Genomic DNA, 142,502 nt, shown 5'->3' with positions numbered 1-142,502 from the left:
AGCCAGTGGGCAGAGGACCTCACTGTAAGATAAGAACCTTGAAAAGCAGCCCTCTGGCTGGCGAGTGGAGACAGGGTAGACTCGAGCATGGACACCTGTTCAGAAGCCTAGGTAAGAAGTTATGGGGCTCCACTCCCCACCTGCAGGGGAGTTGCTTCACAAGAGGTGAAGCAGGGCTGTAGGTGTCTGTCTTTCCCTTCACCTCGCTATCTCCCCTCCCCTCTCAGTTTCTCTCCATCCTGTCATAAAAATGAAAGAAAGAAAGAAAGAAAGAAAGAAAGAAAGGAGGCCAGGCGGCAGCACACCTGGCTAAACATATGTATTACCAAGCACAAGGACCTGGGTCTGAACCCCTGATTCTCACCTGCTGGCAGGGAAGCTTCATGAGCAGTGAATCAGGTCTGTAGGTGTCTGTCTTTCTCTTCCTCTACCTCCCCGTCTTCTCTCAGTTTCTCTCTGTCCTATCTAATAAAAATATAAAGAAAAAAGAAAGAAAGAAAGAAAGAAAGAAAGAAAGAAAGAAAGAAAGAAAGAGAAAAATGGCTGTCGGGAGCAGTGGAGAAAGAAAGAGAGAGAGAGAGGAAATAGTGGAGCTTGGAGGGGGTAGTGGGGGTGGATAGAAGTATTTAGACTAGGTTAGATCTTCAAGGAAGTATGGATAAGACAGAAGGATTGACTGAATGTAGCAGAGTTGGGGGTGGGAGAGGCATCAAGAGAGGCCCCCAGGTTTCCAGATGAAGCAAGTACAAGCAGAGGTCAGTGAAGGGATGGGGGCCTGGAGGGGCTGTTCATGGCTTCTGTCCACTGACTGACTGTGAAGTGCTCGTGAGGTGTTGAGTGAATACGTGAATGGCTGCCTGTCAGGTCAGGAGCCTGTTTGCTTGGCCTTGTCCATGACCTTTTGACAGAGGTGACAAGCAGGCCACTCAGGACCCACCAGAGAGGCTTGCCCGTGAGGGACCAGGCATCCCAGGAACCCAATCGACCACAGCGAGTGTAAGGAGAGGACGCTGGGCCAGGCCCTGGGAACTCCACCCTTTCGTGGATTTCTGTGGGAGTGTGAGCCAGGAAGGGAGACTGAGAAACAGAACCTGGAGGTGTGAGTGGAAGAGGCTGTTTGAAGACAGGACGTGGTCGGTGGGGCTGGCTGGCACTAGATAGTGAAGAGAAGAAGTGTGTGTCGGGAGACAGCACTGTGGAGCCTGCTGCCGGGAATGAGCTTGGCTGGCACTGTGGGAGCAGGTGAGATATCTGCTGTAATTCAAATGCAGGTAGAGACCTTCCTGGGCCCGAGTGGCCATGGGACAGGGGCCGGTGACAGCGACACACACACCTAGGGTGGCTAGAGGGGCAGGGTACCTGTAGACAAGCAAATGGACAATAAGAGGCTAGCAAGATAGCTCAGCTGAACGGTGCGCCTGGCTACTCAGTCGACTCAGGTTCAAACCAGGCCCCTGCCACATTGCAGGAAGCTTCAGTGCTCTGCTGGCTTTCTCTCTCTCCCTGACTTTCCCTCTCCCTGTCTCACAGATACACAGAGATATTCTGGAATAAAGGCAGCTCATATCTGTTAAGCCCCAGAAATACCAAAAAAACAATAACAAGAAAAACTAGACCTAACAGTCTGAACTCAGCATTTTGTTCTCACTCCACAGTTGGCAATTTTCAACAGAATCTGTAATAGTGGTCCAAGAGGTGGCATAGTGGATACAGCATTGGATTCTCAACCATGGTGTCCCAAGTTCAATCTCCGGCAGTACATATACCAGAGTGATGTCTGCTTCTTTCTCTCTCCTATCTTTCTCATGAATAAGTAAATAAAATCTTTTTTAAAACTGTAATAATGTTCTCCCCTTAGAAATATCAGTGGATCAGGAGTCGGGCGGTAGCACAGCAGGTTAAGCACAGGTGGCACAAAGCGCAAGGACCGGCAAGGACCCTGGTTCGAGCCCCTGGCTCCCCACCTGCAGGGGGGTTGCTTCACAGGAGGTGAAGCGGGTCTGCAGGTGTCTGTCTTTCTCTCCCCCTCTCTGTCTTCCCCATCTCTCTCCATTTCTCTCTGTCCTATCCAACAACAACAACATCAGTAACAATAATAACTACAACAACAAGGACAACAAAAGAGAAAATAAATAAAAGAAAAGAAAAAGAAATATCAGTGGATCATGCTTTCTATCTTCCTGCCTTCCAGACACCAGGTTCCAGATGCTACTAGGATTCCATTCTGCCTTCCCTGGGCAGATAACCTCACCCATGTGTCCTGGAGCCCCAGATCCCTGTCCCACTAGAGAAAGACAGAAACAGCCTGGGGGTGTGGATCCACCTGCCAACACCCATGTCCCTCGGAGAAGCAATGACAGAAGCCAGAACTCCCACCTTCTGCTCCCCAAAAGGAACCTTGGTCCTTCATCAGATGATTGGCTAAAGAAGTTACGGAATATAGACTCCATGGACTACTACTCTGCAATCAAAAAAGATGATATTGTGTCCTTTGGGACAATCGATGGAACTGGAGGTGATGATGCTTACTGAACAAAGCAAAGAGAAGAAAGACAATGACCAGATGGTTTCACTCACATGTGGAGTCTAGAGATCTGATTTACATGAACTTGCCAAAAAAAAAAAAAAAAAGAAAAAATCCAAACAAAACAGATGCAAGAAAACTGTAAGACTTCCAAGAACTCTGGTGGTCATCTTTCAGAGCTGGGAGGGTATGGTGTGGAACTATACACTGTCATCTTACAATCTTGTGACAAACTATTAATAACAAATAAAAACTTAAAAGTACATAAATCTTTTTTTAAAAAATAAAGCTATCAATACAATATTTTTTTAAAAAAATTGGTCCGTACTCTCAGAGAGATAAAGAATAGGGCAGCTTCCAATGGAGGGGATGGGACAGGGAAGTCTGGTGGTGGGAACTGTGTGGGATTATATCCCTGTGATCTTACAGTCTTGTTAGTTGCTATTAAATCATTAATAAAAAAGAAGGAACTATCAGAGGTAGATGCCAGGTGTGTCACATTCAGCTGAATGCACACATTACCTTCCATAAGGACCTGGGTTCCAGCCCTGGCTCCCCACCTACAGGGGGAAAACTTCACAAGTGGTGAAGCAGGTCTGCAGGTGTCTTCTCTGGCTCTCTCCCTATCCCCCCCACACCCTCTCAATTTCTCTCTGTCCTGTAAAATAAAAATATAAAGGAAAAAAAGGGGGGGAATATGGGTGCCGGGAGCAGTAACTTGTTGGGCATGCTTTGAGCCCCAGTGATAACCCTAGTGGCAAGAGAGAAAGAAAGAAAGGTCAGGTGGTGGTGCACCTGGTTGAGTGCAATAGTTACAATGCATAAGGACCCAGGTCCAAGGCCCTGGTCTCCAACTGCAGGGGGAAAGCTTCCCGAGTGGTGAAGCAGGGCTGCAGGTGTCTCGCTGTTTCTCTCCCTCTCTATCTCCCCACCCTCTCAACTTCTGGCTGTCTCTATCCAATAAATAAAGGTAAAAAAAGAAAAAAATAATAATAAACAAAGATATTTAGTGGGGCTTAAGTTCTGCTGAGTTTGAATAGCTTGGATGTAAGCTTCAAATGAGCATATTCATATTTTGCTTATTCTTTCTTTTTAATCCTTTTTTACTGGGGGCCAGGCAGTGCACCTGATTAAGCACAAACACTACAGTGCACAAGGACCCAGGTTCAAGCCCCCGGTCCTCATCTGCAGGGGGGAAGCTTCATGAGTGGTGAAACAAGGCTACAGATGTCTCTCTGTCTCTTTCCCTCTCTATCTCCCTCTCCCCTCTCAGTTTCTCTCTGTCCAATAATAAACAAATAAATAATTTTAAAACGATTCTCTTGTAATGTCAGGATTATCACTGGAGTCTACAAGCAGTGCACTACCCAAGTGAGCTGTTTTCTAGCACCTTTATTTCCATCATTGTTTGGAACTACTCACAACGTTTATTTGTGTTTCCATGTGTGAAAATGCTCAGACTGCGAAATGTCATGGTTTTGTTGGGCAATTTGAATTTTCTTAAGCAAGGCATTACATCAGTGGTGTGATTTATTAGTTGCCAGCAGTATAGAGCAGGCCCTCATATAACATCATCTCTCGCAACATCGTTTTGTTATAATGGTGCTGTGCTGAGAACAAGAAAGCCACCCATTCTGGATCAGGGCTGGTATCAGTCTGGAGCTGGCCCCTTCCCCTCCAGCCTTCTGGGGTTCTCTCCAGGGACACTGGGCCTCCCACAGCCCAGAGATACGATGGGAAGATCATGGCTGTGTCTGTTATCCCAGTGTGAGTGTGTGTGAGAGTGTGTGTGTGCTTGTGAATGTGAGTGTGTGTGTGTATGTGTGTGTGAGTGTGAGTATGTATGTGAGTGTGTGTGAGTGTGGAAGTCTGAATGAGTGTGTGAGTCTGAGTGTGTAAGTGTGTGTGTGAATGAGTGTGAGTGAGTGTGTGAGTGTGAGTCTGAGTGTGTAAGTGTGTGTGTGTGAGTGAGTGTGAGTGTGGAAGTCTGAGTGTGTGTGTGTGAGTGAGTGGAGTGTGTAAGTGTGAGTGAGTGGAGTGTGTAAGTGTGAGTGAGTGGAGTGTGTAAGTGTGAGTGAGTGTAAGTGTGAGTGAGTGTAAGTCTGAGTGTATGAGTGTGTGTGAGTGTGAGTGTAAGTCTGAGTGAGTGTGTGAGTCTGTGTGTGAGTGTGTGTGAGTGTGTGTGTGTGTTTGAGTGAGTGATTGTGTGAGGAGTGTGTGTGTGTATGAGTGAGTGTGTGTGTGTGTGTGTGTGTGAGTGTGTGTGTATCAGTGTGAGTGTGTGAATGTGTGTTGTGAGAGTGTGTATGTGAGTGTGTGTGTGTGTCCTGTCCAGACTGGGTCCCACCTTGTGCCCCAAGCTGCTGGGATTAGCTCTGGCCACCTGCAACCCAGCACTAGAATAAATGTATTAGAAAATGAATGAATGGGGCAGGGGAGACAGCATAATGGTTCTGCAAAAGAACTCCCATGCCTGAGGTACTGAGATTCCAGGTTCAATTCCCAGCACCACCATAAGTCTCTCTCCTCTTTCTCTTTCTCTCTCTCTCTCTCTCTATATATATATAATATATTATAATATATTTTATATATTATATAATATATAAAATATTAATATATATAAATATATTTATATATTTTATATATATTTCACAAAATACTTAAAAAGTTGGGGCCGGGTGGTGGACCTGGTTGAGTGTACATGTTACAATGCACAAGGACCCGGGTTCGAGTTTCCAGTCCCCACCTGCAGGGGGAAAGCTTTACAAGTGGTAAAGCAGGGCTGCAGGTGTCTCTCTGTCCCTCATCCTCCTTATCCCTCCCTTCCCTCTTGATTTCTGATGGTCTCTATCCAATAAATAATTAAAGATAATAAATTTTTTAATGTTTAAAAAATACTTAAAAAGTTAAAAAAAAGAAAATTAGTGAATGAATGAATGCAAGCAATTGTTGAATATTAGAAGTGTTTGGAGTCTTTTTTTTTTTTTTAATACCATATCTTTTTTTTTTTTTTTTGATAGAGACAGTCAGAAATTGAGAGGGAAGGGGAGATACAGAGGGAGAGAGACAGAGAGACACCTGCAGCCCTGCTTCACCACTCACAAAGTTGGGTCTTTGTTCATTGTAACATATGCGCTCAACCATGTGCGCCACCACCTGGCCCTGTTAGTAGTTCATCTGTGAGGCTGTCTGCTTTACCATGGCACAACCCAGGGTCAAGGTCCCAGTACTCCACATGGGAGTGTCATGATGCTGGGCTAAGTTTTGGAGCTGTGAGGTCTGTCTCTCTATCTGAAAAACTTGGACTGAAGCAGTGAACCCTAGCAAAGACGGGCAGCAGGTGGGTGGTGGTGATGGGAGGTGGTGCAGTGGATAAAGCATTGGACTCTCAAGCATGAAGTCCCGAGTTCAATCCCTGAAAGCACATGTGCCAGAGTGATGCCTCGTTCTTTCTCTCTCTCTTTTATTATCTTTTTCATTAATAAATAAAATCTTCTGAAAGAGAGACAGAGGAAGGGAAGGGTTAGGTAAGGAGAAGGAGGGGAGAGGGAAGAAAGAGAAAAGGAAAAAACATTTTTAAAAAATATTTATTTATTTTCTGGTTTTTGCCCTTGTTTTTTATTGTTGTAGTTATTATTGTTGTTATTGATGTCGTCATTGTTGGATAGGACAGAAGAGAAATAGTGAGAGGAGGGGAAGGCAGAGAGGGGGAGAGAAAGATAGACACCTGCAGACCTGCTTCACCGCTTGTGAAGCGACTCCCCTGCAGGTGGGGAGCTGAGGGCTCGAACTGGGATCCTGACGCCGGTCCTTGTGCTTCGCCCCATATGCGTTTAACCCGCTGCACTACTGCCTGACCCCTGGAAAAAATTGTTTTTATTTAGAATTTTGCTCATTTTTGCGACCAGCAATCAATCTACCATAGGAACTTAACTTATATTACTTAATTTATGGTCAGATCATTTAAAAAAAAATATTTGCATTATCTTTTATTTATTTATTGGATCGAGACAGCCAGAAGTTGAGAGGAAGGGGGAGATAGAGAGGAAGAGAGACAGAGAGACACCTGCAGCCCTGCCTTACCACTTGTGAAGCTCTCCCCCTGCAGGTGGGGACTGGCGGGGGGCCTCGAACCTGGGTCCTTGCGCACTGTAATGCGTGCACTCAACCAGGTGCGAACAAGCCCGGGCCCTCTCAACTTACATTGAAAATGGATTCCAGAAGAATTTAAAGACCGGTGCTATCTTTGTTGATCTCACAGCAGCCTATGACACGGTCTGGCACCATGGTCTCCTGGTCAAGATCTCAAGATGCCTGCCTCCATGGGTGGCCAACACTATATCGTTTCTTCTCCAAAACAGAAGATCCCGGGTGCATCTGGGTGACAAGTCTAGCAGATGGAGACTTGTCTCAAGTGGCCTCCCCCAGGGCTCTGTTCTGGCTCCTACGCTATTTAATATTTACATCAATGACCTCCTAGAAACTTCTTCAAGGAAGTTCATCTACGCCGATGACATCTGCTGTGCAACTCAGGCATCCAAGTTCGACATCCTCGAGGAAACACTCACGAAAGACATGTCTCTGATATCTGATTACTGTAAAAAATGGCGACTAATCCCTAGCACTGCAAAAACGGTATCATCTGTCTTCCATCTACACCATGCCTCGGCCTCGCGTGAGCTTAATGGGCAGCTTGGCGATACGAGAATCCGGCATGAAGCCCAGCCAGTCTATCTTGGCATTACTCTCGATCGCACCCTGTCATTTCACAAACATCTCATAGAAACTGCAGCAAAGGTGGGCGCGAGGAATCACATCATTGCAAGACTGGCCAGCTCCTCATGGGGCGCGAGCGCTTCCACACTATGATCATCATCTCTGGCATTATGCTATTCCACTGCAGAATACTGTGCCCCAGGATGGTTCCCTAGCCCCCATGTCTACTTGGTCGACTCCAAATTATATTCCTCCATGAGGATAATTTCTGGAACCATCCGTTCCACCCTGGTTCCATGGCTGCCAGTTCTTAGCAACATCGCCCCGCCAGATATTCGTCGGGATGCGGCATCATCTAAGTTCATTTCCCACGTCTATGCTCGACCGGACCTGCCAATATATGCGGATATCTTCGCCCACCCTGTCCAACGCTTGACGTCTCGTCACCCAATCTGGTCCCCTACGCCTACACTGAACTTCTCTGTTCCAGACTCTTGGAAACAGAGTTGGCAGTCAGCTGAGGTCAAGAACAAACACCTCATCACAGACCCCTGCAAGCGTCAACCCGGCTTTGACCTAGCACGTTATGATTGGGCCCTCCTCAATCGCTATCGAACAGGCCATGGCCGGTGCGCCGCTATGTTCCATCGCTGGGGAGCCAGAGACGACCCAAACTGCCCCTGCGGCTCCAGACAGACTATGACCCACATAGTCAACGACTGCCACCTCTCCAGATTCAAAGGAGGTCTCGAAACTTTATATCAGGCTCAACCTGACGCTGTTGACTGGCTACGGAAGAAGGGCAAACGCTAGAAGAAGAAGAAGAAGAGCTCGCCACCTCCCAGACCACCTCAGTTTGTTTTTAACAAGTCATTTTTCACCTTTCCTCTTTCTCACATCTTGAGACCCTCATGGGTCCCCCAGATAGTCCCTTCTGGAACAAGCTTCTCTTCAGCCAGCCCTGTGGCTTGCTTCATCATTACAGGCTCTGTGCTGAAGACAGGACAACAGACTTCTGTGTCCTCTCTGGAAAAGTGAATTTTACTAGATGTTTGCTTAGAGTAGCCGCGTCCAAGAACCTGCCTTCTCAACAGCACTAAGCAAGTACTGCTTATATCTTGGCAGTGTGCTGACTTTACGGAAACTCATTCACTGGCTACTGGGCGACTATATAAATGAACTTACTGTATACATACACTATGTCAATAATTTGTCATAGAAATCTATAGCCAAAAACCAAAATTCAAAACAGTAAGCAAATATAAAAGTAATAAATAACTAGAAAGATTCTGATGTGGTGTCCCTCTGTTATTTTACTTAGTTGGGTTTTTATCACCCACGTATTTTTCTTCTTCTTTTTAAAAAATATTTATCTATTCCTTTTTGTTGCCCTTGTTGTTTTATTGTAGTTATTATTGTTGTTGTTGATGTTGTCATTGTTGGATAGGACAGAGAGAAATGGAGAGAGGAGGGGAAGACAGAGAGGGGGAGAGAAAGACAGATACCTGCAGACCTGCTTCACCAATTGTGAAACGACTCCCTGGCAGGTGGGGAACCGGGGGCTCAAACCGGGATCCTTACGCCGGTCCTTGCGCTTTGTGCCACCTGCACTTAGCACACTGTGCTACCGCCCGACTCCTGATCATGTATTTTTCAAGTTCAGTGCATAGCTTCACTGCCTACCTGTCTTTTCTTGCTACTATTAGCTCTCACATTCATGATTATAATTGAAAACAACTGTGTCACATCAAGGAAGGAAGTTTTAAAATAGTTTTTAAAACAAAATCACCAAGCCCTCTGGGTTTCAAGTGCAGGACAGACACCCCTGGCCTACAGAGATATCTTTGGGATGGTGGAAATCTTCTATCCTTAGTATGGGATGGGAGCAGCAGGAGAGCTGATGGGCTTCTCTTATTTTTTCTTTCTTTTCTTTTTTCTTTTTAGACAGAGGGTAAGAAGTAGAAAGAGAGCCATCAAAGCAGAGGAAAAACCAGAGCCACTCAGCTCCACTCCACAGCTCATGAAGGCCTCCACATGCAAGTTCCTGTGTGTGGCCGGACCGCCCAGGTCCTCTCAGGCAGTAGAGTGTGTGCAGCCCACTGTGCCAGGCATCTCCCGGTTCTGCCCCCAGTATATGTACTTCTGGAAATGCAGATGGACCTGGAGATGCCGGAAACCAGTGTCCCTAGGGGGAGCCAGAAAGAGAGGCTGCCCTGAGAGCAGAAGGGACAGAGGCAGGTCCTAAAGACGTCGCCTGAGGCCAGGGCCCTGTTTAAATCCACTCAAAGGCTGATTCATTTGTTGCGGGTCACTTGTAATCTGGAGTTTGGTCTTGACTCTACTACTTGAGGGTGATGTGTCTGAGAGAGGAAAGGATAGTGCTGAGAAAGGGAGGAAGAAAGAAAGAAAGAAAGAGAGAGAAAGAAAGAAAGAAAGAGAAAGAAAGAAAGAAAGAAAGAAAGGAAGGAAGGAAGGAAGGAAGAGGGAGGGAGGAAGGAAGGAAGAAGGAAGGAAAAAAAGTTTTTTGTTGTTGTTTTTGTTTTGTGAGGAGATAGCACTATGGTTAAGCAAAGAGATTCTTGTATCTGAGGATCCAAAATCTCAGGTTCAATCTCCCCTGTACCACTATAAACCAAAGCTGAGCAGGGCTGGTAAGAAATGAGACACACACACACACACACACACACACACAGAGGGAGAGAGAGAGAGGGAGAGAGAGAGGGAGAGGGAGAGGGAGAGGGAGAGGGAGAGGGAGAGGGAGAGGGAGAGGGAGAGGGAGAGGGAGAGGGAGAGGGAGAGGGAGAGGTTTGGGGATGGGGAGATAGCGTAATGGTTATGTAAAATGACTTTCATACCTGAGGTGTCAAAGGTCCCAGATTCAATTCCCAGCACCACCATAAGCCAAAGCTGAGCTTAGTAAAGAAGATGAAAAATAGTAGAGAAAAAAAAAGGAAGAAAAGAGAAGGGGTGGGCATAAAATAGCATAAGATATGCAAAGAGATTGTCATGCCTGAGGCTCCAGAGTCCCAGGTTCAATCCCCTGCACCACCATAAGCCAGAGCTGAGCAGTACTCTGATAATAAATAAATAAATAAATAAATAAATAAATAAATAAGTAAAAAGAGAAGAGAAGGAAAAGAAAGGTAGCTCTGAGTTTCCCTTTGGAAGTATTGACAAGGGGCCCACACTTCACACTTCATGTAGGGAACCTAGAGGCGTGGAAGTTGTTCCTTAGTTGAAGCCAGTGGTGGGGGAAGGGCTGTGTGCTTGGGGCCCTGGGAGGACCGCAGGCGGCCAGATCAGCAGGCGGGGAGGCGGACAGGCAGGGAGGCCCCTGGCAGAAGGGCTGAGGGGGGAGGTGCCCAGTGGCCCTGCTGTGCCCTCACGTCAGGTTGAGCAAGGCTGAAGCAGTGGGTCTGAAAACTGGGTCATCCTGACCCTCACCCAGCAGCTCTGGGGGTGGTGGGTGTTGAAACAGGACCCAAGGGTGAAGGCCGAGGTGTGGGCGACTGTGACGCCTGACTGGGACGGAGTGTGAGGGCGGCTCTCTCTCTACAGCTGGAGGCTTGCAGAGTCCCGCTTCTCTGCTCTTTGTGTCTTTCTTGTTTGTTTGTCTTTGTTTTCTGACCCCTAACCACACTTGGCTATGAAACCTCAGTGTCCTGAGATGCAGGGGCCTTACTCAGGAGACAGGAATGTGTGTGTGTTGGCTGGCGAGATAGCTCACTGGATAGTGTACTACTTCGCCATGTACGTGACCCAGCTCTGAGCCCGGCACCCACCACACTGCACCCACCACACTGCACCCACCACTGCAGTGCTGTGATCTCTCTCATTCTGTCTCCACCTAAGAATACATAAATAAATTTTGTTGTTAAGTAAATCAATTAACACCAGAGAGAGAACTGGAGCATCACTCTGGCACATGCGAGGCTGGGGACTGACCTGCTTCCTGTCCAAAGAAACACCAGCTGTGACCCAAAGTTGTGACCACCCAGGCTGCCTCCAAGCCCTCTGGAGGGAGAGAGGAGGAACTCCAGTGTGGAGAGGTGTCTAGAGCCGTGTCCATGGGGCCTGGTGGCTTCTCTGTGCTGGACAGAGCTGGGCCAGCCGGGACAGTGATGACACCAAGATTTGGGGAGAATCCCTGAACTCTGCCCCCTGGCTGGCCCAGACCCACCCTGTGGCCACTGGTCACTTCCTTGGTGGCTGTGGCTAGGTCACTACTAGACAAGTCTCAATTTGGGGATGGGTCATTCCTGAGTTTGTTTCCTTTAGAGGCTCTGTGAGCACCCACATATGGGCGTGCAAAGGCATAAAGAGAAGGTGTGCTCCCTTCTGGGGGTCCCATGCAGAGTCTGCCTGAAAGAATCCCAAGAGAACATGTGTGAGAGGTGTGAGCTTTCCAGATTGTCCCTTTACTGAGTTCTGAGGTAGGACTCATGCAGAGGTGAAATTAGAAGGAAAACGAAGCTCGGAGACAGATTCCCCCAGGGCCTCGGAACACACCCGAACGGTCTTTCTGTGCAAAGTTGCTCTGCTCTTCTGCCTGTGTGCACCACCCCTGGGCCAGCTTTCCATCGGCCCACTGAAGCCACCAGGTGAGGTGACCATACTTAAACTCCTCCCACTCTGTACCTGTGGGTCAAAGCACCTTTCTTGTCTTCCCTGCCCTGTCCTTGTACCCCAATTCCATGTGTGTAAACTCAGTGAAAACCGTGTGCAAACTCAGTGAAAAATCTCCCTGTGACCCTGAGCTGTCCCCCAAGAGATGGAGGGAGAGTAACGAACAATTGAGAAGAGAATGGAGGTGAATAATATGGGTTCCACACCCCCGGGGAGCAGTGGGCATTGGGAGAAGGAAGGGGTTGGGTGGCCACCCATAGTCACCCATGACCATCTTAGCACAAGTGGTTGGTGTTCTCATAGCTGAATACCCAGTGTGAGTTGGCCTGGTGCTGTCATTTTTTTTTTTTTTTTGTAACAACACCAGAAGGGATTCAGAAATGATTGCAAGGGAAGGAATTCTCATTTACATCTTGTTATGACACTCATTAACGTTTCCTGACAACAACCAGGTAGACAGAGGCCGGCAGGCTCACCTAAGTAGGAGAAGAAAAGTCTCCCTTTCTGCACAGCCTCCACAGTCCTTGCTGAAAAGGAGCAGCAGTCAAAGCCTGGTTTTACAACAAGGGCTTTTAGAATACAACTTTGACAATGTGGAGTCCTTCCTTCACACAGTGAGGCAGAGACTGTATAAGAGAGGCTTACCTATGTACCCCCACTGACCAGGGGGTCATTTTAATAAAATCTCAGGATCACCCCCTCCCCAGCACAGCACTGCTCAGCTCTACTTTATGGCGGTGCGGGGGATCAAACTTGGGACTTTGGAGCCTAAGACATGAGAGTCTTTTTGCATAACCATTATGCTATCTCCCCTACCCAAGTCTGAGATGTTTTTGTTTCTCTTACAAGTAGTGCATTTATTGATTTGGGGAAATACATCTTTTAGACTCTTTCTCAAGTTTCCCTTGGAGGAACTTGAGGTCCCTGTCAGCCCAGGGGAGGTAAACTCAAGTCTATTTGAATATAAAATTGAAAAACATCACCAAGGGTCAGAAGAGTTTATCTGTTCCTACCTTCAGCTGTGCTCGGCCAACCTGGCTTTGTTTCTGAACACCAACGTGAGGTTGGGCAACTCCACAAATGAGGCCAAGGTCGCCGCCTAGCAGCCCAAGGTGCTGAGAGTCCTGGGCAAAGAAGCAGGTGACCTGCACGTGGACACCCACATGTAGCCACAGGCCTGGGGGCAGAGCAAACCGGCCAAGGTCTTGGCAACCCTGTCTGGCCCAGTATGCACCCGTGCTGGAGTCAATGCTGACAGACTTGAGCTAACTGGTCTCAGACCATGACACCAACTATGCTGATAATGCTCAAGTGTTAGGAGCAAGGAGACAGTTTCCAATCTTGGCCGATGAGATGTGACCTTCTGCTTTACCCAGAGAACCCTCACCAATGATAAAAAAAAAATGTCTGTGTATATTAGTGTTTTAAACTAATCATTCATTATTACTAAAGTGTGTCAACAGACTGAAAACAGGAATGGTGAAGTCCCTCCCTAGAGAAGAGGAGTGTTAGATTTTTCTCTTTTTAAAACTTTTTTTTTATATTTATTAATTTTTCCCTTTTGTTGCCCTTGTTGTTTTTCATTATTGTTGTAGTTATTATTGTTGTTACTGATGTCGTTTTTAGATAAGACAGAGAGGCATAGAGAGAGGAGAGGAAGACAGAGAGGGGGAGAGAAAGACAGACACCTGCAGACCTGCTTCACTGCCTGTGAAACGACTCCCCTGCAGGTGGGGAACTGGGGGCTCAAACCGGGATCCTTACACTGGTCCTTGCGCTTTGCACCATGTGCACTTAACCCACTGTGCTACCGCCCGACTCCCTAGATTTTCTCTTTTAAACTCAAAGAAGGTTCCTCATAGACTGGCTTGCAGTGGTTTGATTCATTAGCCTGGTTTATAGTCAAATTGTTAGGCTTAGATGTTCTTCTGATGCGTTGCACCAAAATAAAAGACTGTGGGTGAGGGGAGGGCTCTGGTCCTGGAACAGAATGGCAGAGCAGGACCTAGTGAGGGTTAAATTGTTCTGTGGGAAACTGGGAAATGTTATGCATGTTCAAAACTATTGTATTTACTGTTGACTGTAAACCATGAATCCTCCAATAAAGAAATAAAATAAACAAATAAATGTTCTGGGTAGGATCCCTGAAAACCTATCTCTCTAGAAGATAAGATACAATATTTTAAAATGAAGTAGGAAGTTGAATAGACTGAACCAAGTGTTGTCTGTTAAGAGCTGTCTCTTGACGTATGCGTCTGTTTTTTATTTATGGTTTCTTTATCTTTTTCCTCCCTCCCACTCCTACTGTCCAGTATCCAGTTCCTCTCTTTGATTTCCTGTGTACTTTACACACCACACACACCCCACCTCTGTTTGCCTTCCTATCCAACTATCATCTGTGTTCTGCCCAAGTAATCATCTACATATTCTGTTCCTTTTAGTTTCTACTACACAGTTCTTACTGTGTGACTACCTTGCTTTTCTTCATTTAATAATGTATCTTAGAAATCATTCCGTATCAGCACAGCACACTTTCGTGCCTAAGGGATAGTTCTCACAAAGTCTTAGAGACAATTTGGCTACTTTCCTTTTTTTCTTTTCTTTTCTTTTCTTCAAGTTCATGTGTTCCAATTATCTATAAGCAAAACTATGTAGCAGCCACCCTTCACCTCCTTACTTCACTAGACAGTCACCTCCAGTTCCATCATTTTGTCCCCAAAAGATACAATATCATCTTTTAGAGTTGCAAAGCAATATTCCATTGTGTATATCCCACAGTTTCTTGGATGAAGAATTCTTTTTTTTAACTTTCTTTTTAAAATATTTATTTATTTATTTATTCCCTTTTGTTGCCCTTGTTGTAGTTATTATTGTTGTTGATGATGTCGTCGTTGTTGGATAGGACAGAGAGAAATGGAGAGAGGAGGGGAGGAAAAAGGGGATAGAGAAAGATAGACACCTGCAGACCTGCTTCACCGCCTGTGAAGCGACTCCCCTGCAAGTGGAGAGCCAGGGGATCGAACCTGGGTCATTATGCCGGTCCTTGCACTTTGCGCCATGTACGCTTAACCCTCTGCACTACCGCCCGACTCCCAGGATGAAGAATTCTTAATGGACAATTTTTCAATGTTTTAAAGACATTCCATTATCTTTTGACTTCTAATGATTTTGATAAGAAGGTTGTCATTATTCTTGTTATTTTCATCTTTGAAAATAATGACTCTTTTTATTATCTTTGTTTTATTTATTTAATTTTTCCAGTGTACTAATCAGCTCTGGCTTATGGTGGTGGTCACGTGTGTGTGTGGGGGGGGGGAGGGTTGAACCTAGGAGAGCTGGGCCCCAGGTATGAATGAGAGTGTTTTTGCAGAACCACTATTCTCTTTAACTTTGTTGAGTCTTTTTTATATATACTCTAGTTGATTTTAAGCATGTTATTTTAGGATTTCAGTAATTTGAATATGATGTTTAGGTGTGATGTTTTTGTACTTATCCTACTAAAATGTGCTTGGATTCTTGAATTTGTGTTGATATCTGCTATTCATTTTGGAAACTGGTCATTTTCTGTTAAAATATTTCCTTTTTTAAATTTATCTTTATTTATTAGATAGAAACAGACAGAAATTGAGAGGGAAGGGAGTGATAGACAGGGAGAGAGAGAGAGAGAGGGAGAGAGAGAGACGTGCAGCCCTGCTTCACCACTGGCAAAGCTTTCCTCCTGCAGGTGGGGACTGGGGGCTTGAACCTGAGTGAGCATTGTAACATGTGTGCTCAACCAGGTGCACCACCACCCAGCCACTCAAACGTTTTATTTATCACATTTTCTTCTTTAATTTCAAAACTCCAAATATAAGTGGATTAGTCAATTTAATACTGTTTCACAGTTTTCAGATGCCTGTTCTGATTCATAGTATTTATTTATTTATTTTAAAGATTATTTTTGTTTATTTATAGAAAGGAAACATTGACAAAGCCATAGGATAAGAGGGGTACAGTTCCACACAATTCCCACCACCAGAACTCCGTATCCCATCCTCTTCCCTGATAGCTTTCCTATTCTTTAACCCTCTGGGAGTATGGACCCAAGGTTAATGTGGGATGCAGAAGGTGGAAGGTCTGGCTTCTGTAATTGCTTCCCTGCTGAACAGGGGCGTTGACAGGTCGATCCATACTCACAGTCTGTCTCTCTCTTTCCCTAGTAGGGTGGGTCTCTGGGGAAGCGAAGCTCCAGCACGCATTGGTGGGGTCATCTGTCCAGGAAAGTCTGGTCAGCATCATGCTGGCATCTGGAACCTGGTGGTTGAAAAGAGAGTTAACATACAAAGCCAAACAAGTTGTTGACCAATCATGGACCTAAAGGCTGGAATAGTGCAGATGAAAAGTTGGGGGGGGGGGGCTCTTCCATTTTGTAGATAGCTAGTAGGCATATTTTAGTTATATTCCAAAGGGCCTGTGGCTATAGTAGTTTTTTTTTTTTCCTGATCCTGAAATCTGATATGCAGGTGGATCCAAGTTATTGTCTGGGGAGACGATGTCATGGCTGGAAAAAAGACCAGAAAGGCTGAAGGGTTGACATTCCACGCCTGACGTCTGTGGACAGTCTGAAGTGAAGCATGCTGAGGTGGTACTTGTTGCGCTGATTAGGTTGGGGTCAGCGGATGCAATATCATTTGGTATGAATTGAGAGAAGCATGCAGGAAAGTGAGCCCCACCCTAGAGGTTCCTGGACTGAGAAAAATATAGGCTCTATAGAGGAAATGTGAGGTTCCTGCTGTCTTAGGGTTCAAGAAGATAAAAGATAGTTATTGTTATAATCACATTATTTGGTAATTGGAAAATCCCTTTGTTAGGATTTGCTGTATCATACCCAACATCACCATAATTTATGTCCTTTGACATTATTTGTATATAGCTGTGCCACCGGTTGCTTCTGTTCTCCCTGGTCTAGGCTTTTGAGAGAGTCAATATATCAAAGACTCAGCCTATATATTAAAAAGACTCAGTCTATGCTTTAAAAAGTCTGAGATATACAATCAATTTTTTCCCTCTCAGTTAAATAGTGATTTATATGACTACAAATTAATAAGCGTGTACATAAACTATTTTAAAGATTTTATTTATTACTGAGAAAGGAGAAGAGAGAGAACGAGCCAGACATCACTCTGGTACATGTGCTGCTGGGGATTGGACTCAGGACCTCATGCTTGAAAATCCAATGTTTTATTCACTGTGCAGCCTTCCGGACCATGTTTTCATTTGTTTTATTATTCTATTTTTCTTTTTTATGTTTTATTTATTATTGGATGGAGACAGAGAGAAATTGATAGGGAAGGGGAAGATAGAGAGGGAGAGAGACAGAGAGACACCTGCAGCCCTGCTTCACCACTCGTGAAGCTTTCCCCCTGCAGGTGGGGACCAGGGGGCTTGAACATGGGTCCTTGAGCACCGTGACGTGTGCACTTAACCAGGTGCGCCACTGCCTGCCCCCCTTCTATTTTTCTCTGTGTGCTTCAGTTTGAATAATTCCTGTTGACTTGTCTTTGAGTTCACAGATTTCCATCAAAAGCATTTCATTTGTACAGATGTTTTCTCTCCCCTTCCCATTAGGTGCTCTAATACATTTCTATACGTTAGTCTCTGCCAATTTCAGCATCTGGACTATATTGCGTTTGCTGATTGATAGTTTCTCTCTTAAGTATGGATTACATTTCCTGCTTACTTATACTCACCCTAACTGTTAGTGTATGCTCCACGGTTTGCTATTACATCATGGAGCTCTGGATTCTGACATCATCCTCTAAAGAGCGCTGCTTGCTGCTTTGTAATTCCAATAGACAGTTAAATAACTGAAGAAATTTCTTGAACTTGTTGAAAACTGATTTTAAACTTGGTTAAGGTCCATCTATTTCAGTTTTACCCATAGCCCTAGGGTGAAGCGCTTACTTCTTGAGTGTAGTTTTTACTCAAGTGGTGGTGGCCTCTCTGAATTTTCCAGTTGAATTCTTCCTTCTGTTGTTGTTGTCCTTCTTTCTTTTTTCTTTCTTTCTTTCTTTCTTTCTTTCTTTCTTTCTTTCTTTCTTTCTTTCTTTCTTTCTTTCTTTCTTTCTTCTTCTCCTTCTTCTTCTTCTTCTCCGTCTCCTCCTCCTTCTCCTCTTTTTACTTCTTCTTTTTTATTGTCAAGAAGGTTGTTGCTGAGGCACTGTGCCTGCACCACTCCTAGTGGCCATTATTTTTTTCCTTTAAAATAAACATTTTTGTTTTGTTTTTTGATAGAGACAGAGAGAAACTGAGAGGGGCATAGAGGTAGAGAAGGAGAGAGAAAGAGAGACACTGCCTCATCACTCATGGAACTTAGCCCCTAAGGTGGAGACTGGGGACTTGAACCCTAAAATCTAAAGTTTCTTATGTCTACCCAAGAAGATAGCTCTCTCCTTGGAATCTGCTTTCTGATGCTACTGTTTGAAAACTGCCCTCAGGCAGAGAGTCAAGATGAATGTGATACTCTTATGAACGTCCCTTCTTCTAATGAATATAGTCTTGTATTGACTGCAATGCCCGACAATGAATGTTTTCTTATGCTTTATTCAATTTTCTAGTAATGACAGACAGATAAATCCAATATGACCAGCTACTTGTCCATAGACATAATGAGAAATGTTTCTTATCCTTCTCTGGGCCCTATCCATGTAAGCTGTTGTGACACTTTTATCTCCCACACTCCACTGTTTTTAAGGTCATGAATGACATTTGCTTTGCCAACTCTAATCTCTATTAGAAGGTCTCATTTAACTTGAACAATTCTCCACTGTTGATGATGACTCCTTGCTTCTAAAAAAAATAAAATAAAATAACCTTTTTTTTAAAATCTACTTTCTCTCCACATCCTCTCCAACCCAACACTTCTTTTGTTTTATTGATGGAGCCCTTTCTCACAGGTGTGAGGAGGAATCTCAGTGTTTTCTGTTCACATTCTCCTTTTCTATCTTGTTGAGTCCCAAGGCTTTAAATGCCATCCACAAAGTCACAATTCTCAAAATTTTTTAAAATTTATTTTTATTTATTAATGAGAAAGGAGGAGAGAGAGAAAGAACGAGACATCACTCTGGTACATGTGCTGCCAGGATTGAACTCAAGACCTCATGCTTGAGAGTCCAAAGCTTTACCATTGCACCACCTCCCAGACCACACAATTCTCAAATTTCTATCTCCAATCTGGATCTCTATCTTGAAAGCCAGACTTAGAAACTGTCTTTTCTTTACTTTCTTTCTTTCCTTCCCCCTCCCCCCTTAATCAGAGGACTGCTCAGCTCTGGCTTATGGTGGTGTAGGGAACTGAACCTGGGACCTTGGAGCCTCAGGCATGAGAGTCTATTTGCATAACCACTATGCTTTCTACCCCAGTCCAACTGTCTTTTCAACATCTTCACTTAAAAGTCCAAAAAGGGGGCCAGGTGATAGTACGTTGGGTTGAATGCACATGTTACCATGTGTAAGAACCCAGGCTCGAGCCCCTGCTCCTATCTTCAGGAGGGAGCTTCACAAGCGCTAAAGCAGAGCTTCAGGCCTCTCTCTCTCTCTCTCCCTTTCTCTCCCCATCCCTCTGTCCTATCAAATAAAATAAAGTGGAAAAATAGCAACCAGTAGTTGTCCTGCAGGAACTGAGCCCCAGAAGTAACTTCTGGCATCAATGAAAGTGAGAAAGAAAGAAAAGAAGGAAGGGAGGAAAAAAGGAAGGAAAATCCAAAAAGAATCCAACCCTAACATGTCCAAAATGGAACTCAAAATCTCTCCTTTTCCAGGCATGCCGTCTCCTTTACACTGAGCCTCTGAACAAACAACCCCATTATCCCAGTGCTCTGGGCCTGCCATCAGTCATCCATGACACTTCTAATTTACTCCAACCCCACATCCTCCCCACCAGAGCATCTTGTTGACCCTATCAGGCTCAGGCAAAAATTACTAAAGTCATGGGCCCCTTAGAACATGCTAGACTTCCTAGCTTCTTCCCACACAAAGGACCCTAATTTTATCTGCTCTATTCCTACAATTTGCTTTATATCTCACCACCTTTCAGACACCAAGTTGCAGATGCTACCATGACACCATCCTGACTTCCCTGGGCAGACGACCTCACCAGTGTGTCCTGGAGCCCCACCTCCCTAGAGCCCTGCCCCACTAGGGAATGACAGTCAGGCTGGGGGTGTGGATCCACCTGTTAACAGCCATGTCCAGCAGAGAAGCAATTACAGAGGCAATTACAGAACTTCCACCTTCTGCACCCCATAATGATCCTGGGTCCATTCTCCCAGAGGATGAGAAAGAACAGGGAAGCTTCCAATGGAGGGGATGAAACACGGAACTCTGGTGGTGGGAACTATGTGGAATTGTGCCCCGGTGATCTTGCAATATTGTTCATCATTATTAAAGCCCAAGTTTTATTTTATTTTTTGCCTCCAGGGTTATCACTGGGGCTCAGTGTTGGCACTATGAAGCCACCACTCCAGGCAGTCTTCTTCCTTTCTTTCTTTCTTTCTTTCTTTCTTTCTTTCTTTCTTTCTTTCTTTCTTTCTCTCTCTCTCTCTCCTTCCTTCCTTTCTTTCTTTCTTTCTTTCTTTCTTCCTTCTTTCCTTTCTTTCTCTCTTTTTTCTTCTTTCTTGCTTCCTAGCTCTTTCTCTTTCTTTTTTCTTTCTTCCTTCTTTCCTTTATTTATTCTTTCTCTCTTTCTTTCTTCTTTCTTGCTTTCTTTCTCTTTCTCTCTTTCTCCCTTTCTTTCTTGCTTTCGTTCTCTCTTTCTTTCTCCTTTTTTTCTCACTTTCTTTCTCTCTTTCTCTTTCTTTCTTTCTTTCTTTCTTTCTTTCCTTCTTTCTTATTTGACAGGACAGAAAGGGCATCTGTTGAGCACACACATCACTGTGTGGAAGGACCCAGGCTTGAGCTTCTGCTCCCCTGCCTGCATGAGGGAAGCTTCAGAAGCAATGTAGAAGGTCTGCAGGTGTTTCTCTCTCACTCTCTCTCTCTAACTCTACCTCCCCTCTCAATTTCTGTCTTATCTAATATAACAGAAAGGGGGAAGTGGAAAATGGGTACCTGGATTGTGGGTTTGTCATGCAGGCACCAAAACCCAGCAATAACCCTGGTGACGACTGACGTTCTTTTGTCTGTATGGCTCCTACCAAGCAGACTGCTGGTGGCAAGGCGTCACGCAAGCGCTGGACACCAAGGCAGCTCGGAAAAGCGCTCCGGCCACGGGCGGTGTGAAGAAGCCTCATAGCTACCGGCCCAGGACCGTGGCCCTGCGTGAGATCTGCGCTGCCAGAAGCCCCCCGAGCTGCTGGTCCGCAAGTCGCCATTCCAGCAGCTGGTGCGAGAGATCGCCCAGGACTTCGAGACCAACCTGTGTTTCCAGAGCTGTGCCGTGATGGCTCTGCAGGAGGCCTATCTGGTGGGGCTGTTTGAGGACACTCACCTGTGTGCCATCCATGCTAAGCATGTGACCATCATGCCCAAGGACATCCAGCTTTCCCGTCATATTCGTGGCAAGGGAGCATAAAAAAAAAAAGCTATCTGATTCGCAAAAGGCTCTTTTAACAGCCACCCACATTTTCACTCAGAGGCACTGTAACATGGGATATTTGGATAAATAAATATTCATTTTTTAAAAAAATAAATATTTTCTAAAAAGAAAAAAAAATAAGGTGTACCATATTCCACTCTGATACACCATGAAAAGTGGTCTGGCTACTCTATAGGAAGGAGACCATGTGGAGATGCAGGGACAAAGAAAGACCCCAAGGCTCCAGAGAGATGGAGAATGAGATCCAACCACTCCAGCAAAGGACTTACAACAGACACACACACACACACACACACACACACACACACAAAGAGAGAGAGAGAGAGAGAGAGAGAGAGAGACATGCCAGGGGCAGACATGAGCCATCTGGAAGCTGGCTCTCCTGATCATCTGGAGCAGAAGTCACCTAGCTGAATTCAGTTGGTCTCAGATTCAAGAGATAATAAATGAGTGATTGTTCAAAGCCAAAAGTTTTGGGGTGGTTTGTTCCAAGGCAACAGGTAACCAAACAGTGGCCCAAGCCAGCCCACAGAAGCTGTGTCTACAGCCTTGAATTTCCAGCCCCACAGCCTCTCTGGGAAAACCCAGGCCAGTGTTGCAAGCTGATCCACACAGGGCCCAGGGCGGTACCAGCCTGACACTCAGGTAGGGGAGCCGGGATCCTGCCCCCTGCGCCCACTCCGCCAATCCTGCCTGCTTGTTTGCCTGCCTGCCGGGAGGCTGAGCTCACTCAGCTTGTCTCTATTCCTCTTCTTGATTGGCACTTTAATGAGGGCAGAAGGGGCTGACCCCCTGCCAGGGGGCCAGTTCATGCCCCGTTTATCTCCCGGCTCCAGACTGGAACAACACTGCAGGCGAGAGGCCGGCCGGGAGCACCCGCCCCGTGATGGATTGAGTGACCGCAGCGAGTTGGCAGCTGAAGTGTGTGGTGGCTGCACCGTCCTGTAGTGTGCAACAAAGGGGCCCAGCCCGCCGGCCGCCCGCGAGCCAAGCTGCTCTTCCTGCCGGGAAGAATGACGCAGCTCCAGGGCTCTCTGAGCTGCCCTCCCGAGTGAGCTCCAGGACCAAGGTTCCGAAGACAGGCTGGGCTGAAGCCCATGGCAGAGGCTGTCCTGGCTGGGGGCCGTGGATCCCAGAGACAGGAAGCTCCTTCCTCTGGTGGGCATTTGGATGAGGGGTCCAAGACAGACTGGGACATTCTTGGAAAGAGCCCCCCACCTCCTGCCTCTGATAGTGCCTGGGAAGGCTCCCAGGCCTGTGACTGACAGGAGGGGGGAAGCCAGACGGGCCTTTGAGTTGCTGTGCAGTCATGAACGAGTCTGATGTCCTCTGAGGGTCAGACAGCCCACCTCTGTGAGAAACTCCTGCTAGTCAAAACTCCCATCTGCCTTACGTGAATCTCGTGAGGCTGAAACCTGCAAGCAGAGCCTCGCAGGCTAGACCGTAAGCTCGTCCTCCAAGGGAAGCCTCAGTTTACTGGGTTTCCTTCCAGCAGTTCTCTGGTACCCAGGCCTGCGCTGATGACTTCTGAGATCATCTACTGTCGGTACAAACAAACAAGCAAACAAAACCCTTCCCCATCACCCTCTCAGCAGCCATCACCAGGTGCTAAACCCTTGGCATCATCACCTGTAGGGTAAGGGTGAGCATACGTTACAGTGCACAAGGACCTGGGTTCAAGCCCCTGGCTCCCACCTGCAGGGGGAAGGCTTTGTAAGTGGTGAAGCAGGGCTGCAGGTGTCTCTGTCCCGCTCTATCACTCCTTTCCTCTTAATTTCCGGCAGTCTCTATTCAATAAATAAATAAAGATCTAAAAAATTGAAAGAGAGAGAAAGGAACACTGGAGCCCGCAGAGAAATCTGTTCCATGTGCGAAAGAGAGAAGAAACAGATCTGGGCTCTTGACCTAGAGTTTTCTGGCCCCAGGGTCTATACAGACATTCCCAAGGTCCTCAGTGGTGGGCTGGAATTTCCCCACCAGAGTTGGTGGGAATTAGTGACAGCCCCCCTTGGCCCTGAAGCTATGTCTGAGAAGAGCCCACTTGCTCTGCGAAGCTCAGGGAGGGACTCAGGGTAAGCGGCAGACCCCAGTCACCCAGCTTCTGCTTGAGACATGCAGAGAGATGTGCAGCTCCCCAAACTTGGGGTGGGGAGGGCGTCTGCAATAGACTAGCCTCAGCCCTGGGCTCCCTGGGGTCTCCAGGTGCAAGCCCTCCCTCCCAAGTCCATGACCAAACAGAAGAGTCATGGGAACCCTTTCCACTGGGTCCCGAGCACTGGCAGGAGCCAAGACAGAGCAGAATCAAGGGCTATGCCCCTCCCAGAAAGGCTGGACAGGCAGGACAGCCTTTCCTTTCCCTTCCTGGCTTCCTTGGAGGAGAAGGAGCCCACCCCCACATGGAGAAGTCTTCACCTCTCTGTGAACTCCAGCAGGCAGGAGGCCAGGCTCCAGCGGGGTCAGTGAAAGTAGCAGGGCTCTCCCTTGCTCAATGCCATGTGTCCGCCCAAATCTGCCTCTTGCTTCCCCAGACCCCTCTCCCTGCCCTCAGACCAGAGACGAGCTGTCCAGAGGGAGGGGCAGATGGAGCCCTGAGTGTGGGTCCCCCCTGCAAAGTGGGAGAACCTCACCCCTGAGCCCACAGCTCAAGCCCTGAGCCAGTGCTGAGTGGAGACTCAAGATGGTCTCTTCATCCTCACAGGGGTTCACTTGCAATGCTCCTTCTGGCTCCAAAAGCCTTTCCCCTCTTTTGCTGGTTGACTCCAAGTCAGTCCTCAGCTCTCACCTGAGATGTTACTTCCCCAGAGACATTTTCTCTGACTGACACCCTTCCCTCCCCTGTGGGCTGTGTCATAGCCCTGGGCCTCCAGTAGCTCTGCCTGGGAATTCTTTCATGTTCAGTGTCAGCCTTCACTCCTGTGTGTGTGCTTATTTTGTGGTGGAAGACGCTCTCCTGAGGGTAGGGGCCAAAGCCACTGCCGCTCCCTTGGGTGTTCCTAGTCCCTAGCAGACAGCTGGTACCTGCTGACCACATATCACTGGCTAGTGCTTTTCTCCCAATAGACTGTCTTAGGGCAGGGACATTATTTTTATTACTATTATTATTTTTATTATTATTATTGTCTATTTATTTGTCGGATAGAGACAGAAATCAAGAGGGAAGGGAAGATAGAGAGGGAGAGAGAAAGAGAGACACCTGCAGCTCTGCTTCATCACTTGTGAAGCTTTCCCCCTGCAGATTGGGGGACCGGGGGCTTGAACCCGGGTCCTTGTGCACTGCAATGTGTGCTCAACCAGGTGTGCCACTGCCCGGCCCCGGGCAGGGACATTCTTTTAATTTTCACTATTCACTGTATCTCTATGCCCAGCCTTTCAAATAGAAGGCTCTCCTTGGACAGTAGATGAATGAATTAGCTGAACGAGAGAGAAACGAAAGCAAGAATCACCACCATCACCAACAAAAGGAACTTAGTTTGGGCTAAGAGTTGCAGGGAATAAAGAGATTCTGAGTCGTTTCACTTCCCAAAGACTTACTGCACATTTCGGTGGGCCAAATCCTGAGGGAGGGAGGTCATGAGATAAGCTAAAGGATTCCAACTGGTCACCTTCCAGAATTTCATTCCTGCCCCTTGCTCTTGAATAGTGGAGGGGACAAAGTGACTCTTGGGCAAGCCAAGACATGTCTGGGAGAGGAACACACACTTTCCACTCCTTTCAATTCTGTTAAAGCAGTGACAACAAAGCTCAGGCAGGCAGTGAGTGGTAAAAGAAGGGTTGCTACAGGTTATACAAGAGAAACAGCAAAAGCTCAACGCAAGTGAGCAAAGGGCCTGAAGAGATAATTCAGGGACCTGGTTGAGTGCACATGTTGCAATGCTCAAGGATCCAGGTTCAAGCCCCCAGTCCCCACCTGCAAGAGGAATGCTTTATAAGTGGTGAAGCAGGACTGCAGGCATCTCTCTGTCTCTCTTCCTCTCTGTCTCCCCACCACTCTCGATTTCTGGCTGTCTCTATACAATAAATAAAGATGACAACATAAAAATAAATAAACTTGATATTTAAGAAAGAAGGCAAGAAAGAAAGAAAAGAAGGAAAGAAGGGAGAAAGAAAGAGAGAAAGAAAGGAAGGAAGACTGGACATGTGAAAATTCTAAGCTCTTGGGGACAAGTCCACACAGTAATGTTGGCATTCTCAGAGTTATGCCTGTACCCAAGGCCCCTGTATAAATTCAAATAAAAGGGAACCATCATAGGAGCCAGTGTGGTTCTACAGCTGACACCAGGGACTCAGAGGGCCATGATCTGTCACATCAGGAAGGCTCTATCCTTGCCAATAATCAAAAAAAGAGTAGATTATGGCAGAACCAAGAAATTCTTTTGTATTTACTAAATCATCAAAAAAAATTGGCGATACAGCATCAGGCAGATGTTATCTGCCTACAAGAAACACATATAGCAGTCAATGAAGCTGCTCGATTCACCATCAGTGGATTCTATTTAATATGCTATAATCTCCATCCTAAACACGGCCAAGCCATCTATGCCAAATTGTGTCTTGCGGATGTTTACCACACGGCCTCTTCGACCTTCTGCAACTCCATTACTATTGGATCTATTCAGCTCGTCAACATATATAAGCCTCCCAGTGCCTCATGGGATAATGAGGTCCTGCCTAGCCCGAATCACCCAGCCGTTTACGTTGGAGACTTTAATAGTCATCACCAAGACTGGGGATATTCCTCCACTCGTGCTGACGGCTCTATCTTAGCCAACTGGGCTTCAGCGAATGACCTCTCCCTATTATACGATTCCAAACAGCCAGGCTCTTTTCACAGTGCTAGATGGAATAAAGACTCGTCACCCGACCTGTGCTGGATTAGTACAGTCAACGGCCAAGCCTTTCCCGCTACAAGACAAGTTCTCAAACCTCTTACAGAGAAATTCCTATCACCCACCCAAGCTGGTTTCCGCCCAGGAAGATCTACCTGCGAACAAGTCCTGGCCCTCTCAACTTACATTGAAAATGGATTCCAGAAGAATTTAAAGATGGGTGCTGTCTTTGTTGATCTCACAGCAACCTATGACACGGTCTGGCACCGTGGTCTCCTAGTCAAGATCTCAAGATGCCTGCCTCCATGGGTGGCCAACACTATATCGTTTCTTCTCCAAAAAAGAAGATTCCAGGTGCATCTGGGTGACAAGTCTAGCAGATGGAGACTTGTCTCAAGTGGCCTCCCCCAGGGCTCTGTTCTGGCTCCTACTACGCTATTTAATATTTACATCAATGACCTCCCAGAAACTTTTTCAAGGAAGTTCATCTACGCTGATGACATCTGCTGTGCAACTCAGGCATCCAAGTTTGACATCCTCGAGGAAACACTCACGAAAGACATGTCTCTGATATCTGATTACTGTAAAAAATGGCAACTAATCCCTAGCACTGCAAAAACGGTATCATCTGTCTTCCATCTACACCATGCCTTGGCCTCGCGTGAGCTTAACGTGCAGCTTGGCGATACGAGAATCCGGCATGAAGCCCAGCCAGTCTATCTTGGCGTTACTCTCAATCGCACCCTGTCATTTCACGAACATCTCATAAAAACTGCAGCAAAGGTGGGCGCGAGGAATCACATCATTGCAAGACTGGCCAGCTCCTCATGGGGCGCGAGCGCTTCCACACTACGATCATCATCTCTGGCATTATGCTATTCCACTGCAGAATACTGTGCCCCAGGATGGTTCCGTAGCCCCCATGTCCACTTGGTCAACTCCAAATTATATTCCTCCATGAGGATAATTTCTGGAACCATCCGTTCCACCCCGGTTCCATGGCTGCCAGTTCTTAGCAACATCGCCCCGCCAGATATTCGTTGGGATGCGGCATCATCTAAGATCTTTTCCCACGTCTTCGCTCGACCGGACCTGCCAATATACGCGGATATCTTCGCCCACCCTGTCCAACGCTTGACGTCTCGTCATCCAATCTGGTCCCCTACGCCTACACTGAACTTCTCTGTTCCAGACTCTTGGAAACAGAGTTGGCAGTCAGCTGAGGTAAAGAACAAACACCTCATCACAGACCCCTGCAAGCGTCAATCCGGCTTTGGCCTAGCACGTTATGATTGGGCCCTCCTCCATCGCTATCGAACAGGCCATGGCCGGTGCGCCGCTATGTTCCATCGCTGGGGAGCCAGAGACGACCCGAACTGCCCCTGCGGCTCCAGACAGACTATGACCCACATAGTCAACGACTGCCACCTCTCCAGATTCAAAGGAGGTCTCGAAACTTTACATCAGGCTCAACCTGACGCTGTTGACTGGCTACGGAAGAAGGGCAAACGCTAGAAGAAGAAATAAAAAAAAAATGCTTTTTTTTTATATATATATATATGTATACCAGAGCACTACTCAGCTCTGGCTTATGGCGGTGTGGAGGACTGAGCCTGGGATTTGAGAGCCTCAGGTATGAAAGTCTCTTTGCATAACCATTATGCTATCTACCCCCACCCGTAAAACCACTTTTTTTTTTTTGCCTCCAGGGTTATTGCCAGGGCTTGGTGCCTGCACTATGATTCCACTGCTCCTGGAGGCCATTTTTTCCCTTTTGTTACTCTGATTGTTTTACCATTGTTGCGGTTATTATTATCGTTATTATTGATGTTGTTGTTGGGTAGACAGAGAGAAATGGAGAGAGGAGGGGAAGGCAGAGGGGGGAGAGAAAGACAGACACCTGCACACCTGCTTCACTGCTTGTGAAGCGACTCCCCTGCAGGTGGGGAGATGGGGACTCAAAGCGGGATCCTCATGCTACTGCCCGACTCCCGGCTGCCTGTATTCTTTCTCACCCCAATAGGTGAACTGTTTGTCCAGATTACTCTTATTATTAGTGACAACAATGCAGTCATGCATATCTTAGCAGCTATAGCTTTTTGTCTTTTGTTTTATTTAATTAATTTATTCAATGGAGACAGGCAGACATTGAGAAGGAAGGGGGAGAAAGAAAGAACAACCTCTGTAGCCCTGCTTTATCCCTTTTGAAGCCTTCCCCACCAGCAGCAGGTGGATGGTGCTGGAGCACCATCTTTTCATTTTTTAAAAACCTTTCCTTGGGGGTGAATTCCAACAGAGGCTTACAGGGACCAAGAACACAGTTTCGTGTCTGTTTTTTTTTTTTTTTTTTTTTTTGACTTTCGCCTCATTGCTTTTTCAGAAAGGTGGTTTCTGACTTGTGATGCTGTTGGCAGCACAGCCAACATCTGACTCTGCGCATCACTGTCAGTGTTGGAATCATCCTTAAAAAATGTAGTTTTGGGGGTCAGGCGGTAGTGCAGCGGGTTAAACACACATGGCATGAAGTGCAAGGACCAGCGTGAGGATCCCTATTCGAGCCCCCGTGACTCCCCTGCAGGGGAGTCGCTTCACAGATGATGAAGCAGGTCTGCAGGTGTCTGTCTTTCTCTCCCCCTCTATGTCTTCCCCTCCTCTCTCCTAACAGTGACGACATTAATAACAACAATAATAATAACTACAAAAAAAACCCAAGGGTAACAAAAGAGAAAATAAATTAAAAAAAAATTAAGACTACAGACAGCCTTCCTGAAGGAATAATATAAAGCCATGAAATAATCTTGGAGCGAGGCTTTTGAAGGCAATGAAGGAATGAAAGCGTCTCTGAAAGTGTCAAGCAGAGATCATCCCCCGGGACATGACTTTGAAGCAGCTGCAGCCGTCTGCAGGAAGCAGAGTAAGCTTTGCTGGGGCAGCTGGTGCACACCCAATGTCTTCCTCATTTTTTTCCCTTTCTTGTCACGATACTGTCTTTTCAACAACACTAAATAAATCATTTTAAAACAATGAACTCATGAACGGACAATCTCATGTGCTCTGGGAAGCCCCTGGCCCAGGAACTGTGGGAAAGACAGGAAGTAGAAAGGTCACCCTGCCCCAGGGAAAACCCAGTGCTTGACGGGCAGGCGGCCGGCACCACGGAGAAACCTCTTTGGGACAGGATGCGATGACCATAGGGACCCCTCTGAAAGGAATCAGCTTTCTTGGAATGATCACAAGGACTTACCTTCTCATTGGCTTATCTGTCCATCCATCCCTTCATCCGTCCATCAGTCCATCTGCCCATTCCATCTGCATGGGGCACTCTCCCAGTTTCAGATATAGCTGTCTTAAGGCATTGGGGAGGGACACCCAGTCACAGCCGGACAGCTGCTGAGAACTGAATGACTTCTAACATTACCTTCACTCTTTAACATGGTGATCAAGAATACTGAAGCCTCCGATGGAGGGGATGGGACAGGGAATTCCGGGGGTGGGAACTGTGTGGAATTGTATCCCTGTGATCTTACAGTCTTGTTCATCATTATTAAGTCACTAGTGGAAGTTTAAGAAATAATAATGAGTACAGCCAACCCAGGAAGTGATACAGTGACTCATGCACTGCGTTTAACAAGCATGAGGTCCTGAGTTCGGTCCTTGGCATTGCATGTGCCATGGGTATGCTTGAGTTCTCTCCTCTCTTTCTGAGTAACAAAGAAATGTTATGAGTATAAGGGGTCGGGTGGTGAAGCACCTGGTTGAGAGCACATGTTACAATGCACAAGGACCCGGGTTCAAGCCCTTGGTCCCCACCTGCAGGGGAAAAGCTTTGAGAGAGGTGAAGCAGGGCTGCAGGTGTCTCTCTGTCTCTCTCCCTCTCTGTCACCCCACTTTCTCTCAATTTCTGGCTGTCTCTATCCAATAAATGAGTAAAGATAATAATAATAATGAGTATATGTTATTTTTATAATTCAGAAATAGCGCATTTCATGTTAGGAGACAACAAGATGCTTCTTTAAAGCAGAAGAGTCCAATTCTCATTTTTTTCCCCACTTTAAGCTCAAGCTTTGTCTCTGTGTCCTGTGTCCAGGATGCTGTACCACATCCAGGAGCCCTTCCAGTGCCAGTGAGCTCCTGTCCATAGAAGAACCAGGCAGGAGCGGTACCTACCTGCTTCTGAGTTCCTCTCTTTGGGGAAAAAGTCAAGGGTGCAGGTTCTTTGACACTATTTGATCTAAAACTGGACACCTTAGCTTATGGGAAAGATAACTGGGGTTAGGTGGTGGCGCACATGGTTAAGTGCTCACATTACAGTGCACAAGGACCCAGGTTTAAGTCCCTGGTCTCCATCTGTAGGGGGAAAAGCTTCAGCAGTGGTGAAGCAGGGCTGCAGATGTCTCTCTGTCGTGTTCCCTCTGTCTCCCCCTCCCATCTCCATATCTGGCTGTCTCTATCAAATAAATAAGTATAATAAAAAATTAAACAAAAAGGAAAGATGACTCTGGGTTGAGTGAAGAATCAGGCAGTCTCCCAGAGTCCCTCATTCCAGAGTCTCCCATCTGGGAGAGATATTATCCACCACCACAGCAGAGGACCTGTCTCCTGTGGACAAGAAGACACTTTACCAGGCGGGCCCAGGGCAAGTCTCAAGTCTTGTCCACTTTTCTTCACCCTGAGCTCTGAGTTCCCACCTCTCCACATCCCCCCACACCTTTCTTTTTTTTTTTTTTAATTTTTTAAAAATTTATTCCCTTTTGTTGCCCTTGTTGTTTTATTGTTGTAGTTATTATTGTTGTTGTCGTCGTTGTTGGATAGGACAGAGAAAAATGGAGAGAGGAGGGGAAGACAGAGAGGAGGATAGAAAGATAGACACCTGCAGACCTGCTTCACCGCCTGTGAAGCGACTCCCCTGCAGGTGGGGAGCTGGGGTTCGAACCGGGATCCTTACGCCGGTCCTTGTGCTTTGCGCCACCTATGCTTAACCCACTGAGCTACAGCCCCACTCCCCCCCACACAACTTTCATACTCTCATCCCTCCTTGTCTTCATCCCTCAGCGCAGATCTTGCCTCCTCCTGCTCCACATGTCCAAGCTCTTGTCTGATATGTGTTTTGTGGTGGGTCTGTGTAGCTGTCTGTCTACCCTGATCCCGCCAGCTCCCTGTCACCCGTCTGGGTCCTAGCACCAGGCTCGGTGGTCTGCATGCAGTCAACATTCAGGTTGAGATGCCATGGCTTTGAGCAGACACCAGGACCACCAGCTGTCCCTCTGCCTCTGCAGGGCCCATGTCTGTGCTCTGGGGACAAGGGCATTTTCTGAGAATGATTTGGAGCTCTAGACCAGGTTCCTCTACAGAGGGGAGGCAGAGCCAGGTGACTAGACCTGGGGGCCTCCTCCAGTTCTTCAGTGATCCCCTTGCCGGTGACCCTTCTGGTCACCTGCCTGACCCCCTGCCCTCTTCTGCACACACTCTGTGGCCTGATGGCCTGGGAGGGTACTTCTACCCTTGGGGCCTGACACAGAGGAGATTCCAGTGTTGAAGGACAGGTCTGTTTGTGTCAGGAAAAGTGGGGATCAGTGGCTGTTGCTTAGGGGTGACCCTTTGAGCCTCTTACCTTAGGGAGAGCCTCTTCTTTTGCTCACCAAAGATGGAGCAGGGTCCCCAAGGGGTGGTTTAGGCCAGAAACAAGTCAAGGGAAAGCAGGTTGGGTTTGGGACCCAGGAGGAGATGTCACCATAAGCCTCTAGGGACACTTTCAGCTGCCACAAGCCCTGCATAGGCTCCCTGTCCCCACTGCAGGGCAGGTACAAGCCTTCTGGGATGGTGTGAACGAGTGTGGAAGTGCTAGAGGGGTTTGACCATCCCACCCAGGACTGAACTTCAGGGGAGATGTCACAGCTCCTTGCTGGACCTTGGGGACTTGTCCTTGACTCTGAACACCCTGTCACCTGGGGTGACTGTAGCAGTCTATGTCAGGGAGGAAGAAGCAGGTGACAGCCCCCTGGGGTGGGGGTGACGGCCCAAGAGGGAGCCCTGCCACCTGAGGGTGGGTGAATAGCAGGTTAGCTGGGTGAAAAGTTCACCGGGAGGGGAGCTGTCTGCTTCCCTCGCTTAATTTATCCACTATTTGGCTAACCTTGCTCTGAACCCCGGCCCTGAGACCCCGCTCCTCTCTCCCCCGCCTCCCCACTGGGCTTCCGAGCCGCTGACCAGACCCCCGCCCCTCACGAAGAGGCAGGGGACACACTGGCCTTGAGAGGCCAGGACTGCAGGCGCCTGCCCGGGGGAGAGAACGGCCGCCCGGCCAGGAGGTTATTTATGACCTGAACCTTCCCAGCCTTAGTAACCAAAATAAAGTCCACTTGCTGGCGAGGTCCGGGCCCCCAAATGCCAGACAGACATGGGCGCCCCACCCCGCCTGCCTCTTCTAAACACACAACTGCCCCGCGACTGTGACCTTCCCTGCGGGGCCATCTGTCATTCTGGCCTGAGGCAGGAGCTGGACCCAGGGCCCAGCCAGTGGTGGAAAACAGACCAGCCTCTTTCCTTGGCCTGCGTTGGTTTCTGGTCCTGGCCTTCAGACCTTCCTGTGGCCACTGCAGCCCTGACCTTCACCCCAGCGTCCTTCTCAGTGCCTTGTGAGGTAAGGGCCCGGTGTTGGTGGGAAGGGGGACATGAGCCCTTACTTACACTGCACATGCATGGTCCCCCGAGTGCCTGCAGAGGCTACGTCACATGGCTGAGAAGTGAGGCTCAGTGTGGCCAAGTCTCCTTCCCCCCCCCCCCACACACACATGTAGGTCTCCAAGTTGTTGATGACACCAGAATTCCGACCAAGGTCTCTCCGACCTCAGAGTCACAGCCATGCCGCCTCAGCCCTGTTTCCTATCCTCAGTTCTATTTCTTTCCTTCAAGTCCCCCTTTCAGCGGCTCTAAAAGTAGCAAGTGTTCCAGCGGCCAGTGGAAACAGATGTGTAAGGCCTGAATCATACCAGGCTCCGTGGACCCTGGATTCAGGGTTCAGTCACTCTCTTTCTCTCTCTCCACTTTCTCTGTGCTCACAGAGATGCACATAACACGTGTGGTTGGATGCATCCATGTAGGCTCCTGTGAAGCAATGAGTCCCTTTTGTGTGCCCTAAGAGGACACTGCAGTCTGCAGGACTTGACCCAGGGGCTGGGTCCTGACCTAGAGGCTGGCCACATCCCACCGTCTGGACATTCACTCCTTCTTTACATCTGCCCTCTGATCTGGGCCACCTCCCTCCTTCATCTGGGTCACTGAGCCCCTCCCCTTTCTTCCCTGTGTTTCCCATCAGTTGTCTCTGCATGTGGAATGCTTCCTGAAAAGCTGGTCTGGTCATGTCACTACCCTGCCTTCAGACACCGGGGGACAATTTCCAGTCCTTACCAGGCATGTCCTCAGTCACTCTCCAGGGACCCCAGTGGTCCCTTGTCCACACACCTTCACCCTAACTGCTCTCTTCTCCTTCTTTTTCTTACTTTTCTCCTTATCCTCCTCCTTCTTTTAATTATCCTGATTTATTGGACAGAGACAGCAAGAAATCTAGAGAGAAGGGTAGACAGAGAGGGAGAGAGGCAGGAGACACCTGCAGCACTGCTTCACCACTTGCAAAGCTTTCCGGCTGCAGATAAGGACCAGGGGCTTTAACCTGGGTCTTTGTGCACTCTAATATGTGTGCTCAATTAGGTGTTTCCCCACCTGGTCCCCCCTTCTTTCAATGCCCAATTAATTCTCTTAGGTGTTCCACTCCTACGGTGGACTCAACAGGCCCCCATCACCACCCAGAAGCCCACCCCAAACCTGTGTGACATTCATCACACCTAACACATCTTTAGAAATGGCAGGTCCCTTCCCCTGGGAGGCTGAGAGCTCAGTGAGCACACGCCCTGATGTTTAGCTTACTGCCACCCCCTACCACCACCCCTGAGTCTGTCCTATAAGGGCTACTAGGAGCAAAATGAGGCTGACTGTGCAGTGACAATCCAAACACTGGTTCTACTTCCTGACTACTGACCATGGACTCCCAGAGAGCAACACTAGTCCCAGATGGCTTGCCCTTCCTTCCTTCCTTCCTTCCTTCCTTCCTTCCTTCCTTCCTCCCTCTCTTTCCTTCCTTTCTATATTATGGATAGAGAGAGAAATTGAGAGGGGAGGTGGAGATAGCGAGAGAGAAGGAGAGACACCTGCAGCCCTGCTTCACCACTTGTGAAGATTTCCCCCTGCAGGTGGGGAGCAGGGGCTTGAACCTGGGTCCTTGTGCACTGTAATGTGAGTGCTTTACCAGATATGCCACCACCTAGCCCTTTCTCAGATGGCTTCTTACTACAAGTGGGCAGGGAAAAGATAAAAGGGCCTTGTCTCTCAACTAGTGCTTTTGCCCATGGTTGGGGCATGGTTGGTGCAGGGATTAAAGGCAGAGAAATGGTGTCACTCCCTAGCCCCCAGGGATGGCACCTCCTCATCTTAAGCCAGCCTCATGAGGGACTGTTAAGCAGAACTGGACAACTGTCAAGCATTGCCCTGGCCACCTGCCCCCCAGGGTGTCCACTGACTGCCACTGGCAGCCAGAAAGGGTCTGCCAACTCTCTGTCACCCATGGGCCAACTGTCACTCAGGAGAGGTCAATGTGGCATGCTGGGACCTCAAGACTGGCAGTCAGGACACTGGCCAGCTGTCACTCCAAGAGACCTGGTGGCACTTCAAGGAGTGAGCCAGTGGTAACTTTGGTGACAGCTCCTTTCTCCCCGGCAAGGAGACCAAGTTGAACAGTCAAGGAACTGCAGGGCTCCAGTCACCTCAGACTGCAAGGATAGACCACGTGACTCAGAGCATTGCTTTCCCCTTGCTGCTGTAATTGGTTCACACATGGACATGGAACTCAGATCAAGCCAATCAGAAATGACTGGAGGACTAGGAAGCAGTCGTCTTGTTTTGTTTCCTGCTGCCCTTGACTCTCTAGTAGAGCAGGAACTGGGCAACCAGTCCCTGGGACACAGTGTCTGAAAGGGAAGCCAGTCCAGAGGATGTGGTATAGAAGGCCAGAGAAAGAGCAGCAGGGCCTTCAGCCAGGTCCTAGGGGAGATGCAGACTGCTAGATCCGGCTGTACCTGAAGGCAGTAGTCACCGGGTGTGTGAGTTCTGAGAATCAGTAAACAGCCCCCTTGCTTAAGCGGAAGGATCAGGAATGACTTGGGACATAGGGCAGTATCCCACAGGGGCCATCTGCTATTTGCCGGTCAGGATGTCAGCTGATGTCCAAGGCTCAGGTGTTTCTTGGGGTTGAAGGGTGAGCTCCCAGCTGGAAAAGTCCCAGACTTGCACTACATGCTGGCTTTCCCGGCCTCTGGCTGCTGAGCTTACAGACCAGTCCTGGGGCTGGAAGGGAGCGCGTGGTCCAGCCCTCATCACTTAGGCTCCTTCCAATTTTCAAGCCTGGATGGCCCTGCTGGCCCTCACGGAGCCCACAACACCCACTCCAGAAACTCAGCAGGTACAGCCAAGGTCTGTCACTGGGTACCAGGTCAAAGGAGCAGCTGCTGGCTTTAGGTTGGCATCTGCCCCTGATTCACCAGCGTTTACACGCTGAGCATCAACCATCCCTCTGATGCTCCTTCCTCTCTGTTGTTAAATTTCCCTCAAAGTCTCTGGCAGGGTGCTGGATGTGTTTTGGAGATGTGGAGTCAGTCAGGGGGAGCAGTTCTTCCATAAGCAGCTGTTTTGAACCCAGCCCCAGAGGCTGGAGAGTATGTGCAAGTGTGTGTGTGTGTGTGTGTGTGTGTGTGTGTGTGTGTGGACTCAGACACCCAAGAAGCAAATGCTGCAATCTCTCTCAGGCCCACAGCAGAGAGAGCAGGGCTTACCCACCAAGTTCTGGAAGGAGACCCGCCTTGAACATGTCTGAGCACGGAAGGACCTCGGAAGTCTCTCTGGGCCTGTCCTGTCCTGACTTATCTTTCAGGGAGCCAGCAGTAGAACCAGGAGGTGTTGGAATCTGGCAGTGCTAAAAGTCAGGACACATTTTCGCATAGAAAAACACAGACAAATATGTCATGACTTTTCTGATAGCCCAAGAGATTGGCCAGGAAGAAGCCTGACCACACATCCGGGCAGGAAGTGACATTGGTGGTTAATGACAAACATGGTCTATATTCTAGACTTCTGGCTCAAGTAGTCACAAAACCCGCAAGGGCTTTGCAGCTAGACTCAGGGGTTCAAATCCTGCTTCTGCCAATCATGAGCTGTGTAGTGAGCCCCAAGCAGATCAATCCATCTCTTCTTGTCTCAGCCTCCTGGAAGCTGTGGGAGATTTTAATTATTAAATGTGTTTAAAGTGTTGAGGGTCTGCCATGTACCAAGCACACAATTTATTACTTGTGTAATGAAATAATACATATTATGAAATAATACAATATAGATGTCTCAATTTAGTCTTAGCATTTATTAATACCCAGCACACAAGCACTGGTTCATTTATTTATTAATTATCTTTATTTATTGGATAGAGACAGCCAGAAACTGAGGAGTAAGGAGAGACAGACACACCTGCAGCACCGCTTCACCTCTTGCAAAGCTTCCTCCCTTCAAGTGGGGACTGGGGACTCAAACTCGAACTGGGTTCCTTGCCCACTGTGACACGTGCTTTCAACCAGGTATGCCACCACCTGGCCCCCATATTGGTTTATTAAGTGATTTGCTCATGGATTGCTACAACCCTGTGGGGCAGGGCTGCCAGTCCCATCGTACTGACGGAGAAATTTGGGCTAGGAAGGTTAAGTGACCTCAGGGTCCCCCCAGATCTAGCACTACTGTGCTCAGCTACACGTGGTTGTCTCCAGACTTCAGCTTCTCCCTCTCCCCAATTGCTCGGCCCCCATCATTACCACCAGGGCTCTTGATGCTGGTGCTATGAATCCGCCATTCCCATCACCACTCCTCCTCTCTCCTGTTTGTTATTAGATAGAACAGACAGGAATGTCCATGTTCAGCGGGGAAGCAATTACAGAAGCTAGACCTTCCACCTTCTGCAACCCACAACGACCCTGGGTCCATACTCCCAGAGAGATAGAGAATGGGAAAGCTATCAGGGGAGGGGATGGGATATGGAGATTGGAGATTGGGTGGTGGGAATTGTGTGGAGTTGTACCCCTCCTACCCTATGGATTTGTTCATTTATCCTTTCTTAAATAAAAAATAAATTTAAAAAAAAAGGACAGGAATTGAAAGGGAGAAAGAGTGACATCTGCAGATCTGCTTCACTGCTTGTGAAGCTTCCTTCTCCCACGTCACAAGTGGGGAGAAGGGACTCCAAGGTCCTTGGGCATGGCAATATGTACGTCCAGTCCAGTGTGTCCCCACCCAGCCCCCCCTTCCCTTCTCTCTCTTAGTTGTTTATTTATTTTTAAAGCATTTTAAAAATCATCTTTATTGATTGAATAGAAACAGCCAGAAATAGAGATGGAAGGAGGAAATAGAGAGACACCTGCAGCCCTGCTTCACCACTCACAAAGTTTTCCCCCCTGCAGGTGGGGGCCAGGGACCTGGGTCCTTTCTCACTGTAACATGTGGCTCAACCAGGTGCGCCACCACCTGGCCCCTATTTACTTATTTATTTATTTATTCATTCATTCATTCATTCATTCATTTTTGTCTCCAGAGTTATCACTGGGGTTTGGTGCTGGCACTATGAATCCACAGCTCCTGGCATTTTATTGGATAGGACAGAGAGAAATTGAGAGAGGAAGGGGAGAAAGAAAGGGAGAGGGAGAAAGAGAGACACCTGCAGCCCTGAGTCACCGCTCATGAAGCTACCCCATACCCCTGCAGGGGTCCTTGTGCTTTGTACTATGTGCGGCACCACCCATCCCCATCTTCTCTTCTCTACACATGCTGTAACATTCAGCTGGAAGGGTCCAGCTGGCTTCCCCAGGCTGGTGGCTGGCCCCCTGCCCGTGGAGACCTGGCATTACTGAGCAGGTGTGGGCCAGGTCACAGTCCCCTAACTGGAAGCCCATTGCACAGGGAAGCAATCCATGGTGGCTTGGGGGAGTGTCTCACTCTCAGCGTGATGCGGCAGGTGGGGGGAGTCAGTGTACACCAGGCCTCCTCAGTGTGACCTCCCCAAGGCTGGATCCAGTTACATCCCAGCAGCAAAGGAACAAACACAGCTTGTGTCTTCCTCCCCAAGCCTTGTCTTGTGAACGCTGAAAAATGAATGGAATGGTAAGGATTTGGGGTGGGTGGGTGGGTAGGGGGAACAGGCTGGAAAATTTTTGCATCCTTGGCTTGACTCCCCAAGAGGCAGGCACAGGCACGAAGGAGTTTGCCGAGAGAGAAACTCAAGGGGTGTGTGAGAGGCCCCAGGGGCTGAGGTCTCAGCGGCTCTTGGCTTCCACTCGGGGACTCAGGGCTCAGCCCTGGGGGTCTCCACAGCCAGGCCTCTAACCCAGTCTGGACCTCAGTCTCCTCCTTGGCTCTGGGTGATGATGAAAGATAAATATATATAGACTGGATGCTCCCTGCTGGGGCTCAATCAGCCTCTGGGGCACAGGCATCTAGGGAATATTTGGTGGTCAAGACGGGGTGGGGAGGGCGAGACCAGCATTGAGTGGTACCAGAGAGGACAGTGACCAGCAGCTCACAGGATAGCACAACAAGAGTCCAGCTGAAATGTCAACAGTGTGTGTGGACAATTTAATAATAAATGTGGGGTGAGGGTGGATGGAAATTTTATTTTAGGGGCCGGGTGAGCACACACATCACAGTGCACGAGGACCTGGGTTCAAGCCCCTGGTCTGTCTTCACCTGCAGGGGGGGAGCTTCAGGAGCAGTGAAGCAATGTTTCAGGTCTCTCTCTCTCTCTCTCTCTCTTTCTCTCCTCCTCTCCTTCTTTCTCAGCTTCTGATTGTCTCTATCAAATAAATAAATAATATAACAGATAATTAAAAAAATAAAGTAGGGCAGGGCGGTGGCACACCTGGTGAAGTGCATATGTCACAATGCACAAGGACCTGGGTTCGAGCCCCTAGTCCCCACCTGCAGGGGGAAAGCTTTGCTTTTCAGTGGTGAAGCAGTGTTGCAGGTATCTCTCTGTCTTTCCCTTCTCTACCGCCCCCTTTCCTCTCAATTTCTGGCTGTCTGTATCCAATAAATAAGTAAAGATAATAAAAAAAAAATTAAAAAGATAGAAAATAAACTTTATTTTATTTTGCCACCAGGGTTATTGCTGGAATTCAGTACCTGCACAAGGTTTCCGCTCCAGGCAGTCTTTTTAATCTCAATTTTAATTTTAATAGAGGATGAGGCAGTCAGAGAGAGAGAGAGAGAGAAGTACAGCCACTTCTCATGAAGCACTGCTCCACTTCTCATGAAGTTAGCCCCTGCAGGTGGGGATCAGGGACTTGAACCTGGGTCCTCAGGCATGGTAACCTGCGTGCTCTACCAGGTGTACCACTGTTGTTTTAACCGGGCTGGCTTCACAGATGGGTAACAGAGATGACCAGAGACACACGGCTGTATTTCTTTATTCACGAACAACGATTCATAAACTAACCCAAACTAATACCAAACAGAACTCTCCTGCATCCTTCTCACATGGCGGTGCCAAGAAGTCTCTAACTCTGTCAGGGTTCTTTGGGGTGGGGACAAGCGGGCCCACGAAACTAGCAGGACTAAACCAATTTTCCTAGCAGGGGGAGAGCTAGACCAAACCAATGTAAAGCATACAACAATTCCCCCTTTTCTTTTTAACTGAATGACTACAGTATCAGGAGTGTGGGGTGAACAGAAACCTATATCATACAGGCATTTTCAAAAAAGAAACTGGCACAAACATGGAGAAACATGTAAACGAGTAACAAGAACCAGTGTGCTGCCAAGGGAAGGCCTGAGGGGGCCATTTTTTGCCTCTGTGGGCAAAACTTTATCAGCTTAAAAAAAACATTTCCTGTCTCTGGGGGGCATACTTGCTTCGTCGGGCATTTTTTAGCATGGGGGCGGGGAACGGCCTAGAGTCCCAAAGTCCGGTCCACGTGGGCACCATTTGTTGTTTTAACCGGGCTGGCTTCACAGACGGGTAAAAGAGACGACCAGAGACACACGGCTGGGCCAGGAAGCTGTATTTCTTTATTCACGAACAACAATCCATAAACTAACCCAAACTAATACCAAACAGAACTCTCCTGCATCCTTCTCACATGGCATCACCAAGAAGTCTCTTAACTCTGTCAGGGTTCTTTGGGAAACTAGCAGGACTAAACCAATTTTCCTGGCAGGGGGAGAGCTAGACCAAACCAATGTAAAGCATACAACATACCACCACCTGGTCTTGAGTTAGTAAATCTTATTATTAGTGATTTCAAAATCATTTACAGACTGTTAAAATTTCAGGGATCTGACTTCACATCCAGAGGTGAGTTGGTGTACACACCACTGAATCCTGGGTCACCCCTTCCCCCAACCTCTGTGGAGCTCACAAAGTCAGTTTGATTATGTATATATGTATATATTTATTTATTTGGGCAGAAGGACGTTGAGAGGGACAGGGGAAGAGAGAGAGAGAGAGAGACAGAGTCACAACCCTACGTTAACATTCATGAAGATTCCCCCCAGGGTGGGAACTGGGGGCTCAAACCTGGGCCCTTACAAATTACAACATGTGTGCCTGCACCTGGTCCCTGTTGCTATTTCTTCTTCTTCTTCTTCTCCTTCTCCTCCTCCTCCTCCTCCTCCTCCTCCTTCTCCTCCTCCTCCTTATTCTTTTGCCTCCAGGCTTATTGCCGGGGCTCGGTGCCTGCACCACAAATCCACTGCTCCTGGAGGCCATTTTTTCCCTTTTGTTACCCTGGTTGTTTTACCATTGTTGTGGTTATTGATCTCATTGATAGGACAGAAAGAAATGGAGAGAGGAGGGGAAGATAGAGAGGGGGAGAGAAAGGTAGACACCTGCAGACCTACTTCACCACTTGTGAAGCGACTCCCTTGCAAGTGGAGGCCAGGGGCTCGAACCGGGATCCTTCCGCCAGTCCTTGCGCTTTGCACCATGTGCGCTTAACCCGCTTCATTGCTATTTCTATTGCTGATTCTGCAATCTCATTTGCTTCAGTCACATGAGCAAAAGTACCCAGCCAGTGCTTTCCATCTCAATAACACCATCACACCCAGCTCCTTCTATCTTGTCCTGAACAACTCAACCTGACAGCATCCACTGAACATAGACCTCACAGATTCTTTATTCAGTTGCCCGCCCACGAGCGCTGAGGCTGTTTCTATGTTTTGGCTATTGTGAATAAAGCGGCTGTGAACACAAGGTGTGCAAAAATCCTTTGGAATCAGTGTTGTCATGTGCGGGGAATGGTCTGGCTGGATCATCAATCAGGACACTGCTTACTATTTCCGATCTTTTCTGTTTGTCTCTTCAGCCTGTTTTCTGGATAAGCTACACCAGTTTGCATTCAAATGTGGATTTTCTCTTCTTTTCTTTTTTAAAAAGATTTTATTTATTTATTTATTTATTTTTGAGAAAGATAGGAAGAGAGAAAGAGCTAGACACATCACTCTGGCACACGTGCTGCCAGGGATTGAACTCAGGACCTCATGTTTGAGAGTCCAATGCTTTATCACAGCACCACCTCCCAGACCACAGATTTTCTTTTCTTTCTTCTCTCTTTCATCCTCTTAACTTCCTTCTTCCTCTCTTTCTCTTTCTTTCTCTCTTCCTCTCTTCCTTTTGACTATCACTTATTTTTAATCTGATTTTTATTTATATTTTTTAATCTCTCTTTTTAAAAATGTTTTAAAATTATTTATTTATTTATTTTAATATTTATTTATTCCCTTTTGTTTCCCTTGTGTTATTGTTGTAGTTATTATTATTGTTGTTATTGGTGTTGTCATTGTTGGATAGGACAGAGAGAAATGGAGAGAGGAGGGAAAGACAGAGGGGGAGAGAAAAACAGACACCTGCAGACCTGCTTTACCGCCTGTGAAGCGACTCCCCTGCAGGTGGGGAGTCGGGGGCTTGAACCGGGATCCTTACGCTGGTCCTTGCACTTTGCACCACGTGAGCTTTACCCGCTGTGCTACTGCCTGACTCCCATCTTTATTTATTATTGGATAGAGACAGAAAGAGAAATTGAGAGTGGAGGGAGAGACAGAGAATGGGGAGACAGAGGGACACCTGAAGCCCTGAATAGAAAAATCCTAAGGGGGGCCAGGCGGTGGCAGACCTGGTTAAGCACGTATATGACCATGCTTGAGGACCGGGGTTTGAGCCCCCACTCCCCACCTGCAGGGATTCTGCTCCATGAGCAGTGAAGCAGAGCTGCAGGTGTCTCTCTTTCTCCACCCCTCTCTGTCTCCCCTCCCCTCTCAATTTCTCTGTCCTGTCAAATGAAGATGGAAAGGAAAAACAAAATGGGAAGCATGGCCACCAAGAGTGGTGGATTCATACCACAGGCACTAAACCTCAGCGATGATCCTGGTGGCAATAGAAAAAGGAAGGAAGGGAGGAAGGGAGAAAGGAGGCGCAGGGTGCTGGCTCACTGAGTTAAGCACACACAGTATGAGGCACAAGGACCCGTGCAAGGATCGCGGTTCAAGCCCCCGGCTCCCCACCTGCAGGGGAGTCGCTTCACAAGCTGTGAAGCAGGTCTGCAGGTGTCTATCTTTCTCTCCCCCTCTCTGTCTTCCCTTCCTCTCTCCATTTCTCTCTGTCTTGTCCAGTAAAAAAAAAAAAAAAAAAAAATGGCTACCAGGAGCTGTAGATTCATAGTGTTGGCACTGAGCCCCAGCGATAACCCTGGAGGTAAAATACAATAATTACTACTAATAATAATCTTGAAAAAAGAAAGGAAGTAAGGAAGAAAACCACAGCAGATGATGGAAGGGGAAGATGGGGAATGAATGAAGTCAGCAGAAGGCAGAGGTGGAGCAACTCCACACTGCAGCCGTCTGGATGCCTCTGGGAGGAATACAGAGCCCCTGGCCTGGGATGGAGAGGTGGCTGGAAGTTTGACCATGCAGCTGGGACTTAGGGTCCCTAGTGACCTGGCATCTAGTCAGTGAAGCCATGCTGTCCTTTCCCAGCATCTTCCAAGCAGAAAGGTAGGTGACTCTTGGTCATGCAACTGGGTGCCCACTGGCTGGCCTTCCCTGGCAATTGGTCTGGGCACATGGTGCTCCGAGGGCCCCACCCAAGGGGCACACCAGCCTCCAGTGCCCCCTGCCCAGCACGCTAAGGGTCAAGTTCCTACTTAATCCTCAAGTGACTTGCCTGGGGACACTGATTTTGCTTCCCCCAGAGTCTCTCAGAGACCTGGGCAGAGGACCAGCCCAGAGCCAGTGCTGATGGGAGGTTCCAGAGAAATGCCCTGCCCTACTCTACCCACTGTGGGCTGGGGGATTAGATCATGATGATACAGCTGTGTCTTACTACTGAGGCCCATTCCCTTGGTCCTTGCTAAGGGCAGCCCCAGCCTACGCCCCTCACCACTTGTGAAGCTTTCTCCTGCAGATGGGGACAAGGGCTAGAACTCAGCTCCTTGTGCACTGTAGTGTATGCACTCAACCAGGTGCGCCAACACCTGGTCCCAAGAAGTTTTTTTCCTCAGACAAAGAGACAGGGAGAGGGATCAGGCAGTGATGCACCTGGCTGAATACACATATTACAATGTGCAAGGCCCCAGGTTCAAGCCCCTGGTCCCCACCTGTAGGGGAAAGCTTTGCAAGTGGTGAAACAGGGCAGCAGGTGTCTTTCTCCCTCTCTATCACCTCTTTCCCTCTTGATTTCTGGCTGTCTCTATCCAATAAATAAAGATAATAAAAATATAGAGAGAGAGACAGGAAGAAACACCACAGCACTAGAGAACCCCCCCCCCGACTCCTCCCACTCCACCCCAGGGTTGTGGCATACCTGTATGATCACCCCAGGGTGTGGCATACCTGTATGGTGTCAGGACTTGAACCCAGGTTGAGTGCCTGGTGAGACATGTGCTCTGGCAAGTGAGCTATGACTTTAGTCCCTGCCTTGGGTCTTTTTTTTTTTTTAAAAAAAAAACAAAACCTTTTTCTCTGTTTTTTTTTTTAAAAAAAACTTTTTTCTCTGTTTTTTTTTAAATTGGGGAATTAATGTTTTACATTCAACAGTAAGTATAATAGTTTGTACATGCATAACATTCCCCACTTTCCCATATAACAATACAACCCCCACTATGTCCTCTGAATACTTCTTGGACCTGTATTCTCCCCACCCACCCACCCCAGAGTCTTTTACTTTGGTGCGATACGCCAATTCCAGTTCAGGTTCTACTTGTGTTTTCTTTTCTGATCTTGTTTTTCAACTTCTGCCTGAGAGTGAGATCATCCCATATTCATCCTTCTGTTTCTGACTTATTTCACTCAACATGAATTTTTCAAGTTCCATCCAAGATCGGCTGAAAATGGTGAAGTCACCATTTTTAATAGCTGAGTATTATTCCATTGTGTATATAGACCACAACTTGCTCAGCCACTCATCTGTTGTTGGACACCTGGGTTGCTTCTAGGTTTTGGCTATTACAAATTGTGCTGCCAAGAACATATGTGTACACAGATCTTTTTGGATGGATATGTTGTGTTCCTTAGGATATATCCCCAGGAGAGGAATTGCAGGATCATAGGGTAGGTCCATTTCTAGCCTTCTGAGAGTTCTCCAGACTGTTGTCCACAGAGGCTGGACCAATTTACATTCCCACCAGCAGTGTAGGAGGGTTCCTTTGACCCCACACCCTCTCCAGCATTTGCTGCTATTACCTTTTCTGATGTATGACATTCTCACAGGAGTGAAGTGGTATCTCATTATTGTCTTTATTTGCATTTCTCAAAAAACCTTTTTTATTAGCTTTATTTACTTATTGACTAAAGATAGCCAGAAATAGAGAGATAAGGGAGAGATGTAGAGAGAGGATGAGAGACTGAGACACTGCTTTACCACTTGCAAGACTTACCCCTCCACCCCCACCCCGCAGGTGGGGACCAGGAGCACGAACCTGGGTCCTTGTGCATGGGAACCTGTGCACTTAACCAGGTGCACCACCACTCAGACTCCTCCTGCCTTGTATCTTCATCTTGGGCCCAGGAGCGGGAAGGCGTGAACTTTGCCTCTACTGTGCAGGTGGGTGACACCTGTGGAGCTCGGGAGCCCAGAGGATTCTCCCCAGTACATGGCCCCCACCTTTGGGGGAGCCTCTGGGCCTGTGGTGGCCTAGAAGGAACCTGGCACTCAGAGGTTCCTGGGCTACTGGGAGCCGAGGGTCTGAGCATGGGGGGCAGAGAGCTTTGCTGGGTGAACACCCCGCCCCCAGCTGGGCTTCACAGCTGGTGGTCCTTATGGGGATACGAGTGACTTTCCTTCTGTGGTGAGGGACACTGTCACCTACCAGCTTTGCCAGAGTGAGGGTGTCAGATACAGAGATTCTCTTCACCTAGACCTGGGGTGGGTCTTCTCCTTCTCCTCCTTGTTCTTCTCCTTCTTCTTCCTCCTTCTCCTTCTCCTCCTTCTTCCTTTTATTCTTTATTGGAGGATTAATGGTTTACAGTTGACAATAAAATACAGTAGTTGGTACATGCGTAACATTTATCAGTTTTTCACATAACAACTCAATTCCCTCTAGGTCCTCCTCTATCATCATGTTCCAGGACCTGAACCCCCACCCACCCACCCACCCCAGAGTCCTTTACTTCGATGCAATACACCAACTCCGGTCCAAGTTCTGCTTTGTGTTTTCCCTTCGGTTCTCAACTCCTGTTCGTGAGTGAGATCATCCCATATTTACCCTTCTCTTTCTGGCTTATCTCTCTTAACATGATTCCTTCAAGCTCCATCCAAGAGGAGGTGAAGAAGGTGAATTCACCATTTTTAATATCTAAGTAGTATTCCATTGTATATATAGACCACACCTTGCTCAGTCACTCATCTGTTGTCGGACACCTGGGTCGCTTCCAGGTTTTGGTTATTACAAATTATGCTGCTATGAGCATAGGTATAAACAGATATTTTTGAATGAGCGTGTTTAGTTCTTTAGGATCTATCCCCAGGAGAGGAATTGCAGGGCCATAGGGTAGGTCCACTTCTAGCCTTCTGAGAGTTCTCCAGACTGTTCTCCACAGAGGTTGGACCCACTGACATGCCCACCAGCAGTGCAGGAGTGCCAGGGTGCTTGTTAATGATTCCACTTTAGAGTTCCCTTCCTGAGCATCAGGGAAAACTCCACAGAGGGCAAAGTCCCACATACTCAGTGGCAGGAAGCCCCCACGAGAGACCTTAAACTTTCCACCCTGCCCTTCCACTTCAGCTCATTTCTCCTTTCCCTACATGGCTCAGCTCTTATGCAGCTGCATTCACTTGTGACCCAGAACCTTTCCTTGTTCCTGTTTTTACAGAGCCATCCCTGGGGGCAAGGGCTGCCCACTGCATTTGGGGATGGGGTGGGGAGGGGGAGGCAGGTGGAATTGGGGCTGAGCCATGCAGTCTGCTGGCCAGGAGCTTTCCGCCATCCTGACACCTCCCAGCTGTCCCTTTGATCCAAAGAGACAGTCCATCTCTAAATGCTTCTGACCTGGAGTGTGTGATGGCCACAGGGCTCCATCCCTGACCCCTCGCCGGGCCAGATAGCTGGGCCCCTGTGTTCCCGCCAAGATGGGGCCTGGCGCCTCCTCTGGCTTAGTGCCCACTCCAGTCTGGTTCTCTTTGGAGATGGGAGAGGGCCCCCCTCTCACAGACATGGCAACTGGGTCATTTCCCAGGACCCAAGTCTTTGTGGGTTGGCACACCCTGTCCTGAGCCTAGGGACTCAGGGAGCTGGGGCTCAGAGCCTGTCTTTCTCCCCCACTTGGCGAGGCTCAAGGACAGAATTAGCTCTCCACTCTCACTCTCAAGGCCCTTCAAGTGGCCAAGCCATCCCAGAGGGACCAGAGCAGGCCTCCTGGGAATCCGCCCAAGGCTTTCCCCGCCAGTTTCCTCTGGGAAAAAATCCAGAAAAAGACTGAAAGCAACTCAGTGAGGAGGGTGGGGTAGGGATGGAGCCGGGCTGTGCTGAGGGGGGAGAAGCCTCAGGGCACTGGGAAGCTGAGAGACCCCACCACAGCCAAGAAGGAGAATCCATCCATTCCCCATGGCCGAGGGGATTGGGGGTGGGGGTGCTGGACCTGGCCACTCCCAGAGCCCACTCAGACCCCTGGGAGCCTGGCTACATTCCTAGCCTGCAGGTCCAATGTGATGTCAAGTGCCCTCCTCCAGAAGGTGGACCCCGGGCCAGATGGACAGAGCAGTCATCTTCCTGTTGCAGGGAAATCTGGGCTCAGCAGACAAGACCCCCACTTCTTCCTCCTCATCTGTCCTGCTCGACAATATGTTCCGGCATCTCTCTGTCTCCTGTGAGTAAGCACCGAGGACGGGCTCCTGGTCTGCCGGACAGTAGACCCGCCCATGCTGTCCGGACGCGGCCCTGTGGGTAACAGGCACAGATATTCCAGCCCGACCTCTCCTGACTGTCGCCTGGGGAAGCAGCTTTTTCTTCCTTCTCTCTTTGGTGCTGTGCTGTGAGTGTGGCCCGGCATGGAGGCCTGGTGCTCCATGGGAGGTTTCATACCACTGGGAGAAGCTGTGCTGTTGTGTGACCCCCACCCCCCCACCCCGTCTCTTTGTCTAAGGAGAAAGCAACTTAGCAGTGGTGAAATCATGTGTGCAGGGCCAGGAGGTAGTGCACCTGGTTAAGCGCATAGATTACCATCTGTGGGGACCCAGGTTTGAGCCCCTTGCTTCCCACCTGCAGGGGGAGCTTCATGAGTGATGTAGCAAGTCTGAAGGTGTCTTTCTCTTTCTCCCTTTCTATCCCCCATCCCCTTCCACTCTCAACTTCTCCCTGTTCTAACAAATAGAAAAAAAATTCAGGGGGAAGGAAGGAAAGGAAGAAAGGAAGGAATGAAGGAAAGAAGGAAGGAAGGAAGGAAGGAAGGAAGGAAGGAAGGAAGGAAGGAAAATGAGAGTAATGGATTTTACCAAGTCCACCAACTTGCAGATGCTACTGTGACACCTCACCAGTGTGTCCTGGAGCCTCCCCTCCCCAGAGCCCTGCCCCACTAGGGAAAGACAGAGACAGGCTGAGGGTGTGGGTCCACCTGCCAACACCCATGTCCAGTGGAGAAGCAATTACAGAAGTCAGACCTCCCACCTTCTGCTCCCCATAAAGATCTTTGCTCCCAGAGAGGGAGAAGTGACAGGGGAAGATGACCAGAGAGCTCTGAACTCCAACTCCATTAGGACCTAAAGAGAGAAAAAAGAATAAAGGAAGGACACTCAGAAGTAGCAATAGGTGTAGGTGTGACTTGGAAAGGAAGAGAAGGCAAAGCCATGGAGAAACAATGGCAAATATTTATAAATATAGACAAATAGTTGTAGAAATAATAGTTAACCCATATCTGCAACCTTGGCAAAACTGCTGTAGCTTCCAATGGAGGGAGTGGGAATCCAGAACGCTAGTGGTGGGTATGGTACAGAATTCTGTAAATCAATATTAAGTCACTAATAAACTTAAAATAAATTTTAAAAAAAAGTCCACCGAGAGTGATGGATTGTGCAGGCACTGATCCCAGCGATAACCCTGGTGGCAGTAAAATAAATAAATACATACATAAATACACAATACATAAATACATATACAGATACATACATATATATATATATATACATGCATGCATAAATACACACATAAATAAATAATACATAAATACATATATACATACACAAATAAATAATATATACATATATACATGAATGCATACATACATAAATATATATAGATGTATGCATAAATACATACATAAATAAATAATATGTGAATACATAAATACATATATATGCATAAATACAAACATACATAAATACATACATACCTGAATACATAAATATACACATACATAAATAAGTAGAGATCCTGCATACTTGACCTGCTTCAGCAATCCAGGGCAGTGGCCCTCTTCCTGCAGACTGTAGCAGATGGCACGGTGCACCTTCCCTGGGATTCTGCAACACCAGCTCCCAGGGCAGTTGGCCCACATGGCTTACTGTAGTCTATGAAGCTTTCGTGAGTGTGATGATGTTCCCCTGGCCAGGCCTGGCCTGGCAGGCACTCAACTTCTGATCTCTGACCTCTGCCATAGGGCGACTTGATCCCAGAAAAGGCTTCTCTGTCCATGGAGGTCCCAGAGAGAAGATGACACAGAGCAGGGCTGCAGTTACCCGGGAGGGGCAGTTGGCCACCGTGAGACACGTCTCTGTGGCTGGGAGACACTAGGACCAAGGGTCTCCTCCTCACTGGTACCCATGGTGGCTGGGGGAGGGCAGGCCTTTGGGGAGGTTCCCAAAGCCGTTTCTGGTCTTCAGATGCTGTTAGGTGAAGTGGGTTATGGTTAAAATGTTACGCTGTGGTGGCCCCTTGATCGATGCCCCATGCCCAGGAGATGGGATGGTGATGTGGTATTTCTGCACACAGGTGATTCCACTGGCAGACTCTTCTCCAAGGGGTGTGAGCTGTGCAGGCAGGCTGTGTGCAATTCAAGAAGTGGCCTGGGATCTCTTGGAGTGCCAGGAACCACGGCCTGCTCCTCTGTCTCCTCTCCCTGCCGCCTACATACAAGGTTGTGTGGCCAGAGAGTCCACTCCAACGAGAGGCCACCATGGCCCTTTCCAAGGTCAGGCTTGTTTTGCCTGCTGCCTCAGAGCAGAAAGCACAGCTGCGGCAGGGGGCAGGGGCAGCTCTCCCAGCAATCCCTGGGCTGCCAAGCCCCTCTGTCATCTTTTTTTCCTTCCTCAACCCCCCCCTTCTTCTTAGCTACCTCATGACCATTCCCAGTTGGATGCAGGGGTATGCCGGGTAGCACCTCTTAGTATTTTTTTTGCCCCCAGGGTTATCACTGGGGCTCGGTGCTGGCACTACGAACCCACCATTTTTCATTTTTATTGGATAGGACAGAGATAAATTTAGAGAGGGAGAAGACAGAAAAGAAAGGGAGACAGACAGACACCTGCAGACCTGCTTCACTGCTTGTGAAGCAGACCCCCTGCTGGTGGGGAGCCGGGGCTGGAACCCGGATCCTTGTGCTTTGTACCGTGTGTGATTAACCAGGTGTGCCACCACCCGGCCCTCACACCTCTGAGCATGGACCTGGCTGTGCTGCAGATCTGGGGGTCTTGGCTCCTCAGCACCCCTCCACCCCAGTGCCCAGCCTGCAGCAGGTGGTCAGTGGGTGCTCTGTACAGGCTATTCTGCTCCCTTGAATCGGTGGCCGCCTGGGAGGTGGAATCAAATCAGTAAAATAAAAGCAACTGCTGGTGGGGTGGGACAGTGAGGCGCCTGGCTGAAGGCACACGTTACAGTGTGCAAGGACCCAGATTCAAGACCCCAGTCCCCACAATGCTTCATAAGTGGTGAAGCAGGGCTGTAGGTGTCCTTCTCTTTCCTCTCTTCCAGACCTTCTCAATTTTCTCTGTCCTATCAAATATAAAATAAAAGTAAAGGGAGCTGGGCAGTAGCACAGCGGGTTAAGTGCATGTGGCGCAAAGTGCAAGGACTGGAATAAGGATCCCGGTTCAAGCCTCTGGTTCCCCACCTCCAGGGGAGTCGACTCACAGGCGGTGAAGCAGGTCTGCAGGTGTCTTTCTCTCCCCCTCTCTGTCTTCCCTTCCTCTTTCCATTTCTCTCTGTCTTATCCAACAACAATAATAACTACAACAATAAAAACAAGGGCAACAAAAGGAAATAAATTAATATCAAAAAAAGTAAAGCAAAAAATAATAATAATTCAAGCGACAAGGAGGTCAGCTCTGTGTTGGTTCAGAGTGGTTGTACCAGGGAAGCAGGCAAGGAGACCAAGTGCCCCCAAGCCCTTGCTGTGGAGAGGAACCCACCCACCAGCAAGCACCCAGGGGTCTCTCCGATCCCGTCCCAGGTCTGACTTCCCTTCTGATTTGCCTCTTCTCCACCACATACCACTCCTGATAGCTGGGGAGTAGTATGGGGTGGAGAAGAAACAACAGCCCTACACAGTCAATACTTGCTGCATCAGTGGCAGAACTCATTGATCTCAGAGACCCTACAGGCTCTCCCAAGTTGCAGATGCTACCATGATTCCATCCTGACCTTCCTAGGCAGATGACCTCACCAGTGTATCCGGGACCAACCCCACATCCCCAGAGCCCTGCCCCACTGGGGAAAGACAGAAACAGGCTGGGGGTATGGATCCACCTACCAACACCCAGGTCCAGTGGAGAAGCAATTACAGAAGTCAGACATCCCGCCTTCTGCACCCCATAGAGAATTTTAGTCCATCACCAAAGTAAAAGACTCTGGGGTGGTGGGGAGGGTTCAGATCCTGAAACATGATGGCAGAGGAGGACCTAATGGGGGTTTAACTATTATGTAGAAAACTGGGAAATGTTATGCATGTAAAAACTAATGTATTTTACTGTCAACTGTAAACCATTAGTCCCCCAATAAAGAAATAAAAAATTAAGTTAAATTAAAAAAAAGAATTTTGGTCTATACTCCCAGAGGGGGAGAACTATGCCTATGCAGACCAGTTCTTTCTCCAAGGAAGGGGTTTCATGTCTGGGACTGCCCCCTCCCCACATCCCCTTCCAAAGAGCAGGGATGAAGGACGTCGACAAAGGAACTCTCAAAAGCCATCTGTCTCTTTATTTTTTTCATTCCTGCCGTTCAACCAGTTTGCGTAAGCTGAGGAGAAGTGGGTCTTGGAAGGGAAGGAGGACGGTCTGGGCATGGGTCCTCCTGGGAACCGCCTATGCACACCGTGGAGGTTGGTGAGACTCGAGAAGCAACTGAAGATGAACTCCACAGCACGAGAAATGTACAGAAGTGTCAAGATGGCGGCTGGCTGGTTTCTTGCCTCCCCATAGGAGTCAGAGGTGCACCCAGCAGTCTTGTGCAAATGTCCTGGGGCTGTCCCCCATGGGGGGGCACCTTCTTCCCTGGGAATGGAGCAGTCCTTCTCACCCTGCAGAAGTGCCAGGAAACGGGCGCGTGGGTGCGTGACCAGGGACCATGGCCCCCTTAGGCCCCGTGGTTGTGGACGGTACGTCTGGGTTCCACCTCTATGTCCGCCCTTTGAAAGTGTTCATGCAGGTGTAGGTTCCTGAGAACTTGTGGATCTCCTCAAGGGCAGCCTGTGGGAGGATGCTGGAGGTGTAGGGAGGAAAGGACAACGGTCAGTGGAGGGCGGCCAGTGGCTAAATAGTCTAAGTGGACTGTAGTCTCCATAAGCACCCACACAACCCCTCTGTCTACCCCTTATAAATCACCTCCCTCTCCCCTCTGGGAGGACTTTTTAAAAAATATTTTTTAATTGTATTTATTTTAAATATTTATTCCCTTTTGTTGCTCTTGTTTTATTGTATTATTGTTGTTGTTATTGATGTAATTGTTGGATAGGACAGAGAGAAATGCAGAGAGGAAGGGAAGACAGAGAGGGGGAGAGAAAGATAGACACCTGCAGACCTGCTTCACCGCCTGTGAAGCGACCCCCCCCTGCAGGTGGGGTCAAACCGGGATCCTCACGCCGGTCCTTGCGCTCTGCTACAGCCCGACTCCTGGGAAAAGGACTTTTATTTAAGTGATGAACAACTGTTTCCAGGAAGGTGATAGAACAAACTTTTAAAGCCCAATTCTTAACACTTTTAGAGCCTATAATTACATCTCTCTCTCTGTCTCTCTCTCTCATCCTCTCTCAGTGATCTGATATGATATGCAGAATTATAAGATAACAGGGGTATAACTTTGTACCATTCCCACGCCCAGAGTTCTGTGTCCCCAGTCCCTCCATTGGAAGCTACAGAAGTTCTCCTAAGGTTGCAGATATGGGTTAACTTATTTCTTATTTATTTATTTATTTATTTATTTATTTATTATTGGATAGAGATAGAAATTGAAAGGAGTGGGGGAGACAAAGAGGGAGAGAGACAGAAATACACCTGCAGCCTTGCTTCACCACTTGTGAAGCTTTCCTCCTGCAGGTGGGGACTGGGGGTTTGAACCTGGGACCTTGTGCACTGTAGTATGTGCACTTAACCAGGTGCCACCACCTGGCCCCTGTTATTTCTATAACTACCTGCCTATATCTGTATATATCCCCCCTTTTATAGGTCCCCTCTTCTCTTCCTTTCTAAGTCACACCTACACCTGTTACTACATCCAAATGTCCCTCCCTTTTTCCTCCTCTCTCTGGATCCTGATGGAGCTGGAGTTCAGAGCCCTCTGATCATCTCCTCCCTATCACTTCTCCCCCTTTGGGAGGATGGACAAAAATTCTTTATGGGGCACAGAAGGTGGGAATTCTGGCTTTTGTCATTGCTTCTCCTCTGGACATGGACGTTGGCAGGTGGATTCACCACCCCCCAGCCTGCTTCTATCTTTCCCTAGTGGGGCAGGGCTCTGTAAAGGTGGGGGTCCAGGACACACTGGTGAGGTTGGAATCATGATACTGTCTGCAACTTGGGAGAGCCTGTAGGGTCTCTGAGATCAATGAGTTCTGCCACTGGTGCAGCAAATATTGACTGTGTAGGGCTGAGGAGCTGGGGACTGTTGTCTCTTCTCTGGGGAACTGCCCAGAGCCCAGCCCTGCAGCCTTCCCTCAGGGCAGCCCTTGCCCCATCTGTTTTCCCAACAAGCCCTGGTATTGTCCTTGTGTTTACCTGTCAAACCTACGGATGTCTTTGTGGCATGTGCTTCCTCTCTGACTGACCACAGGGTCTGGCAGAGCAGTGCAGATCTGGGGAGTGGCTCAGGATTGTGGGGGGTAGGGGAGTCTGGGGTGTGGGCTCAGCCCATTTGCTGACTCAGATTGCAGGAGGCATCCATTCTACAGGGAAGATGGGGAAGGCTCCCTTTGAGCTGGAGCATTCTGGAAGACTTTTTGGGGATGGAGCCAATAAACATTTCTCTGGGGGAACGTGAAGCAGGGTATCAGGCAGGGGATAGGAGGAAGGGGCAGCCCTGTTGTAGGCATACAGCAGAGGTGGGGGGGCAAGGCGGGAAACGTAGGCTAGCAGGGTAGGGGTGGGGGGCTTACCATGGAGGATGCTGAGAGATCCTGGACTAACTAGCTCTTTCGTTTTTGTAATATTAACTTATTTATTAATTTTAATTGAATTGAACAGAGAGAAATTGAGAGGGAAGGGGAAGACAGTAAGACACTTGCAGATCTCTGGTGAAAATCCCCCCTCCCCCCCCCACAGGTGGGGATTAGGGGTTTGAATCCCGGTCCTTGAGCATGGTAATGTGTGCGCCTAACCAGGTGGGCCGCTGTCCGGCCCCCTCCCCACCTCTTCTCTAGAATGTTTCAAAGGTACTCTAAGAAGTTATTTGCGGTGGACAGAGGCAGGCCAGCCTCCATAAGGACTTGAGTCCTGGCTCTCTCAAGGGCTTGTGGAGGCATGCAGGGAGTCCCTGAGGGGTGGGCAGTTACAGAAGCCCAGACCTTCCACCTTATGTACCCCATAAAGAATTTTGGTTTGGAGGCTAGGAGGTGGTGAACACCTGGTTGAGCAAACATGTTACAGTGCACAAGGACCCAAGTTCAAGCCCCTGATCTCCACCTGCAAGGGGAAAGCTTTGCAAGTGGTGAAGCAGGGATGCAAGCATCTTGTCTCTCTTTCTCTCTGTCATCCTCTTCCCTCCCGATTTCTGGCTCTTTCTATCCAATAAGTAAAGAAAATAAAAAATAAAAAAGGTGTCTGGATCTGAGGTCAGGTAGGGGTGAGGCCGGTTAAGAGCACACATTACAGTGTGGAAGGACCCAGGTTCACGCCCCTGGTCTCCACATGCAAGGGGAAAGCTTCACTACCCATGGCTGCAGGGATCTCTCTGTCTCTTTCCCTCTCTATCTTCTCTTCCCCTCTACATTTCTCTCTGTCTATATCCAACAATAAATAAATAAATAAAACTTAAAAAAAATAAAAATAAAATAAAATAAAGCATTTTGGCCAGTATTCCTGGAGAGATAAATAGGGAAGTTTTCAAGAGGGGATGGGACACAGAACTCTGGCGGTGGGAATTGTGTACCCCGGTGACCTTACAATCTTGTTCATCATTATTAAATCAATAACAACAGATTTAAAGAAAAGAAAAGAAATACTGGATGGTACCTGGGGTATCTTCAAGGATCTGTGAAGTCAAGCTATTTTATTTAAAGCATTTTTTAAAAATATTTATTTATTCCCTTTTGTTGCCCTTGTTATTTTTTTGTTGTTGTAATTATTGTTGTTATTGTTAGATAGGACAGAAAGAAATGGAGAGAGGAAGGGAAGACAGAGAGGGGGAGAGAAAGATAGACACCTGCAGACCTGCTTCACCGCCTCTGAAGCAACTCCCATGCAGGTGGGGAGCCGGGGGTTTGAATCGGGATCCTTACGCTGGTCCTTGTACTTTGCACCACATGCGCTTAACCCGCTGTGCTACCGCCTGACTCCCAAGCTATTTTATTTAATAACAAAACTATCATCATCATTTAAAGCCTGCCACCTTAAGATCGCATCCTCTCATGGTGTCCAGTCAAGATTTTTTGGAGGCTGCCTGCCACGTGACATCGCACAGATTAAAATCAGAAGCAGCTCTCAAAATCCAGTTGTCTTTAATTAAGCCAAATGATTCACAAAAATGTGAAACAATACCATTCCCCTTGCAACATTCTGCATCTTGAAAAACAGTTACTTCTCAGAAGACATCCTACTTCTGTTGACATGGTGCCTCTCTCTTTTTCTCCCTCTCTTCCTCTCTCTCTCTCTCTCTCTCTTTCTAGACCACTGCTAAACTCTGACTTACAATGGTAGGGGGACTGAACCTGGGACTTTGGAGCCCTAGGCAAGAGAGTCTGCTTGCATAACCATTATTCTATCTCCACCCTCTCCCTATTTCTGTTGATATGGGTTTGCTATTGCTATTATGAGTAAGTAGATATTTTAAATTTCAGCAAATGCATAGTTCTTAGGAAAATGTTATTTTAAATTTATTAAATAGTGATTTGTGAGATTATACATTAACAGGAGTGTATATTAACACCATTCCCACCACCAAAGGTCTGTGTCCCTCCCCTGTCCCCCTACAGTGAAGCTGAACATCTACCCTCTCCCTCCACCCAGAGACTTTTTTTTACTTTGGTGCCCTATTCCAAACTCAGTTAGATTCTTCATTGAGTTTTCCTTTCTGTTTTTCAAAGATGAGTACGGGATGGTTCCACTCATAAACAGAGGTTGAGAAAGAAAGGAAAGTGTTCTTGATCTTAATCCTAATACAACAAAGAGTGGCAGGCAGGAATCCTATGAACAAAAACCCTTTGGCTTCTTCAATAATTGAAAGAGTGTTGGTATTATTACTATTATTATTAGTAGTAGTATTTTCTCATTGTCTCTGAAGCTCAGAGCCTATATGACAACTCCATTACTTTGGGTGGCTTTTTAAAATTTTTTTTAAAAATATTTATTTATTCTCTTTTGTTGCCCTTGTAGTTATTATTGTTGTGGTTACTACTGATGTCATCATTGTTGGATAGGACAGAGAGAAATGGAGAGAGGAGGGGAAGACAGAGAGGGGGAGAGAAAGACAGACACCTGCAGGCCTGCTTCACCGCCTGTGAAGCGACTCCCCTGCAGGTGGGGAGCTGGGAGTGTGAACTGGGATCCTTATGCACCGGTCCTTGCGCTTTGCACCACGTGTGCTTAACCTTCTGTGCTATCACCTGACTACTGGGTGGCTTTTTTTTTTTTTCCTTTTTCATAGAAGCAGAAAGAAACTGAGATTGAAAGGGGGGGATAGAGAAGGAGAGAGAAAGAGGGAAACCTCCAGCTCTACTCCATCACTTGTGAAGCTTCCCCCTTGCAGGTGGGGATGGGGAAGGGTAGGGGCTTGAACCTGGGTCCTTGTATATGTTAATGTGTACACTCTACTGGGCATGCCACCACCCAGCACTACAAATCCGCTGCTCCTGGCGGCCATTTTTTCATTGTCCATTTTATTGGACAGGACAGAACAGAGAGAAAAAGAGAGGAGGGGAAGATAGAGAGGGAGAGACACACCTGCAGACCTGTTTCACTACCTGTGAAGCAGACCCCTTACAGGTGGGGAGTGGGGTCTACAACCTGGATCCTTGTTCAGGTCCTTGCACTCCATACCCCGTGTGCTTAACCCAGTGAACCGCTGCCCGGTCCCTCAGTAAATTTTTTTTTTAAAAAATTGCCTTTATTTATTTATTGGATAGAAATAACCAGAAATCAAGAGGGAAGGGGGTGATAGGGAGAGACACAGAGAGACACCTGCAGCCCTGCTGCGCCACTTGTGAAGCTTTCCCCCTGCAGGTGGGGGAGACGGGGCTCAAACCTGGGTCCTTGTGCACTGTAGCTAGTGTGTGCTCAACCCAGGCGCCACCATATAGTCTTGGTGATTTTTCAGACTGCAAAGGAGGGGGTCCTGAGACGAAGGCGGCTGAGAAAGGCTGGCCCATAGTACAGGCAAACACTCACAGCAGATGTGCTGTCGCCTCTCCCGGCCCCCAGCAGACACAGCTAGTCTGTCTCTGGTGAACCTCCCCTTGCCCGAGGCCTTTCCTAAACCGGGTTCACCTGGAGAAGGGAAGCTGGATGTGCCTGACCCAGAGCATGAGTCCCCCCAGTTTCTACCTTTTCAAGATGACGAGGGCGTGCATGGTCCACGGAAGCAGCAGAAGGGCCTGATTGAGCTGCACGGCTTCCACCGTCCGCCGGGCCACTGTCTCTGGCTTCAAAGGCGGAAAGAGGTTAGGGAACCTGAGGCCGGGAAAGACAGTGTGGGTTTCTCCTAGAGCTGTGAGGGCTTCTGCAGAAGGCCTCTGCCACCAAGAAGCCTGCCTTCCCCAGCTCCAGCTCCTTTCCTGAGGGAGACAGGAGGCCCAGTCCCCACACTCTTCCCGCCCACCGCCTCCACCCCCAGAAGTACCAGGAGCTTCTCACCCTCTGCAGCCCCTATGGGTGAGGTGTCCCCAGCTCAAAGGAGTTTCCCCTTGTGCACTGGAGAGTGGGAGCTGGCTCTCCTGGAACCCATTCTCCAGAGCCCTCAGCAGGCTCCTTTGAATCAGATCTCATCTCTATTCAAAAGCCCCTTGGGAGGGGCCGGGTGGTGGCGCACCTGGTTGAGCGCACATGTACAATGCGCAAGGACCTGGGTTTGACCCCCTAGTCCCCACCTGCAGGGGGAAAGTTTCACAAGTGGTGAAGCAGTGCTGCAGGTGTCTCTCTGTCCCTCACCCTCTCTATCCCTCCCTTGCCTCTCGATTTCTGACTGTCCCTATCCAATCAATAGATAAAGATAATTAAAAAACATTTTTTTAAAAAAAAAAGCCCCTTGGGACTTCCAGGCTCTCCCTCAGCCCTGCTCACTCTGGGCCCTGCCAGTGGATGAATCCTTCTTCCCATACCTCCCCGTGCTGGCAGTCCTAGATGGTCTTTCTTCTTCTTGTTTATTTTAAACTTTTTTTTTTCCAGCAGGGTTATCACTGGGGCTCAGTTGCCTGTATGTGAAGCCCCCCACTCCTGGGAGAGACTTTTGTCCCTTTCTTTTTTGTTGCTAGAAACAGAGAAGGGAGCCAGGCTGTGGCGCACTCAGTTAAGTGCACATAGCACCAAGTACAAGGATCCAGGTTCGAGGCCCTGCTCCCCACCTTGTTGGTATGCTTCTAAAAACCCCTTCTGTTTCATTAGTTTAATCCCCCCTGCTTAACACTATTCTATTTACATAACCATTTCATTCTATTTACATAACCGCTGTTAACAAGCACCACCCTCCCTCCAGGGCATTGGTGGTTCAGTGGTAGAATTCTTGCCTGCTCCGCCCCCTCTCCTTGTCACACCCTGATTTTCACCAGTCACTTTTCTCTCCACCCTCTCTGCGTCGCATCCTGTTTCCGCCCTACTGGGCTAGTATATTTATAAGGACAAGATTGTAGTTTTTTAGTTTAGCTTAGCTTGGTATAGATTGCGCTGCGTCCTGCATGAATAAAGAGATACTGCCTACAGCTCAACCATGAGTCCCTGGTCGTCTGTTACCCGCCGTGAAGCCAGCCTGGGCTGCTGGAGCTCCCAAAAGAAAACAACACCACCTGTAGGGAGGATGTTTCACGCGTGGTGAAACAGGTCTGCAGGTGTCTCTGCCTCTCTCCCTCTCTATCTCCCCTCCTCTCTGTTTCCCTCTGTCCTGTGAAATAAAAATTAAGTAGAAACGGGGAAAAAATTAAAGAGGAAAAAATGGCTGCCAGTAGCGGTGGGTTTGTAGTGCCAGCACCAAGTACCTAGCCCCAGTGATAGACCTGGTGGAAAAAAAGAAAGAAAGAAAAGAAAGAGAAACACTGAGACACTGAGAAAGAAGAGGGAGATAGTGATGAATGACATAGTGGGGGTTGTATTGTTAAATGGGAATCTGGGGAATGTTATGCATGTACAAACTATTGTATTTACCGTTGAATGTAAAACATTAATTCCCCAATAAAGAAATAAATTATTTAAAAAAAAAAGAAGAAGAGGGAGATAGGAAGGAAGAGAGACAGAGAAACACCTCACCACTTGTGAAGATTTGTTCCTTCAGGTGGGAACTAGGGGCTTGAACTCAGGTCCTTGTACACCATGATGGGTATGTTCCAGGGGGTGCACCCCCACCTGGCCCTTGAGGCAAGTCTTTCTGTTTATCTTCTCAGGTTCTTTCCCATTTCAGGACCTTCTGTCTGCTCTCCCGTCAGCCTGTCTCTGTCCCCTGGGCTCCTCCTGCCCACTCAGGGTGGCCTCTGATCTTGCCCCCCTACAAATCTCCTTGACCACACCCACCCACCACACCCAGGGCCACCTGTCTGTTGCCTGTTTTCTTTGTGAATGGCCTGCCTCCTTCATCAGACTGTGAGTACCACCCATGAGGACAAAAGTCTGGCCTGTCTGGCTGCCTGCGGTATTCACAGCACCTGGCAGTGCCTGGCACACAGTAGGTGCTCAATAAATTCTTGCTCATGTGCTCAGTGGCTGAACCGAGAACCACCTTGCTGTTCTGTTCCTCAAGTGTGGTTTGCTTGTCTGCATAGACAGCTTATTTCTGTCTAGCTTGGTGGTTCACTCATTCACTGATTCGTTCATTGATTCATGGATTCATTCATAGTATCTTTTGTGGGCTTGTTGAGGGACAGGAGGTACCTGGGAGGGATGGCCCAGAAAATGGGAGTGTGACAGGTGTGGCTTGGAAAGGTGGAGGCAGGGCTTGGGTGTTAAAGGCTAGACCTGTGGGCTTCTCTCTCTCTATGTCCGGGTCATCATGCGAGTATGAGCTCTGCACTACCCCCCCCTCTCTCTCAGCTTAACATGTGAATATCCTAAACTTTCCCGAATAAAATGTAAAATTCCTGAAAATCATGCTCTCTCCTCAGTTCTTTTTGGAGATATGTGTCAAACTTTTTTTTTCAGTTTTTTAAAAAATATTTATTTATTTATTCCTTTTTGTTGCCCTTTTTATTTAGTGTTGTAGTTATTATTATTGTTATTGATGTCGTCATTGTTATAGGACAGAGAGAAATGGAGAGAGAAGGGGAAGACAGAGAGGGGGAGAGAAAGATAGACACCTGCAGACCTGCTTCACCACCTGTGAAGCGACTCCCCTGCAGGTGGGGAGCCGGGGGCTTGAACCGGGATCCTTACGCCGGTCCTTGCGTTTTGCGCCACGCATGCTTAACCCACTGTGCTACTGCACGGCTCCTGTGGCAAACTTTTTAAATGTTGGGGAAACAAGTGTCGGACCACCCCTCCCCCCAATACAGGTTGACAGATGAATGGGTGTTTCAGCCAGTAAATACCAGAGGCTGCTCAGGCCTGTCCAGAGACCTCGCAGTAACAGTTCTCTCTCCCAGTGCCAGGCTTCTTCTGAGTGAAACAGGCTCCAAATCAAAGATAAGGAGACCAGCTCTGGGGAGTCACAGAGTGTTAAGAGATTCAAGCCAGACCTGCAGGAGCCCCAGGCCAAAGCCCCGTAGGTGCAGGGCTGCCGCTGTGCCTCTGACCTCAATCCCATGGAGGCTGGTGAGTGGCTCTGGCACCCAGAGGATTAAGGGGGTGAGTCACTTAGGTCTCAGGTCACTCATGGTGACTGCAAAGGGCAGCTCCTGCACCCCAGCCCTGGCCTCCGAGTGGCTTCCGAGCCCTTGTAGGTCTCACTCTCCGCCTGTGCTGCCTTTGCAGTCACCATGTCCTGCTAAGTAAGATGCCCAAGCCCTGCAGGCTGAGAGTGCCAGCCTCCCAGGTCCTGCAGAGAACTTGTCCAGAGCGTGGAGGTAGATAGCATAGTGGTTATGCAACAGACTCTTATGCCTGAGGCTCTGAGGTCCCAAGTTCAATCCCTTGCACCACCTTAATAAACCAGAACCAAGCAGCGCTCTGGAGGAAATAAAACAACAGGGAGCTGGGTGGTGGTGCACCTGGTTGAGCACACATGTTACAATGCACAAGCACCTGGGTTCCTGGGTTCGAGCCCATGTTTGCCACCTGTAGGGGAAAGCTTCACAAGCTCTCTGTCTCTCTCCCTCTCTATCTCCCCCTTTCCTCTGGATTTCTGGCTGTCTCTATCCAATAAATAAATAAAGATACTAACAAAAAAATTAAAAAAGAAGAAAAAAAAAACTGGAGAGAGAGAAAATTTGTCCAGACAGTTCACTGACATTGGGACCTCTAGACACGTGGCAGACATCTGGTCTCCAGCCTCTACCTAAGCCAGTCCTGCTAACTGGGGGGAAAGGCAGACAGACAAGAATGGACAGACCGACTCCTGGGGCTGTGAGAAGGCGGGGTGGGGATGCTTCCTGGCAGGAACTCTCCAGGAACCTAATGGAGGATCCTACCAGACTCTGCTGGTGACACTTCTACTTTCCCTAGCTGCTGGCTCGGGTGGGTACAGGGAGTGCCCACAGAGCTGTTAACTCCCACAAAGCAGCACAGACCCACGGGACAGCACACCCGGCTGGGAGCAGCTGGGCAAGGAGCATTGGTCCTTTTGAGCTGGTCCGTCTCTATTCGGGGAAGGCTGTCCTCTTCGACTGACCGAGCTTTGGGAGGGACGTGCTTGGAGTGGTGAGGGAGGAAGGGGACACCCGCCTAGCCAGCCAAATCAGCCAAATCAACCCTGATGATCACTGGGGTGACAGATGTCGCAGCCAGATCACCCTCACATCTGGCCATTCCTTTTGAAAAACCCATCAGCTCTCTCCTGCGTATCTGTCCTGGCACTGGGAAGCTATAAAGTCTGTTTGGGAAGAAAGTCAATGCTTTCTCCCTTCAAGAAACACTCCAGGACCTTAAATATTAGAGACATACTTGGAGACTCCACCCCAAACCAAAAATGAATAAATGGGACTATATCAAGTTAAAAAGCTTTTACACATCAAAAGAAAATTCCACAAGGATAAACAGGAAACCCAGCAAATGGGAAAAGATATTTTCACACTGCACTTCAGACAAGTGGTTGATAGCAAACATCTATAAAGAACTCCTACAACTCAACAACAAAAAAAAGAACATCCCAATAAAAAGTGGGCAGAAGATATGAATAAATGGGTCTCTAAAGAAGAGATACACATGGCCCACAGACATAGGTAAAAATGCTCCAATGCACTCATCACCAGAGAGACGCAAATCAAAACCACACTGAGATTCCACCTCACACCCATGAGAACAGACTCCATCAACACAAGAGAAGAGAAGTGTTGGAGAGGACATGGAGAGAGGGGAACTCCATTGCACAGCTGGTGGGAGTGCAAACTGGGGTAGCCACTCTGGAGAACAGCGTGGAGAATCCTTAAACAAATACCCAAAAGATGTGACAACAGTGCTTTGAAGCGACACATGCACCCCAACGTTCATAGCGGCTTTATTCACAACAACAAAGACCTGGGAACATCCAAAAGGCCCTAAAACAGAGTACTATGCAGCCATAAAAAGGGATGACATTGTGTCCTTTGGGATAAAGTGGATGGGATTGGAGAAGATGATGTTCAGTGAAGCCAGTTAGGAAGTGAAGGACAACCCCAGAATGGTTTCACTCATATGATGAGGATTATATAGAGAACTGAGTATACGAATGTGAACAGAACAAAACTGTCAACCTGTTTTTAAGACTGTGGGAGAACCAGAGTGGGTACCTATGGGGGTGGGGTGGGGACACAGACCTTTAGATGGGAGTGGTGGAAAATAAATATACAAAATAAATAAAAAAGGAAATGTGAGTTGGTGAAACTTAGAAGCATCCTTTCTTCCCCCTCAAACCTTCAGGCTCACACACCCCAGGGTAACTGGCATCCAATACAGGCCTGGCAGGCTGGCTAGTTCACCCACTGACCCCTGAAGTGGGGGACTACTAGCAATTTCTTCTTATACATGAGGAAAGAGAGGCATAGAAAAAAGCCAACTCGCTTGCCCGAGGCCACACAGGGTCGGAGTATGGTCCCAGATGCTCAGCCACTGTGGAAAGGAGACTTGGGGGGGGGAACTTAACCCCATAAAGTGGTGGTGGTGCTGGTGGAACTGTGGAAAGCAAAGCAGACACAAGAAGTCTGATGTGTCTTACTCGCTGGTGGACAAGGTGTCTAGTTAAAACGGCCTTGCTGGGCCAGCAAGAGAGCTCAGCTGGGAGGAGCCTGCTTTGCCATGCCTGCGGCCCAGGTCTGAGCCCCCAGTCCACCATAGGGCAGTACCAGCATTGGGGGAAGCTTTGGCGCTGTAGTGTCTCTCTTTTTCTCTCTGTGGTGCTCTCTCTACCACTGAAAATTCAGCCCAGAATAAAATTCTTCACTGTCACTGCAACCCTGCCATATAATCTGAATATCCTGTATGTCCAGATGAAAAGGAAACAGACCAAGAGTCACAGGGGGAGGAAAAGTCTACATGATACCTTAATAGTAGGGGTGGGACAGGGGTGCACCGCGTTAAGCACACATAGTACGAAGCACAAGGATCCCAGTTTGAGCTCCCAGCTCCCCACCTGTGGGAGGGGGGTCACTTCACAAGTGGTGAAGCAGGTCTGCAGGTGTCCATCTTTCTCTCCCTCTCTCTGTCTTCCCCTCCCCTCTCAATTTCTCTCTGTCCTATCTAACTGAAAAAACAAACAAACAACAACAGCAAAAAAAGGAAAAAAATGGCCTCCAGGGGTAGTGGATTTGTAGTGCAGGCAAAATAAGACAAAAGCCTTAACAGTCATTCATCCAGCCTCCTCTGCAGCCAGACTCTACAGTAATTTGCCTGCAAGCCAGGTAGAAATGTCCACTTTTGTAACAAGCTGAAGATAGAGGCTGCTAGGAAGTTTATTAGAAATGAACCAACAATGGGAAGATCTCACTCTCAGGCAGAAGTTGAAAAAGAAGATCAGAAATGAAAACACAAGTAGAACCTGAACAGGAATTGGTGTATCGCACCAAAGTTAAAGACTCTGGGGTGGGGGAGTGGGAGGAATACAGGTCCATAAAAGATGACAGAGGACCTAGTGGGGGTTGTACTGTTATATGGAAAACTGGGGAATGTTATGCATGTACAAACTATTGTATTTACTGTCGAATGTAAAACATTAATTCCTCAATAAAGAAATTTAAAAAAAAAGAAAGAAAGAAATGAACCAAAGAAGATGCTTGTTAGTAAAAACAGTAAGAACAGAAGCTGATCATGGCATCTAGCGCTCTGGGCTTTGCACTAAATGTTCCCGTGACTTTTTCTTTTTCTTCGTCTCTCTCTCTCTCTCTTTGCCTCCAGGGTTATTGCTGGGGCTCTGTGCCTGTACTATGAATCCACTGCTTCTGGAGACTATTTTTTCCCTTTTGTTGCCTTTGTTGTTTTCTTTTTATCGTTGTTGTTGTTATTGTTGTTGCTGTCGTTGTTGTTGGATAGGACAGAGAGAAATGGAGAGAGGAGGGGAAGACAGAGAGGGGGAGAAAAAGACAGACACCTGCAGACCTGCTTCACCGCCTGTGAAGCGACTCCCCTGCAGGTGGGGAGCCGGGGGCTTGAACCGGGATCCTTCCGCTGGTCCTTGCGCTTCACACCACTTGCGCTTAACTTGCAGAGCTACCTCCCGGCCCCCCTCGCATGCCTTTTCTTTCCTTTGTCAAATGCCAGGGAATAAGCCCAGAGCCTCCAGCATGCTTGACAACACTGCCCACTTTTCTCTCATTCCTCACTTCTTAGGGAGAAAGAGAGAGAAAAAAGGCAGAGAGGAGAGCCACCGGAGCATAGGCCACCATTCATGGCACCAGCCGTTGAGTCGCCAAGCAGTACCTGCCAGGGCTCCAGCCAAGGACCTCATACGCAGAGGCACACACTCGACCCGGTGGTCACCCCCCCCCCCAATTCCTACATGAATAATTCCTAATTCTCACATTGATCCTTCAATATAAAGATTAGTCCCACTGTTTTATAGACAAGCAAAACAAAGCTTGGGGAGATAACAGAATTCAAGATTTCACAAACATACAGTAGCTAAAATGAGATTTGAAACTGAAGATTTAAAAACAAACAAACATGTTCTCATTTATGAATGAAAGGGAGAGAGACTCAGAGCACCACTCTGGTATACCCAAGGCCAGGGATTAAACTCGGGACCTCATGCTTACAAGTCTGGCATTTTACCCACTACAGTATCTCCCAAGCTATAAGACCAAGGATGTTAACTTTTGATCACTAAAGTTATGGTCCTGGTGCTGGGCGGTGGTGTACCCGGTTAAGTGTACATAGTGCTATGCACAGGACTACATGCAAGGACCGGGGTTTGAGCAGTAAAGTTCTACAGGTGTCTGTCTCTCCCCCTCTCTCAATTCCTCTCTGTCTGGAATAAAATGGGGGGGTAAGGTAGGGGGAATGGCTGCCAGGAGCAGTAAGTCTAGGATGTCCCAGAGACAATCCTGAAGGCAAAATACATACATACATATATACATACATACATACATACATATATACTGGTCCTTTCCTTCCTTCCTTCTCCCCCCCCCCTCTTTCTTTCTTATTTACCAGAGTACTGCTCAGCTCTGGTTTATGGTAGTGTAGGGGATTGAACCTAGGACTTTGGAGCCTCAGGAATGTGAATCTCTGTGTAACCATTATGCTATCTACCCCCACCCTGGTCCTTTCTATTAGTGACAGTAGTGCAAGGGGTTATTATACCAAATGCCTTCCACATATATTATATATTCTATACTGTATAAGAATACCTGCTTAGGGGAGTTGGGCGGTGGCACAGCGGGTTAAGCGCACGTGGTGCAAAGCTCAAGGATCAGTGTAAGGATCCCGGTTCAAGCCCCCTGCTCCCCACCTGCAGAGGAGCCGCTTCACAGGTGGCGAAGCAGGTCTGCATTTGTCTGTCTTTCTATCCCCCTTTCTGTCTTCCCCTCCTCTCTCCATTTCTCTCTTTCCTATCCAACAACGATGACATCAATAACAACAATAATAGCTACAACAACAAAACAAGGGCAACAAAAAGTGAATAAATAAATATAAAAAAAATACCTGCTTGGATTTCTTTTATTGTAATGGGTCAATAGATTCATCCAGAGAGAGTTGATAGCTTGCTTTATTTACCTATTTATTCACCTCCAGGGTTATCGCTGGGGCTCAGTACTGGCTGGTACTACGAATCCACTGCTCCTGGTGGCCATCCTCCCCCCCCCCCATTTTATTGGCTAGGACAGAGAGAAGTTGAGAGAGGAGAGGGAAATAGGAAAAGAGAAAGAAAAAGACAGACACCTGAAGGCCTGCTTCACTGCTCATGAAGCTTCCCCCCTGCAGGTGGGGAACTAGAAGCTAGAACCTGGGTCCTTGCCCTTTGGATTACGTGTGCTTAACCAGGTGTGCCACTGCCTATACCCCATAGCTTTAAAATGGTGAGGTTTTTCTTCATGAAAAAGGTATAACTGTTTTGTCTTTCATTTATTTCAGGGTCCTTGCTTCCTTCCTCCCTCTCTCATTTCCTTCCTTCCTTCATTCCTCCCTCCCTCCCTCCTTTCTTTCCTTCCTTCCTCCCTCCCTCCTTTCCTTCCTCCCTTCCTCCCTCCCTCCTTTCCTTCCTTCCTCCATCCCTCCCTTCATACCTTCTTTCCTTCCTTCCTCCACCCCTCCCTTCATACCTTCTTTCCTTCCTTCCTCCTTCCTCCCTCCCTCCTTTTCTACCTTCCTTCCTCCCTCCCTTCCTTCCTCCCTCCCTCCTTTTCTTCCTTCCTTCCTCTCTCCCTCCCTCCCTTCCTTCCTTCCTCCCTTCATACCTTCTTTCCTTCCTTCCTTCCTCTGTTCCTTCCTCCCTCCCTCCCTCCCTCTCTCCCTTCCTTTGTCCCTCCCTTCCTCCCTTCCTTCCTCCCTTCCTCCCTTCCTCCCTCCTTCTCTCCCTCCTGTCCTTTGTCCCTTGCTTTCTTCCTGGTGCTGGGGATGGAACTCAGGCTTTCCTGCCTGTGACATATGCACTTCACCACTGAGCTCCAGCCCCAGCCCTGGCCCATGCTCTTCCCACTCACTGGGGCTCTCTGCCTGCTGTGAGGGCTGGGCTGGGCTGCGGCAGGGCCCCCGCGCACTGACCTGACCCTCATGCCCTGGAACATCTCGGTGCTGGTGTGGAAGGGCAGCACAGTGGTAGCGCTGACACCCGGACAGTCCAGCAGCCCCAGGGTCAGGCTCTCCATGAAGGCGAAGGTCGAGGCTTTGGACGTGCAGTAGTCGATGGCACCGGGGATGGCGGACAGCGCCAGCACGGAGTTGAGGCACACAATGTGGCCGTTCTGCAGCTCCAGCATGCGTGGCAGGAAGGCCTTGGTGGTCTGGGGGCGAGCGGGGAGGTCAGTGTAGAACAGCTGCAGCTCCTGGCAGGAGAGCCAGAAGCTGGCACGCCCCTCCAGGCACCACGGGATGGAGGGACGCAGAGCTGAGCTGGCAAGGCTCCTCCTGCCAGACGGTACAGCCCAAGACCTCCTGGGCTGGTCACTCCTCTCATCCGGACAGCCCCCCTTTTAAACCTTTTCATTTATTATTGGACAGAGACAGAGAGAAATTGAGCAGTGAGGGGGAGATAGAGAGGGAGAGAAAGTTGCAGCCCTGCTTCATCACTGGCAAAGCTTTCCCCCTGCAGGTGGGGACCAGGGGCTTGAACCAGGGTCCTTGCACTCTGTAATGCAAGTGCCCCGGGGACAGCCCCCTTGTTGGACCTCCAAGTGTCACTGAGCCTCTTCCCCTTCCCCTATGGCACCCGGGCTCCCCGGAGACAGGGAACTGGTTTGAGTTTAGCCCACGGCTAGCTCTGGCACAGGAAAGCCCTTACCCAGAACTGGCCCAGGGTGTTGATGTGTTGGGACTTGAGGAGAGCATCGTCATCACTGTCCATCAAGCTCTTCCCATGGACCACAGCAGCATTGTTCACCAGGATGGTGATGTCACCCACCTGTGGGAGAGAGGGGTGGCCAGGCCATGAACACAGTCACCCTGGTGGCCTGCACACAGCAGGGTGGGACCTGCCCCATTGCCATGGGGGTGACCCTGGGCAGACAGCACCTCTCTGAGCCTTAGTTTTTCTGTGTGTATGGAGACAAGGCCCTGTGCATGTGTGGCTTCACTGCCCAGGTCCTCTTTTCTCCTTCTTTTTCTCCTCTATCTCTTTCTCCTTCTTTGTTCTTTTTTTTTTTCTCCTTTATTGGGGGGATTAATGGTTTACATTCAACAGTGTAAAAAAAAAAAAGACCAGTAGTTTTTACATGTGTAACGTTTCTCAGTTTTCTACATAACAATTCCCTCTAGGTCTTCCTCCATCATCATGTTCCAGGATCCGAACAATCCCCCCATCCCAGAGGCCTTTATTTTGGTGCAATACACAAAACCTAGTCCAAGTTCTGCTTTGTGTTTTCCCTTCTGTTCTTATTTCTCAACTTCTGTCCATGAGTGAGATCATCCCATCTTCATCCTTCTCTTTCTGGCTGATGTCACTTCATATGATTCCTTCAAGCTCTATCCAAGATGAGGTGAAGAAAGTGAATTAATCATTTTTAATAGCTGAGTAGTATTCCATTGTGTATATAGACCACAACTAGCTCAGTCACTCATCTGTTGTTGAACACCTGGGTTGCTTCCAGTCTATTACAAATTGTACTGCTATGAACATGGGTATATACAGGTCTTTTTGGATGGGCGTGTTTGGTTCCTTAGGATATATCCCCAGGAGAGGAATTGCAGGATCATAGGGTAGGTCCACTTCTAGCCTTCTGATAGTTCTCCAGACTGTCCTCCACAGAGACTGGACCCACTGACATTCCCACCAGCAGTGCAGGAGGGTTCCTTTGTCCTCTCCAGCATTTGTTGCTGCTACCTAGGTCCCCTTTTCATTCAGAGAGAGAGAGAGAGAGAGAGAGAGAGAGACACCACAGCACTGGATCTCCTTCTGGTGCCATAGAAACTTCCCTGTGGCTCTGGGTTTTGAACCTGTTTTGAACAGCAAGGTACATGCTTTACCTGGCAGACTCTCTCTCTGGTCCAGTCTGGACTTGTAAAATGGAAGGAAGAACCCTACCAGGGCTGTTTCTGACTGTCAGTGATCACTCATGGCGCTCAGTCCATCTTTGCATGGAGCATATTGACAATGAGGTGGTTATTATTGCATAAGACCTAGCTGACATCTACCAAGTCCCAAGTACTTTGAAGTGTGCTTTCTGCTCTCTTGGTTCTCACTGCCACCTCAGACTAAGTTAATGATCAGAGTCAGGGGAAAGAGATCTGCTCCCCAGGGTCTTGAATAGAAACCTGCAGGATTTCAACTCCCAGGGGAAGGGGGTGCCAAGGGTTTGATCACTCCTGTTATTTCATCAGTTCACACCAGAGCTCTTCTCTGCTCCCTGAAAAAAACACACTCTCTCTGTCTCTGTTTCTCTCTCTCTATCACGTCCACACACACACACAAGACTTGACTTGGGTCAGCATCAGAGGAGCCTCCCCAAGACATCCTGGAAGTGGTCACCTGCCAGCAGCAGAACTCTCTCTTAGGGCACCATGAATGTCCTATCTGGCATCCAGCTGCTCACCTTCTCCCGGACAGCCTTGGCCGTCTGGTACACTTCCTCCCTGTTGCCCACATCACAGATGAAGTAGTGGCATTCAGTGCCCATCTGCCGAATCTCCTCCGTTGTCTCCTTCAGACACTTCTCAGTCCGGCCCCAGAGGACAATCTGGAAGAAGAGGATGAGAGCTGTGAGCAGCCGTCAGTAAAGTCAGTCGTCGGATCCAAGGATTTGCTGCTAGAAATTCAGTGGTTTGCAAATGCTGGTGATTTACCTGAAGATTAAGCTCCTTGATTCTATCCAAAGAGAGCATGCAAGCCAATCAACATGCTTTTGTGAAGAGGTATAGCTGGGTGCTGGGGAGATAGCATCATGGTTATGCAGAGAGACTCTCATGCCTGAGGCTCCAGAGTCCCAGGTTCAATTCCCCCACAAAACCATAAAACAGACCTGAGTGGTGCTCTGGTGAGAAGGAAGGAAAGAAGAAAGGAAGGAAGGAAGGAAGGACGTAAAGAAGGAAGGAAGGGAGGGAGGAAGGAAGAAAGGAAGGGAGACCACCTTCACCCATAAATCTCCACTGCATATGGTACCAGTCCTTTTTATTTAGTTTAAAGCAATACAAAAGGGCGGAGGAGATAGTACAGTGGCGATGCAAAGACTCTCATACCTGAGGCTCCAAAGTCTCAGGTCCAATCAGTAATATAATTCCTGCCAACAAGGTACTTCCTGCCAGACCAATTCTCTTTATCCTTATAAGCGTTAAAAGCAAAGCAGAGCTTTTAATTTTTTTATTATCTATTTATTTGATAGAGACAGAAATTGAGAGGGAAGGGGGAGACAGAGAGGGAGAGAGACAGAGACACCTGCAACATTGCTTCACCACTTGCAAAGCTTTCCCCTGGCAAGTGGGGGCCAAAGACTCTAACCTCCTGGGTCCTTGTGCACTGTAGCGTGTGTGCTCAGCCAGGTGCGCCACCACCGGGCCCCAAGCTTTCTGTAAAATCTTCCAGAAGACTCTCCTCTAGCAACAAGCTGGTCTTCTTACCAATTAGGTTTGGCTCGGTTAGAGACAAATTTACTAACATGGGCCCTCAGAATGAATTGGGGGTGGGGTGGATGGTTTGGCTGTGACATTTGCAGGTTCCCTAGATGTGACATTTGCTAGATTCCCACTAGAAAGACACATGGCGGGGGGTGGGCAGTAGCACAGCGGGTTAAGTGCACATGGCGCAAGGACCAGCACAAGGATCCTGGTTCTAGCCCCCAGCTCCCCATGCTTTCTCTCTCCCTCTCTGTCTTCCCCTCCTTTCTTGATTTCCTATTGTTCTCTCCAACAACAACAGCAATAATAACAACAATAATAACAACAACAACAAGGGCAACAAAATGGGAAAAATGGCCTCCAGGAGCAATGGATTCATAGTACAGGCACCAAACCCCAGTGATAACCCTGGAGGGGAAAAAAAAAAAAAAAGAAGAAAAGAAAAAGACACAATGCCATGTCCCACAGATAACACACACACAGGACTTATTAAGCCAGGAGGTGACCCTGGCAGGACAAGGAGCTGGATTCTTCTAGGGAGTGGACAGAAATGGGAAAGGGCAGCCCACACAAGGCTTGAATGAGAAGCTTGGCTAATTCTCAGCCTTGGCCTAAGGGAGAATGACACAGTGCATGAGGAGTACCATCAGGGTAGAACAGTGGGATTCTTAATGGGAACAGGAGTCCTGGCTTTGCATAATTAGGTGTGGTGATGCAGTGCTGTGTGCCTGTGGGGACCCTGAGAACCTGGGTCATTTGACAGAGAGGGGATACTTGGACTTGGGGCTTCCCAGAGCCCTGCCCCACTAGGGAAAGACAGAAACAGGCTGGGCCTATGGATCCACCTGCCAACACCATAGCATAGAAGCATAGAAGTCAAGCATAGAAGCAATGACAGAAGCCAGAACGCCCACCTTCTACACCCTGTAAAGAATTTAGTCCCTCTTGTGGACCTTGCCCTCACTGTAGAACAACAATGGTGAAGGGAGGGTGGGTCAGCCTACTCTGCCCCTTGAGGAAGACGGGTCCTGAAGCAAGTGCAGCCTAGACTGTTTCCAGCTGTGACCATGGACTGTGAGCTCAGACTGACAGGGACTAGGAGGTGACACAGGCTCCTGTGCTACATATGGGCCGCAGATCAGACAGATGGGGTTTACAGTTAATGGTATACTTCCTATACTTGGGAACTACTTTCTGCCCTGATTCAGCTTTCTAGTCTTATTCTCAACTCTGACACCATCTTCCCAGACAATACCTCTAGCTCACCGCTCACCTGCATGTTAGCTGTCAGGCTCAGGCAAAATTGATAAAGTCATGGACCCCTTGGAATATATCTAAAATAGACTTCCTAGTTTCTTCCAAAATGGAGACCTCAAATCTCATCTGCTATAGCTTTACCTTTAGGTTCCCATTGACTAAACAATTTTTTCCTGCTTTATATCTTAATGCTTTTCAGCTACCAAGTTGCAGATGCTACCATGACACTGTTCTGACTTCCCTGAGCAGAAGAACTTACCAGTGTGTCCTGGAACCCCACCTCCCCAGAGCCCTGCCCCACTAGGGAAAGACAAAAACAGACTGGGGGTGTGTATCCACCTGTCAACACCCATGTCCAGCAGAGAAACAACTACAGAAGCCAGACCTCCCACCTTCTGCACGCCTTAGAGACCTTTGGCCCATGCTCCCAAAGGGATAAAGAATATGGAAGCTTCCAATGGAGGGGGTGGGACAGGGAACTCTGGTGGTGGGAACTGTGTGGAATTGTACCTCTGTGATCTTACAATGTTGTTAATCATTATTAAATCACCAATTAAAAAAAAAAGAACTTGGGGCTTGTATGAAGTGACAACAGATGGGCACAGGGTCCTGTCAGATGGGGCCTGAGGTGCTGGGCCTCTGAGCCCAGGTAACTTAACTTTTCCTGGCTTTCTGGTTCTCAGGTGGGTTGAGAGGTTCAGGAGGCTGACCTCCAGGGCCAGGGAAGCCAGTAGCTTCAAAGCTAGAAGGACACTCTGGAGAGGGAACCAGGGGCCAGGGTGAGGGAGATGACATGTAGGCTGTGGCCCGCTGTCCTGTATGGATGGGGATTATTTACCCAGGACCCTGCTGTTTGTTGAGAAAGCCCTTGGGGGCTGGGGCCAGGCCTCCCCTTCTCTGTGTTCAGTGCCTCCCACTCTTTGAACACCACTCTGAGCTCACTCTCTGCCCTCCTGACCCCACTGAGGGAGAGCCCCTGAGGGTCTCCATTCTGCTAGACTCATTTCACACCCCAGGACCTAGCAGGGCTTAGATGTTTGTGAGTGAGTGAATGAAAACTCAGAGGCTTCCATGACTTCTCTCTCTCTTTAATATTTTATTTATCTATTACTGGGTAGAGACAGAGAAAAATTGAGAGGGAAGGGGAGAGAGGGAAGGAGAGAGACACACCTGCAGCCCTGCTTCACTACTTGCAAAGCTTTCCCCTTGCAGGTGGGAGTCCAGAGGGCTTGAACCCAGGCCCTTGCACATTGTAACGTGTGTTCAACCAGGTGTGCCACTGCCCAGCCCCCATCACTTCTCTAAAGCTGAGAGCATCCCATCACCCTTGACAATAGGGTCCCAGAAGCTCCAACACAGGGTCCCAGAAGTTCCAGCACGGTCAGTTTGGATGAAGAATACACCCCAGACTTTGTCCCCTGAGAGCCTCAATATGGGCGGGGGAGGGGGGGAGGCTGCTGTGAGGGCCAGGGCCAGGCCAGAGGCTGAGACCCTGGACTTAAACCAAAGTATCAGATGAAGCTGTCGGAGGGTGAGGCATGCTGGCACTCCAGGTGGGGAGACAGAAAACTAACATTTCCCTAATAAAATGGCATGAAATAAAGTGTCACATGAAAGCTAGGTCCAGGGGCTAGGCGGTGGTGGTGCACCTGGTTAAGCACACACATGACAGTGTGCAAAGATCCAGGTTCAAGCCCCTGGTCCCCACCTGCAGGGGGAAAGCTTCACGAGTGGTGAATCAGAGCTGCAGGTGTCTCTCTCTCTCTCTTTTCTCCCTCCCTACTCAATTTCTGTCTCTATCTAATGAAAAATAATAAATAAAAATTTAAAAAGAGAGGTCCAGGCCAGTATATCTGCAGGGGGGTCACTTTACAAGCAGTGAAGCAGGTCTGCAAGTGTCTATCTTTCTCTCCCCCTCTCTATCCTTCCCTCCCCTCTTAACTTCTCTCTGCCCTATCCAATAAAAAAGAAAAAATGGCTCCCAGGAGCAGTGGATTCGTAGTGCTGGCACCAAGCCCAAGCGATAACCCTGGAGGCAATAAAATAAAATAATTTTTAAAAGAAGATTAAAAAATGAAAGAAAAGAAATTGAGAGAGAAGCAGGGATAGAGAGGAAGAGAAACACCTGCAGCCCTTCTTCACCACTTGTGAAGCTTCCTCCCTGTAAGTAAGGACTCGGGGCTTGCGTGCGGGTCCTAGAACCTGGTGACATGTCTGCTTCACCAGGTCACCACTGCCCAGCCCCACAAAAGCAGCTTTTAGTTCACAACAAAACTGAACAGTACAGAGATTCTCCGGGTGCCTCCGGCCCCTCCTGGTGGGCAGCCTCCCCCATCAACAGCAGCAGCAAACTGTGTGTGCTTGTCATACCTTAGGAACCTATTCAGACACATTTTTATTTCTTCTTTTTATATTTTATTTATTTTATATGCAGAGAAAGATAAACACCACAGCACTGCCCAGCTCTGGCTTATGGTGGAGCGGGGGATTGAACCTGGGACTGCGGAGCCTCAGGCATGAGAGTCTCCTTGCATAACCATTATGCTATCTACCCCCGTCCTTCAGACACATTTTTTCAATTTTTTTTTTTCCAGAGCCCTGCTCAGCTTTGGTTTATGGTGGTATGGGGAATTGAACCTGGGACTCCGGAGCCTTAAGCATGAGGGTCTCTTTGCATAAACATTATGCTATCTCCACCACCCTCAACACATGTCTCTCACCCATAGTTGGTTCATTCTTGGTGGTCATTGCATGGGTTTGGGCCAAAGTATCATGACACGTACCCCCTGGCATGGCATCCTACAGAGCTGTGTCCTGGCCTGCTATATTCACTCTACCTCTCACCCCCTTTACTGTCATCATAGTTTTGCCTTTCGCAGAATGCTGTACAGCTGGAGTCATGTGGGCTGTAACCTTTTCAAATTGGCTTCTTGTCCTTGATAAGATGCACTGAGGTTCCTCCATGTCTGTTCCTGTCCGGATGGCTCATTATGTCTAGTGTCGCGAGATGCCCCATCATCTGGCTACACTACCGTTTCCTTGTCCATTTACGGACTATGGACATCTTGGTTACAAATGTTTGGTCCCTATGAATAAAGCTGTTATCAATACTCATGTGCACTGCCTGTGTAGCCTTAGTGGGTGTTTCCCAGCTAAGTTCCCCTCTTCTTTTTCTTCTTCTTCTTCTTCTTCTTCTTCTTCTTCTTCTTCTTCTTCTTTTTAATACTTATTTATTTATTCTGTTTTGTTGCCCTTGTTCTTTTATTGTTGTAGTTATTATTGTTGTCATCATTGTTGAATAGGACAGAGAGAAATGCAGAGAGGAGGGGAAGACAGAGAAGGGGAGAGAAAGACAGACACCTGCAGACCTGCTTCACCACCTGTGGAGCGACTCCCCTGCAGGTGGGGAGCTGGGGGCTCGAACTGGGATCCTCACGCGGGTCCTTGTGCTTTGCACTACCTGTGCTTCACCTGCTCTCTTCTTGGTGTGATTCTCAGGAGCCTTTTTGGCTCTGGGGCCACTGGGAAAACCCTCTAGGGAAAAAGCCTTGATGGAATGAAGACTGACCTCAAGGAAGACCAGAACCACATGCTCTCCCTACAGCCAGAAATCCTAGCACTGCTGTTTCCATCCACAAACACCAACAGCCTACAGAACCAGCCCAGGGGCAGAGTCTCTCTTTGTCCTCCCTGGGATAGCACTTGGCACAACACAGGGGGGTGGGGGTGGAGAAACTGTGGCCACAGCCACTGGCTGAGGGCTCAGGACCTTTATCCCCAGTTTTTCCCACTGGGCCTCCAGGTAGAGAATGCCAGATGACCTTGAGGAGGCAGGAGGAGAGCCAGCACTCAGTCTACTGTGCAGCCACTCTCAGTACCCCCATCTTAACAAGTGGGGCTGGAGGTCCGGTGCGTGAGGGATGCTGGGACCAGCTCTGTAACTCCTGTGGGCAGCACTGCCACAACTTCCAAGCAGCCCTTGAACCTGGACTCCAAAACCAAGCTCTCTCTCCACTCCCTGTCCTGTTCCAGCACTCCTCACACAGTGCCTACTGAGCCATGACAGTACACCAGGCACAGGAAACCGACTTCTCCTCCTCCCGGGAGCTGTCAGGAGGAGAACAGAGACGATGAACACCTGAGTTACTGTGGTTGGGGAGGTGGCACAGTGGGTAAAGCATTGGACTCTCAAGCATGAGGTCCCAAGTTCAGTCCCTAGCAGCACATGCACCAGAGTGATGTCTGGTTCTTTCTCTCTCTCCTCCTATCTTTCTCATGAAGAAAGGAAAGAAGGAAGGAAGGAAGGAAGGAAGGAAGGGAGGGAGGAATCTTAAAAAAAAAATGTGGAGTGCTGGATGGTGCAGTACCTGGTTGAGCACACACATTACAATGCTTAAGGGTCCGGGTTCTAGTCCCCAGTCCCCACCTGCGAGGTGGGGGGAACTTTATGAGGGGTGAAGCAGTGCAGATGTGTTTCTCCCTTTCTACTTCCCTCTTCCACTAGATTTCTGGCTGTCTCCATCCAATAAATAAATATAATTAAAAAAATTTTTTTTTTAAAAAAAGAAGCCTGGAACACCCATGTCCAGCAGAGAAGCAATAACAGAAGCCAGAACTCCCACCATCTACTCCCCATAAAGAATTTGGATCCATCCTCCCAGAGGGATAAAGAACAGGGAAGCTTCCAGTGGAGGGGATGGGACAGGGAACTTTGGTGGTGGGACCTGTGTGGAACGGTAGCCCTCTTATCCCACAATCTTGTTGATCATTATTAAATCAATAATAAAATAAAAAGTGTAGAAACACAGAACAAGGTAGCTAACATGAGAAGTGTTGTGGTAAAACCCATTGTAAGCTATAGCATTGCAATTATTAAAGTTTTTAGCCTCTTTTTTTAAAAAAACAAACAAAAGATTTGCATTACTGACTGTGTAATACACACATGTGGCCAACAGTGCTTATAATAGTCAGAAAGCTTTCTGGAGGGTGGGCAGAGCCATTGGGGGGGGTGCAGTGGGTGGGGTGGGAACTGCAGCAAAAAAAGAAAACCTCTCTGGAAAGGGAATGACTGAGGGTTGGGTAATGGGGCACCTGGTTGAGCGCACATGTTACAGTGCACAAGGACCCAGGTTCAAGCCCCCAGTCCCCACCTACAGGGGGGAAAGCTTTGTACCTGGTGAAGCAGGGCGGCAAGTGTTTCTCTCCCTATCTTCCCCTCCTTTCTCTATTTTTGATTGTCTCTGTACAATAAATAAAGATAATTTAAAAAAATGTTTAAAAAGCTAAAGAAAGAAAGTGAAAGACAGTTCAGAGACCCAGGGGCTTGAAGGAGGAGCCCTGCAGTGGCCTGGGAAAGAGTATCGCTAGGCCCCTGACAACAGATGCAGGAGTTTGGTGTAAGGGTTCCGTGTATCTGGAGGCAGCAAGGAAGCCACCGGCTGGAATGACAGACAAGGAGTGGTGGTGGCTGGCAGCTGGAATCCTACAGATGGGACCTCTCAGGGGACTACAAAGAGAGACTGGACAGCCTGTGAACTGGATTCAGAGACCAGTCCTGAGCCCTGGGCTTGACAGGAGAGTGCAAATCAGAAGACAGGAGCCAGGGTCAGGCAGGAGCTGCTGGACAGGAGGAGGGCTTCAAAGGGGCTGCAGGGACATCGGGGGCTCCTTGCCAGAGGAGGAAGGGCTCCAACAGCACCTCAAAAGGCTCCAGGAGATGAAGGACTGGCCTTGCCATTCCCTGAGTCCCGAGCCTCCCTTCGGGGGCATGAGGGTCGGGAGGCTGGGCCTGGCAAGTCTGAGATAAAGAGGAAGAGAAAGACTGGCTCAGATGCCCTCTCTCAGACAACTTCCAGAATCCTCATGAACACAGACCAAAAAATAACACAAAATAAAAGAAATCAAAGGAGGGAACCAGGAAACAGTTCCCGGTGGATGGGGCAGCCTTCCCAGCCAGAGAGAGCGCCAGCCACGGGCCACGCTGCCCATGGAGTCCCGAGTTCCTTGGGTAAATACTGCAGATTCCAGTAACAGGCTGCCAACCTCCGGTGTGGAGTTGGCAAGTCGGCTTACAGGATGGGGTGAGGGGGAAGCCTCGGGCAAAATGCTCCCTGGCTCCAGAAGTCTTTGAGAAAGTCTGTCGAGGACTAGCCTGTGGATTGGGGGTACCCCTGTGGATCCTTAGGCGGGTGGGGTGAAGCTGAAGTCCTGGTGGAGTCTGGGAAAGAGGTAAATCCAGGGAGGATGAGGTCTGGGGGTAGGGTTCCCAGCAGAGGATGAATGGGGGTGGAGCCCAGAGAGAGGGAGTTGAGAAGCAGACAGAAGGTCAGGTGGTGTGGGTGGGGCCTAGAGGTGCAAGGCTAGTGGGAGGGGGGCAGGCAGCAGATGGGGTCCCAAGGAGGACTGGATGAGGCCGGCCCAGCGGTGGTGGAGGGCGCCCCAGGGCTCAGATCTGGCCCCTCTGGGGGCCGGAAGAAGAGGAAGGGATCCCCCTCCAGGCGACAGGGAGCCTGCTTCCTCCCCACCCCCCTGGTAAACAGACGCTATGATGTCACAGGCTGCTGACCTGCAGCTGAACCCGGAGCTGTAAGATGCAAGGTGCCAGCAGCCTGGGAGCCACACACGCTCCTCTGCCCCGCCTGAGGTTACCCCAGCTGCACACGGACATGATGCTGCAAACGCCACCAGACATTGCAACACGCAGCCAGTCTGCTGGCCGCCGCGTGAACCGTCCCAGCAGCCCTCCTCCACCACCCCCCTGGCCGGCACTGGCCCAGCTGGAGCTCGGCCTCCTCCTTCCAGAGCTTCTCTGGGGGCCCGAGGGGCTGGCAGCTTCCACCTAGCTGGGGTCAGCTGCTCCACAAGGGACCCCCGCTGCCTGCCTGCCTGCCTCCCCAAGGTCCTCTGAAGCTGAGGCCTGGGTGCTGGGCTAAGTGCCCAGCTGATTGGGGAAGTGCCTGCCTGTGTGCTAGGCTTTCTGGGAAGTTCATTCCCTCTGGTGAAGCCCTGTTTGGAAGGCCCTTTCTCCACCTAGGACACAGTCCAAAGTGTCACTGACATATACCAACCCCATCCCCTCCACAAACAGGGGGCCACCGTTAGCTTATTCCAGGACTCAGTGCTTGGGCCTCTGAACTGCCCTTTGGAAAGGAAAGCAGCCTGGCTGGAGGCAGGCAGGCCAGGACTCCGAAGCTGATTTACCGTGTGATTTCTGGGTGAGTCACTTGGCGTCTCTGGTCTTCATCTCCCTCTGGGGGGTTGGAAACTGGTCTCCCTACGCTGGTGTGAAGAGAAGTTCAAAAGTGCATGGCAAAGCTCATGAGGCGTTGAGGGTGGGGTAGCACCCACAGTTGTTGGGGCCTAGTGCTGTAAGACCGTAGAGACACCCAGGGAAACTGAGGCCGGCCTGCCTTCTTCTCACTCACCGCCTCCCCCCCCCCCCATTCAGCCTTCTGGGTTCATTTGAAGGGGGTGATGAATACCATATTATCTCACTCATAGATAGAACTTCAGAAACAAAGGCAGGGGCCAGGCAGTGGCGCACCTGATTAAGTGCTCACATTACAGTGCTCCAGGACCCAGGTTCAAGCCCTGCAGGAAGAAAGCTTCACATGTGGTGAAGCAGGGCTACAGGTGTCTCTTTCTCTCCATTTCCTCCTTCCCCTCTCAATTTCTCTCTGTCTCTATTCAATAATTCTTTTTTTTTTTGAAAATTGTTTTATATCCATATATTCATTCTCTTTTGTTGCCCTTATTGTTCTATTGTTGTAGCTATTATTGTTGGTATCGTTGTTGGATAGGACAGAGAGAAGTGGAGAGAGGAGGGGAAGACAAGAGAGGGGGAGAGAAAGATAGACACCTGCAGACCTGCTTCACCACCTGTGAAGTGACTCCCCTGCAGGTGGGGAGCCAGGGGCTCGAACCAGGATCCTTACGCTGGTCCTTGTGCTTTGCACCACATGCGCTTCACCCATTGTGCTACCGCCCGACTCTCTCTATCCAATAATTCTGTCCAACTCTATCCACCACTCTGGTGATGGGAATTGTATGGAATTATACCCCTCTTATCCCACAATCTCAATGATCATTATTAAATCACTAATTTAAATAAAGTTGAAAAATAATAAAACACAAAGCAGAACTTGGACTGGGTGTGGGGGATTATACCAAAGGAGGGTGGGGAGGGGCCTTGGGGTGCTGAGTGTGATTGTGGGAAAGAATCTAAGCTGGGGTGAGAGGGCTCTGCAGACACCTGTCATGATGAGGTGAGGAACTGTGCCAGTGCGCCAACAACTGTACTGGAAACCATTAGTCCCTGAATAAAATGATATTTTAAAAAGGAATCTGGGACTGAGGGTATAGCTCCCTGGACCTATAGAACCTCTCTACTGTGCGCCCGACCTGGACTAACTCAAGTCCTTATGGGGGTTGGAGTGACACAGGAATCACCAAGACCTGTAATAGACACTCAGGGATGGAGCAAGACGCAGCATAACAAGAGTCCATGCCAGCTTGCCCTTGCTGAAGCCAATACTGCAACCTCCTTCCTTCAGATCCCCTGCTTTGCTCATCTTTTTCTTTTGCCTCCACGGTTATCGCTGGCGCTCAGTGCCTGCGCTACGAATCCGCTGCTCCTGGCAGTCATTTTCCCCATTTCATTGGACAGGACAGAGAGAAATGGAGAGAGGAGGGGAAGACAGAGAGGGAGAGAAACAGATAAACATCTGCAGACCTGCTTCACTACTTGTGAAGCGACCCACCGCCCTGCAGGTGGGGGGGGCGGGGGCTCGAACCTGGATCCTTGCACGGGTCCTTGCACTTTGTGCGCTTAACTGGGTGTGCTGCCGCCCAGCCCCTGCTTTTGTTGTCTTTACAGCTTTTTGTCACTCTCTGAGATGGTGGTGGGTTTTACTTGCTTGTTTATTGTTGAGCCCCTGTCTATCTCTCCCACATTACCCCAAGAATATTTATCACAAGAAATATTTTATAAAAACATTTAGATAGAGAGTCCAGGCAGTGGCACACCTGGTTAAGCACTCACATTACAGTGCACAAAGACCCAGGTTCAAGCCCCTGGTGCCCACCTGCAGGGGAAAAGCTTCATAAGTGGTGAAGCAGGGCTGCAGATGTCTCTTTCTCTCTCCCTCTCTATCTCCCCCTCCCCTATGAAATTCTGTCTCTATCCAACAATAAATAAATTAAAATATTTTTAAAAAGAGAGAAAAAATTAGAGACAGAAGGGTAGAGAGTCAGAGTGAAAGAGACCACAATACTGAATCTTCCTTCAATGCAGTGGGGGCCGGGCTCGAACCTGGATCGGGTCCACAGCAGAGCAGTGCACTACCCAAATGAGCTATTTCTCTGACTCTCAAAAACTGTTCAGCAGGCAGGTGGATCTGACTGGCAGCCCAGTCCTCCCTGAGCAGATGAATGGCTGAATAGAATCACATCACTTGTCCTGTGAGCTGGGTGATAAGGTCTCCCCTTGACGGGAACTTGGGAGGGCTAAAGCTGACATCTCCCTCCATATAGCTGTCACAAACACTGGCCACACAGCTTGCCCAGGGCCCTGTGCAAAATGAACATGGGAGACCCCTGGTCCAAACTCACCAGGGACTTCAAGCTGGTAACAGACATGGATGGAAGCAGAGCATGGGGTCCCATGTGACGGTACAGGTGGCACTTCCAGGAAGCTGGCCGGGGCTGTCACACAGAGGAGACTTTGTGACAATACCCAAGGGGGACTTAATGTCAAGTTGCAAGCCTTCCACCCTCCCATCAGAGTGATCCTATGAGGCAGAGTGGACAGTGCGTTGCAGACCAGCAACAGCTAACAAAGAGCTGCATCTTCCTTCTCTTTCTCTTTCTTTTTATTTTTTTAAAAGTATATATTTTTTATTTATTGGATAGGGCAGAGGAATTGAGAGGGAAGGAGGAGGTAGAGTGGAAGAGAGAAAAGGTGCTCCCTGCAGCCCTGCTTCACCACTCATGAAGCAGGTGGGGACTGGGGGTTTGAACCTGGGTCCTTGAGCACTGTGATGTGCACTCGACTAGGTGCACCACTGCCAAGCCTCTCTGGGTACACACAGTGCTAGGGGTTGAACCGGGAACCTTACGCAAGCAAACCCACACTCTACCACTCGAGCTATTTCCTCAGCTGCTAAGAGCTGCATTTTGGACAAGAGACACAAGTCCTAGAAATGTCAAAGGGCGCGGCCAGGAAGTGACTGAGCCCAGCCCCCAGTCCTGATGACACTTCTAGGACCTGCTGGTGGAAGTGAGAATATACAGATGTTTGAGAAAAGACAGGATTGATGGGGGCAACTTCTTCAGTCCCTCCCCTCTGCTCGCACCCCACCTCCCCCCAACCTGAAGTTTTGGGGGCTCTGGAACTGGTGTGCTCAAGAGCACACCACAGTTGTCAGTGTGTCCCAGGGAGACTTTCAGTTAATTAAGCATAATTTATGAACCAGGCTCCTGAGGACAAGCTTTAAATTACTTGCAAGTCGAGCCAAGGCAGCTAGCTATCCTACGGGCTATTAATTAGGAATCGGTATGAGGACAAGCTTTAAATTACTTGCAAGTCGAGCCAAGGCAGCTAGCTATCCTACGGGCTATTAATTAGGAATCGGTTTAATTTAATCTCTGCTGGACGAAGGTCAAACACCACGGAGCTGACCCTTGTGGCTGACTGGCGTCACGCTATCAGGCTGGGAATCTGGGTCTGGAGGGTTGGGGGGCTCAGGGGGGAAGTGACAGGACACTGTGACAGGAAATGGCCCGGCCAGGACATCCTACAGCAGTCAGGACACAGAACAGACCCTCAAGGCAGGAGGGTGCTGGTAGCACCAGCCTTGCAGATAGAAAGTTATTTCTGTTGGTCCTCAGAGAGCTCTCTTCCCTTTAAGACCAGAGAATTCTGCTGGGAAGTTAGACTTCTCTGATTTTCTTTTTTTTTTTTTTTTCTCCAGGATTATCAATGAGGCTTGTTATTTGCACTACAAATCCACTGTTCCTGGTGGCCATTTTTCTATTTTGTTGGATAGGACAGAGAGAAATTGAGAAAGGAGGGGAAAACTGAGAGGAATAGAGAGAGACATCTGCAGACCTGCTTTGCCACTTATGAAGCAACCTCCCTGCAGATGGGGGGGGGGGCTGAGGGCCTTGAACCCAGATCCTTGTGAGGGTCCTTGCACTTAGTACTGTGTGCACTTAACCAGTGAGCCACTGCCTGGCCCCGACTTTCTATTACTTTCATCTGGTCATGCACTCTGTATAGAATTTTTCAGAGGAGCCCTTATGCTCTTCTGAGTAAATCCAGACTTGGCCTATGTGATCTCCGCCACTCACCACCCGCTTTTGCTCTAGCCAGGCCAGACTCTGATGTTCCCAGAAGGAACTGAATTCCCCTTCCCCATTATCAAAGTGAAAAACACTCCTCTATCCAGAATATATATATTCTTTTTTTATTGGATAGGACAGAGAGAAATTGAGAGGAGAGGGGAAACAGAAAGGAAGAGTGGGGAGCCAGGTGGTGGCACACCTGATTGAGTGCATATGTTACAGTGCGCAAGGACCCAGGTTCGAGTCCCCTAGTCTCCACCTACAGGGAAAAACTTTGCGAGGCAGTGTTTCGGGTGTCTCTCTGTCTCTCTCCCTCTCTATCTTCCCCTTCCCTCTTAATTTATGGCTGTCTCTATCCAATAAATAAATAAAGATAATTTTTAAAAACTTAAAAAGAACAAAAGGAGAGACACCTACAGACCTGCTTTACTACTCATGAAGTGTTGCTGCCGTAGGTGAAAGATGGGGACTTGAACCTGGGCCCTTGAGCATGGTGATGTGTGTACTTAACCGGGTGTGCCACCACCCGACCCACTGTCTCATTTTTGAAGAGATCTAGTCCTATCTATCGCCAGGCTTCCTTTCTCTAAGAAACTCCCCAGTGTGGATCCAGATGTCATGACTTCATGTGCTGTGTGATGTCAGACCACCTCTGGGTCTTAACTTCTCTAAGCCTCTGTTTTCTCATTTTTAAAAGTGGAGTGATAATAGTTCCTGCCTTGTAGGAGTACTCAGGGAGCAAATCTGATTGTTCGTGTGAGTCGCTTTGTGCAGAGATAGAGCTTCATCACACCATCTCCCCAGACAATACTGTCAGCCCACCTCCAAGTTAGCTGTCAGGCTCAGGCAAAAATTACTAAAGTCATGGGCCCCTTGGAACATACCTAAAATAGACTTCCTCACTACTTCCCACGTGAAGACCCCTAATTTCATCTGCTCTATTTCTACCTATGGGTTCCAGTTTATTAAACAACTTGTCCTGCTTTATATCTTACTGCCTTCCGCCACCTAGTTGCAGATGCTACTATGATTTCAACCTGACCTCCCTGGGCAGACGACCTCACCAATGTGTCCTGGGACCCCACCACCTCAGAGTCCTGCCCCACTAGGGAAAGACAGAAACAGGCTGAGGGTGTGGATCCACCTGCCCATGTCCATCAGAGAAGCAATTGCAGAAGCCAGACCTCTACCTTCTGCTTCCCATAAAGAATTTGGATCCATACCCCCAGAGGGATAAAGAATAGAGAAGCTTCCAATGGAAGGGATGGGACACAGAACTCTAGCGGTGAGAACTATGTGGAATTGTACCCCTGTCCTCTTACAATCTTGTTAATCATTATTAAATCACTAATAAAAATCATAAGAAAAAAAAAAGAAAGTTTAATCAATAGCAATGGTGCCGACAGCAGGTTCGAAGCCCGACCCTGAGCTCACCGCTGAGTTGTTGCGGGTCACCCTCCTGGTCGGTCTCAGGATGGGTCTGAGTGTCTCCTGTCACATGTGTGCAAAATATACCTGGTCCTCTTGACCGTGGAGCATCTCCTGCAGGCCTGTCTCTCCTGTCAGATCAGCCCCACAGAAGTCTCCCTGGAAGATCAGAGTTTCTCTCATCCAGAGCTGCTGCCCACCCAGGCGGGGTACGGTCAAAGCTCCCCCACCTCCCCTATTTTTCTGTAGCTTTCCTCCCGATGGTGTTCTGTGGTCCTGTACATACTGCTGGCCACTCCATGGCGGGAGCTGTGGTGTTTATATCTCTGGCTATTCCAGGTGGCCCTTTGTAGTCTGCAGGTGCTCAGGGCAGATACTGTATCCCTTGGAGCAAAATGGATGGAACTGGAGAGGATTATGCTTAATGAAACAAGTAAAAAGATGAAAGACAACCGTGGGCAGGCAGCATTGCACCTGGTTAAGAGCACACACATGACAGTGTGCAGGGACTAAGGTTCAAGCCCCTGGTCCCCACCTGCAGGGGAAAAGCTTCATGAGTGGTAAAGCAGGTGTCTCTCTGTCTCTCTTCCTTTCTATCTCCTCCTCCCATCTAAATTTCCCTCTGTCTCTATCCAGTAATAAATAAATAAATAAATAAATAAATAAATAAATAAATAAGGGGCTGGTTGGTGGCACACCTGGTTGAGTGTACACGTTAGAGTGCATAAGGACCTGGGTTTGAGCTCCCAGTCCCCACCTGCAGGGGGCAAGCTTTACAAGTGGTGAAGCAAGGCTGCAGGTGTCTCTCTGTCTCTCTTCCTCTCTATCACCCCCACCCTTCTGGATTTCTGGCTGTCTCTACCTAATACATAAAGATAACACAAAAAATTAAAAATAAATAATAAAAAGGAAAAATCTCTTTTATAAAAATACAGCCACCAGATGGTTTCACTCATATGGAATCTAGAGAATTGAAACATATGAACTTGCAACAAACAAACAAACAAAAGCCCTCTCAAAAAAACAGAAGCAAAGAAACTGTTTCTAAGACTTCGGAAGTTACTATCTTTGAGAGGTGGGGGGCAGAAAACGTTGGTGGTAGGTGTGGTGTGGCACTACACCCTATAATCGCATAATCTTGTAACCCACTATTAATCACAGATTAATATTACAAGAGTAACAACCTCAATTATATCAGTGGTCCCTGTGTAATAACAAAGGGCCTTAGAAGTGGAAGAAGGTGGCTGGGGAGACAGTACAGTACTTCAAACACCAGACTTTCATACCTGAGGCTTGGAGGTCCCAGGTTTAGTCCCTGGCATCATCATAAACCAGAGCTAAGCAGTGCTCTGGTGAAAAAAAAAGTTGTGATCCAGGAGGTGGTGCAATGGATAAAGCACTGAACTCTCAAGCATGAGGTCCTGAGTTCAACCCCCAGCAGCACATGTACTGGTGTGATGTCTGGTTCTTTTACTCTCTCCTCCTATCATTCTCATTAATAAATAAATAAAACTGTTTAAGAAGGAAACTTGGGAAAACTTTGAAAACAGGAGCGGAGTGGTACAATGTGTTTGGTATTAAAGAAGGAGATGGGGAAGGTGTAGCCAATAGCCAATGGCTGTGGGTGGCCCTTAGAAGTTGGGAAGGACAAGAAAATACATTCTTCCCAGGAGCTTCTAGAATGAGAACACCCTTGAATATTTACGAGAAGAGAAAAGTTTCAAGTCATTGCATGGCTGGTATCATGTGCTACAATGGCCATAGGAAGCTCATATGGAGAGGTTACGGTACAGGGCCGGGTGGTGGCACACCTGGTTGAGTGCTCACATGTTACACTGTGCAAGGACCCAGGTTCAAGCCCCTGCTCCCCATCTGCAGGGGGAAAGCTTTGCCAAGTGGTGAAGCAGGGTTGCAGGTGTCTCTCTTCTTCTCTACCTCTCCCTTCCCTCTCGATTTCTGGCTGTCGCTATCTAATAAGATAATAAAGAGGGAGGGGGGGAGAGGGAGAAACAGATAGATAGAGAGAGACAGAGACAGAGACAGAGACAGAGACAGAGAGAGAGAGAGAGAAAGTTAAGGTACTTGTCCAGGATTCTCAGCTGCCGGGCCTGGGATTAAACTGTCTTCTGCATAGTTGGAGATTTCCCAATGGTGTGACACAACCCTTCTCCCAGGCTAGCCTACTGGCCATACTAAACTGTTTCTGCCTGAAAGTAATGCCCCCGAGGCTGTTACAGAAGGCTCCTGCAGAGAAGCCGAAGAGGAAAACCAAACAGGCCTTGCAGCCTCACTGTGGTGGCCACACATGGCGCACTGACTGCTCAGGACTTGTCATACATGACCTCATTTCACAGATGAGGAAACTGAGGATCATAGTGGTTGAGTAACTTGCCCTGGGTCACTTAGCAGGGTCACTTTCTCAGGTGGGAGAGCCGGAGATCAGGGGCTGGGTGGTGGTGCACCTGGTTAAGTACATACATTACCATGAGTAAGGACCTGGGTTCAAGCTCCTGTTCCCCCTTGAAGGGGGAAAGCTTCATGAGCGGTAAGGCAGTGCTGCATATATTTCTCTCTCTCTCAGATTTTATTTATTTATTAATGAGAAAGACAGGAAGAGAGAAAGAACCAGAGATCATTCTGGTACGTGTGCTGCTGGGGATTCATCTCGGAAACTCCAGCTTGAGAGTCCAACGCTTTATCCACTGCACCACCTCCCGGATCCTGCATGCATATTTTTCTTTCTCTCCCTCTCTTCCCTATCAATTTCTTTCTGTCTCTACCCAGCAAATAAATGAAAAAAGAGAGAGAGAAATGACCACTAGGAGTAGTGTAGCCACTATCCACAGCGATAACCCTGGTGGCAAAAACCAAGACAAATAAACAAAAAGCAAGCCTGAGATCAAAATATGAATTGCTACCTTACACTGGCCCCTTGGAAAAGAAGACCAAAGTAGCAAAACAAACACATTCTCTCTCCCTCTCTCTCCCTCTCTCTCCTTCTCTCTTTCTCTCTCTGTCTCCAGAGGTCCCTCCAAGCCAAGGCAATGGATCTGCTATTCAAGGAGCTGTGAGCTCAGAGGGCACACCATGGGTCTTCTTCCATTCTTTCCCTTCCCTTTTTCTTTTTTTTTAAAGGAAACGTCATAGTTCCTACATGCACTTTTCTAAAATGGAAAAGATGATTTGTCATTCATTCACTATTACAATAACCAAAATGACAATTAACCAGGCGACTCATAAAGTACCTACAGAATTAAAGTACAGGATGGGAGTAGATAGCATAATGGCTATGCAAAGAGACTTTCATGCGTGAGGTTCCAGGGTCTCAGGTTCAACTCCTCAAGTCACCGTAAGTCATAGTAGAGCAGTGTTCTGGTAAATGTTTTTAAAAATTGGGAGTTGGGCGGTGGCACACTGGGTTAAGTACACATAGTACGAAGAGCAAGGACCAGCACAAGGATCCCCCTGGCTTCCCCCCTGCGGGGGTGGGGTGGGGGTGGGCTGCTTCACTAGTGGTAAAGCAGGTCTACAGCTGTCTAGCTTTCTCTCCCCTTTTCTATCTACCTTCCCCTCTCAATTTCTCTTTGTCTTATCAGGAAAAAAATTTAATTGAAAAACATAAGAGCTTAGCCTCAGAATTAACGTATGCTTAGGACTGTGAGTAACACACTGAATCCCTGTCTGATGAAGCCAGAGTAGGGCACAGCTCAGGAGTAGAGTGTTGGGAATCTGGGGAATGTTATGCATGTACAAACTATTGTATTTACTGTTGAATGTAAAACATTAATTCCCCAATAAAGAAATAAATTATTTAAAAAATAAAATAAAATAAAATAATTAATTAATTAATTTTTTAAAAAAAGAAAAGGCTTTATACTTGCCTTCCATGGAAGACAGCTTCACTAAAGAGGACACAATCTGAATGTAAGAGAATAGGATCCCAGTCAGAGGAAACACGCCCAAAAGACCTGTGGCCACATAGAGGGAGATAGTATTGATTAAAGTGTCAGAGCAGGCAACCTTGAGCACCTGAGCCAAATCACAAAAGAAATTAGGGATTTCCGTGCTGGGACAGAAGGTCAAACGCAGCAGCAGTAGAATGTGGAACAGGGAGACCCACAAAAAAAAAAAGGAGTAGAGTGCACACTTAGCATGTTGTGAGGTCCTGGGTTTGATTCCTGGTACCACAAAAAATAAATAAGACAAAGTAAAATAATGAATGAGGTCAGGAAAGAGAGCGCCCTGAACGTAGAAATCAGCAGACCGCAGGACCCAACATGCACAGTCATTAATTTTGTCAAATGATCTCAAGTTGAACTAGGATGTTTACATGGGAATACTCACTTACTTATTTTGCCCTCTGGGGCCCCAAGCACACAGAGTTTCACAGCTCCCAGATCTGTTTTCATTTCAATTTCCGACAGAAAGGGAGAAAGATAAAAAGAGAAGGGGGTGGGGAAGATAGCATAATGGTTATGCAAACAAGACTCTCCTGACTGAGGTTCTAAGGCCCCAGGTTCAATTCCCCGCACCATCACAAGCCAGAGCTGAGCAGGGCTCTGCTAAAAAAGCAATAAACAGTTTGAAGTATGGCACCAGCATAAAAATCTCTGGGTGAAGGGTGAGGATAGATGTTCAGCTTCAAGGGGTGGCCCGGAGAGACACACAAACCTTTGCTGTTAATATACACTTCTATTAACTTATAGTCTCACAAATCAGTATTTAATAAGTATGAGAGGGTGAAAATGGATCGAATGTCTCAGACTTTTTAATGCATAGACCACGGCTCTGAGTATATGTTCCTTCAATCTAAGCACTTAAGACTTCAAATTGGTAATCAGATTAAATTTTAACAGTGGACTCAAATTGTTAATACATTTCTAATAGTGACTTGTGCACTGAAATATTAAATCTCCTAAAAGCTTAGAACAGGAAGAACAGAAGCAACTGGTGGTGTTACTTTATAAGATACAGCTATATGTAAATAGCATAAAAGGACATACATTATGGTGAGGTCTTGTATCATACAGCAAATCCCAACAATGGGATTTTCAAAGCTAACCCAATTGCCACATACTTTGGTTATAGCTATAACTATTGCCTTCTTAAACCCTAAGACAGCAGGAACCTTCCTCTTTCTCTAAAAAGCCCATGTTTCTCCCAGTCCTGAAACCTCTAGGGTAAGACTCACTTTCCTGCGTACTTCTCCCAATTCACACCAACATTGATACTGCATCTGCTGATCCCAACCCAATCACTCAATGCAACCAGTACCACCTCAGCATGTTTCACTTCAGGCTGTGTCCAGAGATGTCAGGCGTGGAATGTCAACCCTCCAGCTTCCTTAGTCTGGTGAGACTTTTCTTAGTTCATAGGACTCCTTAATTCCATTTTGGGTGGTGCACTTCTTAACAAAACCTTACCTTCAATGTGGACTATTCCATTCTCCAAAGGGAGGTTAGACAGCATACTCTACTTACCACCTGAGGAAGATGGGTCCTAAAATTAGTGCAGTCTATAAGTTTATGTTATCTAATTTCAGGTAGACCCACATTGATTTTCAAGGGTCAACTATATTTTCAAGTAAACTTTATTTTTCTTTCTTTTTAAAGCAATGACATTCTTTCAGATATACAAGGAAACCTTACAAGGAGTTCTACACTATGAAATAGAAGTGACATTAATCCAGTTTAGTAGAGTTTTTTTTTTGGGGGGGGCTCATAATTCTATATGTTCTTTTTTTATTTTAATTTATATAAAAAGGAGACATTGACAAAACCATAGGATAAGAGAAGTACAACTCCACACAATGCCCACCACCAAAATTCCATATCCCATCCCATCCCTTGATAGCTATTCTTTAACCCTCTGGGAGTATGGACCCAAGGTCATTATGGGATGCAGAAGGTGGAAGGTCTGGCTTCTGTAATTGCTTGCCTGCTGAATTCTATATGTTCTAACCCCCACTGGGTCCCAGCTTCTTGAAGGTCCCTGGGGTGCCCTGAAACATAGTTTGAAGAAACTATGTTTTGTGCTAGAATTTCAGCTGGTGTTAGGGTCCTTCCTTAGGGGTTGCTGGGACTCAAATGGGCTATTGGTCTGTACAAGGGAGGGTCATTGGATGGGGGGGCAACCATCTACAGATGTCTCCCCAGTGGTACATTTCAGCATGGACATAACCCCACCCACGTCTGACTGAGAAAGTGCCTTTACAGACCTTTTCCTGAATCCAAGGCTGCACTGCCCAGAGCAGGGAATGGGTGGCCACAAAGTCAGAAAGGCTTGCTTGGGTCCAGTGGTCACTGTCCAGCTGGCTAGAGTTGGCAGTAAGCACTGATGGTCTGCAAATCTGCACAGCCTGTCCTGGGATGGCCCTGGATCCTGGGTCACAGGACACCAGGGGTCCACTGTCTTGTCATGAGCTCTAGTCCTGTCTGTCTCAGAGTCAGCAGGCAAAGCCACTACTCCAGCCTGACAGTGTGATCTGAGCTCTAGTCCTGGACCTGAATCTGAGTATCAAGGAGGTAAACAGGCTTGAAGTGGAGCTAGTTCAAACCTTCTCAAGCTGGTGTCTGGCCAAGATGGGCACTAGGGTGGTGGTTATGATACCTAAAAAGCCCTTTTGGGAGTCGAGCGGTAGTGCAGCGGGTTAAGCGCAGTAGGTGCTAAAGCTCAAGGACCGGCAGGATCCCAGTTCGAGCCCCTGGCTCCCCACCTGCAGGGGAGTCGCTTCACAGGCAGTGAAGCAGGTCTGCAGGTGTCTGTCTTACTCTCCCCCTCTCTGTCTCCCCCCCTTTCCATTTCTCTCTGTCCTATCCAACAATGACAACATCAATAACAGCAACAATAATAACTACAACAATAAAACAAGGACAACAAAAGGGAATAAATGAAAAAAAAACTTAAAAATAAATAAAAGCCCTTTCAAAAATGCACCTTTTTCATGCTTTCTTCAGATCCTTAAAGGTCTCCATAACCAACCAGCAAAAGACGAAGACTATAAGCACCTCAGTTACCAAGAAGTCTCCTAAGAAATATTCTAAGATTTCCCTTTTTGCCAGCAGGGGTGGACGTCTGGTCTGTGGGCCATACATGGCCTGTAAAATCATTTGGTTTGGCCCTGCCCAGGCAACCAGAAGTCTTTTCATAACAATATTAAATGCTAATCTGTCTTCCCCTTCCCTCCTTCCCTCCTTCCCTCCTTCCCTCCTTCCCTCCTTCCTTCCTTCCTTCCTTCCTTCCTTCCTTCCTTCCTTCCTTCCTTCCTTCCTTCCTTCTTTCCTCCCTCCCACCCTCCCTCCCTCCGTTCCCTCTTGTTTTGTTTTCAGATACAGAGAATGCAGAGAGTCAGACAGAGTGAAAGAGACCACAGCACTGAGCCTTCCTTCACTGTGGTGGGGGCCAGGCTTGAACTTGAGGCTCACACACAACAAGCAGCTCCTTGTCCAAGTGAGCTACCTTGCCAGCCCTAAGTGCTAATTTCTTTGTCTCCCTCTCCCCCTCCCTACCTCCCTCCCTCCCTCTCTTCTTTCTTTTTTCATTTTTATTCTTACCAGGGTGATCCTTGGGGCTTGGAGCCTGCAGGACATTTAACTTCTTTAAAAAAAAAATGATAGAGACAGAAATAGGGTGAAGAGAGAAAGGAAGAGAGGCACCTGCAGTCCGTGTCAGCACTCGTGAAGCTTCCCCCCTGAAGGTGGGGGCCGGGGGCTCAAACCAAGGTCCTCATGCATGGCAATCTATGTGCTTTATTGGTTGTGTCATGACCTGGCCTGTCTTAGTGCTAGTGTTCAAGTTGATTTTTTTTCCTTTGTAGTATCTTTATTTATAATTAGATACAGATGGCCAGAAATCCAGAGGGAAGGGAGAGATAAGAGAGGGAAAGAGACAGAGAGACATCTGCAGTCCTGCTTCACCACTCGCAAAGCTTTCCTCCTGCAGGTGGGGACCGGGGGGCTCAAACCCAGGTCCTTGTGCACTGTAACACGTGTGCTCAACCAGGAGAGCCACCACCTGGCCCCTTGATTATTTTGTATGGACTGAGAGCGGTGTTGTTAATATCCAAATGTCCTTTGGCAGGAAAAAAATAAATAAAAGTGCCTTTGCCTTTCTCTGTACATTTCCTGAATGTTCGTCACTCAGGAAAATCCAGCTTGGGGCCTCAGGGTAGAAGCAGAAAGAGCTGCACTCACTCAGTACTCTTAAACTGCTTCTGGCCCACTCAGGAGCCTGCTGCTTGACCAAGTGCAATGCAACTGTCTTCCTGCTTCTTGGCCATTGTTTGACACTAACCCATGACCACCTGATCCTCTGGCAAGGCCCCATCCATTGTATGCAAATACCATTCCTCAGTGCTTTCAAACACGTTTTCTAAGAGTAAATTTAATGACATGGGAGGGAGCCATCCTGTTGACTCCTGTATTGCTTACAATCCTTTCTCTCAAGAACCTTCCATCTGCTAGGCCCCAGTATTTAACATAACAGGCTGTGTCTCAACCTCTCCATAACCCTGCGTGGGGGAGTTGAGCCCACACTGTGATGATTCGTCCTGGTGGGAAAAGGCTTGGGTGTGAAGCTTGCGACCCTGGGTTCAAAGTTAACCCAGGTCAAGCATCCTGGGCAACTTGCTTCATCTGCATCTTAGAAAAGGACTGAGTGCAGAGGTTCAGGGTTATCTGCTCCTGGAGGCTATTTTTCCCCTTTTGTTCTTCTAGTTGTTTATCATTGTTATTATTTTGTTATTGTTGTCATTGTTGTTGGATAGGACAGAGAAAAATGGAGAGAGAAGGGGAAGACAGAGAGAGGGAGAGAAAGACAGACACCTGCAGACCTGCTTCACTGCCTGTGAAGTGACTCCCCTGCAGGTGGGGAACCGGCGGCTCGAACTGGGATCCTTATGCCAGTCTTGGCGCTTCACACCTTGTGCGCTTAACCTGCTGCACTACTACCCAGCTCCCTTCTTTTATTTTTTAATTGCCACCAGGGTTATTGTTGGAGCTTGGTGCCAGCACTATGAGCCCACTCTTTCCAGCAATCATTTTTCTTTTCTTTCCTTTTCCTTTTCCCTTTTCTTCTCGATAGTGTTAAGGGGCAAATGCAGGACACAGGAGGCCCTGGATTTGCACACATGGGACTGAGACTCAGTGGATGAAGAGGGGTTCCTTCTCTCTCTCTCTCTCTCTCTCTCATGTGAAGGGAGAAGAGTTTGCTTCATCGGGCCAATGAAAACACATGGGCTCCGGTGTGACATGAGAATGTATAAGAAGCAGGGGGCTTAGAAGATCTTGGTCTTTGGCCTTTGGTCTTTTGCCATTTGGGACCTCGGGGATTCTGTCTCCCAAGCTTTTATTGCAACTTCGCTTTTGCACGACTGTATTTAAGAAGAGATTTAGAAACTACACAGCTGTCACGCATGTCCTCTGAAATTCATCTTGAGCAAAGCCGCATGGAACCCAAAGGGGATCCCTTCCTCCCAAACTCTCCAACAATTACACAGATAGAAATTGAGAGGGGAACGAGAGATAAAGAGGGAGAGGCAAAGAGAGACACCTGCAGACCTGCTTCATTGCTCCTTAAACTTCTCCCCTATGGGTGGGGAGTGGATTTGAGCCTGGTTCCTCACAGTGGCAACATGGGCACTTAGCTGTCTGCATCACTGCCTGGCCACTCCATTTTTCTTGTTTGTTTGTTTTTGTTTTATTGTAACCAGGGTTAATGCTGAGGCATGGTATTTGCACTGATTTCAGTAGCCATTTTTACTACTACTACTGAGAAGACAGAGAGAATTTGAGAGGAGAAGGGGAGACAGAGAAGGAGAGAGAGACACCTGCAGCATTTCCCTTACTGCTCACGAAGCTTCCCCCTACCTGTGGGACCTCGGATACTTGAGCTTGGTTCTGTGTGCGCTCAGCTGAGTGTACCACTGCTTGGCCCCAGGTCTTACCAATACACAAGGACTGAGGACTCAGGTGTAAGTCCCTGGTCTCTGCCTGCAAGAGGGAGACTTCACGTGCAGTGGGGTAGAGCTGCAGGAGCCCTCCTTTCTGTCTCTGTTTCCTGCTCTGTCTCTCACCCCCTGGTCAAAAATAAAGTTATGGGGGGGGGGAGTTGGGCAGTCATGCAGTGAGTTAAGCGCAGATGGCACAGAGTGTAAGGATCCCGGTTCAAGCCCCCGGCTCCCCACCTGCAGGGGAGTCGCTTCACAGGTGGTGAAGCAGGTCTGCAGGTGTCTGTCTTTTTCTCCCCCTGTCTGTCTTCCCCTCCTTTCTCCATTTCTGTCCTATCCAACAACAATGACATCAATAACAACAACAATAATAACTACAACAATAATACAAAAAGGGCAACAAAAGGGGATAAATAAATACTTTTTAAAAATTTTAAGGAGGGGGGAAGGCTTTTAGGAATGGTGGAGTTGTATAGACACTGAACCCCAACAATATTCTTGGTGGCAAAATGATATGTTTGAAAATAGATAGATAGAGAGAGAGAGAGAGAGAAAGAATGGCAGACAGAGACTGCTGATGAGCCTGAGTCTAGGCGAGGCAGTAAGTCTGATGCAGCTGCCCACAGGCATGGGCACCAGTGAGGCAGGGTACCACACTCACCCAAAGTACCACAGTCAAGCTCAGGACTGGCAGCCCAGGGAAGCCACAAGCCCCCATTTCAGTGCCACTGGGGTCTAAGCTAGCACTGAAGTTCAGGGTGATGGCTGTGCAGGCGGGCTCCTCTCTTCCTGCTCCTCCTCTCTATTGTACCCTGGGAAGCCGGGACAAAGGAGTGACATAGTCTAGGGACCCTGGGAGGGCATGCCGGGAAGGGCTGTCTTCTGGTAGTTATTTATTTATATATTATTGGATAGAAACAAAGCAAAATAGAGAGGGGAGGGAGAGAGAGACACCTGCAGCCCTGTTTCACCACTCATGAAGCTTTCCCCCTGCAGGCAGGGACCAGGGACTTGAACCCAGGTCCTTGTGAACTATGTCTGCTTACCAAAAGGATCAGTGCTTGGCCCCTAATAACTTTTATTTATTTATATTTACTTAATTGGTAGAAACAACAAGAAATCAAGAGAGAAGAGGGAGATAGGGAGAAAAAGAGAGAAACAGCACTGTTTCACCACTTGTGAAGCTTTCCCCCTACAGGTGGGAACCAGGGTCTTGAACCTGGGTCCTTGTGCACTATAATGTGTGTGCTCAACCACGTGCACCACCACCCAACTCCTCTGTCTTCTGATTTAAATACATAGTATTTAAATATATTTAAATATATACATTCATTTATTTATTTTTTAAATTCTCTTTACTTACTTATTGGCTAAAGACAGTCAGAAATCAGGAGGGGAGGGGGAGAGAGACAGAGAGGCACCTGCAGCCCTGCTTCACCACTCATAAAGCTTTCCCCCCTGCAGGTGGGGACCGGGGTCTTGAACCCGGGTCCTTGTGCACTGTAACATGTGCGCTCAACCAGGTGGGCCACCACCCGGCCGCACATTCATTTATTAATGAGAAAGATAGGAGGACAGAGAAAGAACCAGACATCACTCTGGTACATGCACTGCCAGGGATTGAACTCGAGACTCCTTCTTGAGAGTCCGACGCTTTATCCACTGTGCCAATTCCCGGACCCTCTCTGCTGCTGCTGCTGCTGCTGCTGCTGCTGCTGCTGCTGCTGCTGCTGCTGCTGCTGCTGCTGCTGCTGCTGCTGGATGTTGCTGCCCCTGCTCCTCCCAGACACCTTCCCGGCCTGGGTCATCAGCCTCCCTGACATCACTATGGCTGGGGTGATTCACAGTGAAGTGAATCAGAGGTGAAGTGATGAGGGGCACAGTGGCAGTGGAGAGCCCAGCCTCCCTGCTGCGGGCTCTATAGCTCACAAGACCGTTGCTTCTCATCTGCAGAAAGTTCCAGAGGAGGACAGGGCTCCTGGTCCACACCCTGTAGACCCACAGCAGAGACTGTCCCACCTGGCCAGGCACCCCGACCTCCACTAGAGGCAGCTGGGTGCTCTCCAGCCTTCTAAGCAGCTGAGCAAATGCTGGTGGGACTTGCCCTCCAAGTCAAGTCACCCTGATTCTGCTGCCTGGCTCCCCTCCAAGCTGCTTAAGGACCCTCTCGAAGTGTTGACCAAGACTGACCACAAGGCTCGAGCTGTCCTTCTGCAAAGCACAGCTGCTCTCTTCTATCTCATTTTGTTTAGGGGAGTTAATTTATCTCCGTCACCCTTAAAGACGTCCTGCCAGAGTCGATCCCTCTTCCCAAGGTCCCAGGGGCATCCTCCACGTGGAGACGGCCGTGGTGCCAGGTGGCAAATTCCAGGAGGAGAGAAGCTGGCAGCGGTGCCTCTCTGTGCTGCCAGTGCCAAGCCCCTGAGTGCTGGCTGAGGAGTGAAGCGGTGGCATCACTATCCCCAAAACTCTGTACCGCTCTACTCAGTTGGCATCTTTCACCCCAGGACATGGCAAGAACTGGATAGGATACTGTTGAGAACAGGTGTCCCCTGACTCCCACCCACTCTTCCAGCGACACGGTGACACCTGTGTTCACCTAGGTCCTTTGGTCACACGTTTCTCTCTTTGCCACCAGGATTATCCCTGAGGCTTGGTGCCGGCACTGTGAATCCACTGCTTCCAAAGGGCGTTGCCCCCTTCCGTTTTTCAAAAAATTATTTAGGACAGAGATAAACTGAAAGGACAGGGAAACAGAGATAGATAGATAGATAGATAGATAGATAGATAGGTAGATAGATAGATAGTGAGATAGTGTCAGGCAGCCCCCCTGCTCTGAAGCTGTGGTCTATTTACATAATCATTGTTTTGCCTGAGACCTGCCCTGCCTGCAGGATATTGGTTAATTCCACTGGTTAGAACCTTCGCAACAGCTGCTATGGAAGCTTTCTACCTTCGCACTCTTTTCTCCACCCCCTCTCCTAGCCATTTCCTTTTCCCACTTGCCACTTCTGGTTAAAGATATATATAAAGGCATTGTCTCTGATCAATAAAGGCATTGCACTGTGTTCCCGTTCTGCCATGAGTTCCTGGTCTCTTCTCTCTCCTGTGTCGCTGAGTAAGCAGCAGCCCAGGTTGGCTCTGGTCGAGTTCTCTCCAACCCAGAGAGCATGTGCCTGGGAAGAAACACCCGGATAGATAGATAAATAGATAGATAAACAGTGGGGCCCATGGTACACTTGATTGAATGCACAAGTTACAATGTGCAAGGACCAGGGTTCGAGCCCTCCAGTCTCCACCTGCGGGAGGAAAGCTTTGTGAGTGGTGAAGCCCCTTCCCTCCTGGTTTCTGGCTGTTTCTATCCAGTAAATAAATAAACATAATAAAAAAAATTTTAAAAGACAGATAGGCACCCGCAGATCTGCTTCACCACTCTTGACATGGAGGCCCTGCATGGGGAAAACAGGGGTTCAAACCCAGGTCCTTGCTCTCGGAAATAAGTACACTCAACCAGGGTGCACCGGGGTGCACTCCTGCCAGCTCCCCTTCCCAGTCAACTATGATAATATCAGCTATAAGGGGGTTTAGGGGTGATAGCAGTGCATGGCTAAGAGCACCCGGAGTTTGGGCTGCTCTGAGCAGCAGCAGTGGAGCAAGTCTGCTGTGAGGTTGCTGGGTCCTCTCCTAGCCCCCATGACCAGAAACATGCACCCCACCAACCTGTCTCTTCTTCCAGCAACTAGGTGATCCTACTAAACCACACTCTGGGTAGATCCTGTCACTCCTCTCCGCTTCTGATCCTGTCAGCTTCATCAAAGACAAAGATGGTTCTAGAGATAGCTGGGCCCCACCTGTCTGAGTGCCACCCTTTGCCCACAGTGCTCTGGCCTCACATGCCTCTTTTTTGTATTTTTTATTTTTAATTATCTTTTATGTGTTGGATAGAGACAGCCAGAAATTGAGAGGGAAAGGGGAGACAGAGAGGGAGAGACAGAGAGGCACCTGCAGCCCTGTTTCACCACTAACAAAGCTTTCCCCCTACAGGTGAGGACCAGGGACTTGAACCTGGGTCCTTGAGCATTGTAACACGTGTGCTCAACCAGGTGCACTACCACCCTGTCCCTCTTCCTGCCCCACCCCTTCCAGCTCCTTCAGGCTTTGTCTCTTCAGAGCATCTTGTTTCCCTTGCCTGGAGTGTCTTTCCTTCCTTCCTTCCTCCCTCCCTCCCTCCCTTCCTTCCTTCCTTCCTTCCTTCCTTCCTTCCTTCCTTCCTTCTTTCCTTCCTTTCTCCTTCACACTCAGCACTATTTTAGTACCATATTTAAGCCCCCCCCCCACTGTCTCCTCACTGCTCCACCCCCAGTGCCTGGCTCACAGAAGATGGGCTGCTTGTTGATAAAGGAATGAGCCCACCAGCCATGTGCTTGCTAACCTGATGTTTGGGCACTTTGTCTGCTTAAAAGTTAATGAATGAGAGAGGAGGGGGGAAGGAGAGGAAGAGAGAGAGAGAGAGCTTGAGAGTTCCACTTTGGCACATGCTGGGGAGCAGACCTGGAGCCTCATGCATTTGAGCCTGGGTTTGTAGCCTCTGCACCACCTCCTGGTCAGTGGCACTGGCTTTTAGACATTCTGGATGTGTGTTTAAGGATCCTCACTGATTCCTAGCCAATGGGCAGGCGTGTGTGCTAGTGTCATGTTGGTTTCCTTCTCTGCTTTCCATTTGGTTTCTTTTTCTTTTATTATTAATTAATTAACTAATTTACGTTATCTGTTGCCTTCAGGGTTATCACTGAGGCTCGGCGCCAGCACTATGGATCCACTGCTCCTGGTGGCCATTTTTCCCTTTTTCTTTCTATTTTTTTTGACAGGACGAAGAGAAATTTAGAGGGTGGGAGGGAGATAGAGAGGGATAGAGAAAGACAAACAGCTGCAGATCTGTCAAGCATCCCCTCTGTGGGGAGCAGGGGCTTGAACTGGGATCCTTGCACAGGTCCTTGATCTTCGTACTATATGCACTTAATCAGGTGCACCACCGCTCAGCCTCCTTAGAGGTGTCTTTCAAAAGCAAAGAAGAGATCATCTTAGAGTGACCTAGATGTCACAGTGATCTACCTACAGATACAGGAGAAGGTGCTGCATCTGAAACATCGTAACGTGTGAGGTTGTGCCAGCCGGCGACAGTCTGGCAGAGGCTATGGTGGTCTTCACACACAGGTTTCTGTTCTGGGCAGAAAAGGGAGCCCTTTGGCCCGGGAGGTGGCACAGTGGAGAAGGCACTGGTCTCTAATGCATGAATGAGGTCCTGAGTTCAATCCCTGACATCACACATGCTAGAGCAGTGCTCCAGTTCTCTCGCTCCACTTCTTGTCTCTCACTAATAAATAAATGAATATAAAAAAGAAAGAGAGGACAGAAGAAAAAAAAAAAGAAGAAGAAAGAAAGGAAAGTGTGGCTGAGATCATCTTCTCAAAGTGATGACCTTGACAAATAAAAAGACGGAAACAAACCAGAGAAAGTAACCAACCAGACAGCAGCTCAGGCAGGTCAAAGGTCCTGGGCTCTTCTAAGAAGAGTCAGTCTCTGAAAACTCTTAAGATGGGCCGGGGACACTGAAGACGGACTTGACTTGTGTGCAGTATCAAACCTATGGGACGATTTTCTCTCTCTCTTTCTCTCTCTCTCCCTCTCCCCCCTCCTTTGTCTTTATCTAGAATAAAATGAAAACCCTAAAAGCTCCCCTAGGAAACTACCAGAAAGGATGACTAGATCCAGTAATGGAGCAGTACCCATAAATCTGTGTCATTTCTATACTCAGATCTGTCTGTCTGTCTGTCCCCACCCCCAGGGTTATCACTGGGGCAAGGAGCTGTCACTGTGAATCCATTGCTCCTGGTGCCCTTTTTTTTTTTTTTCATTTTATTGGATAGGACAGAGAGAAATTGAAGGGGGAAGATAGAGAGGGAGAGAGAGAGACACCTGCAGAGCTGCTCACCACTTGTGAAGTGACCCTCCCTGCAAGTGGGAAGCCAGGAGCTCAAATCCTGGTCTTTGCGCAGGTCCTTGCGCTTAGTACTATGTGTGCTTAACTGGGTGCACCTCTGCCTGCCCACCATGGGACATTCTCTAAAGCCTAAAGATAATTTGGGTATCTCATGATAAAAACTCGAAGTTCTGCTTGCATGTGAGATGGAAAATTGGGGTCCCTTGTCTCTGTGAGGACCAGGCTGAAAACACAAACATCTTGTACTAGAACTGAAATAAATCCAAGACTGACAGTTGTGTGGGGCTGTGGAAGGACCTTGGAGACGGGTATAGGGTTCCCACCAACAGAGGGCATTTTCTAAGTCTGAAAACTCTTCATTTTCATTCAGCAGGGTCTAATGCTTTTCAAGAAAGGCTGAGATCCTCAGTGAGAAGGACAAAAGTGTTTTCTCCACACTGGCCCCCAGAAGTCTCCTCCTAGTCATCTGAGGGAACCTGGCAATTCTTTGCTTTCCTGGGAAGACTAATCCACATGTGAGGGTTTCAGATTTATATTTTATTTTATTTTATTTTATTTTATTTTATTTTATTTACCAGAGCACTACTCAGCTCTGGTTTATGGTGGTGCAGGGGACTGAACCGGGACTTTGAAGCCTCAAGCATAAGAGTCTCTTTGCGGGAGTCTGGCAGTAGCGCAGCGGGTTAAGCGCAGGTGGCACAAAGTGCAAGGACCAATGGAAGGATCCCGGTTCGAGCCCCCAGCTCACCACCTGCAAAGGAGTCGCTTCACAGGCTGTGAAGCAGGTCTTCAGGTGTCTATCTTTCTCTCCCCCCGTCTTCCCTTCCTCTCTCCACTTCTCTCTGTTGTCCTATCCAACAAAAATGACAACAATAGTAACTACAACAACAAAAAGAAACAAGGGCAACAAAAGGGAATAAATAAATAAATAAATATTAAAAAAAGAAGAGTCTCTTTGCATAACCATTATGCTATCTATCCCTGCCTTGAGGACTTCAGAGTATGCCAGAATCTCTTTCTTTTAATAATACTATCTTTTTTACTTTGGTAGGGCAGAGAGAAATTGAGAGGACAGAGGGTGTTGAAAGGGAGAGAAAGACAGACACCTGCAGTATTTCCTCACTGCTCATGAAGCTTTTCCCTGCAGGTGGGGATCAGGGGCTTGAACCAGGGATCTTGTGTATGCCTGTGAATGTGCACATTCAACCAAGTGCGTACTGCCCAACCCCCAGGTGCTGGAATCTTAAGGATCAATGCATCTTCTCTCATCTTATGGATGTATTTATAGGTTCATGAGCAGTGAGGGTTCCTTGGGGGTACAGGTGATGGCGCACCTGGTTAAGCGCACATATCACTATGTGGAAGGATCTGGGTTTAAGCCCTGGCTCCCCACCTGCAGGGCGGATGCTTAACAAATGGTGAAGCAGGTCTGCAGATGTCTATCTTTCTCGCTCCCTCTCTGTCTCTCCATCTCCTCTCAATTTTTCTCTGTCTTGTCAAATAAAAAAGAGAAAGAGAAAGGGAGGGAGGATGGCCACTGGGAATGGTGGAGAAAAAAAAAAAGAAAAGAAAGAAAGAAAGAAGAGAAAAAGAAAAGAGTGAGGTGTCTTTTACAGCATCATAGGAGAACAGATCTAGAACCCAGTCTCAGGCCTCCAGGTAGTAAAAGCCACAGGGGACATGGCTCTAGATGTGGACACCTCAGTTTCCCTGGAGGAAGGAGGTGGTAGCAGGAAGGTATTTATTTACTCAGGAAGGAGATCGCACACGGTGCCAGGCTCATTGTCAGAAACCCAAAGAACACAGTCTGCAAGGTGTCAGGCGTGTTCCAGATGCCACAGGCAGGAGAGGTGGCTCCATGTTGCTCCTCCCAGGGCATGCTGGGTAGGAGTCTGAGACTTTTAGAGAGCCCCAGAAATCTCTACCAAAGCGAGCCTCAGGATGCGTGAGGGAGACCTACTGTGCTCCCTGCAGCGACGGGCCTAGTGGCCTTCCTCACGTACCTCAGGCACATGACTGTGGGCTGCACAAGAATCCTTGCCTGGACCCCATATTTCCCGCATCCTGCCCCCCCTTTCTCTTTCTCTTTTCTTTTTAAAAAATATTTTAGATTATTGGATAGAGACATAGAGAAATTGAGAGAGGTGGGAGAGATAGAGAGGGAGAGAGAGAGAGACACCTGCAGCCCTGCTTTACCACTCATGAAGCTTTCCTCCTACAGATGGGGACTGGGGGCTTGAACCTGGGTCCCCATGCACTGTAATGTGAGCACTTAGCCAGGTGCCTCACCGCCTGGCCCCACCCTCTCCGCCTTTCTTCATTTTCATCAGTATAGGCTGGTCTTCCTGTTTCGGGGTGAATAGCCTGTTTGTGTCTCCAACACCAGATCCTACTCTGGTATTTCTTTTCTTTGCCTCAGCCTCCTTCCCTGATTCCTGTGTGGTTTTCTTGTCCTTGATTCCTCCTGGATGCCACCTCTTCCAGAAAGCCTTCTGTAATGCCTTATTATAGACCATTAGCTCCATGGGATTTCCTCTGAGTCCATCCCACACCTACTTCTACTTGGAATCTCAGGATGGGAACTTATTTGGAAGTAGAGTCCTTGGTGATATACTGAGTTAGGGATCACAAAATGAAACTCTGGGGAGTCAGGCGGTAGTGCAGCGGTTAAGCACTCGCGGCGCAAAGTCCAAGGACTGGAGTAAGGATCCCATTTGGAGCCCCTGGCTCCCCACTTGCAGGGGAGTTGCTTCACAGGCAGTGAAGCAGGTCTGCAGGTGTCTATCCTTCTCTCCCCCTGTCTGTCTTCCCTTCCTCTCTCCATTTCTCTCTGTCTTATCCAACAACAACAATAAAAACAACAAGGGCAACAAAAGAGAAAATAAATATAATTTAAAAAAATATGGAACTCTGGCAGATACTCTCAGCAGCTCTGTGAACAAGGCATTTTTTTTTTTTAACCAGAGTACTGAGTAGCTCTGGCTTATGGTGGTGCAGGGGATTGAACCTGGGACTTTGGAGCCTCAGTCATGAATCTTTTTGCATAACCATTATGCTGTCTACCCACCCCTTCACCCCACCACCCTGAACAAGGCCTCTTCAAGAAGGTTTTTGGGCAAACCAGGAATCAGAAGCTGTGGGACTCATGGAGATGTGCAGGGAAGATGATTCACAGATCTATGTAAAGGGTGCGGGGGGTGCAGGCAGTGGTGCACCTGGTTAAGCGCTCACATTACAGTGTGCAAGGACCCTGGTTCAAGCCGCTGATCCCCACCTGCAGGGGGGAGCTTCACAAGTAATGAAGCAGGGCTGCAGGTGTCTCTGTCTCTTTCTCTCTATCTCTCCCTCCCTTCTCAATTTCTATCTGTAAAAAAAAAAAAGAAGCAGGTGCATCTGGTTAAGTGCACATAGCAACAGTACTGCATACAAGATCCCAGGCTTGAACCCTGTTCCCCACCTGCAGTGGAGATGCTTTACGAGTAGCAAAGCAGGTCTATAGGTGTCTCTTTCTCTCTCTCTTTCTCTCTCTCTGTCCTCTCTCACATTCTCTCTGTCTGGTTGAATCAAAAGGGAAGGGGGGTAGAGTAAGCTGACTGTTACCTCTCATGAAGCCACCTCAGTAACTGACAAGCATCTACCCATCCTGAAGCAGATTCCACTCTGAGTCCTGTTCAGGGAGGGACTGGGCTCTTGCCTGCTGCCCCTGCCTCTGTGGGCCTGCAGCCCTGGCCCGGATTCCTGTTCGGCCACTTGCCTCATCCTGGTCCAAAGCTGAAACAGACACAGCAAATACTTCCAAACCAAAAGTCCATTTCTTCTCCCAGGGGCATGCTAAACCCTGTCAAAGACTCTGCAAGCTGAACCAGCCAAAGAGCTGAGCCAGGAGCCTCAGAAGTGGGATGGGCCCAGACTCTGGGAAGCTTTTGTGGGAAGAATTCCAGCAGGCACAGCCAATCAAACAGGGAGTGTAGAGAACATTAGAGTCAGGCAAGAACCTTTCTCCTGAAGAAGATGCCAACCTTGACCAGCCAAACCCCCTGAGCCTCAGAACGCAATGGTGAAGGGAAGATCTCCCCAGTTGGGAACTTTCTAATCCCAGGTGCACTGAGAGTAAAAAAAAAATCACTCAGTTGGTTCACCTTTGAAGCTGAAGCTGCTACTGCTCAATGTTGCTCAACTGAAAGTCATTACAAGAAACTGTTGTGGGGTCAGGTTGTGGAGCACCAGGCTGAGCACATGTGTTACAGTGCACAAGGAATCTGGGTTCAAATCCCTGGTCCCCACCTATGGGGAGAAAGCTTCATGAGTGGTGAAGCAGGGCTGCAAGTGTCTCTCTCTCTCTCCCTCCCTCCCTCAATGGCTGTCTCTATCCAATAAATAATAAATATTGTAAAAAAATTTTAAATAATAAACTGTGTTGTCAGATGGTTTCACTCCTATGTTGACTCTAGAGATCTGATACACATGAACTTGGAAAAAAAAAACAGAAGGAAACAAACTGTTTCTAAGACTTGTGAGAACTCTGGTGGTTATCTTTGGGAGGCGAGAGGGTGGGGCCACGGAACTCTGGTGGTGCTGTGACGTGTATCCATACACTGTCATCTTACAGTCTTGCAGCCTACTATTAACCACAGATTTTAAAAAAGAAAGAAACTGCGCAGTGACCTTCTCCCCGCCTCCCACCCCCCCAAGAAGTGAACCCATCTCTCCTGCCCATGCCAGCTGTGTAAGAGACCAGCTCTCCTTCTTTCCCTCCTCTTGATCTTTCCCTCCCAGGCCCAGTTGCAGTCACAGCCAGGCTGGAAGGGTTGTCAGATGGCCTCTCCTTCCATCAAGGAACCACCTGCGGTTCAACACTGCCTCCTGCCTAACTTCACTGCCGGCTGCAGGGCTGCGGCCACTGCAGGAACCAGCTTCAGCACCCTGGCCCCCAACCTGCCTTGTGCAATACACACCTTACCCCACCACGCTCAGTCCTTTGTCCTTCAGCCCCATGGGATCTTCAATATATGGACCACTTTGTAGACACCAGACGGATTCTGGCAAGCAGCTTTGATTCCAAATTCCCCACCATGGCAGCAAGCAGAAGACTCATTAAAAAGTAGCTCCGGTAATTGGTTAGATAATTACAAGTTCTAGGGAATGAGTGCTCTTGGTCATCCTGATAGGTTGGATGACTGAAGCTAGTGTGAATGGCACTGGAACCTTCATAGGTCCCCACGGACCCTATTTCTAGTGACCACTTTAAGACATACTTTGAACTGGCTCAGAGTGATTCCCTGGAAAGGAACGTCCTTCCGTAGTGAGGTGAGGCAAGGTTCTGCTCACGCACTAGAAGGGTAGCCTTCTGCACTCCTGCGTCACTTGCCCCAAGTCAGGGCCTTCTTTTGATTTAGCCTTGTTTATCATCATTCAAGTTTTTCCAGATTGAAGAGCTATCCGTATGCAGCCAGTTACAAGAGCAGACAGAGACCCAGGACCTGGGCCAGCTGGAAGAATTAGAAGAAAGTTTCTGTGGGGGCTGCAGACCAACACAGCATGCCAATCACAGGCAACTGTTTCAAGCCCCACACCCCCTCTTCAAGGACATACTGACCCCCTCTGCCAAGGGCTTAGGGAGCCCCAAGGAAAGGACACTGCATCTCCCCGTGCTGTGTGTCCAAGGGTTAAAAACACTTCCGAACTCCCATTCCAACTGCAAGGTCAAGCAGCTGTCCAAGCCACCCAAGGAGAAGCAGGATCCCCAACAGCCAAAGCCAGCCAGCCAGCCAGCCGGCCGGCCAGCCTGGTCACAACAGGCTCCCCGGGGAAGGAAGGGTTAATGGGTAATCAATCAGCTTTAGCTGATAGTTCAGGCTCCAAAGTTCAGTCTCAGTCAGAGCCACCCCAGAGGAATTGTAAATCTCAGGGCAGTATTTAACAAAACAAAAGCAACCTGGAATTACATGCAGGTTTGGTTTTGGACAGTGCACATTTACTTAATCCCCAAGGTATGTGGCTCCATGTCAGATCAGCTGGCTGTGCTGGTCCTCTTAACACCCCCCACCACCCCCAACCAGCTCACAACAGTTTAAGTTTCAGGCTAATTCCCTGTTTTTGCTCTTCCTCTTCAGAGGCTGAAGACAGCCTGGCCTGCCTTAAATATCTCTCTCTCTCTCTCTCTCTCTCTCTCACTAGTCACTAGGTGAGTCAGCCTAGCTTGGGTCAGATCTGGGTGACAGCCTGCTCACCCTCCCCACTCTAGGACGCCAGGTCTTAGACAGCTGGAAGCAGTTCAGATTGGCACCACAGTGTCACCTCACCAGTTAAAGGGTAGGAATCCCCACTGGACTGCATGAAATGGGTGTGTGTGGGGGGGGCAGGTTGGGAGGTGACAACAAGGACTCTTTCCTCTGCCTCACTTTCCTCCACCCCACTCCCATGTTCAAACATCTGAGTCTCCTGATTACACCGAGCCACACTACAGCATCCAAGACACCCGCCCCCCAACACACACTCCCACAGCCACTCCCAGGACCCTTTTCCAACCCAAACCAAGTAGCCCCTTCCCCTTCTCAGGGAGCCTAGGCTCAGGTTAGCGCTGGATAGAAAGGTTGCCAAGCAAAACACCAGCTCCTGGAGTGCACACACCCAGCCCTCACCAGGGTGGGGGCATGGGGGGGCCAGTATAACACCTTCCTTGAGGGAGACAGGAATGTGGGAAAGGGGTGGGTCTCCAAAAGTTTCGGGGTAGCATGCAGAACCAGCCATCTATCTATCCCAAAGGACCTGCCAAGATAGACAGGACTGTGTCCAGGGTATTTACAAGGTGAAACTGACTAGCTCAGCACTAGCGGTGGCGCGCAGGATGAAGGTGGCCGTTGGCGAAGGGGGGGAATGGTGCGGGGGATGGGGTGGAGAGGGGACACACACCCTCCGGCCCCGGGTGCGAATGCTCGCGGCGCGCTGCAGCAGGTGGGCGTCCCCGAGCCCCCACCCCCACCCCCTGGCCCGCAGCCTACCCGCCCCCCAGCCCACTGGATGGGCTGCACCCCGGGTGGTACCTTTCTGGCCCCGCGTCCCGCGAACTCGCGGGCGAGCTGGCGGCCGATGCCCCGGCCGCCGCCGGTGATGAGTACAGTCTCCCGCGACAGGTCTCGCAGCCGGCCGGGCAGCACCAGGCCCACGGCCGCCTTGGCCACCAGGTAAAGCATCTGCAGAGGGAAGGCCACCAGCGCGCCCAGCCACTTCCACACCATCCTGCGCCCGGGGCCAGGCGGGGCCCCGACTACCCGGACCCAGCACACAGGAGTGGAAAAAAAAAAAAGTAAGAAGAGAGAGGAAAAAAGAAAGAAAGAAAGAAAGAAAGAAAGAAAAGCACTCCCAAACTAATAAATAAACCGAATAAGAGGAGAGAGAGAGAGAGAGAGAGAGGGAGAGAGAGGCGTTCCACGTTCCACTTGGCCACTGATGACCTCTTTCAAAGTGCAAAAGCACCGGGTCAGAAAAAAAAAAAGGTAAATAAATCCTCTTTGGGAAGAGGAATACGCGTCTCCGAAGGTTGGGTCAGTGAGGGGGTGGAGGGGAAGCCGAAGGTGGAAAGTTCTAACAAGAAGTTTCTTGCCCCAGCGGTCGTTCCGGCTGGGGAATTCTCAGGTAATGTTTACAGGCTGACAGAGCAGTTTAGGCAGGGGAGGGAAAAAAAAAAAAAAAAAAACCAACCACACGCGCGCACCCCTGCTACAGCACTGCGGTTTCAAAGTGCAAGATTTAAAAAAAAAAAAATCCGGTTCCAAACTGAAGCTCCCCAGCCGCTTCTCCAGGAGAGAGAGAGAGAGAGAGAGAGAGAGAGAGAGAGAGAGAGAGAGAGAGAGAGAGAGAGAGAAGGAAAAAAAAATAGTAAGTGGGAGAAAAAAAGTGCTTGGCGCTCCCAGTCTCAGCCCGCGAAAGTCTCCCGACTCATTGCTATTCTGGGGCTCAGGAAATTGCTAGACGCGACCCGACCGCCAGCAGCCTGCAGAAGTGGGGGGTCCGGGGTCCGAGTCTCCCCGCGCTCGTCGCGCGCCCGGGTCCCTCCCTCCCCGGCAGAGGCTGCAGTCGCCGCCCGCCCGGGCTCCCGCTCCCTCCTCCCTCCCTCCCTCACTCCCTCCCTCCCTCCCTCTTCTCTCTCTCCTCTCTTCTCTTCTCTCTCTCCCTCCCTCTCTCTCTCCTCTCTTCTACTCTCTCTCCTCTTTCCTACTCTCTCCCTCCCTCTCTCCTCTCTTCTACTCTCTCTCTTTCTCGCTCCTTCTCTCTCTCCCTCTCTCTCCCGGATGGGCATTTATCGCCCCTTTTTGTCTCCGCAACTTGGAGCGGGTCCGGGTGCGGGCCGCGCGTGGATCGGACCCGGGTCTGCGCTGCGGGGTTCAGCCGCTCCGGGGGCAGCCTCGGCGGGGAGCGAGGGGGCGGCGCTCCCCCCCCATTTTTTTAATACCCCATTAAGTCTGATTGACAGTTAAAGTTGTTCCGAGGCTTCACTACCATTCTTCTGAGTGGCTGCCGCGGCCTCCCCTCCCCCCTGCGCTGGTGGTGGGGGGTGGGAGTTGGGGGGGTGGGGTGGGGTGGGAGTTGGGGGGGTGGGTAAGAGCGGGGCGAGGGTGAGAGGTGGGGCGGGGGTGGAGTGGTGGCTGGGTGGGGGGTGCGGGCGCGCACACGGCTCTCCCAGACTCTGTTCCCCTCCCCTGGGCGCGGGCGGGCGGCGGGCGGGCTCCCCTCTCTGCAAGCCGGGACGTGCAGGGCTGCGGCCGGGAGGGCTGGCGGTCCTGGCTCTCAGGCGCTGGAAGCGACTCCGGCAGCCGGCTCCCTGCGGGAGACTCTCCGAGGGCCTGGAGGCCGCCCGGGCCGGAGGAGGAGCACACCCAGGGGCGCTGACGCTCGTCCCGACCCAGCTAGGCCGCCCAGAGCCGCTTCGGGCGCCCCCCACCCCACCGCAGGCACACCCCGCCCCCTTGCAGGTAGAAGCCTGAAGCCACTCTCCCCCCACCTTTGCCCAGAAATCTCAGTCTTCACTCAGAGGTGCTTCTCCCCCAGCTCCACGGTGGGTGGGTGTGAGTGGCGGCGGGGGGCGACAGCTGGGGAGCTCAGTTTTGCTTTGAGCAGAGGGAGTGGGGAGGGGAAAGGAACCTCTACCCCCAAGGTGCCAGTGAAACCCCTGGAGGTTAGCTGGGAGCATATTTACTGCTCATCTAGTCTAGAATTACCTTGAGTGACAGCAATTTCCTTAATAACAAAAGCCTGTAAACAAAACGTCCTCGGCGAGTGGCGCCCCGCCCCCCTTCCTCTCCTCCTGCAGGGGTGAAGACAGCCACTTCTCTCTCTCTGGGTCTCTCTGGGTGCTGCCCTAAACTAGCCACCCACCCAGCAACCTCCTGCCCTCTCCCACAGAGATCTCTCCCCTACTGGAGGGTGGCGCGCAGCTATTTAGAGCTGTCTGTTGCAGGAAGTCTGGGAGGTGAGTCACCAACAAGAAGCCCCAGTTCAAGAGATTATGGGACTTGCCTCTCTCTTGCCCCTGATCACCCCAGGCTGGGGGTGGGGTGGGGTGGGAGGTATGTGTGTGTGTGGGGGGGGGGTCGATGCAGGTGGGTAAGGAGAGGAGCCGCCCTGTGACCTGGGGCAGCAGTTCTGCAGCTTGAAGTCACCTCCAAATTGATTCAGTGCTTAGTGCTTTGCTTGGTACTTCAGCTAAGGATTGAGATGGGAGGGCAGGGTGTCCCTTTAAAAAATGTTTCTGGGAGGGCTGGCCTTCAGGGCTGCAGAAGTGCTGGGGGTGGGGGGACAAGCTTCCTTCTAGGTGATTTGGGAAACTCAGTGTCTGAAGAAGGGCTGTCTGGAAGAACAAAAGAGAAGTCAGGTTTTGAAAGAGTGGTCTTGGGTGGGGAACTCACCTGCAGGGGAAGTTTATATTCTGATAAATTCATCCTCCCATGGACCCTGCAATGGGCTTGTGAGTATCCCATGTTCCTTACTACCTAGTGGGGGGTGGTGCAGGAAGGGGAGCGTCCAGTCCAAATCTGAGTCTTCTTCCTACCCTACCCCATGCCCACGCGACCTGGACAAGTGGGGAGGAGACAACTGGAGGGTGGGCCTCTCTCCCACCCTCAGGCAGAACTCACACTGCTGTCTGTGTGAGCTCTGGGGCGGACTCCATCAAGGTGGCTGCCTCCTCTCACCTTCCAGCTCTGTAAACATGGAAGCGACCCAAATCTTGGGAGAAGTTAAGTCCTTTGCAATGTGAAGCAACTGGTGCAGGCCAGGCCTGCCAAGGGGCACAGGGCGCTCCTGAGAGCTCTGCTCATCCGTGGTCCTAGGAGCCGCCTAGTGGTCAGGATGCCACACTGCTTCTCCCACAGTCCAGCGAAGGCTTCCAGCTATGCTGGTTCCTTCCAGGTCTTTGTCCCGTTGGTAGTGCCACCACCCCCACCCCCCAACCCCCGCTGCAGCAAAGGAGAGATTTGCAAACACAGAGCGCTTTCTCTGCATGGGCCAGAGGCTTCATGGAGGAGAAAGTCAGTGCCAGAATGCAACTCACAAACAGTGGTATGTTCACTTCAACCTCGTGTCCCCACTGGGTCTTGCTTATTTATATTCCTCTCCCTGGCTGAGCATTCAGGTCCTACCTGTTCTTCCACACACACACACACACACACACACACACACACACACACACACACACACACACACCTAATTAAAAACTGAAAGGAGAGGCCAGGCGGTGGCACACCTGGTTAAGCACACACATTACAGTGAACAAGGACCTGGGTTCAAGCCCCCGGTCTCCACCTGCAGGGGGAAAAATTCACAAGTGGTGAAGTAGGACTGCAGGTGTCTCTCTCCCACTCCCTTCCCCTTTCCTCTCAATTTCTGACTGTCTCCATCCAATAAATAAATTAAAATTTAAAAAAAAACCTTTTTTTTTTTTTTTGCACAACCATTCTGCCAGCCTGTCCTCTCAGTTTCAAACCTGGGTCCTTGCGCATTGTAACATGTGCACGCAACCAGGTGCGCCACCACCCGGCCCCTGCAAAAAAAAAAGACTTTAATGCTTGAAGTTCTGAGATCCCAGGTTCAGTCCTCAGCACCACCACAAACCAGAGCTGAGTAGTGTCTCTGTCTCTCTGTCTCTTTCTGTATCTCTCACTCATTAAAAATGAATAAATGGGGGTACGGGTGGTGGCACACCTGGTTGAGCACACTTGTTACAGTGCTCAAGGACCCAGATTCCAGCCCCCAGTCCTCACCTGCAGGGGGAAAGCTTTGCAAGTGGTGAAGCAGGACTGCAGATGTCTCTCTGTCTCTTTCCCTCTCTATCACTACCATCCCCCTTGATTTCTGGCTGTCTCTAGCCAATATATAAATAAAGATAATTAAAAAATTAAAAGTGAATAAACAAATTGAAGAAGAGGAGGAAAAGGAGGAAGAACAGGAGCAAGAGGAGAGGGGGAGGAGGAGGAGGAGGAGGAAGAGGAAATGAGGGGTCCTGACTGGCTTTCCTTGTGCCAATCCAGTTTAGTTGAGGACAGCTGTGACAACTCTTGAACGTCTTGCCTAGTGCACAGGGGTGACCCTTACTTACCTCCTCCAGTCACTAGGCTCCGAGTGAACACAGAATCAAGGATCAGGTCAGCTGTCCTAAAAGAGGTCGGTGTTGGACCGTGGCCTGGAAGCCCACCTGTTTCTTGCTGTTCCACCTTCAGACGAGGGCTTTGAGCACCCCTGTGAGCCCTGGGCCTCTCTATTATCAGCTGTCCTGAGAGGGGCTGTGTGTCACTTCTTACATGTAGCCCGTTGGCCATGGGTCTTGGAAGACGAGCTGTGGGAGGCTCTGTCTGGGGCGTGCACAATGGACCCAGAGGAGGTCTGTGACCTGGCTTCGGTGAGAACTGTGTGAGAACCCCTCTCCCCACCGTGCTCCTGCTACCCAGCTCCAACACCCTTGGTTTCCTGGGGGGTGGAGGTGGGGTGGGGAATGGGGACATTTAACTCCAGGGCGAAGTTTGAAATTTCACATCTCATTCTGAGGAGAGGGCCTCCCGCAGGAGACCTCTCCCCTCCCCATTCCTGATGATGTGAAAGGAGCCTTTGTGGGCTTGAGGGAAGAGGGAGGTGAGCTGCAGCCCCAAATCTAACATTTTCCATGACTCAACCCTCCCTGAGCAGGAGAGAGTCACCTAGCAGAGCCAGGTGGGTCTGTGAAAGAGCCAGCCCAGAGGGACCCTGGGGGGCACTTGCTGCCTGGGTGGGCCACCCAGCTGAAACTGCTCCTCCCCTGGCCCACAAGACCTAGTCATTCAATCATGCACACACACACACAAACACACACACACACACACACACACACACACACACACACATATATTTACTGTAGTATCCCTAATGCCCAGCACCCCAAGTGCATGTGTGTAGTCCTTTTAAAAAAATTTTATTACATTTATTTATTTTTAAATATCTATTTATTCCCTTTTTATTAATCTTTTAAAAATATATTTATTTATTTATTCCCTTTTGTTGCCCTTGTTGTTCTATTGTGGTTATTATTGTTGTTGTCGTTACTGGATAGGACAGAAAAAATGGAGAGAGGAGGGGAAGACAGAGAGGGGGAGAGAAAGACAGACACCTGCAGACCTGCTTCACCATTTGTGAAGCGACTCCCCTGCAGGTGGGGAACGGGAGGCTCGAACCAGAATCCTTAACTCCGGTCCTCCTTGCGCTTTGCTTTGCGCCACCTGCACTTAACCCGCTGTGTTACCGCCTGACTCCCCAGAACAATCTCTTAAAACCACGAGTCAAAGACTGCTTAGTCTCATACTTGAGTCCTCCCTCTGTGGCTTCCCAGAGCCTCTAGATGGACCTTCGCTGTGTCCCTTCAGTCTATAGGGAGTAGAAATTTCTCAGCTTCTCAAAGCTTCAGATAAACTGGAAGACCAGGCTGGAGGCTGTTGGCTTTTCCACCTCTCAGCTGAGGTAGTTGATAAAATAAACAAATAGGGAGTCGGGCGGTAGCGCAGCAGGTTAAGCGAAGGTGGCTCGAAGTGCAAGGACCGGCATAAGGATCCTGGTTCGAGCCCCCGGCTCCCCACCTGTAGGGGAGTTGCTTCACACAGAGATGGTAAAGCAGGTCAGCAGGTGTCTGTCTTTCTCTCCCCCTCTTTGTCTTCCCCTCCTCTCTCCATTTCTCTCTGTCCTATCCAACAATAACAACATCATTACAATAACAACAACAATAATAACTACAACAATAAAAAAACAAAACAAGGGCAACAAAAGGGAATAAATAGGGAGTCGGGTGATAGCACAGTGGCGCAAAGCGAAAGGACCAGCGTAAAGATCCTGGTTCTAGCCCCCCCTCCCCCCGCTCCTCACCTGTAAGAGGTTGCCTTTGTTGTTTTATTGTTGTGTTTATTGTTGTTGTTATTGCTGTCATTGTTAGATAGGACAGAGAGAAATGGAGAAAGGAGGGGAAGACAGAGAGGGGGAGAGAAAGACAGACACCTGCAGGCCTGCTTCACCCTGTAAAGCGACTCCCCTGCAGGTGGGGGAGGACCTCGAACTGGGATCCTCACGTTGGTCCTTGCACTTCGCACCATGTGCGTTTAACCTGTTGAACTATCGCCCAACCCCCTCTCGTTCTCTCTCCCTCTCAAAATAAAATTTAAAAGTTCATATTTTTTGAAATATGAATATTGAAAATAAACTTTCTTGGGAGTCACTTCGCAAAGACATGGAGATGGGTTGTGAGTTCTGGAATGTCACATGCTCAGTCCCATCTCCCCTCAGCCACAGATGTCTCTTGGAACTTACAGCATCACCCAGCAAGCTGTCAAAATGTTAGATTCTTCTGGGGGTGCTGCACCAAAGTAAAGGACTGAGGGTGTGGGAGGGGGGGAGGGATTTCAGGTCCTGGTGTCTGATGGTAGAGCAAGACCTAGGCTGGGAGTGAAAGTGTTTTGCAGAAAAGCTGAGAAGTGTCACACATGGAGCAACAACTGTATTTACTGTCCACCCCCCCCCCCATTTTTGCCAGCAGATTCCTGGCTGGCAAAATAGTTCACCTGGATAGTGTACTTGCTTTGCCCTGTGGGCAACTAGGACTGACCTGACCATCACCACCACACTGGGGACAGTTTCACTGCCATGGTGTCTTTTATTTTCTTTCTTCCTTCTTTCTTTCTTTCTTTCTTTCTTTCTTTCTTTCTTTCTTTCTTTCTTTCTTTCTTTCTTTCTCTCTCTCTCTCTCTCTCTCTCTCTCTCTCTCTCTCTTTCTTTCTTTCTTTCTTTCTTTCTTTCTTTCTTTCTTTCTTATTTTTTATTGCTACCAGAGACATCACTGAGTGCTCCTTTCACACCAAGCGGTGTCTGCAAGTGAATCCACTACTCCTAGCACCATTTCTTTTTAATTTGCTTTTTTCCCCTTTTGTTGCCCTTGTTGTTTTACTGTTGTAGGTATTATTGCTGTTGTGATTGATGTCGTCATTGTAAGATAGGACAGAGAGAAATGGAGAGAGGAGGGGAAGACAGAGAAGGAGAGAGAAAGATAAACACCTGCAGACCTGCTTCACCACCTGTGAAGCGACTCCCCTACAGGTGGGGAGCTGGGGCCTCGAACCAAGATCCTTACACCAGTCCTTGCGCTTTTGCGCCACGTGTGCTTAACCATGCACTACCGCCTGACCCCTGCCATTTTTTTTTTTTTATGGGACAGAGAAATTGAGAGGGAAGGGGATAGTAAGGGGTGAGGAGACACCTGCACCACTGCATCACCACTCTTGAAGCCTCTCCCCTACACGTGGGGGCCGGGAACTTGCACCTGGAGACGTGAACCTGAGTCTTGTACATGGCAGCATGCTCTCAACAAGGTGCCACCTGCCCTCCCTCCTTCTTTCTATATGAAAGAGTCAGCTCAGAGTGGTGAAGCCTTTGGAAAACAAAACAAAACTGGATTTGCAAGCTAGACTTCCAGAATGAGCGTCTTAAGGAGTGTGATGCCTGACAGGGAAGAAGGTGGAAGCCAGAGAAGGTAGGGGTGTGTCCTCTCAGTCACCCCATTGGTCTGTCAGTCAGTCAGGCTGTCGCGGATTTTTTTTCCCCAGGGTCAGGGCAGGGTGACTCAGGAAGGAGCTATGGCCATGATTTCAGCTCCAGAGTTAGTCCTCAACCCTGCCCCCTCCCCTGGAGTCTCCAGCTTCCTCTTTGGAATGGAAGGCACTACTTAGGACAGGATCCCCTACCCAGAGCTCAGTAAGTCTCCGTTCCAGTTCCTCCCTTTCTTTCTTTCTTTCTTTCTTTCTTTCTTTCTTTCTTTCTTTCTTTCTTTCTTTCTTTCTTTCTTCCTCCCTTCCTCCCTCCCTCCCTCCCTCCCTCCCTCCCTTCCTTTCTTTCTTTCTTCCTTTCTTTTTAACTTTGAACTAAAACATTTCCCCCTGGATTAGTGTCATCTGTGTATCAGATTCAGTGCACCCACAGAGTTATAGTTTCTGCACACTAGCAAAAGACCCTCTGCTAGTCCTCCCACCTCCTTCTCCTTTCTCTGTGAGAGCCACCAGCTTCACCAAGTCTAACAAGCAGTTTGCTTTTGTTGTTCGTATTTAACACACGATTGACTGAAACCATTTGGTCATTTGCTTTTACTCTCTGACTTATTTCATTTGGCTAATCACTTCGAGTTCCACCCATGTTGTTCCAGAAGGCATAATTCCATGTTTTTTTTTATGTTTTTGTTTTTAGCAGAGTGAATTATATTCAGTATAAATGCCACCACCACTTCAGCTTCTCCTTTCTCCTCTCCTCATCCACTTCTTCCTCTTTCTCTGCCAGCTTTTTAATTTTAATTTTATTTATTGGGGAAATGAATGGTTTATAGTCAGCAGAAAAATAGTCATTGGTCCATGTGTAACATTTTTCAGTTTTTCATGTAACACGCTACTCCACCCCCACTAGGCCCTCCTCTGCCATCATGTTCCAGGACCTGAACCTTCCCCCACCCTGCCACCCCAGAGTCTTTTGCTTTGGTGCAATACACCTACTCTAGTTCAAGTTCTGCTTTGTGTTTTCCCTTCTGTTCTTATTTCTCAACTTCTGTACATGAGTGAGATCATCCCATATTCATTCTCCTCTTTCTGGCTGATCTCACTTAACATGATTCCTTAACAGGAATGGGATGAAGAAGGTGAAGCCATCATTTTAAATAACTGAGTAGTATTCCATTGTGTATATATACCACAACTTGCTCAGCCACTCATCTGTTGTTGGACACCTGGGTTGCTTCCAGGTTTTGGCTATTACAAACTGTGCTGCTAAGAACATATGTGTACACAGATCTTTTTTGGATGGGTGTGTTGGGTTCCTTAGGATATATCCCCAGGAGAAGAATTGCAGAGTCATAGGGTAGGCCCATTTCTAGCCTTCTGAGAGTTCTCCAGACTGTTCTCCACAGAGGTTGGACCAATTGACATTCCGACCAGCAGTGCAGAAGGGTTCCTTTGACCCCACAACCTCTCCAGCATTTGCTGCTGTTACCTTTTCTGATGTATGACATTCTCACAGGACTGAAGTGGTATCTCATTATTGTCTTTATGTGTATTTCTCTGACAATCAATGACTTGGAGCTTTTATTCATTTGTCTGTTGGCCTTTCAGATATCTCCTTTGTTAAATATTCTGCTCATATCCTCTCCCCACTTTGGGATTTTTTGTTTGTTTGTTTGTATTCCTGAGTTTGGTGAGCTCCATATATCTTGTCTGATGTATGGCATGTGAAGATCTTCTCCCATTCTGTGAGGGGTCTCTTTGTCTGGGTGGTGGTTTCTTTTGCTGTGCAGAGCTTTTCAGTTTGATGTGGTCCTGTGGATTTATTTTGCTTTCAGTTTTCCATTCCTCCAGTTATTTATCAGGACTCTACGCCTGCACAATCTCACTACTCATTGTAGGTTCCTATTACCCAAGATGTGAACAGAGGTGAAAAGCAGAGATGGAGAGCCGTATTCAGAATGAAGGGAGATGACAATACTGCCTCGCCGCTTGTGAAGACTCCCCCTTGCACAGTGACCAGTGTCTTCTCAGCACTTGGCACTTGGGCTGCCTTTTTTTTTTTCCCCCTTTTTTTCTCTCAGCATCTTCATTCATTCACTCACCAGTTTTTGCTCCTGGTGTCTAGTTGAGCACTTGGTGTGTAGCTCCTGGTAATAGGGAGACAGCAGCGAGGAGGGTCACAAGTTGACTGTTCTCCTATGGGGACCTTCCCATAATGCCAGGAGGTGTGTGTGTGTGTGTGTGTGTGTGTGTGTGTGTGTGTGTGTGTGTGTGAAAGAGAAACATGAGGCAGAGCTATGGGGTGGGTGTCAGAGAGATAGGCTAGATGGGGAACAGAGGTGGGGGACAGCTGTGTTCTGTAAGATGGCCAGAGAAGGTCTCTGTAGCAGCAGTGGGTGGAGGCATGGGGAGTAGATGTGGACATCTCTGGAGAGCCAGGGTGCAGAGACAGGAAACACCGAGCATATGTGGGGCAGCCGGCAAGTAGCGCACTGAAGCTGCTGGAACAAAAGAGCAGGTGCTGAGCTGAGCCCTCCAGGATCTGCTGGCCCAGGAAGGCCTCCTCTGCTGAAATGCAGAGCTCCAGGCAGCACTCAGCCCTCCACAGTGAGACTGTGCTTTATGAATGGGACCACTAAGTACTTCTCATGCATGTGGTCATCCGAGCAGTGATGAGGTATATCCAGCAAGCCAGTGGTGGGTTCAATTCCAGTGTGGTAGGGACAGAGGGAAGACATCAGAGGCACTCTCTTTTTGAAAAATTATTTAAAAAATAACTTCCTAGTGTCTTGTTATTTTAACTTTTATTTATTTATTTAGTTATTCCCTTTTGTTGCCCTTGTTGTTTTATTGCTGTAGTTATTATTGTTGCTGATATTGATATCGATGTTGTTGGATAGGACAGAGAGAAATGGAGAGAGGAGAAAACAGAGGGGGAGAGAAAGACAGAGACCTGAAGACCTGCTTCACCGCCTGTGAAGCAACTATTTTAACTTTTAAAAAGTTGTAGTTTCCTCATACCTCTAGACATCTAATTTTTTGACAAGGGCGCCCAAACTATTAAATGGAAAAAGGGAAGTTTATTCAACAAATGGTACTGGGGAAATTGGATTGAAACATGCAAAATAATGAAACCAAACCACTACATTTTACCACACACAAAGGAAACTCCAAATGGATCAAGGGCTTGGATGTTAGACCAGAAACTATCCAATATTTAGAGCAAAATATTGGCATAAATCTTTTCCACCTAAGTTTTATAGATGCCTTCAGTGATACAAGTACAGTTGCAAGGAAGACAAAAACAAAAATAAACCAATAGAACTACGTCAAATTAAAAAGCTTCTGCACAGCAAAAGAAACCACCACCCAGACAAAGAGACTCCTTACAGAATGGGAGAAGATCTTTACATGCCATACATCAGACAAGAGCTCAAACAAAGTATATAAAGAACTCACCAAACTGAACAACAACGAAAAAATAAGCCCATCCAAAAGCGGGGAGAAGATATGAACAGGATATTTACCAAAGAGATCTGAATGGCCAACAGACATATAATTAAAGTTATATGTCCAAGTCATTGTCAGAGAAATGCAAGTAAAGACAACAGTGAGTTACTACTTCACTTCTGTGAGAATGTCACACCTCAGAAAATATAATAATAACAAGTGCTGGAGAGGATGTGGGGGAAAAAGCCCTCCTGCACTGTTGGTGGGAATGTCAATGGGTCCAGCCCCTGTGGAGAGCAGTCTGGAGAACTCTCAGAAGGCTGGAAGTGGACCTTCCCTATGACCCTGTGATTCCTCTCCTGGGGACATGTTCTAAGGAATCCAACACACCCATCCAAAAAGATCTGTGTACACCTGTGTTCAAAGCAGCACAATCTGTAATAGCCAAAACCTGGAAGCAACCCAGGTGTCCAACTACAGATGAGTGGCTGAGTAAGCTGTGGTCTATATACACAATGGAATACTACTCAGCTATTAAGAATGGTGAATTTGATATGGTAAACATTAATTATACATATATATTTTATTTAAGTCCAGGAGCTACTCTCTGCCCTAGTCCAGCTTTCTAGTCCTATTTTCAACTCTGACACCATCTACCCAGACAATACTTTTAGTCCACCTGCAGGTTAGTTATTAAGCACTAGCAAAAACACCAGTCATGGGCCCCTAAACCATACTTAGACTTCCTAGCTTCTTTCCGTACTAAAATCCTTATTCCCATCTTCTATTTTCCTACATTATGGTTTATGTTTGTTAAACATGTCCTATCTTATATCTTACTACCTTTCAGCCACCAAGCTGCTCTCTATCATGATTCCATCCTGACTTCCCTGGGTAGGGGAATGTTTCCTGGAGCCCCACCTCCCCAGAGCCCTGCCCCACTAGGGAAAGACAGAGACAAGCTGGGGGTGTGGATCCACCTGCCAACACCCATGTTCAGCAGAGAAGCAATTACAGAAGCCAGAACTCACACCCTCTGCTCCCCATAAAGAATTTTGGTCCACTGCAGGTGCCTCTCTTCCTCTCTTCCTCTCTATCTTCCCTCCCCTCTCAATTTCTCTCTGTCCTGTCCAATTAAGTGGGAGAAATGACTTCTACGAGCAGTGGATTTGTAGTGCTGACACTGAGCCCCAGCAATAACCCTGGAGGCAAAAAAGAAAAAAATTTGGTTCAAACTCCCAGAGGAGTAAATGTTAGGGGAAGATGACTAGAAGGCTCTGAAATCCAATCCCATCAGGACCTATAGAAAGAAGAGGGAAAAAAAAAGGGCGGGGGGAGGACATTTAGAAGTAGTGAGTGTGTTCTCTGTGATGAGAATCTTATCATAGACCTGTACCGAGATCCATGAGGATAAGACACTCTGAGGAAAAAAAAAAAAAAAGAAGTAGTAAGTGTGGGGAGTCGAGCGGTAGTGCAGTGGGTTAAGCACAGGTGGCACAAAGCACAAGGACTGGTGTAAGAATCCCAGTTAGAGCCCCCCCACCCTAGGCTCCCCACCTGCAGGGGAGTCACTTCACAGGGGGTGAAGCAGGTCTGGAGGTGTCTGTCTTTCTCTCCCCCTCTCTGTCTCCCCTCCTCTCTCCATTTCTCTCTGTCCTATCCAACAACAACATCAATAACAATAATAACTACAACCACAAAACAACAAAGGCAACAAAAGTGAATAAATAAATAAAATACATATTTAAAAAAAAGAAGAGGTAAGTGTGACACTTAGAAAGGAGGAGAAGGCAGGACCATAGTAAGAAGAAGGGGGGGAATATATGTAAATATAGATAGTTATGGAAATAATACTGAACCCATATCTGTGGTCTTGGGAGAACTAACACAGTTTCCAGCAGAGGGAATTTGGACATAGAGCTTTATTTATGTGAAAGGTGTGGAATTGTACCCCTGTTATTTTATAATTTTGTAAATTAATATTAAATCACTAATAAAAACGTAAAAAGAATGACAAATTCACCTTCTTCACCCCATCTTGAATGGGCCTTGAAGGAATCATAATTTAGTGAGTTGAATAGTAAATTAATTGAGATCAGCCAGAAAGATAAGGAAGAATACAGGATGATGTCACTCGTGGACAGAGATGGAAGCTGAGAAGTAAGAGCAGAAGGGGAAACACAAAGCAGATCCTGGGCTGGTTTGGTGTTGCCCCAAGTAAAGACCTCCGGGGGGTGAGGACCTTCAGGTCCTGCTGCACGAGGTGGAGGAGGCCTGGGTGGGGGCTCAGAGTATTCTGCAGAAACCTGAGACATTTACACATGTACCAGCAACTGCATTTACTACTGACTGCAAAATTTCTTCTTTATTGTGGGATTAATGATTTACAGTCAACAGTAAAACACAGGAGTGTAACATTTCCCAGTTTTCCACAGAACAATTCAACCTCCTCTACTTTCTCCTCTTCCACAATATCCCAGGGCCTGAACACTCCCACCACCCCAGATTCTTTTACTTTAGTGCAATATATCCAGACTGCAAATAATTAATCCTCCCAATAAATTAAGAAAAAAAAAGACTGTTGCTATCAACTTCCACCAGAGAGATGGAAGAGAGGAACGCCCTTCTTGCCCAGAGGTGGGATCCTTATCAGATGGTCACGGTCCCTCCAGGGAAGAAGGGCTTCAGTCCTGTGTAAGGACAGAGCCAAGTTCCTGCCCCAGATCATGTCCTGGTCGTCTGCCTGGGATCCCCTCTCAGTCCACAGCCACTCACCAGAAGAGCTCCCATCCTCAAGTTCCTCCAAAGATTCATTAGTCAGAGGTGGAGAGGTCTGTGTGTCCTTCTTCTTTGAGCTCAGGAGACTCCTCACTAGGTAACAGGGGCACTGACTCCCATCCCCCAGCTCCTGCAGTGCTGCAGGTGGAAACCAGGACTTGAACCTAGGTCCTTGCACATGCACTGTGGTGTGCACTTAATCAGATGCAACACCGCCTACTTCCCTTCTCAAATTCTCTCTGTTCTGTCAAGTAAAAGAAAGAAGGGGGGAAAATAAATGAACGGGAAGAAAGAAATGGCCACTGAGAGCGGTGGAGTTGGACAATTGGCTGTCTGTCCTGAGCCGCGTTGGAGGAGGGAGGGGAACACTAGGTCTTAGAAGGCCAGAGACTTTACAAACCTCACAAAACACCTCTCTTTCCTAGTACAGGACAGTTACTAGAAGGGCCCCTATCCTTGTTGGCAAGGCTGGCCTAACAGAACTGGAAACTTAAAACAAACAAAACAAACAAACAAAAAATCAAAACCAAAAACAGCAGCAGGTAGAAAGGCTCCTTTCAGCCCATAAAAACTCTGCCTGTGTCCATATCTCTCCCCTCCTCTCCTCCCCTCTCCTCTCCTACCTCCCCTCCCCTTCCCTTCCTTCCTCTCCCCTCCTCTCCTCTCCTCTCCCCTTCCCTCCCCTCCCTCCCTTCCCCTCCTCTCCTCTCACCTCCCTCCCTTCCTCTCCTCTCCCCTCCCTCCCTCCCCTCCCCTCCCCTCCCGACCTTCCTCTCCTCTCCTCTCCTCTCCCCTCCCCTCCCTCCCTTCCTCTCCTCTCCTCTCCCCTCCCCTCCCCTCCCTACCTTCCTCTCCTCTCCTCTTCTCTCCTCTCCTCTCCTCTCCCCTCTTCTCCCTTCCCCTCCCCTTCCCTCCCTTCCCCTCCTCTCCCCTTCTCTCCTTTTCCCTCCCCTCCCTTCCTCTCCTCTCCCCTCCCCTTACCCCTTCCCCTCCCCTCCCCCCCCTTTCTCTCTCTCTTCCTTTCACCTCCAGGGTTAGCAGGGCTCGATGCCTGCACTGTGAATCCACTGCTCCTGGCGCCCATTTTTTCCTTTTTTTTCACATTTGTTTGGAAAGGACAGAGAGAAAATGAGAGAGGAGGGGGAGACAGAGAGACAGAGAGGGAGAGAGAAAGAGAGACAGTTTCAGACCAGCTTCACCACTTGTGAAGCTTCCCCCCTGCCGGTGCGGAGTGCAGGTTCGAACCTGGATCCTTGAACTGGTTTTTGTGCACAGTGTTATGTGTGCTTCACCAGGATGCACCACCGCCCAGCCCCCAGGTGGATATTTCCATGGAGCTGTGTCTCCTTCCCTAGAATGCTGGGAATCCCAGGCCGGGCAACAGGGAGATAGTGCTGGGCAGGCCCTACTGTTCCCGCTGCTGGGTTGGTGGCAGCACGGCCAGAGCCAAGCAGAGCATAGCCTGAGAGTTGGGGCCAGGCTGTGGGGCACCCAGAAGCCCTCAGGGGCCTCCTCCTGCATCTGGCACAAGTTCCAGGGCACATGGTTCTCAGATTGGGAGTTTGGGTCCAAGGCCAAACTCTGCTGCCTATTGAGATGGTATAAGCTTGGGTGGGTTCTGCACTTGACTGAGCTCCAGTCTCCTGATCCCCAAATGGGCATTTGCCTCCTGCTGAGATGATGTCTCTGCACAGTCTGGGGTCTGGCATGGAGCCCTGCTCAGTGGGTATCCTTGGTGTTCCTCCTGGTTCTATGTACTCCAGGTGTGGGTTATTGTGGAGGAGAGAGGGGGCGGTCTGCAGGGGTGCTACCTAGAGAGCTTGTGAAAGATGAGAGAAACCTGAATGGTAGGAATGCAAAAATCCTTTCTGGAATGGGAGAAAGTCACCTTTTTGGTAGCTAAGCCTTGAAACCTTTTCAAATTTAAAGGATTTGGCAGATCACAGCCTCTGTGTCAGCAACTCTGAGTGAAAGTAGTGTAGCTATTTACTTATAAATATCCCACACTTGAATAAACAACAAGGAAGCATGCAAATGTAAAATAGGTAAATAGCCTCTCTGCAACACAATATTCCTCCCCTTCTCTCCCTCCCTCACCCCTCTTTCTTTCTTTCTTTCTTTCTTTCTTTCTTTCTCTCTTTCTTTCTTCTTTCTTTCTCTTTCTTTCTCCTTTCTTTCTTTCTTTCTTTCTTTCTTTCTTTCTTTCTTTCTTTCTTTCTTTCTTCCTACCATCTGAGCTCTAACCAGCTCTGGTTTATGGTGGTATTGGGGATTGAACTTGGGACCTTTGGTCCCTCAGGCATGAAAGTCTCTTTGCAGGTGGGGGTAGATAGCATAATGGTTATGCAAAGAGACTCTCGTGCCTTAAGGTCCAAAGTCCCAGGTTCAATCCCCAGCACCACCATAAGCCAAGAGCTGAGCAGTGCTCTGGTAAAAAAAAAAAAAAAAAAAAAAAGAGTCTGTTTATTGATCCACCTGCCTACACCCATGTCAATTACAGAAGCCAGAACTCCCACCTTCTGCTCCCCATAGCATTTTTTGGTCCATACCCCCAGAGTGGGAGAAATGTTAGGGGGAAGATCATAAGAGGGCTCTGAACTCCAACTCCATCAGGACCCAGAGAACAAAGAGGACAACAAGAGAAGGATATTCAGATGTAGCAATAAATGTAGGTGTGACTTAGAAAGGAAAAGAAGGAGGGTCGGGCCGTAGTACAGCGGGTTAAGCATACATGGCGCAAAGCACAAGGGCTGGCGCAAGGATCTCAGTTCAAGCCCCCAGCTCCCCACCTGCAGGGGGTTGCTTTACAAGAAGTGAAGCAGGTCTGCAGGTTATTTCTCTCTGTCCTATCCAACAACAATGACATCAACAACAACAATAATAACCACAACAAAGATAAAAAAAATAAAGGGCAACAAAAGGGGAAAAAATAGCCTCCAGAAGTAGTGGATTCATGGTGCAGGCACTGAGCCCCAGCAATAACCCTGGAGGCAAAAAAGAAAGAAATAAAAAGAAGAGAAGGCAGAACTGTAGCAAAGAATAGGTAAATATATAGAAATATAGGTATTTATAGTCAACCCAAATCTGTGACCTTGGGGGAACTACAGCAGTTTCCACTGGAGAGAGTGGAACACAGAACTCTGGAGGTGGGAACGGTGTGGAATCAGACCCCTGTTATCTCATATTTTGTAAATCAATATTAAATCACTGATAAGATGAAATAAAATGTTTAGTGTCTTTGCATAATCATTGCAGTATCTCCCCAGCCCTATAACATGATACTTTAATAGAAAACACCTAGACACTTCGGGAGGTGTGGCTAGCCTCATTTCACTCTCCCTGGTAAACTAGGAAAAGCAGTGAAAATCACCTGAAAACTCAGCAAATTAGGACCAGGGTTTCTTTGTAAACCCACCCAGCCACAGGTGAGTACAGACAGGTGTGAGTACAGGACAGAAAAGAGGTGAAGGAGAGATACCCAGGACTAAAAGTCCATATGCAGGGACGGCTGGCACCAAGCTGAGGTTCACTGCTTCTGGGTCTGAGTCTAAGAAACAACTGTTAAAAAAGGGAAAGAAGGGAGTTGGGTGGTAGCACAACAAATTAAGTGCACATGGCGCAAAACGTAAGGACCGGCATAATGATCCTGGTTTGAGCCCCCACCTCCCCACCTACAGGGGAGTCGCTTCACAGGGGGTGAAGCAGGTCTGCAAGTGTCTGTCTTTCTCTCCCCCTCTCTGTCTTTCCCTCCTCTCTCTATTTCTCTCTGTCCTATCCAACAATGACAACAACAATAATAACTCCAACAATAAAATAACAAGGGCAACAAAAGGGAATGAATAAATATTTTTTAAAAAAAAAGGAAAGAAAAAAGAAACCCACCTAAGGGTGTGTGTGGGGGGAGAGTACAGGTCCAAAAAGGAAGACAGAGGACCTAGTGGGGGTTGTATTGTTATGTGGAAAACTTAGAAATGTTATGCATGTACGAACTAGTATATTTACTGTCAACTGTAAAACATTAATCCCCAATAAAGAAATTTAAAAAAAATTTAAGCCAGTCAAAAGAAAAAAAAAACCCGATTGCATGTGCTAAGCTGTGGTCCACCCAGTTGCATACAAGGACCCAGGTTCAAGCCCCTGAACCCCATCTGCAGCAGGGGGGCTTCACAAAAATTTTAAAAAGTTAAATAAAATTTTAAGAAGCTGAATTTGCCGAGAGAGAAAGAGAAGTGATTACAGATTTAACACATGAAATTATGGCATGTAATTCTTTAATTTGTTTTTGCAATTAATTTAGATCAATGACAAAAAGTGATCGAATTTTTACAACTATCAAACCCATTTATGCTTTTGTGAAATCAACAAATTAGTTCCTGTTTAAAGTATTATCCCTGGGGCCAGGCAGTGGTGCACCCAGTTGAACTGATACGTTACAGTACACAAGGACCCAGGTTCAAGACCAGGCCTCACTTGCATGGGGAAAGCTTCACAAGCATTGAAGCAATGCTGCAGGTGTCTCTCTTCCCTGCTCCCCTCTTGATTTCTCTGTCTCTATCCAGTAAATAATAAATACATTTAAATAATAAAGTATTATACACAAATACCAAAAAAGAAGGAGGAGGAGAAGGAAGACGAGGAGAAGGAGAAGGAGGAGGAGAAGGAAGATGAGGAGAAGGAGAAGGAGGAGGAAGAGGAGGAGGAGGAGGAGGAGAAGAATGAGAAGAAGAATGGAATCTACCTAAGCCACAGGTGAGAACAGACACATGTGGCTGGTGTATGGAAAGGAGGTGAGGGAGCAGTTCCCAGGACTAAACGCCGGTGCCCAGGGACGGCTGGTGCCAAATTGGGAGACTGGCAGCTGAGCTACACCACTTTCAGGTCTGAGTTGAATCAACAAAAAATTGGTAAAAAGAAAAGAAAAAAAAAATCACTGAAAAACTTAGTCATTTACAACTATTTTCAATGCTGTTGCCCCACAGAAGCTAGAGCAACAGAAAGAGGGGGCCCTATGTTGACAGCAGGGACACTGACCAGGCCTGGTGACTCAGGATGAAATCTCCCCTCCACCACCTAAACATAAAAATAGGGCAATCAAACACCTTCGCCATAGCGCCTCCTCCTGGTACAACAAAATAACACTAAATGGGGAAGCTGAGAAATACACAGCCAGCCAAAGACAGAAACCTCAAATGTGTAGACAGACACAGACGTAGAAAAAATGATGGAAATAGAAGAGTTCAGGAAACTCATTATGAATCACTTCAAGAAGCTAAAGTTAAGATTCAGGAACTCAGTGATCATTTTACAAGACTTTCAGAAAAGATAAGAGATTTGGGAGTTGGGCGGTAGTGAAGCGGGTTAAGCACACGTGGCCCCACATGCAGGGGAGTCGCTTCACAGGTGGTGAAGCAGGTCTTCAGGTGTCTGTTTTTCTCTCCCCCTCTCTGTCTTCCCCTCCTCTCTCCATTTCTCTCTGTCCTATCCAACAACAATAACAATAATAACTACAACAATAAAATAACAAGGGCAACAAAAGGGAATAAATATATATATAAAGAAAAGAGAGAGATTTGCATTGCTCAGACGATTTTGTGTTGGTCATTATGCCAGGTCCCCTGAATTGCTTAGGCTGTGGTCTATTTACATAATCATTGTTTTGCCTGATTCTCATCCTGCCTGCAGGGTATTGGTTTAATCCCCATTGGTTAGATGGAAACTTGCTACCTTCGCCCTTTTTTTCTTCTCTCCACCCCCTCTCCTACACATTTCCTTTTCAGACCTGCCACTTCCATTTCAGAAGATATAAAGGCATTTTTCTCTGATTAATAAAGGCATTGCATTGCGTTCCCGCTCAGCCAAGAGTTCCTGGTTCCTCTCCCACATCGCTGAGTAAGCAGCAGCCTAGGTTGGCTCTGGTTGAGTTCTCTCCAACCCAAAAAACACGTGCCCAGGAAGAAACACCCTCAGGCTAGCCCAGCAATCTCACTTCTGACAAGAAAGAAGCTAATGAGTTTGTTGAGATTGATTTAATTGCCACGTGGAAGGGATTTACTTTATGTTGGGCAGTGTCCTGAATGCCCTGTATTCACTGAGTTCAGTCTCATTTAATCATCATGTTTCTCACGAAGGAGAAACTACATTCCTGCTTTATGTCTGTGTGGTGGAGGTGAAATGATTTGGCCATGGTCATGGAGTCAAAGAATGTAAGTATGAGATTCACATTCACTCCATCTTACTTTAGAGCTTGTCACCTCCACTTCCTCTGTCCTTCTTCCTTGTCTTGTCTTCCTCTCTCTCTCTTATTTAAATTTTAATTTAGTTATTAAATAGAGAATGAGAAATTGAGAGGGGAGGGGGAGAGAGAGAGAAACAGAGAGACACCTGCTTCACCACTTTTGAAGCTTTCCCATTGCAGGTGGGGACCAGGGGCTTGAACCTGGGTCCTTTCTCACTGTAATGTGTACACTCAACTAGGTATGTCACCGCCTGCCTCCCTTGTCTTTTTCCAAGAAAGTGGGCCCCCCCACACTTACACATGGGCTCACACACACACACATATATGTATATTTACACACAGAAAAAGAAACACATTAGAAGTTTTTTAATTGATTTAATAATGATCGAAAAGGCCATAGGATAAGAAGGGTACAATTCCACGTAATTCCCACCACCAGAGTTCTGTGTCCCATCCCCTCCACTGGAAGCTTTCCTATTCTTTATCCCTCTGGAAGCATGGACCCAGGATCATTATGGGGAGCAGAAGGTGGAAGGTCTGGCTTCTGTAACTGCTTCTCTGCTGGACATGGGTATTGGCAGGTGGATCCACACCCCCAGCCTGTCTCTCTCTTTTCCTACAGGTGCAAGGCTCTGGGGAGGTGGGGTTCCAGGATACATTGGTGAGGTCTTCTGCCCAGGGAAGTCAGGTTGGCGTCATGGTAACATCTGCAACTTGGTGGCTGAAAAGCATTAAAATATAAAGCATAACAAATGGTTTAATAATCAGGAACCTAGAGGTAGTAATATAGCAGATGAGATTTGAGGTCTCTATTTTGAAAAAAGTTAGTAGGTCTATTTTAGGTATAATTCCAAGGGGCCCATGTCTTCACTAATTTTATCTGAGCCCCACAGCTAACATACAGGTGAACTAAAAGTATTGCCAGAGTTGGAAATAGGACTAGAAGCTGCACTAGGGAAGAGAGTAACTCCTAAATATGGGGAGAGTATATAAATATTGTTAACTGTAAACCCTATCTGATCTGGGGTCCATATTTAGCACAGGAGCCTGCGTAACCTCTGCAACCCTATAGGTCTGAGCTTGCATTCTGCGGTCATAGCTGGGAACATTCCAGGTGGCACTCACTGCAGGACCCGTCTTCCCTGAGTGGCAGAGTGTGTTGACCCAGCCTGCCTTTGGAGCCCCCCACACTTACACATGAGCACACACATGCATGCATACATGCATTTACACACAGAAAGAAGAGACATGTTAGAATCTTAATAGTGACTGCATTGATTGACAGCACATCTCGTCTTTCATCCTGTTTTTACATATTTTTAAGACAGCATTCCAGTGTTCTACAGTGATTTGACAGTAAGAGAAACTCACTGATGTTTTTGTACGTGTGTGCTTGTTTTAGAGTCAGTCAGTAGGAGACAGGAATTCTGGGGTGAGGCCACAGAACCCCTGATCAAGGGCCTCTTTTCAAAAGCTGGTGAAAAACTTAAGACAGAGGAGCCAGAACCTTTGCTTCTTGGAGCTGCTTAATCTGCCCTATAATCCCTCGCTTTGTAGGAAAGTTCCGTGCATAAATCCCCTAAAATCTCATCATGTGGAACTGACACTGAGCCTACCCAGAACAGATCTGCTAATGATCAGAGTCTGCCAGGAGCCAGCAGAAACCATCCGACATGTGTCAACCCCCTCATGCCTGCCTCCTTCTTAAGCCCTTTCTAATAAGGACTCTTTTCATGAGTTTATAAAAACACTTTGTCCAGGACTCGGTGGGTCTCTATTTCATCTCCCCTGAACACTGAACATCTGTGGAGCCAGAAGGGCTGAGGCTGGCCCTAAATGTTAAGGGGTGGGGGAGCAGAAGAAACCACAGGTTTGCAAATCCATCAGTGATTACTCACCTCCCTCCATCCTGCTGCCTCCCCAAGAGGCTGGGCCTTCTTTCAGGGTGCATTGGATGGTGGTGGCGGAAGAGAGGGGCAAAGTGACTAGAAACATTGCCTGTCCTACCTGGAAGAGGCGCGTTGGCGTGGGTGTCGTCCTTACAGACCCCCAAATGAACTGGCTGAAGTGGTTCTGCGCTATGTGCTCCTATGTTGATTGTCTCACATGGCTCTGTAAGACTCCATAGGCGGTTGGACCCTTTGTCTTCAGCACTGAAACATCGTGCATGCTTCCCTTGTTCCTTGGTCAGTGTTTTATTCTGAAAGAGAAAGAAACACCCAGCACTCAACTTTTGCCCTGGTACCATAGCGCCTCCCATGCAGTGCTGAGATTCCAGCCCAGGCTGCAGATGTGGCAAGGTGGTCACCCTTCTGGGTGATACATCATCTGGATCCCGATGGTGCATACACTTTCCTTTTTCATCTTTCTTTCTTTCTTTCTTTCTTTCTCTCTCTCTCTCTCTCTCTCTCTCTCTCTTTTTTTTTTTGCCTCCAGGGTTATTACTGGGACTTAGTGCCTGCACCACCAATCCACTGCTCCTGGAGGCTATTTTTTCCCCTTTTGTTGCCCTTTGTTGTTTTATCATTGTTGTGGTTATTATTATAGTTGTTACTGATGTCGTCATTGTTGGATAGGACAGAGAGAAATGGAGAGAGGAGGGGAAGACAGAGAGGGGGAGAGAAAGACAGACACCTGCAGACCTGCTTCACCGCCTTTGAAGCGACTCCCCTGTAGGTGGTGAGCGGGGGTTCGAACCCGGAGCCTTGCACCGGTCCTTGTGCTTCAAGGCACATGCGCTTAACCCGCTACGCTACTGCCTGACTCCCCCGATTCATTTTTCATAGTTCAATTTTTTTTATTTAAGAAAGGATTAATTAACAAAACCATAGGGTAGGAGGGGTACAATTCCACACAATTCCCACCACCCATTCTCTATATCCCACCCCCTCCCCTGATAGCTTTCCCATTCTCTATCCCTCTGGGAGCATGGACCCAGGGACATTGTGGGTTGCAGAAGGTAGAAGGTCTGGCTTCTGTAATTGCTTCCCCGCTGAACATGGGCGTTGACTGGTCGGTCCATACTCCCAGTCTGTCTCTCTCTCTCCCCAGTAGGGTGGGTCTCTGGGGAAGCAGAGCTCCAGGACACATTGGTGGGGTCTTCAGTCCAGGGAAGCCTGGTCGGCATCCTGACGACATCTGGAACCTGGTGATGTTTCCAGAAGATGTGATCAGAGCTCAAGCCACTAGTAGCTTCTCAGTCCGCCATCTTCCAGGAACCCCCCAGTTCAATTTTTTTTAAAGTTTTTAAACTGTAGCTCTACAAAGACTTAGAGAAAAGTAACAAAAATGAGCCCAAAATTCCTGGTACTATTCACGCATGTGTTTTAGTTGACATTTTATATCTCATCCATCCATCTTCACACCTACCTATTATTTATCTATACCTTTCTTTCTCTGAGAGTACATTGTAGGGTACTGTGCGGTGGTGCATCTGGTTAAGGACACATATTACCAAGTGCAAAAGGACCTGGGTTCAAGCCCCTCTCCCCATCTACAGGGGAGTTACAAGCAGTGAAGCCAGTCTGCAAGTGTCTGTATTTTTTTTTTAAATTCTTTATTGAGGAATTAATGTTTTACATTCAACAGTAAATACAATTGTTTGTACATGCATAACATTCCCCAGATTCCCATTTAACAATACAACCCCCACTATGTCATTCATCATCCTTCATGGATCTGTATTCTCCCCACCCACCACCCCAGAGTCTTTTACTTTGGTGCAATACGCCAATTCCATTTCAGGTTCTACTTGTGTTTTGTTTTCTGATCTTGTTTTTCAACTTCTGCCTGAGAGTGAGATCATCCCATATTCATCCTTCTGTTTCTGACTTATTTCACTCAACATGATTTTTTCAAGGTCCATCCAAGATCAGCTGAAAACGGTGAAGTCACCATTTTTTACAGCTGAGTAGTATTCCATTGTGTATATATATATATATATATATATATATATATATATATATATATATATATATATATATATATATATATATATATATATATATACCACAACTTGCTCAGCCACTCATCTGTTGTTGGGCACCTGGGTTGCTTCTAGGTTTTGGCTATTACAAATTGTGCTGCCAAGAACATATGTGTACACAGATCTTTTTGGATGGATGTGTTGGGTTCCTTAGGATATATCCCCAGGAGGGGAATTGCAGGGTCATAGGGTAGGTCCATTTCTAGCCTTCTGAGAGTTCTCCAGACTGTTCTCCACAGAGGTTGGACCAATTTACATTCCCACCAGCAGTGCAGGAGGGTTGTATTTTTTTTATAAAGATTTTATTATTATTTATTTATTCCCTTTTGTTGCCCTTGTTGCTTTTTTATTGTTGTAGTTATGTTGATGTCGTCATTATTGGATAGGACAGAGAGAAATGGAGAGAGGAGGGGAAAACAGAGAGGGTGAGAGGAAGACAGACACCTGCAGACCTGCTTCACTGCTTGTGAAGCGACTCCCCTGCAGATGGGGAGCCGGGAGCTGGAACCGGGATCCTTAAAAGTGTCTGTATTTCTCTCCCTCTAGCTCCCTGTCCTCCCTCAATTTCTCTCTGTCCTATCTAATAAGAGTTATAAAAAGAAACAAAAAATGGCCACTGGAAGCAGTGGATTTGTAGTGCCTGCACTGAGCCCTCATGATATCTCTCATGGCAAAAAAAAAAAAAAAAAAAAAAAGTACATTGCAAACCAGATTACTTGATAGTGCCAAGTATTTTAGTGTATATTTCATTATTATTATTATCATCAATTACAGAGCATTTGTTTATGCATGTATATGTCTTCTCAGTTTTACATAGCAGGTATCTGCTATGTATTCTTCCCCCCTGCACCCAGACATAGACCCCAAGCCCTCTCTCCTAGCCCTCCCATCCCTTTATCAAGCAGTCAACTCTCTCTCTCGACACATCCTACTCAACACTTTTCCTTCTTCTTCCAGCAAAGGTGAAGCAAAGATTAACGTTTAAGGGTCTCTGATGTCTAGATCTTTGATAGTTGACCTTGGTTCACCAGCACTGGTCACAGCACTCTGTCCTTTCTGCCTTACCTTCTCTTATAAGTTCATTCCTTTTGTTGCTGTTGTCTGAGTTCTCACTTTTACTCTACCACATATGACCTCCTTTGGAGTTAGAATTCCCTTTACTTCTTTTCCTGCGGGACTCCTTTCAGTAACTCTAGAAAGACAGGGTTGGTGAATTCTTTCAGTTTTTGGGAAGCTTTTGGTTTCTTCTTCATACCTGAAAAACAGTTTGGCAGAGAAGTGTACACATCTGATGATTCTTATTTCTTTTTTTTTTTTAGATCAATATATATTTATAAAAAGGAAACACTGACAAAACTATAGGATAAGAAGGGTACAGCTCCACACAGTTCCCACCACCAGAAATATGTATTCCATCCCTTCCTCTGATAGCTTTCCTATTCTTTAACCCTCTGGGAGTATGGACCCAAGGTCATTGTGGGATGCAGAAGGTGGAAGGTCTGGCTTCTGTAATTGCTTCCCCGCTGAACATGGGTGTTGACAGGTCAATCCATACTCCCTGCCTGCCTCTCTTTTTCCCTAGTGGGGTGGAGTTCTGCGGAATCAGAGCTCCAGGACACATTGGTGGGGTTATCTGTCCAGGGAAATCTGGTTGGCATCGTGCTAGCATCTGGAACCTGGTGGTTGAAAAGAGAATTAATATATAAAGCCAAACAAACTGTTGACTAATTATGAACCTAAAGGCTGGAATAATGCAGATGAAGAGTTGGGGGGGAATCTCTGTTTTGTAGATAGCTAGCTGGCATATTTTAGTTATATTCCAAAGGGCCTGTGGCTATACTAGTTTTTTTTTTTCCCCTGAGCCTGAAATCTGATATGCAGGTGGATCCAAGTTATTGTCTGGGGAGATGATGTCATGGCTTGGAAAAGGACCAGAAAGCTGGATCAGGACAGAGAGTATCTCCCAAATCTGGGAAAGGTATATATATATTGTTGACTGTAAATCCCATCGATTTGATGTGATCTGGGGCCCATATTCAGCTTCGGAGCCTATGTAATCTCTGCATCCCTGTAGGTCTGAGCTCACATTCTGTGGTCATGAGTAGGAACATTCCAAGCTGCCCTAGTATCGACCCATCTTCCTTAGGTGTAGCATAGAGTATGTTGTCCATCCTCCCTTTGGAGGATGGAACATTCTCTACCATTGTTGATCCAAGTTGAGGGCAAGGTCCTGTGGGGGGCCCACAAAGGGTTCTATTTTTGTTGTTCCTGATAGAGATGACTGGTAACAATGGAGAGAGGGATTTATTCGAGGTCTAGACCCATCATGTCTGTTTGGGAATCTCAGGACTCCTCGACTAGGGCCCCAGTTGATGGGATGGCCTAATAGTGACTAAAGAGTCATCATTGAAGTATGCCAGTCTCTTGCCCTTATTCAGCTTTTGCAGTCCTTGCTTTGATAAAGTTAGCTTTGGAGTGACTGAGGGGAGTGTAATAGGAAGTAGGTGAGGATGGTATTTAAGTCTAAGTAGACACTATCTCATTAGTAACTTTATACTGACTCACTGCAGACTATTGTGTACTTTTGCTTTCAGGTATATATTTTGCCCTAATTTATGGATACACATGAACATATGCCCTATCTCATGGGACCTGGTCTATATATAGGTTTTGGGACTTTGTTAGGAAGTGAACCTCCTGGGACGGAATTAGGGAATCCTATGAAAGGAAAGGTCTCACCCAAGTAATGAGGCTGAAGGGTTGACATTCCACGCCTGACATCTCTGGACAGAGACTAAAGTCAAGTATGCTGAGGTGGTACTTATTGCACTGATTAGGTTGGGATGGGTGGATGCAATATCATTTGGTATGAATTGAGAGAAGCATGCAGGAAAGTGAGCCTCACCCTAGAGGTTCCTGGACTAGAGAAATATAGGCTCTATAGAGGAATTGGGAGGTTCCTGCTGTCTTAGGGTTTAAGAGGCAACAGGTAGTTATTGCTATAATCACATTACTTGGAAATTGGGTTAACTTTGAAATATCCCTTTGTTAGGATTTGCTGTATCATACACAGCATCACCATAATTTATGTCCTTTGACATTATTTGTATATAGCTGTGTCACCAGCTGCTTCTGTTCTCCCTGGTCTAAGCTTGGAAGAGAGTCAGCATATCAAAGGTTCAGCCTATGCATTAAAAAGACTCATTTTGTGCATTAAAAAGTTTGAGACATTCAATAAACTTTTCCCCTCTCATATTAATTAAATAGTGATTTATATGACTACAAATTAATAGGAGTGTACATAAATACCATTCCCACCACCAAAAGACTGTTTCCGTTCCCATCCTCTCCCTCCCTTCCCCTAGTGAAGCCGAACATCCACCTTCACCCTCAACCCAGGGTTTTTACTTTGGTTCCCTACTCCAAACTCAGTCAGATCCTGCTTTGAGTTTTCCTTTCTGTTCTTCTTTCTCAACTTCTGTTTATGAGTGGGATTATCCCATATTCGTCTTTCTCTTTCTGAGTTAGCTCACTTAACATAATTCCTTCTCCCTCCATCCAAGATGGGTCAGAGAAGGGGGGTTTATTGTTCTTGATAGCTGCATAGTAAATCTTACTTCTTAATAGTGTAAATATGTCATCCCATTCCTTTCTTGCTTCTCAGGTTTGTGCTGAGAAATCTGGCTAGAGCCTAATGGTTCTTCCTCTGCATTTTAGCTTCTTCCTTTCCCTTGCAGCCTGTAGTATTTCTTTCTTGTGGAAAGTGTGACTATCAAGTGTTGGTGCTAGCTGTTTGGAGTTTAGTAATTCTCGTTTCCATTCAGCTTCCCCTATACCTGTATTTTGACCATTGCCTAGGTGTGGAAAGTCTTCTGCAATTATTTCTTTCTTTTGAGAGAGAAAGGGGGAGGATTCTCTTATGTGTGCCTTCCAACTTGTTAGGAGCTTTTTAAATTTTTTTTTTTTTTTTGCCTCCAGGGTTATCACTGAGACTTGGTACCTGCATTATGAATCCACTGCTCCTTGAGGCTATTTTTTTTCCTTTTGTTTCCCTGGTTGTTTATTGTCAATGTTGTTGTTGTTATTGCTGTCATTGTTGTTGTTGGATAGGACAGAGAGAAATCGAAGGAGGAGGGGAAAACAAAAAAGATAGACACCTGCAAAACAGCTTTACCACCCATGAATCGACCCCCCCCCACAGGTGGGGAGCTGGGGGCTCATACCAGGATCCTTATGCTGGTCCTTGCACTTCGTGCCAAATGCACTATCACCCAGCCCCCCTGCAATGATTTCTTTGAATATGCTCTCTGCACCTTTCTTCTCTTCATCCTCAGATACCTTAATGACTTTCAAAGTTTTTCTTCTGAAGGAGTCTGCTATTCCACAGAGAATTGCTTCATTTTTCATCAGCCTCTCTTCTTCAGCTGCTTTGCTCTGAGAGTATGGTGGTTTTGTCCTCCAGTCCTGCTATTCTGTCCTCAAGCTGGTTCACTCTGGGTACAAGGCCTCTTATATAGGCTTCTGTGCTTCCAAGGGTTTCCTTTATTTCCACGATTCCCTTCTGGAATTCTCTTTGTGAAATTCTTACCTCTTTGGGGAGAGATCTCTGGTCTCCTTAACTGATTTTTGTATGTTATGGCTGGAGTCATGAATTGCCTTCAGATTAGTTTCCTGAATTCAAACTCAGTTATTTTCCGAGTCCTTATGATGAACTTACGCTTTTGTTTTTTTTTCTCATTGTTTTTGCTGTTCAACCTCCAGGTGACACGGTGGTTGTATTGCTTGTAGGTGATGTTGGTGGAAGGGTCAGGGGCGTCTTCTGCGTCACTCAGGTGTAATTAGAGCAAGTTCATGGTGGGCAGTGAGTGTCTCAGTATGACCCTGACTGATTTCCTAGTTCCCAACCGCAGGTGCTTGGTGTGCATGTTGCTGCTAGTGGCTCAGGACTAAGCGGTGTCTACCTTTTTCTAGGTGCTCCTTCTTAAAACTGTTTTGTCTGTTTTTAGCCAGGAGTGATCTTTCAGTCATTGTGGCTTCTTAGCCATGCCCTCAGAGCTCCCTAGTTTTATTTCTTAAAAACTAGAAATTTCTATTACATCACTACAGTATTTCTGGTTAACAGTAAGAAGTGGACAGTGACACAGTACTATTATAGAATCTACTGGTCTTTAGATTTTTCCAGTTGTACAACTAACATCTCCTACATGTACATCTAGAGGTACATGTGACATTACACTATCATGCTTTTGTTGACTCATTCAATCTGCTCTTTTATGTTTATCTTTCATGATCCCATCATTTTTAAAAATTCCAGGTTATTTACTTAGTTTTGAATTCTGTAAGCAAACGATGTGGATAACTTAATGCAAACAGCCTAGTGACATTCCATGCATTCACAGTGTGCAAGGACCACTTTTATAAAGCCCCCAAACATTTTCCTCTACCTATAATCAAATTATCAATATCCATGTCTTTTTTATTGGATTGTTAACGCTTTACAGTATGGTTGCTGGCACATTAGTACAACCTGTCACGTCTCCTGGTACTTGTCTAGGTATTTGGAAAACATTCACCACCACCCCCACCTAGTTCTTATTTATTTATTTATTTATTTATTGTATTTTTTTTTCTAGACAGAAAGATTGACAAAGAGAGGCAGAGAGAAGGAAAGAAGCCACAGCACAACTGTTTCAGTGTAGTGGGAGATGTACCCAAGCCCAAGATAGGACCTTTAAAGAGGTGATTAAAGTCAAATGAGGTCACATAGGTGGTTCCTAATCCAACATGTCTGGTGTTCTTATACAACATGAGAATTTGGACACCCAGAAAAACTTCTGGAATCTGTGTGCACAGGGGAAAGTCTATACAAAGACAAGGGGAGTAGGTGTCCATTTGCAGACTTAGGAAAGATGCCTCAGAAGAAAGTAAACTTTGATCCTGAATTTCCAGACCATGAGAAAGTACGTCTCTTGTGTACATGTAGCCTGTAATATTTTTGTATATTACAGCCTTAGCAAATTCAGTCATTGTGTAAAGTATCTCAACCTGTTCCCCACTCTTCCTTAGTTGTCTGTTACTGCTAGCTAACAGGTGCTCCTGCATGATGAAATAAGCAGCTCTCACTAGGTAACAGCTGTTGGGTTTTGCATGCATGACTCTCAGAATGGCCCATTGAGGTAGATCTTGTATTGTATGAACTCTAAGGTATGGAGTGGGGAGTGGGGGAAAGTCACACAGCCAGGAGGTGGGGCACCAAGAGCTCTGCTGTCAGAGTCCGATAACCACTGGATGTGGGCCCAGGGAAGATAAACCGATTTGAGCAGTGGCATCAAGTACAATGAGGAATGTGAACTATCACCATGACAACTCTATGAATCAAGTGCAGATATGGTTCAGTTTTTCTGGAGAGGGGTGGAGCCCATACCTGAATCCCAGGGCTCATTTGAGTCAGTACCACCTCTAGTGTAACTCTTCTTGGAACTACTCCCCAGTTTGGTCCCTTTACCTCTTCTGTGAATGTATTGAAGTAATAACAGTCAATCCTTACTTGGTGTAGTCCCTGCCCTAATATATTTATATATACACTTCACTGAATGCTTATAATAAGCCAGTACAAAAGTTTGGACAGAACCAATGCATAGATAGAGACAGAAGCCAAAGACAGAAAAGCCTGTTCAAAACCAGTACACCATCAGGAGCTTCTATAGAACCTGTGGCCAGATAGCCATAGAAGGCCCTGCACTCAGAATACTCCACACTTGTATTAATGTCGTATTGTTGCTAATATGAAAGTTAACCATTTTTGAGTAGATGAAATGTATTTTCGCTTTGCACCAGTCTCCTTGACACATAATCAGTCTGGCTCCCAAGACCTCATAATGATTTTCCTCTATATCTGATCAAGACAAGTGCTAGAAACATGTGTTTATTTACACACTGGTCTTCCTCTCCAGCCTGGGGACTAAGGGAAAGCTGGAATGGTGTGTGAATCACTCTGCATTCTCAGCACCCAACACAGAGCTGGACACAGCAGAGATATGCAGACAATGTTTGCTGGACAAACAGGAGGGTGAATTACTGACTCAAGTAAAACATAGGTTCCCATAAAGCAGGTTTTCTCCAAGAATGACCTGGAAGCAAAGCAGAACCCACACAGAAGTCCTTTCAGAAGGTGAAGAAGCTACCTACCTGTACAGAAATCTTGAATGATCAGGAACTGGGGAGTTAGTCGTTTCCTCCACATTTCAACTTACCCTTGAAACTCTGTGGAATGCCATCTCCTTCCAGAGCCCTCCTAGATTTCCCTCAGGCAAAATAGTTTGCCCACCCTGTGTTTACCATCTCTGTTTCTAGTGAATCTAAAGTAATGGCAAGGACTTCTTTCATGGCATTTCCAAGGTGGTGAAGACAGAAATCATCCACATGGCACCATCTGATTCTGACAGAAAGATCCCACAAAGGAGTCAAATGATGGTGCACCCAATGGAGTATAGACATTAACGTGTAGGAGGACCAACATTCAAGACTCAGGTTGAAGTCCCTGGTCACCACCTTCAGGGAGGAAGCGTCACAAATGGTGGAACAATGCTTTATACTCTATTTATCTTCATTTTCCTTCTCATTATCTTTCCCTAGATTCCTCCCTCTCTACTTCTCTCTGTCTTTATAAGAAAAGGAAACAAAGAAGGAAAGAAAGAGAAAGAAAGAAAGAAAGAAAGAAAGAAAGAAAGAAAGAAAGAAAGAAAGAAAGAAAAGGAGTTGTGGAACCATTATGCAGGAATTGAGTCCCAGTGGTAACTCTGGTCCAAAAAACATCCACAGGAGTCAGGGCAGTAGCACAGTGGGTTAAGCACACGTGGCGCAAAACACAAGGACCGGCGTGAGGATCCCGGTTCCAACCCCCCCCTTCCCACCTGCATGGGAGTCACTTCACAAGCTGTTACTCCCATCTTTCTCTCCCCCTCTTTGTCTTCCCCTCCTCTCTCCATTTCTCTCTGTCCTATCCAACAACAATGACATCAATAACAACAATAATAACTACAACAATAAAACAAAAAGGGTAACAAAAGGGAATAAACAAATATTTAAAAAAAAAAACCACCAAACAAAAACCATCCACGGGAGTTGGGTGGTAGCACAGTGGGTTAAGTGCAGGTGGAGCAAAGTGTAAGGACCAGCGTAAGGATCCCGGTTCCAGCCCCTGGATCCCCACCTGCAGGGGAGTCGCTTCACAGGCAGTGAAGCAGCTGTAGGTGTCTTTCTCTCCCCCTCTCTGTCTTCCCCTCCTCTCTCCATTTCTCTTTCCTATCTAACAATGACATCAATAACAACAATAATAACTACAACAATAAAAAAAGAAGAGCAACAAAAGGGAATAAATAAATAAATATTTTTTAAAATCCACGAGTAGGGATAATGGTAATATGCTCCTCACTAGCCCCCAACCCCTCCACCCAAGATGCTCCAGCTCTGTAGTTCTCTATTAACTCCTCACTTCTGATCTTTGTGGAAGGTTACCTCCTCTGTCATTTCTTCCTGGCATCCCCATTAACCTCACCCTCATTCTGTGCCCCATATACTCTACTTTTTCTTATTTATTTCTGTTTTTTTTTCTTTTTTAAGTAAACTTGGTTGACTAGACTATACATGTTTTAGAAGCATGGTTTCACAGCTCTTCAAAATATGTTACTATACCAAAGCTGTACCTGAAGTACTGTTTCTCTCATTTGATTATTTATTTACTGCTCTGTGAATTAAATCACTCAGTATTTTCCTTTCACATAAGTCCCTTTACTATTATTTTGTAAGTCCAGCTTAGTGGTAATGAATTCCTTAAACTGTTGGAGCCCAAAAAGTTCTCCATTACTCCTTAAAAACTGAGTGATGACCTTGATGGTTAGAGTTTTCTTAAATGGAGGTTTTTCCCATTTAAAAAATTTTAAATTATTTTTGATTACTTATTGGATAGAGAGCCAGAAGTTGAGAGGAAGGGGGAGACAAAGAGGGAGAGAGACACCTGCAGTATGGCTTCACCACTTGCAAAGCTTTCTCCCTGCAGGTGGGGACTGGGGGCTTGAACTCAGGTCCTTGCACACTGCAACTGTGCACTTAACCAGGTGTACCATCACCAAGGTCTTTCTCATTCCAAATTTTTATATCATTCTAGTATTTACAGTCTTCAGAGTCTCTGTTGATAAATCAACTGACAGTTTTATGGAGTTTATCTTATAAAACATTGCCTTTTTCTCTTCCTGCTTTTAAGATACTCTCTTTATCTTTCATCTTTTGTCATTTCAAGTTATGTGTGTCTTGGAATGTATCAGTTTGAGTTTAGTTTGCTTGGAATGCTTAAATATTACTGCATTTATTAAATAGCTGTGCCATATTTTCTCTTTTTTAAATTTTTTTGTTATCTTTATTTATTGGATAGAGACAGCCAGAAATTGAGAGGAAGGGGGAGGTGTAGAGGGAGAGAGACAGAGAGACACCTACAGACCTACTTTAATGCTTGTGAAGCAACTTCCCTGCATGTGGGAAGCCAGGGCTCGAACTTGGGTCCTTACTCAGGTCCTGGTGCTTAGTACTATGTGAGCTTAACTGGGTGCCTGG

The 142,502-nt window shown here is 47.9% G+C and overlaps 1 protein-coding gene, 2 long non-coding RNA genes and 2 pseudogenes across 7 annotated transcripts; 3 read left to right on the top strand and 2 right to left on the bottom strand.

Annotated features, from left to right (window-relative positions):
- Positions 1–8,155: 8,155 nt before the first annotated feature.
- On the bottom strand, positions 8,156–8,272 carry LOC132532535 (small nucleolar RNA SNORD22; annotated as a pseudogene).
- Positions 8,273–20,869: 12,597 nt separating this feature from the next.
- LOC103122404 (histone H3-like) lies at positions 20,870–21,737 on the top strand (annotated as a pseudogene).
- Positions 21,738–51,992: 30,255 nt separating this feature from the next.
- On the bottom strand, positions 51,993–108,639 carry DHRS3 (dehydrogenase/reductase 3). Of its 4 annotated transcripts, XM_060170879.1 has the most exons (7): positions 108,445–108,581; positions 70,659–70,740; positions 70,409–70,552; positions 68,662–68,781; positions 67,926–68,164; positions 58,005–58,130; positions 51,993–52,515 (listed from the first exon to the last, which is right to left on the bottom strand). In XM_060170879.1, the coding sequence occupies exons 2-7, from the start codon at positions 70,695–70,697 to the stop codon at positions 52,431–52,433; spliced, it is 753 nt and encodes a 250-aa protein (XP_060026862.1). In that variant the 5' UTR covers positions 70,698–70,740; positions 108,445–108,581; the 3' UTR covers positions 51,993–52,430. The 4 variants fall into 4 exon arrangements, with proteins under 4 accessions (XP_060026862.1, XP_007533047.1, XP_016048021.1 ...); XM_007532985.3 differs by lacking the exon at positions 70,659–70,740 and having other exon boundaries at positions 108,445–108,639; XM_016192535.2 differs by lacking the exon at positions 70,659–70,740 and having other exon boundaries at positions 58,005–58,102; positions 108,445–108,639.
- LOC132532450 (uncharacterized) lies at positions 107,451–109,170 on the top strand. Its single transcript, XR_009544406.1, has 2 exons — positions 107,451–107,713; positions 108,535–109,170. It is a non-coding gene; the product is annotated as an uncharacterized LOC132532450 (long non-coding RNA).
- A 1,064-nt stretch (positions 109,171–110,234) lies between these two features.
- LOC132532449 (uncharacterized) lies at positions 110,235–111,801 on the top strand. 2 transcript variants are annotated; one of them, XR_009544405.1, is made up of 3 exons: positions 110,235–110,373; positions 110,804–110,870; positions 111,599–111,801. It is a non-coding gene; the product is annotated as an uncharacterized LOC132532449 (long non-coding RNA). The 2 variants fall into 2 exon arrangements; XR_009544404.1 differs by lacking the exon at positions 111,599–111,801 and having other exon boundaries at positions 110,804–110,876.
- The last annotated feature ends 30,701 nt before the right edge of the window (positions 111,802–142,502 follow it).

Source organism: Erinaceus europaeus, chromosome 13 (assembly GCF_950295315.1).
Source record: "Erinaceus europaeus chromosome 13, mEriEur2.1, whole genome shotgun sequence".
NCBI classification, from domain to species: domain Eukaryota; kingdom Metazoa; phylum Chordata; class Mammalia; order Eulipotyphla; family Erinaceidae; genus Erinaceus; species Erinaceus europaeus.
Note: the sequence above shows the minus strand (reverse complement) of the source record. Positions and strands in the feature narration are given on the sequence as shown.

Coding starts and splice junctions, on each gene's coding strand:
- DHRS3 (XM_007532985.3), bottom strand. CDS start 108,639: ATGGTGTGGAAGTGGCTGGGCGCGCTGGTGGCCTTCCCTCTGCAGATG. Junction 68,782..70,408: donor CCAAGGCTGTCCGGGAGAAG/GTGAGCAGCTGG, acceptor TCTCTCCCACAG/GTGGGTGACATCACCATCCT. Junction 68,165..68,661: donor ACACCCTGGGCCAGTTCTGG/GTAAGGGCTTTC, acceptor GCTCGCCCCCAG/ACCACCAAGGCCTTCCTGCC.